This window comes from Heteronotia binoei, chromosome 12 (assembly GCF_032191835.1).
Source record: "Heteronotia binoei isolate CCM8104 ecotype False Entrance Well chromosome 12, APGP_CSIRO_Hbin_v1, whole genome shotgun sequence".
Classification (NCBI taxonomy): Eukaryota; Metazoa; Chordata; class Lepidosauria; order Squamata; family Gekkonidae; genus Heteronotia; species Heteronotia binoei.
The window spans coordinates 48,399,776-48,543,954 of NC_083234.1; the positions used below are offsets into that span (position 1 = coordinate 48,399,776).

At 44.1% G+C, this 144,179-nt stretch overlaps 1 protein-coding gene across 1 annotated transcript; it reads left to right on the forward strand.

The window, feature by feature from the left end:
• Window positions 1-32,984: 32,984 nt before the first annotated feature.
• On the forward strand, window positions 32,985-87,085 carry TGFA (transforming growth factor alpha). Its single transcript, XM_060250926.1, has 6 exons — window positions 32,985-33,349; window positions 58,115-58,168; window positions 79,290-79,407; window positions 80,994-81,143; window positions 83,815-83,924; window positions 84,479-87,085. Exons 1-6 carry the CDS (start codon window positions 33,307-33,309, stop codon window positions 84,484-84,486), a joined length of 483 nt encoding a protein of 160 aa, XP_060106909.1. The 5' UTR covers window positions 32,985-33,306; the 3' UTR covers window positions 84,487-87,085.
• The last annotated feature ends 57,094 nt before the right edge of the window (window positions 87,086-144,179 follow it).

The following is a 144,179-nucleotide window of genomic DNA, read 5'->3' on the forward strand; positions in this document are numbered from 1 at the left end:
TTGGCCATCTTCTGGAATGGAGCAGGGGTCAATGTGGGCGTTAGAGGAAGGTACCGGTACTTGTGAATTGCCTGCATTGTGTAGCATATTGGACTAGATGACCCTGGAGGTCCCTTCAACTCTATGATTCTATGACCCTAATTAAACCAAAAATAATGCTGAGAAGAACCATGAATATTTTTAACTGATTAAGATGTCACAAGTATGTATAATAAAATCTTTATATTAAAGCTATACATTTAGTAATCCTTAAATACAATTTAGCAAAATATTATCATCAAGTAACCAATAGCACATAGAAGCCCTTGGTAACAGCTGTATCACACAAATTGTGCTTGTGGGCACTCAAATGGATATTTAAAGCAACCACACTATTTAAAGGCACTCCACACCAGATTTTAAAGAAACACTGTTCTTACCAATTGAAACTTCCAAAAGTGGTACATATGATCTTGTAATTACAATGTCTAGTCAAAGAACAGAGTAGAATAAAGTCTTGGAAGAATGACAAGCTGTTCCGCTAGTGCTGTAGAGTTCCAAAATATTCCAAATAACACAGAAGCAAAGATGTAGTATCAGAAGTATCCTCAAAGGAAGCATCCTGCCACAATGGTGGGGAGCCCCTAACATTAATAATGTTTCCAATGTCGAATTGGAGCAAATACAGATGAATAGAGATGGATACCATAGTAAAATACAGACAAATGAGATGTGTTTTCTTGGTAAGCTTCACATTTAGAAAACTTCACATTGAATTAAATGACTCAATTTTCAGCTGGAACTGAGCAATACAAAGTGTAATGTTTGAGACATTTTGGAACTCTACAGCACTAGCAGAACAGCTTGTCATTCTTCCACTCTGTTCTTTGACTAGACATTGTAATTACAAGATCATATATACTACTCTTGGAAGTTTCAACTGGAAAGAATAGTGTTTTTTAAAAATCTGGAGTGCCTATAAGCACGCTGGTCACTTTAAATATCCGTTTGAGTGCCTGTGAGCACAATTTGTGTGATATAGCTGTTACTGCTGGCTTCTATATGTTATTGGCATTGTTATTTGACTATAATATATTGCTATATTGTATGCAAGGATTACTAAATACAGCTTTAATATAAATATTTTATTATACATACTTGTGAGACTTTAATCAGTTAAATAATACTGGCGATTCTTCTTCACAGCGTTTTTTTTTTGTTTAGCTTGATCACCCAGGAAGGCAAGAGTCAGTTAAAACCCCTAATGAGTCAAAGGGTACCTCCACAGTACACTAAATAATGTGTTTTGCAAGTGTATTTTTGCTACACTTATGCCCAAAATGAAAGAGGGTTAATGGGATACAGTTAGAAGGTGAGATATGACAAGGCATGAACTGTTAAAGGTGAAAGAATCAACTCAAACCAAAAGGGAATTAGGTCCTTCACATGGTCATACGCAAGAACTAGTGGCAGTGATTGCATTGCAGTTTCTAGACTGTGTTGTATTAAGAATATATATCAAATAGTTTCTGTTAAAGGTTGCTATGTCTTATACTCAGGTCTTTTCTTGTAGAAAAAGCCCAGCAGGAACTCATTTGCATATTAGGCCACACACCCTGGTGCCAAACCATCTGGAACTGTGTTCCTGTGCGTTCCTGCAAAAAAAAAAAAAAAGTCCTGCTTATACTTGCAAATGACTGGGGCTCACGTCCCTGGTGCATGGATTTGTAGACTTTCATTTTTATGGTCATGAGTTTGTGTTCTCCTAAGCCATGATATTCAACTCAAATCTCCTTTTGGGGGAAAGTTAGTGAATGAATTTTATTTCACGCTATGGTCAGACAGAGAGCTGAGAAGGAACAGTATAGATTGGTTAGTGCCTCTAGTACTTTGTGACTGGCATCTTGCTTGCTTTTTGCTCTATGGCTGTGATATTCTTAGCTAGAGGCACCCAGAAAATTTTCACCAGAAACCCCCAGGAGATAAGTTTCAAATCTGAACCAGAGAAGAAACCTTGGGATATAACGTTCATACAAATCACTTTATGCATGTGTGGGCTTGTTTGCCCCAGAGCCAAGTGAGTTCTCAGGTACACCAGAATTCCTATGTAGATATGATTTCCTCCATATAGATCATCACATGTAGGCATACAACAAAATATACGTGCATGACACTCAAGCATGGTTATATGTATGCACGGGGATTTTTTTGAGCAGGAACGCACAGGAACGCAGTTCCAGCTGGCTTGGCATCTGGGGGTGTGGCCTGATATGCAAATAAATTCCTGCTGGGCTTTTTCTGCAAAAAGCCTTGAGCGAAACAATGGTGATGTCAGGGCATGTGACCTAATATGCAAATGAGGTCCTGCTGGAGTTTTTTTTTTTTTTTACAAAAAAGCCATGTGTATTCAGATTGCATGCAAATTCCTACATGCAAGTGGGCTTTTTTCCCTTATTATATTTAAAATATATAGCCATTCTGTGGTTCTAGCCTGGCACTCATTACAACAAATGTTAGAAAAATAATTTGCCTGTTTAAAGAGATGGATGCAAAAAGAAAATGACAACCCCTTTTGTGTAGGTTTGCATTAATTTGAAATATTTTGGTGCTTTTAAGTGGTCTTTCTTTTCTCTGCTTAGGTGACTTCCAGGCTCTTGCAGTAACCTGTAAGGCATTTCTACTTGAAAGTTCTGTGTGTTCCTTGTTCCATAGTATAGACGGGTTGAAACTGGAACACTCGGACATTTGGAATGTAAGATGGAAACAACCTAACTCCTATTTTCTAATTTAAGATGATGTACCAGGCAAAACATATTTACCCATGTTGGAAAAGCATAATATCTTGGGAGGGAAACAAAACTTAATCCTAAATTCAAAAGGCTTACTTTGTGGGATGATTGTTGTCTTGAAGACAAGTTAATTGCTAATAATGCCATCCTAAAACAGAATTCTAAGCCCATGAAGTTGGAATGATGTAATTCTTTTTAGGATAATACCCTCAATCTTGTTCAGACTATGATCAATAAGAAGAAAAATGGTACTGGATAACCATTTTTCACTCTAAAAACAAATGTCTAGGATAACCCTTATTCTCCAATAGCTATTTTTCTATTTCCTGAGAATGGGTTTCAAAATCCCACTGTGAACATTTCTTCTTTAAGTTTATTTCCACCAATTTTAACGGAGAATCCAACTTTACTGTCCCCTGCTGTGATTTCTCACTAATTAAAAACATTAAATCAACTCAACTGTTGTTTAAAACGAAGATCTATTTCTAAAGGCCAATAAGCACTGATGGTTGTTCCCTAACAACCAGGTTTGCTAACTTAATTCCCCGGCAGAACATACTGTTCAGCTCCCATGACAACATCTTTCCTAAGGTAATCCTATACTCATTTTCCAAAGGAAAAAGGAGAAGATGCACTTGTTACAGAAGCATCACTTGTTACAGAAACTAGACTAGAATCTGGAAACCATCGTTTCAACCCTCCCTCTACCATAAAGCTAACTGTTACCTTAAGCCAGTCACCCTCAATCTAACCTCTCTTGCAGAGTTGTTGTGAGGATAAAACCCAGAAAAGGAGAACTGTGTTGTAAGCTGCTGTGGGCCTCTACTGGGGAAAAAAGCAGGACATAAATATTCAAAATAAATAACATCCCACAGAGTTGGGAAACACAGATAAAACGTACGTGGGAAATGTGTGATTTTCCTGATCCAGTGAAAGCAACCTGCCACCCAGGGAAGATTTTGTTTCCAGATTTTGTTGTATAACAGGGGTTGCATAAGAACCACACCGAATAAATGTCAGATGTTTGCGAGCCACAAGACATGAACATCAGATGCTTGAGGAAGGAAGGAAGGAAAATATAAGGGGAGGGAGGGATTTTAACTTTAAATGCATTCTCCAAGCTGCCAGCTGGCTTGGCTTGGCAAAGTGATTTAAAGAGAGAAATGCCTTCTCCAAGCCAGATGACAAGGCAGTGGGGGCTTTGAGAGCCACATACTATGTGTGAAAGAGCTCCCAGGCCACATGTTGCTCCCAGGCCACAGTTTGGCCACCCCTGTCATATAAGGTTTGTTAGGTTTTTCTATTTTGCTCATTAGATGTGCCAATAGGGAGGGAGGGAGGTTGGTTTCCCATCTGCCTCCTCTTCTTGAATGATTCTCCTGATCTGAGGAGGGGAAGCAGTAGGCAGCAGGCAGAAAAGAGGATCAGAAAATGTCTACTAGAGGGAGGAGGAGCTCAGACAGTGATTTCTGGAGTTACTAAAGGGAACCTCCATAGCTGCAGGTAATGAACCTACATATACCAATGCTGGGAAGAAACATCAGGCCTCTATACCCTGTTTATTGGTCCTCAAGACCACCTGGTTGGCTGCTATGTGAAACAGATCCCTCAGTTAGATGAGCTACTGGTCAGGTCTAGCAGGGCTCTCCTTATGTTCTTAGGAGAAATTTGTCAAGTACAACAAAACCCTTATCCACTGAAGGTGTTTACTCTGCAGCATCTGATGAAGTGAGCTCCAGGATGACAAAAACTTAAGTTACACTAAGTGGTTAGTCATTAAAAGATCACAAGACTTTTGTTTATTAAGCACACAGAAACATTCCTATTTTCACCTCTGACCTCTGGGAACACACATGGTCTGTGGCTTGCCTCATAGCATGATTTCTAAGTAATGAGCACATGAAGGACTGATTATTTAGGATGCTCCACTAAAGCTTCTACATCTGCCCTCATCTCTGACTGGCATAACAAGGAATAGGCCGTGATACTTGTTAGGACATGAGCAAAAGTGAAACAGATAGTTGGAAACCCTTCGAACTGCCAAGTATTCCTCTATGTTTGGATGTTCACTTCAAATTTCAAAAATGCAATTCTGAGTCAAAATAATAGTAAAAAAAAAATATTTTGGAAACAATCAGTGCCTTCACTTTTCTCCTCTGTCAGCAATCTGCTAGTCCCCTGGCTATCTGTCTTGTGACTTGATCATTACTCTGTGTAATACTTTTGCAAGGACCTTCAGAAGCAAGACTCTACCATCTGGATCCATGCCAGTTGACTAGTGGGGATGTCCATCCAACCTGATGAAACTTCACTGCAGGAATGCAAAATAGGCTGGTGCTATGCTCACTGTCAGGACAGGAGATAGCTGTATTTATTTAGGAACTTAATATCCCCCCTCTTTTTAAAAATACTCAGGGAGCCTTGGTAAAACAAGCCATTGGGCATCTACCATGATTAAAATGTTAATGGAGACAATACACCAGTCAACCAGCATGTTGACAAAATTATTCATAAAAGCAGTTGAAAATAGCAGTGTAATTGTCAAACTCTACCAATTAAGACTTGGGTGCTGGGACACAGGTCAAGGGTAAAGAATGTTATTCTGGAAGCTCCTCTGGTGGCTCATTGTACTGATCACAAACATGATGTGGACAAAATGTGTTTTGTCTTCACTAGATATGAGGACATCCCATGTAATGGAAAAGATATACAGAATATCCTCCTACCGGAGAAGTGTCATTGGATATTTAAGTTGGATACTTTGTTACCAAACAGTCTGAATAATAGTAATGATTTTTCATGTTTCCTGTGATTGTGACATGTTCTGATAGTGAGGTATATGCCTTTAAGATATTGAGCAATGCACTCCAGCTGGGGTGCATTTGTGGTTTGCATTAAGAAGATAAGGAAATGTAGTGTTTTACCTCCACAGAAACATTGGAAGCAGTGTATGTCTAAGCTGGAGTTGCAAATGGTGGGTGGTTTGACAAATTGTATTTTTTGCAACAGGGGATTAGATGAGAATATTTATTATAACCTTTTGCATTTTAGAAGGGTGCTTATTATTAAGGATTGAATGGATAGTTGAAGCCTTTGATAAAGCCATGGGCAAAATGAACTTCTGAGGCTGGTTTGTATCATTAGAGTACTAATTGGAACATTTAATCTCTGGAGCAAAGTTGAAATAAACTTCAAGGATTGATCCGTTTCACCACATCCACAAGCCATCTCTATCATTGTCATGGAACTTTAATTGGACATGTAAGGTACACAGGAGGTGGCTGGGTTTAATTTTGATCCAAAGCTCCAAGAAAGAAACATCTTTGCTCTAATAGAATGAATCTGTGTGACCTCTTGAACAGTTATTGCAGTTTGTGATTTGGAATCTTTGTTTGAAAACTTTGTATGAATTGTGTAAGTTTGGATAATGTAAAACACTTTTAGAATATTTATAAGAATCTTGTATGGTACAAGTGGTTGAATATGATTTCATTGAATATTGTTTGAAGCCTTATTAATTTTCTTTGTTAATTTGGTCATGGTTTAAGGTGAATGATTTCTATCCTTATTGTTTCCATGATTTTCTCTGCTGTTTGGTTTGGAGAAACCAACTGTTTGGTTTGGAGAAACCAGTATTATCTTTTCCAGGCTGAATATCCCCTTGCATTCCATTGGCTTTCCTTGATGTGGCTTTAAAAGTGTTTCAAGCATTGAAGGTGGGGCCAGTGGATGTACGGCCCTGATTTGCTTTACCTAAGAACATCTTGAAAAGCAGGCCTTTTAATTTATAAGATGAGAAATTCTACAGAAAGAAGGAAAACTTGTTTTGAGAATAGTGCCCCCCCCCAGTTGGTGATGTTCCAAGAGACAAACCCCTAACCCATCCAGCACCACCTGTTCCAGGTTTCCCTTGACTCAAGATGGATTTTTCAAAATCATCATCTCACTTATCTTTCAAGGTTTCTGAAGGGGATGGGTCTCCTACTGTTAACAGTGCAGATAAGGTTGTCAGGTTGCTGCATGAAAACTCTAGGAACTTTGGGGTGAAGCAACATGCAAGAATGATGTCACACAAAGTGTTTATGTCACATCTGAGTTGAACATATGAACATATGAAGCTGCCTTTCACTGAATCAGACCCTTGGTCCATCAAAGTCAGTATTGTCTACTCAGACTGGCAGTGGCTCTCCAAGGTCTCAAGCTGAGGTTTTTCACACCTATTTGCCTGGACCCTTTTTTAGTGGAGATGTCGGGGATTAAGAAATTACTGTTGTTTTCAGTTTATTGTACTAATAGTTTGTAGACAAAATGCATGGACACTTGATTTGGTGAGGAAACAAAAGAGGTTTCTGCTGCTAATGATGAAATCACAGGTTTTTCTATCCATTTCTTTTGAAGCTCCACTTGGGACAATGGCTACTTATCTAGTGAGATAAACTGGAAGGCAAGTGCCTGGCTGGGTCTATGCATAACCAAGAGCTATACCATATCTTCTACCTTGTATGAGCCTCCACTTTGTTGTATCTGTCTTCCACATCAGCAGTGCTCATCCATGATTCTACAGTTGCCTAGTCTGGACTTTTTTCAGATGCTCGTGGCCTCATAACACTGACTGATGTAGGGATTGCTGATGGGTCTATTGCCCTTTGGTGGCCCAGAAAATGACACATCCATGTCAGGAATAGGACAAGCAGGAGAGGCTAGCAGGACACAGTCCCAGAGTTTTCAATGCTGCAGAGAAAGCACATGCTGTTGGCAGGACTGGGTCCAGGGCAAATTTGCTCTTGTGTCAGGTCCAGGCACAAGCAAAATTGGATGCTATCCAGGGATCAAGCAGGCTATTGGCAAGGCTCCAGCCGGACAAGACAGGACAGAACTCTTGTTCAAGGACACAATCTGAACCACAATACCCAAGGCAGTGCATAGGAAGTGAGGCTGATTAGCCTTTTCAAAATCAATCTTCTATTGATTCTGAGCATTACATTAATTGCTTGGGTGAAAGCAAAAACTCATTTGTTTCCTGCGGTTGCAAGCAGCACATAACATGCTTGCTTCAGATGAATCCTAATGGGAAGCAGACCCCAGAAAGAAAGGCTCATCTGTTTTCATGGCTTTCATGATGAGCCTTTCTTGTTTTAGACATGGGCCCAGAAATACATCTGACCTTTATAAACAGCACTGTGCCAACAAACCAGGGAACGCCGATCTTTGTGGTTTAATTCACCTACCAGATATCTCCCTAGCTGGGCTTCTTGGCTCAGACTGTTTGTCTTGGATTACCATATAGAGTACAAGGCACTAAGGCAGTATTTGATAAGGATGTTCTAGCCCAGAGACAGTCAATTGGAAACTGGAAATCCAGACTGCAGTGCAGAGAACATTGTCTGATTCTTTCTGGTCTTACCAGATTGCAAGCAAGGTGTGATAAAAATTGCCCATGTTTTCTCTCACAAAGAAAATAAAAATGTTTTAAGGCTGCAAGACAATCCACACTTTAGTAGAACAGCTCTGTTATATAAAATTTTCACATAGTACAAAACGAATTATGTATCTACAGGTCACAACGATAGTATACCTGAGCACAGATACATTATAACTGAAAAGCCGTTGTTGCCTGTATGTGCCCTTTGTACTTTGGATCCTGCCATTCATGAAGAGATCAGTTTTGTGGAGCAAAAAACACTTTTGGCCCCCAGAGCACTGCCAAGACCACTGTGCAGAAGAGCCTGCTGATAACATAGAAGTATACCCTCTCTGTTCCAGCCATCTATTTCCGTCCTGTCCATTTGAATGGTGCCTTTTGTTCCCTGGTGGGGTCAGTTTCACATAACTGAAATGGGTTTAATAGTAAACAAGCAAAGATAGATAGATTTGTGCCCCACTGTTTCCTCCACTGAGGTAAACAGAAATCTAATTTAAACAAGCAAAGAAAAAAAGAAATGTGGAATACAACTCGCATTCCCAGGCTGGTCTTAAATTAATTGGTCTGGCTCACTCAGAGCCGCAGGCCAAGAGGCCTTTGGCTTGTCCAAAAGTCTCATGCCTCTGGACACGCCCAGGCTTCAATACCTGTGACTGGGAGGGAAACAGAAACTCAGCCCAGATCTCTCCCAGCTGGCAGAGATTCCCCTCCCTGGCTAGCAGGTTGTTCTGGAAAACTCTGCAGGAGCATTAGCCGCTCAAATCAGGAATAGATCAAATCACAAACTAAGAAGAGATAGTGTGCCTTGTGTGGTTTCATGGGTATAGTGCTGGACTAAGGGTTGCCAGCTCTGGCCTGGGGAATTCCTAGAGACCTGGGGAGGATGCCAGTTGAGAAGAGTGGATGTGACAGTCATCTAGGACTCTGACCAAAGGAGAGAATCCAGAGAGGGATTTCACCTATGATATACTATCGAGTTTGCCTTCTGAAGCAGCTTTTTTCTTCAGGAAAACTGATCTCTGTAGTCCAGAGATTAGTTGTAATTTTGAGAGAACTCCAAGTCCCACTTGGAAGTTGTCTGGGATTCTGGACCAGGAAGACTTCCATTTCAATTTCTGCTTTGCCATCAAATTGGGCCAGTTGTTCACTTCCCCAAATGTCTTCTCCATAGCCATTGACCTGATGTAGTGGCAACGGGGTGTCGTGACATTTGAACCTGGTGGGAGCTCTTTTTTGTCCCCAATTTCCTGCCATATTTTTTGTTTCCAATTTCTTTGCTTTACATTGTGAATTGACTTTTTCATATTTTTATGCTCCTTTAAAACCTTCTCTACTTATAAGAAATTTTATTCTCTTTTCCTATAGGGTAATGTTGCAAATGGTTGATGGGGAAAATAAACTTCAAATTGCACTATGAAGTTACACATATAAATGAGGTCTTTAGTATTTGTACCATTGGCTGCCTTTTAAAACAAGTTGTCTTGACCTCTTAAAGGCTGGCAAAATTTTATTCCAGCACAAGCTGTTGTAGACTACTTCTGCAGATGCAAAGAAAATGTGGCTGAGGAAGTGTGTTCTGATTTGCAGAGGCTTATGGTGGAAATAAAATGTTGTTAGTTTTAAGGAGCCACAAAACACTTGTTTATTTCTTCTGACACCCACGGATGCAGCTACCCCTCTGGAATTAAATTCTTAAAAGGTTGTTGCTGTTGCTATTTTATGCATGGAACATTTTGTATGGATGGCTTCTCTACAGTTATTTGTTCATGTTGTTGTTAACCATCTTGAGCCCTTGAGGCTGCAAATCTGCAAAAAGTAAATAACAACAAATAAACTGTTAAAAATTAATACCTACGGGAACCAGAAGGTGGCACTCAACTCCTATAATTTCTCTGTGCTCCAAAGCTACCTTGCCCCTCTGCTCTGCTGTCTGGTTTTAAACACTGGCTAATTATAGCCACGTTTCAATCTCTTATTTTGGGCAAATGGTGGCTGAGTGGGTAGACAGAGAGCAATTCCAGGCATCCCCAAATGTCACCTGCCCTTAATCCACTTCAGTCTGGCTCTGGGTTTGTTTGAGCCTGGAGACAGGTTCAATCTCCCTACTGTTGAATGATCCCGATTGACACATTTCTTTGCTGTTGACAAAGCTGATACCTGTCAATAGCTTTTGATACAGTAGAGCATTCCATCCTGTTATGTTAATAGTGGGGGGGAGGAATAAGTGAGTGCTGCAGGAACTGCTTTCTACGTTTGGTCTTTTCTGTTTTAGAAAGTTTCCACTAAACATCTGATAGAGCAGTCATAAGTAGGCCTACTACCTATTTTATTTGATAGAGTTTACTTCTCAGAAAGAGAAGGCAGTGGCAAAACCACCTCTGCTCATCTCTTGCCTTGAAAATCCCATAAGCACAAGCACTTTGTTGTATGAAAAAATTGTGAGCTCAGAGCCATTTGTTATTTATCTTGCTGTATTTTGTATTCTGCTTATGTGACCTGTTGGTTATACTTGTGTATGTATACAAGAGTACACAATATAGTGCAGTAGTTACATTGTTCAAGCATTGTATTAGTTATTTTTCATTGATTTTTTCCTCCTTTTTCCTAGTTTTTTCCAGCGATTCTCTTTGTTTTTTGTAGGAGCCAAATGCAGCTGTAAGCCTACTGTCAGGACTGAGTCAATATGAACATATTGCACATTTTAAAGCTGCCTGTTGGCTTGAATTCAACACAAGGTACTGCTTCTGACCTTAAGCCCTTCACACTGCGGGGCCCATATCTCTGAAAGAGCCTTACATCCTCTCAAATCTCCACAGAAAGCTCTCTTTACTGTTTCCTCCACACAGCTACAATCCGTACCTTCTTAGATAGAAACTGGCCTTTTTTCTGGCGTTGCCCTACAGCTGTGGGGCAGCTTGCCAGAGGTGTGAGCTCATGTGCTTCACTGATGGCCTCTGGGTGGGCTTGCAAAGCCAAGGCTCCTCCCCTCATGCCTTCTGCAGTCCTCCTGTCATCCATCCCGCTCCCCTCTGCTACAGTACCACAGAGTTTCTGAGGTAAACAGGAGGACCATGGAAGAAATCTGCAGGAAGAACTGAGGAAACCTTTCAACTGGGCCTTTAAAAGATATCTAAAGTAAACTGGGCCTTTAAAGGATATCTGAAAACCTTTCAACTGGGCCTTTAAAGGGTATCTTAAGTAAACTGGGAATTTAGCTTTGCATGTGCAAAATATAACAAATGGGAAACACATATTTACTTAAATTTTCTCTCCCCGCCCCAAGCATTAAGAGTGCAGGTTTGGGGCACATAATTTTCTTCTTCAGACTGCTTCTCCTCAGCATCCACATTCTGCTGGGGGAAACGATACAGTGAGTGAAACAGATTGTGGACCCAGTGTAATGTCTTGTTCTGCCTTTTAGGTGGGCCTGAAGACCTCCTGGGATTGCAACTGATCTCCAGGCTGCTGAGAAAAGTTCCCCTGAAGAAAAATGGCTGCTTTGAAAGGTGGACTCTATAGCGCTCTATACCCTGCCAGAGCCAATCCCCTCCCCAAACTCCACCCTCTGCAGGTTCTGCCACCAAATCTCCAGGAATTTCCAGACCCAGAGTTGGCAGCCTTGGTGCCTGAGTGCAAAGATGCTTGAGGACTTAGTGGCAACATTGCCTTGTCATGAAAAGAAGCCAGCATGATCTTGCCAAATGCACTTGCTCCAGCTGCCCTGGGAATGGGTCTCATCTCATCAGGACAAAGTGTGGGGCAATGACTTTTCCAACCTGTTTGTCACAGCCTGACAAGTCCAGTTGGTGTCTCATGAGCTGCATCCTCCTACTGCTTTGTGTGCCTTCCCTCTCACATCAGAGCTGTCACGGCAATTACTAATTTGTGGATTAATTAGGTAACACATGATCTGAGAAATCTGCTGTTATCTGCAGAGAACATCTGTCTGAGTAAGAGCAGTCGGTGATTAATGCCTGCTGGAGATACAGCCTTGTGTTAACTGTGCAAATGTGAGGGAGTTTCCTTCATTCTGGAAGATCAGGGATTTCTCATTAGGGAGCATCTGCAAAAAAAACAAATGGAGGAAGCAATCAAAACACAAGTTGGGAGTTCACACTACCAAAAAAACCCTACCCTTCCCTCATATCTTTTCTAGGTCTTAAGTACTTAATCTCCACATGTGGATAGAGTGGTTACAGGCTGTGAGGATTTGAAAGAGCGCTCCTTAGGGACGAGCAGAAATGAGCCACAGTTTTTAAAGTATATTTGCAGAACTTCTGGGAAATGCCTCCTTTCCCCACCAGTTTTTTTCCTGGTGTGTGTGGGGGAAGCACCTATTTATTTATATTGCCCTCCTTTGCTCTCTAAGGGTGCCAATAACCTAGAGGAAAAACAAGTCTTACCTCCTTTAACAGGGGCTTAATGTGTGGGAATGGGTAGTTGAAGCTTTGCATGGCATGGAGGTAGATAAAATTACTTGGTAAATATCATCCCATTAATGTTCTGTTAAATGCGCAGGATATTTTTTTCTCCAGGTTGTTGGCAACCCTATTTGCTGTCCCAATCTACTCCCTTCATCTGCCTTCATGACGTCATTATATATCCATATCGATTGGCTCTATAACACTGCAATGTTGTCCCTTTTACTGAATGTTCCCCCATCAGCAGGACTTGAAAAAAAGCGGGGGGTTGGGAGATCTACCAAAGCAGCAGCAGCTAGGAAAACAATAGCTTGCACATTAAAAAAAAGGTAAAGCTAGTCCCCTGTGCAAGCACCAGTCATTTCTGACTCTGGGGTGATGTCACACTGTTAAGTTTTCCAGGGCATTTTTTGTAGAAAAGGCCCAACAGGAACTCATTTGCATACTGGACCACACACCCCTGCTGCCAAGCCAGCTGGGACTGCGTTCCTGCACGTTCCTGCTCAAAAAAAAGCCTTGATGTTTTCACAGCAGACTTTTTTCAGAGTGGTTTGCCATTGCTTTCCCCAGTCATTTACACTTTACCCCCAGCAAGCTGGGTACTCATTTTACCAGCCTCAGAAGGCTGAGTCAACCTTGAGCCAGCTGCCGCCAGGATTGAACTCAGATAGTGAGCAGAGGTTGGACTGCAATACTGCAGCTTACCACTCTGTGCCACGGGGCTGCTAGCATGCATCTAACTGGGCCACAATGTGAGTTAAACAGTTTCAAGGCTGCAGTTCTCGACTTATTTTCATGGGGGTAAGTCAACTCAGTGGGTCTTATTTCTAAGAATGCACACATAGGCTTGGGCTGTGTTTTTTGTGGGAGAAAAATATGCTAAAACATTTGGAGAGGGGAAAGAACTCAAATTTGATGCTCACTCAGATAATATTTTGAATCAATTTATTCAGTCTGAAGTATTGTGGTAATGAAGCCACAACCAGACAGACGCTTATTATAAGCATCATTGAAAACAAACGGCGTTGGTAAATAGGCCTTTATGCTGGCTGCAAAAACAGTCTTTGCCGATGTGTGAGAGATTGTTATGCTAAAGAGAAACTGAAATGCAAAACTGGTTTCAAGGCACCAAGAGCCCCTCTCACAGCTGGCTCTTTAAGAACATTAAGAGGCCCATTGATGAGGAAAGGCTGAAAAAGCTAAACATGTGTGGTTTGGCTGGATGCACAAGGAGGGGAGTGGATGCGACAGTCATCTAGGACGCTGACCAAAGGTGTAAACACCAGCATCAATTAGACTTGAAGAGCCGGAAGAGAGCCTCTGAGAGTTAGAGAAGCAGAAGGTAGCCTGGGTGATGCTTCCAGAGCAATGACCTTCAGCCCATGGGTCTGGAGCCTTAGCTGAGTCATTATTCTGCCTTAGCTGCCATTTATTCTGCTGTTTTTAGAAGGACCCACTATGTAGAGAGCAAAAGTTCCATGCCTCCCTCCTTCCTTTGCATCCATGCTAAGAGAACAGGCCAGCAAGATCACTCAGCGGTAGAGAGCTTTCCTGGCCCTCAGTTTGTTCCTCACTCTAGTGCACTGCTGGATGCTTGGTTTGTGTTTCCTGTCCCCATATGCTACTCATAGCCCTTGAAACCAGTCATAACTGAGTTCCCCTCTTCCTGATGTGATTCTGATGTTGTCATATGATTTCTGGTCATGTGCTTGCTGCTTGGTGGGTTCAGGAACTGGAAAGGTTAAAGACCTGATTTCTAGAGAGGGGACCATGACAGAGAACAAGGAGGGACAATCAATGGGTTGTGGCTCAGCGCTGACCCCTGGAACTGTCTTATCTTGCCCCACCCCCTTCGAACCAAGATGCGGTCAGTTAGTGTGATCATGCTACTGTCTTCCCTGTGCAATCTGGGAAAACAAAAAGGGACACTGCCAATCTTTCACTTAAGGGACACACATTCCTCCCTCTATCTGACTTTCTCATGCTGCCTGGACACATGTGCTTGGTCCCAGTTGAGGAGCCTTTGCTGTGTGATGATAGCTGGCAGGTTTAGCATCAAAACAGTACTGCAGAATACTCACAGCAGCTGACATAACATTATTCTTAAAACAATCCTCTGATTAGAAGCACCATCTCCGTATTGCAGAGAGAGGATCCAGAGTGAGAGCTAGCAGCCTGCCTAAGGACACTTGGTTTCTTTGTGATAACAACATCTTGATTACAGAAGAATCCATTCATCTATCAGTGAGGCAGGATGGTCTGCAGAGATCAGATTGGGCTCTGAGAATACAGAACTCAGGGATCCTTCCCAGAAAGAGAACAAAGATATGCTCCATGAAAACTGCAGGAGTTACCAGAAGAGGCAACACATACTGGGGAAGGGCCATGGCTCAGTGGTAGAGCATCTACTTGGCAAGCAGACAATCCCAGTTTCAGTCCCCTGCATCTCCAGTTTAAAATAGATCTGGGAAGATGTAAAGAAATTCCACCTGAAGAGCTGCTGCCAGTCAAAGTAGACAATACTTGCCTTGATGGACTAATAGTCTGATGTGGTACAAGGTAACTTCATGTACGTTCATGTATATTTCTTAATGAACAACTAGCAATCCTGATTTAGCTACATTTTCCCAGCTTGTCCTGGTTGAAAATCAGCAAAGGCTTGCCTGTATAAGGTTATCTACTTCTTGGTGGAGTCTGAAACAGGAACAAAATGTAGGTGTTGTAAGGTGGCTGCTGAAATGGTTGCAGTAATGGCTTCTAGGCCCGAGTTGTATAAAATGTAAATAAACACACTGAATTTCTTCATAAAAGTCTGGGATCAATACCTTAGGGCACCTGGAATATCTTTCTAAGCCTCCGTTATGACAAATGACTGAAAGTGAGAACCTTCCCTATCATAATGGGAAACCTCTCCTGAATGTTAACATTTCAAGGGATCCCCCTCCTTTGCTAAAACCCACATTATTAGTTGCATTTACAGCCATTTTAGCAGTCCCATATTTTGTCCAGACAAAGTAAATGAGCAGGATGTGACTGCAGAGAGATCTGTTGCTTTAAGTAAAGCTAGCAGAGGTTAGAGAAAGGAATAATTTCACATAGGTTGCGTTCATACTGCACTAAATAATGTGTTTTGCAACTGGATTTTTACTGTGTGGACGTTTTCGCACTCACCTTCAGCCGGCGCGACCCCCCTCTTCACCGCGCAGGATCTGCGCGGATTTCGCACTAAACGCTGTGGAGCAGCCGGAAGAGCCGGAAACTCCCGGCGCAAAAGCCGCGCAAACGGAATTTGCGCGGCTTTTGCGCCGGGAGTTTCCGGCTCTTCCGGCTGCTCCACAGCGTTTAGTGCGAAATCCGCGCAGATCCTGCGCGGTGAAGAGGGGGGTCGCGCCGGCTGAAGGTGAGTGCAAAAACGCCCTGTAAGAATAGCAAAAATCCGGTTGCAAAACACATTATTTAGTGTAGTGTGAATGCACCCATAGTATACACCATGTCTGGGTGAACAGGTTTGGCAGGTTTCTGAAACAATATACTGCAAAAACCCAGCAGACCTTTTTACCAGCAGTGAGACTGCATAAGTGCATTATACCACAAAAAAGAATCCCTGTTTCAAACTGCCTTCAACTTCTGGGTGAGGGAATGCAGGCTGCAGGCATTAACTTGGGAGTAAGTCTAAGAAAACTCTTTGAAGCTTACTTCCAAGTAAACATTCATCAGAGCAGGTTGCTTGTTAGGGGATCCTCTTAGTCTGGCTCCTTTCTTGTCGTTAATGTAGATTTGCACAGTCTTGATTTCTCTTAGCCTCCTTGAGCATTCCAAGGAAAGGCAAGCTGTGCATTAAATAAAGGCATAGCATATTTTTGTAGAACAGACAGAGGGCCCAGCAGGATAAGCCAACAGAGGCTGAAACACTGAAAGGCAGGTTTGCAAAGTACAGAATGAGGTGGTGGGCACAGAATCCACCTTCTTGAGAATCTTGGCTTTACTCTTGCAAGCTCTCGTGACTAAGAAGAGACATGGGCAATTCCCACTAGCAGGAAGGCCAAAGGGACAGCTGAATATTTCCAGTGACTGAGAAGGAGGGAGAGTTCCATTCTCCTAGCTCCTCCCACAACCCATAGGACCAGAATAATGTCTGGTAATGAGGTGGGTGGGAAACCTTTGCAGAATAAATATTGCACAAAAAAATATATTATGTACATTTGCTTAATTTGCATAATGCATATGAACTGTAGGATTTATCTTTAAAACCTTGTTTTTTGAACACTAAAGTTAATTAGCCCCGGCTGAAGGGTAAAGCCAGGTTAGCCCCATGTGCCATTCCATGAGGTCACCCCCTTGAGATCTCCAACAGCTTTTCGGATGTGTTTGAGCTTGGCGATTGACCGTGCCGAAGGTTTTTCCGCTAGGTTGCCGCCGCCCTGGTCTCCTCTCCTGGCTGGCAGCCCACTGGCTGGGCTATTTACATAGCCATTCAAAGGCTTTTCTTGTTCTGTCCTTTGGCTCCTGGAAACCCCCAAAAGAAGGGCGCCTTTCAGAAGCCTGCTTTTCCTAGACAGAAAATTGTCATTTTTCAAACACAAGGCTCACTTCTCTGGAGCCAGAGTCTTTCAGCTCCCAGCACATTGACGTCAGAACTCTTTTGTAATGGCCTCTTTGCAAAGCTCAGGGAGAGTTTTGTCCTCTTGTCAGAGGCTTATGCTGGCAGCCCCCAAAAGACAAGTATTTGGTGGTAGGGAGGAGACCTATGGCAGTTATCTGCCCATAACCCATGACAAGTAATTTTGGAGGCTTGGAGCACTTTGAACAAAGGCTCAGAATTTCCCTGTGTCGTGTCACTGGCAGCAGACAGAGCTGATGGTGCAAGACATTTTAGTGCCCAAAGGAGGAAATCCATATTGTAGCCCTCTGCTTCTCACTAATTAACATAAATCCACCAGGAAATTCTCCTCTGCAAGGCCCAATCAAATAGGCAAGAAAAGAACAAGAGCTTTACCAGTGAAGATCTGACCCAAATCACATTGCGGTTGGAAAAAAGAGGAAACATTCCTAATCTGAGCAAATTTATCTCTGATGTGACAGAAGCTGTTGGAAACCTTCCAGTCTGATCTCATTTGACAATTATTTGGACACCTCATTTTCAGATCTTTTTTCTTGAGCAGTGGGAGAGGCTGGGGAAGCAACATCAGCAGATATGGACATGAAATGTGTGGCGTCAAATCTAAAGAGTTCCTGCTGAGCAGAATTGTCCTGATTGGTTGAAAACGCAGAGCACAAAAAAGGGCCAGCATTGCACTACATCACTGTGGCTCCAGAAACACTATTTTGTTCTACATAACCATGAGTCTTGGTTGGCAGACCAATTTTATTATATAGGGCTACACATGGGCTAGACAGGCAAGGGGGAAAGTTTTGTTTATACCTGCTGGAAGACAGGCAGGCAGATGAGGGGGGAATAGAATGGATGTTATAGTTGCCCCCACCCCACCCCATGATAAATAGCCAGTATCCACCCCACTTCTTTGCAACAAATGCAGAGAAACATTTTGCTGATACTTGCACGTTGACAAGGATGCAGAACTGTGAAGATGGGGGCAAAGCCTGGGAATCCAGGTTTCATTCCCACCCACATATACAACAGGAGATAGACAGAAACAGAGATTGCAGACACCCCCAGTAGTAAACACCCACATAAAACCAGATTTGATTACAGAAGATTAATGTTGAGAAAGATCAGGTCCTCTTTCTGTCTGTGTGAGAAAATGGCTGATCCAAGAATGGAGATGTCTCAGCGGTGCCGCTTCCCCCTCAATACAAATCCCCCCACCTTCTGGGGTCTGTAGTCCTGGTAGAGGAAAAATAGGCTGCTTACCTGTAACTGATGTTCTTTGAGTGGTTCATCTCTGCAGTCACACTACTGATACTCAGGACATGCTTGGAATCATCTAGAACTAAACTAAAAACAAGTGGGAGACCCGTCCTATTGAACTTGAGCACTAAATGGGCATGCCTGAAAGGGCAGAGCCATGGCATCTCAATTAATTCTTCTTTTGACTGATGCATCAGGCCCAAGAGGACACACACTGTGGGAAAGGAGGGACTTTAATGGCAACCACTTGAACAACATCAGTGTCAGCTGTCACCTGTTTCTCTTTGTGGTCTCTGCAGACTACTGGGAGAATAGCAAGTTGGCCTAACAAGAGGTGAGAACACTTGAGATCAGGAAAGCAGAGAGTCAATCTCTTCTCAGCTGTGTGCAGCACTAGTTCTAGCCTGGATGTCTAGGGCATTGTGCTTGATGGACAAAGATGATTTTTGCTTTGCATAAGTCAGATATGGAGTAGATACCTCTGTTAAAGGCTTTAGATGGGATTGGTTTCATAGGGTTGCCAGCCTGGAGATGTCCTGCTTTTACAGCTGATCTCCAGCTGACAGAGATCAGCTCCTCTGGAGAAAATGGCTGCTTTGAAGGGTGGACTCTATGACATTGTACCATGCTGAGGCCCCTCCCTCCCCAAACACCACTCTCTCCTGGATCCATCCCCAAAGTCTCCAGGTATTTTCCAACCTAGACCTGGCAACCCTAGTTTCATAGAGTGAGCTCAAATTAAATGGGGAGTAGACAATATGCCAACTCTGTTGTGCAATATTATATAGTGGCTCAAGCATTGTGGGATTGCCTGCTGGCCCTTGTGTGTTCCTCCATAACAAAAAAGCAGGTTAAGATCCTTTCTAAAGGAGCTGGCTTTGCTTGAATTGAAGAAGGCCAACACATGGTGAACATCTGGAGAACATAAGGAGCATTTGTCATCTATAAATGGATTTTGGAAAAAAAAGATAGGTGAAACTAGTTCCTCATTTATAGGATTTTGATTTTATCTCCAATGTTTAAATTTTTATATTCTGTGTATTTTTATCTGAATCTATTATGCCATTAAAGGTTTGGTATGGTATAGGAAACCAGGAAACTATCTTAAGCAGGAAAGATGTGCAGAACAGCTTTGTCCTTGTGCTAGCAATGGAGGGTCTAAGCATAGTGCATGCACACGCACACAGAGTTTGCAGATGTTGTTACAACCGGGAATATAGGTTTTTAGAGCCAGTTTTTGCATGTCACTAACAGTTCAAAGAAATTATTCTTAAGATGTCTGAGGGACAACTGAAGATCCAAGGTGAAAGTAAGAGGCATGGCCAGAAGAAATGAAGGTGGATATGTTTAATGAGAGGCTATGAAAAAAGAATGTGGTCCTGTGGGAAAAGGTGGTCCACCAAAATAGTTGTCAGATGGCTCTCATCAGACTAGGGCAGGGGTGCCAAACATGTGGCCCAGGGGATGAATCAGGCCCCTGGAGGGCTCCTATCAGGCCCCGCAGCAACTGTCTATCATCTGCTTCCTTCTCCGTCTCTCTTGCTTCCATCTGCTTGCTTTGCCAGGTTTGTTCAATCGCAAAGGAACTACAGAGCAAAACCTCTATTTTTTCCAGTGGCTGAGTGGGGAGGGAGGGAGGCAGAGCTTGCTTTGCCAGGCGCTCTCAATTGCACAGCAGAGCTACTGAGCCAAGCCTCTCTTCCTTCTATTGGCTGAGGCTTCTCCCCTCTTGGACCCCTAGGGAAGGAAGGAAAGAGCCAGAGCTTCCTTTACCAAATTCCCTGGATCCCATGGAAGAGATACAAAGAAAGCACCTTTAAGACCAACAAGTGCTAATGTTTTAAGTTTTTTAAAAAATATTCTGTGTGTTTGTGTCCTTTATAAAGTTTATATCTCTTCTACCTAATCTTAAATAGGTACACACATCGCCCGGCCAGTTATTTGCCAGGCTGTTATTGTCATGAGCCCTGACGAGGAGGAGCTGGAAGGGTTAACAGACCTGGCAGAGTTGCCAGCCAGTTCCTCAGCTGAACAAACAGCAGCTGGCCCATCAATCACTCTCCAGGCACCAGTGTCAGCTGTCGATGATCAATCTCTTCCAAACTCTCCTCCTCCCATCTCAAGAGTTCAAAGCAGGCTCCGGAAAGAACTTTCAGAGCGAAGACATGAGGCACGCAGATGCTTCAGCTCTCTCTGCCCTGAGTTCTAGCAGAGTCACTGCAACCCAGGGAGCAGACTGATTGAGACTCCCATATAGCTCCCACCCAGGACCTGGTAACCTTGTGGAAGCAACAAGTCTATTCTCTGGCTTGCATCCATGCTCCTTCCTGATGCCTGATCCTGACCTGCTTGATTTCCTTGGCACCCTGACCTTTTGGCTTTTGGACATTGATTTCTGATTCCAGTTTGTGATTCTGCATTGGTGGCTTGGCTCCTGCTTGACTTCTTAGACTTTGACCTTGGACTGGCTTTGGACTCCTGCCTGCCTGCACCCTGAGAACGTGACAGTTATCTTCAGTGAATGCCCTGATCTTGTGAAATAAGATCTCCATCCAGAGGGAAATATGCACAAGCTACTTTGGCCAGATGGCAAGAGCTTAGAGAACCATGGCTGGCACCATGGCCATGAGGTTATTAACATTCACTCTGACTTGACTTAGACTATCTTGTTGTGTACTCAAGTAGTGAGAGAAGGAAAGTGATAAAAGTATTCCCCTAACAAGGTTGCTGAGCAGGCATCCTGTAGAGACTGGCAATTGCAGCCTGCTTTGCTACTGAATCATGAGCATTTGGCATTGTTGGTTGAGCCTGAGATGAAGACAGGCAAGCCCTATTGTGTCAAAATCAGGTTCAGAAAGTTAGGTGCAATGGGGCATGCATGAACTATCTCTCCTTACTTGCTGAGAAAGTCTGCTGGGGTGTTATCCCATCTGACCTCCACCCCTGTATTTGTACAGTGTAGGAAGACTATATTCTAAGCCCCCAAGAAGAAGACTTCCACAAATGAAGAGCTCTGAAGCTAGGCACTCCCACAACGATGATCTTCTCACCTCAGCAGTCAGTGGCACTGATGGTAGCCACTCTTCACATGAACTGGGCAACCTGTACTATCAAATTCATACTTAGGTGTAAAACACATTGTAAATCTTTTCAAGGTGTTTCATATGTCTTCTCTAAACACTGTCAACAGTTCTGTCATGTCATGAATGCATAAAGTTGCTTTTTACCTTATATCAGGGATGGCCAAACTGTGGCTCGGAAGCCACATGGCTCTTCCAAACACATCATGTGGCTCTCAAAGCCTCCACTGCTCCGTTAGCCAGCTTGGAGAAGGAATTTGTCTCTAAATCACTTCAATCTAAGTGAGCTGGCAGCTTGAAAAATGCATTTAGAATTAGTTGCTTTCTTTCCCCCTCCCCAGCTATTTTTTTTCCTTCCTTCCTCAAACATCTGATTTCAGGTCTTACATCTCTCAGACATCTGACATGTTTCTATGTGGCTCTTATGTTATGCAAGTATGTCCACCCCTGCCTTTTATCAGGGTCAATGTTGTCAGCCTCTGACTGGCAAGAGCTTCTCAAGGGCTCAGAGACAGAGGTCTTTCACATCACTTCCTACCTGATCTGGGAATTGGTGCATGAAAAGTAGCTGAGTCACAGCCCCTCCCATGTTATTCTCATATTTCAGATGTGAGGGGAGCTGAGGATATGGGAACAGTGACTTGCCCAAGTGAATTCATGGAGAAAATTTAAAACAGGACTTCCTGGCTTCTTCTTTTTAACCACTAGCATCTATATATTCTTGCTGCAACAGAGAAGCATTTGGGTGGCTACCACAGTCTAAGAAATGTTTATGCCACCTGAAAACTCACTGAATGACATATCTGGTAACATCCTTCATATGCATAGGGTGGTGTTTCTCAGACTTCTGACAGCTGGATTTAAAGCTGAGAGACTTCACCAGCACAACCCAAAAAGGTTACCCATGAAAGAGCAAGACCTTGTGAAGAATCTATTTCTTGTAATTCTTCAAGATTCTGTGGGACTCCCAGTTAAGGAAGGCCAGCTCAGAAATAGAGATTCATGCTGCAATTCAAGAGGCAGTTCTTTTAAAGGCTCCTATTTGTTTACTTCATTGATTGTGACACGGTCAGAACATGCTTCTCCAGTTAGTGTCATAGGTGCAGTGCTGGACCACGCCATTTGGGAAGTGTGACCATCATAGCAGCCTGATGCTAAGCATATGTACTTGGAAGTAAATCCCATAGATTTCAACAAGACTTATCTTCTCATCGTAAAGAATCCAGTAGTACCTTGAGGACTAACAAATTTTTCTGTAGCATAAGCTTTTGAGAAACACAGCTCTCTTCGTCAGATGCAGAGCGCTGTGTTTCTTGAAAGCTTATGCTACAGTAAAGTTTGCTAGCCTTAAAGCCGTTACCAGACTCTTTACTATTTTGCAGCAGCAGACTAACATGACTAACTCCTCTGGATCTATTACCTTCTCATAGATACAGATAGGATTTTAGTCTTTATGTGCTAACAGTTATGTTATTTTGCCAGGGTGTATGTGGCAGTTCAGTCGAAGACCTCCCCCATTGGTTTGCCCCTTATATCTGGAGCCTAGGAACAACTTTCTGGCTAAGATTTTAATCACTTTACATTCCTTGTCTGACCTTGATGAATTAGTTTTTATATTGTCAAATGCTGATTCCTCTGTTTCCCATAGGATGGCACTTTTGGCTCAGGCTGCCAGAAAAATCAGAGCAAATGTGGTTTCTAAAAAAGTAAACAACTAACTGAACTGTTGTTATTTGAGCTGGACTGAGAAATTTTAAAGATGTCTGTTATTTTAGAAAATTTAAACTTGTATGATCACTTGCTTGTAAGTGTGCTTTGGATTGTGAAAGCCAGTGGCCACAGACAATAAATTTATCACTTACAATTTGCCAGGGCTGTGATGATCAGGAGTCGGACCCAGCCTGACCACTTTGCTGGCCAGTGACTCAGGATTCACCTTAAAGCTGTGCCTTAAATTAAATATAATCCTGGACCTGGGGTCTACTTCTAAGTAACTGATTTTAAGATCATAATGCACCTCTGCTAAAGCAACAGATTTGGGGGCAAACTTTTCAATGCACAAGCATAGAAGCAAACATAATTTTCACTGCCCTTGAGCAAAATAATCACTGTGAGTTGCAGTTTTGTGAGCACGCAAGAAACAGCTTTTTTTCCTCCCTTACCCAGTCTCAGTGAAACGTTTGTTCTTCCCTAGGTTTTTTCTTACTGAGACTCTCTGAGCATTCAGTGTAGTACTAGCATATACTGGCCAAAGCATACCACATTTGGAAATTTCACAACAAATCTGTAGATCTCCATTCTTTGTGGCAAGCCCTTCCATGAGGTCACCAAAGGGCATGCACTGTTAATTTGCAAACAGCCACATTCCTTACCCTTTGCTTTACGTTGACCTAATAAATGGCTTGCAGTGAAATTCTATGCAGACTTACACCCTTGTAAGCCCATTGACCTCTGCGAATGTAGAAGAGTAGAACTCTGCTTAGGAGCACACAGTCTAACTGTTGGACACTACATTATCCAGTGGGAGCAGTGAGGGGGCATACACACAGTTTGGTGAGTCATGACATGGATGGAGCACTCTGCACCACACAGTTTGTAACTTTCAAAGCACTTTTTGTACTGCATCCTCAGCTGGCTGAGGCAGTAGCAGATTTCCAGTCACCAAGCAAGGCTAGCTTTTGGGCTGCAGGGGCTCGTTGGGGAGTGTCGGTTTTAAAACAGTTTATTGATAACATATGGTAATCATTGGGGAGTGTCAAGCACTCTTTTTTCAATTCTTAAAGGAGGTGGGCTGGCTAGGGCCACAAGAGCAAAACATCTCCAGGAATTCCCCTTCCCTAGATTTGTGGCGAAGAAGAAGATGATGATGATATTGGATTTATATCCTGCCCTGTACTCTGAATCTCAGAGCGGTCACAATCTCCTTTACCTTACCCCCCTCCCACAACAGACACCCTGTGAGCCGCCCTTTCAAGTGGAAGAGTGGGGAATCAAACCCAGTTCTCTCAGATAACAGTCCTCACACTTAACCACTACACCAAACTGGCTCTCTTTTGCATATAGAGGTCCTAGATTCAGTCCCCAGCATCTCCAGTTAAAAGGACCAGGCAGTAAGTGATGTGAAAAACCTGTACCCAAGACCCTGGAAAGCCACTGCCAGTCTGAGTAGGCAATCCTGACTCTTATAGATCAAGGGTCTGATTCAGTAGAAGGAAGCTTCTTACGTGTTCTGCAGCAAATGTTTGGAGGTAGGCTGTGATAACAATATACCCCTTTCCTTCTTCCCTAGCTCTCTTCCTGGGTTCCTCCAGATGCTTTCCATTTGTTGCTTGTAAACTTAGCTGGAAAGCAGTTTTGAAAATACAGGAGGTCAAAGTTCACACCTGTGCCATAAATATACTTTTAACTTAAGAAAAATCAGTTGAGATTATTGCACTATGAACACCTGCTAACCTCGAGAGAATGCTTTAGAATGTTTGCAGAATCTTGCCATTCCAGGCTCTAGGGGGTGGTGCCTGCTGCTGGTGAACAAGTTCTCAGAACACAGCCCAGATACCTGGCACATGCCACAGGCCTAGATCAGGAGCTCCCACCCACACAGGAAGTAGCACACAGGTACAGTTGGCAGAACAAATACCTGTCATTCCTGAGAGGCTGAGTCACTTTTGCTCTAAGCCATTGAGGGTTTTCTCCTAGGACTTTGCAGACACCTTTTTCATTTTGAGGTTGGCAGGAATGATTCATTTCTGCAGGAAATTGCCAGGTTATTCAATTTAAACATCGAAAGGGGGGGGGGTGGAATGGAAAGGTGTTTTTCTTCTCTTCTCACATTACCTAGTGGCAAATCCAGGAAGATCACCCACAAGATCAATCCCCAGCATCTCCCTTTTAAAAAGGATCAGGTGACGTGAAACTCCACTTGAGAACCCACAGAGCTGCTGCCCTTCTGAGTAGACAATACTAGTCTTGATGGACCAAGGGGTCAGTAGAAGGCAGCTTTGTGTCTTCACACAGAGACATACGGTGGCCAGACTGTGGTGACCCAGGGAGCTACACAATTTGAAAGCCAGACAGAGTAATGTGCAGGGTGTTGGACTAGGATCAGGGAGACCAAGGATCAGATCAGATCTCCACTCTACTGTGCCATAGAATCTTGCTGGGTGACCTTGGGCCAGTCACACACTCACGCCCTAACCTTCCTCATAGGGTTGTTCTGAGGCTAAAATGGAGCAGAGGAGAATGATGTAAGCCACTGTGATGTCCCCTTGGGAAGGAAAGTGGAGTATAAATAAAATTTGACCATAGCCCTCTTGTTCATATCACGGTGTATTTACAGATGCCCCTAGAAAGCTTACAAGAGAGTTCTGAATGTACTTTCTTCCACTTTCTTTCCTCAGCACTTGGTATTGCGAGGTATACTGTCTTTGAACATGGAAGTTCAATTTAGCCATCATTTCTAACAGCCTTTGTGATGTTGTGAGCAACCAAACCCTAATAATAGTAATGAGGCTAACAGCCTTTGTGATGTTGTGAGCAACCAAACCGTAATAATAGTAATGATGCTACTACAGCATTTTGAACAGACAAACTGAATTGGAATATTCTGTCTTCCAGGAATTTGTCTGACCCTGTTTCATTGTTTTTATTCCAGGTGAACAGCTATCTCAGTGTGCTAGCCAAATGCACAGCTATCCTTTGTTTCAGAGGAACTGATGACAGAGAAATTCAAAGTTGCTCATGCCTTGTGGGTCAGAATTGTCTCCTACTTTGCCACCCTCAAGGGCTCCTAAAATCTGCACAAGTATGATTTCTACCTTTCCATGGAAAATCCAACCCACCCCGCCCCCCCAGCCTGCTCCCAGGCCTTTACCAGCAGCTTGACAGATAGGTAAGAAAAAACTTCTCAAAGAAGGAAAATAAATATGCTCATTTGCGAATGGTTATTTGCTACATTTTGAACCTGCTGTTCCCCAGGGAAATATACTCCCTTGTAATTCTTAACAACTCAATGAGGTCAGGTGGAATGAAAAAGAGTGACTGGTCCCATTCCAAACTAAGCCTCATGACCAAGCAGCAACTGAGATCTGAAATTCTACCTAGAACTCTCCTGACTACATCAGTTAATACCTGCACCTCAGACTGCTGCTAAAGGCATAGCTCCAGAAGCCAGTTGAAAAGTTGGCAGCGCTTCTCACAACGTGGGCACCTCACTTTGCTTCCTAATAGGGCTGCCTCTGGTACCTGGATTTATCAAGGCTACAAAATCTAGCAAGTCATCATTTCTTTCTGCAAGAGAAACTGGGTGGGTAGGTATTATATTTTCCCTTTCCATGCCTTTCCACATTCCGAATCCAAAGTAAATGCATGGCTGAACCCTTTTATGTAGAATACTAACACAGAGACCCCCTTGTTTGAGCAGTATTTTGGTTCAGGATGTAAGATGGGCTTTTTAACTGCTGCATTCGAATTTTGTAACTGTTGCAGACTCACTGAAGGGAACTCTGTCTTGTGGCAGAGACTTCTGGACTTTCTTCCGAAAGGGTGAAACTCAGGTCAACATACAGCCAATAGGGAACTTAGGTCTTTCCTGAAGCCAAAGAGTGCATTCAGCCATGATGACACTAAAAAAATGCTATTGATGCAGAATCTGGACTCTAGAGAAGCTCAGTGTTCTTAAATTTCTAGTCCACATGAATGATGGAATAATTCTGTAAAAGAGTAGCATCAGAGATGGTTTTGATCCATGGGGAACAATCCCCAAGGGAATTCTTCTGGCCATTCAATAGGGCCTGCACAGGAGACTTTTGCAGTGGGATGGCCCCTTGCATTAATCAGAGTGCCACTTAGTTCTTGGTTTGGGGCTTTATCCTCCAGTATTTTGGGAACAGAAAAGTGTGCCTGTTAGGTGTTTCTCTTTCTTTTCCTGCCCATATAAAGGCAGGGTGTTTGGGAAGACTGTCTGGAGCAATCCGCTAAACTGAAGAACATTTTAAAAGGTAAAGGTACACCAGTCATTTCCAACTCTGGGGTGACATTGCATCATGATGTTTTTCACAGCAGACTTTTTATGATGTGGTTTGCCATTGCCTTCCCCAGTCATCTACACTTTCCCCCCAACAAGCTGGGTACACATTTTACCGACCTTGGAAGGATGGGAGGCTGAGTCAACCTTGAGCCAGCTACCTGAACCCAGCTTCCAGAGCTTGGACTGCAGTTTATCACTCTGTGCCACAGGGCACAGAACATTTACCTGCATGTTTATTCAAATGTGAGTGTTCCCAGGATAAGTAATCATGTGATCTGAAGAGAAACCAGAGTATTAGGATAAGTAATCATGACTACAGTTGTATGGGCAAATAATTTGCAGAAGGGCCCATTGAATGCTATGGATTTACTTCTTCCCCAAATGCAAAGCTGCATCTCTGTTTTTTGTCAGACTAGAAAATAACAAAGGAGGACAACAAGTGGGTTCCTGCAGATATCCAGCTATTAATGGGGAGACCCCCCCCCCTTCCTACATCTAGTTACCCTCCTACAGACTGACTTGCAAAACACATGAGCAGACTCTAACAGGGCTGCTCTAAGCAGAGTTTTATACTATTTACAGCCTGCTCAGAATGGTATAACTTTGCTTAGAATGGAATAGTTGATCTATCAAATACTGCTTAAAGCTGGTAAGTCTTGATTAGTGCAGCTTTAATTCCCTCCTTCTAATCAGCAGAAATTACCCTCCTTTCCCCCCACTAGTGCCAAACCACTCTGATAATTCACCTTGAATCACTCCAGATTGCCATGTGCTCTCCTCCGGGGATGAATCACTTCATCATACGAACTGACTCATACGAACAGTGGGCAGTTAATTAGGGCAGGAGGACCTTCAAGTTACTACAGTGCTGATCAGTAGGCAGAGGAGGGGAAATAACCAGGGAAGTGGGGTTGCCAGCTGACTAAGAAAAATGCTTGGCCTGCTCTTCTGCCTTTAACATAGATTTGTTGACAGAAATCAGCAGCTTCTCATAGCATAGAAAGACTCATTTATTAGTTTTATTATATATTTATACCTCGCTTTTCTCCCCAGTGGCGAGACCTCCACTTTATCCTTACAACAACCTTGTGTAAGTTAGGCTGAAACCATGACTTGCCCAAGATCATCCAGCAAGCTTCCATGGCAAAGTGGGCATTGGATTGTGGGTCTCCCAGATCTTAGTCTGGCAATCTAACCACCACAGCACACTGACTCACAAGAATCTGTACAGTACACCAATGTGCCTGTTAAAGATACAGAGCTACAGTGATAGATTGAAAAATTTGTCTTCTGATTTGGAAAGAAATCAGGGGATTAAATTCTTTTCTCAGAGAAGGACTTCGTTTCACAGTTGGAAAGATGGCCCCTGTCCCTTTCAAATGTTTTACATGTGTTTGCAAAGTTTGAAACACCTAACTTTTATGCTGCCCTGAGCTGAAAAGCCAAGGCTAGCTCAGTCTTGTCGATCTCAGATGCTAAGCAGGTGTGATGGACTTAAAGCAGTTTGCCTGGTGAGTGTGTAAACTCACTATGATTGGCTGAGCTGCTTCTATGGATATGAATGTATCGATTGGAAGGAGGCTAATGGGGGGGGGGTATTTCCTCACATGGTTTTGTTATGTTGTGAGATTGACGGAGAAAGGAGTGAAAGGCAGTCTGTCATCTCAGTTCCTTGACACAGAACTGGTGAATTAGAGTTTCTGTCTGAAAGAGAGTTTAATTGAGAGAAAGGGCAAAACCAAGCTCTTTCTGAGGGAAAACTCTCTGAGTAGTGGCACACTGTGTCACTAGAGCATAGGAAAACTTGAAGGCTCTGGTGAGGAGTTCTGTCAGTACTACAGGGCAGACTCCTGGTTCAAATACAGAACACACAAACACGCTGGGAGAGAGGCTAAGGTTCTTGTGGCTGTGAAAAACTCCCAGAAGTCAGACAGGGACACTAGCTGTGTTGGACTGAATACAGGATTGAGGTGCTTGTGTGATAGCACTCAAGGGTGTTAGTTCCTAGGTATTATTCAATGTCTGGAGTGTACCTGTGTACTAGTGGAGAGCATCTATGTGGGGATATTTCTGTCACAAAATCTGTAAGTCCTCTGAGTAAAAGACAGTGTGTGTAGATTTTATATTGAAAAAGCCTGAGCGTAATTTTATAAATCTTTCTCTGAATAAAAGTGTTTTCTAGTATTAAGGAAACACTGCCTGCCTGTTTTTTGTTATTATATTACTTCAGCCTGCCAACATCTCTAGTGTTCAGAGATCATCTATTTGAATTTCTGCCTGCCAACTGATTAATAACCAACCAATAGTTATTTGCTCCCTTCCTTGTTTTCTGTAAATTAATAAATTTCATATTTGGTTTTTGAAATTAAGAACATCTTAGTGTTAATTTATGACAATGTTTTATTCTGTGGGTCTGAGGTACTGGGTGAAGGTGACAAAATTTCATACTGGCCACTTTTACCACACTGACCGTGACCATTCCTCACAGCAGGGTTGGCCCTGGCTAGTATTTGGATGGGATTCCTCTAAGGAATACCAGGGTCTTGATGCAGAGGAAGTAAATGGCAAACCACTTCTGAACATCTTTCCTTATGGGGATCAGCTGTAACTTGACAGCAAAAAAACAACAAAACTATTATGCTATCATGATGAGGGCCTTGTATTCTTTACCCCCACAATCTGAAAGGGGAGAGCAGGGAGCTCTGGAAACCTTTGAAGACCAGGGCGGAGCTCCCAACCACTTTTTTTTTTGCTAATGTGGCTTTAACAGAAATTTAGCAGACCAGATTTTCCCCACCACTGATTCCTATAATAGTGTAAACTTGTTTGTTTTCAAACAATGGCTTACTTAAAAAATTATCCTAAGCTGGTTTACTCATCAGTGTCCCATTTTATTCAATGGGCTTACTTCTAGGAAAGTGTTTTCTGGAGACTGCAGCCTTAATATCCTTTTTCATTGTCTTAATGTAACAGTACTGTAAAGAACAACAAAAAACTGCAGCCTTGAGTTTACTGCTTTTATTTTTAAAATAAACTTTTAAAAAATGCTTTTTCACATGTCAGCCAAAATGTCAGCAAGTTCATTATGCAGCCTTATTTTTAGTCTCTCTTCATGCATATTGGATCCTGTGCTGCTGCAATTTCACGCTTGGAGAGGAATGCACAAAGGTCCCGAGACATTTTTGTCTGCTGATCACACACATTTTCTAGTTTCTGTTTTATTGCAGCTCCTTGTGGCAGCCTGGCAGTAAAGCAGGTGCAAATTACCTCCATGACTAAGGTGGGGGGGAGGGTGTTGTCCTTCTGATCACTTTGGCTGAAAAAAATGTTCAGTCTTGTGTCTAATGATGCAATTTGGGAATTACAAGGCAGATGGCTAGCAGGGAAGGTCCTTTGTGGAAGGAAGCAAACCTGCTAATCGGTAGCCAGAGTACAAATTCTTACACAACCTTGGGAGTCTGCCCTGCCATAGACGATCTACTGGAAGGATCCATTTGGCAGCTTTCGTGCAACTTCCAAAGAGAGTACATCCCTGTACAGCTATTTGGGTGTGCAGCACAAAGGCATTTGTTTTCTTTAGCCAATTTACGTACTTCATTTATATTCCACCTTTCTCCCCAATGGGAACCCAAAGGGGCTTGCATTGTTTGTTCTCCTGCCTTCCTTTTTTATCCTCTCAACAACCCTTTGAGGTAGGGAGATAGGTCACCGGTTCAAGGTTACCCAACACGCTTCCATGGTAGAGTGGGGATTCAAAAGTGGGTCTGCCAGATCCTAGGTCAACACTCACTTCTCATGAAATGCTAGGTAAGGGCGGGGACTAGATGACACTGTAGAATCTCACCAGGTTTCTCTATGGCCACAGTCCTAGGTATACTAAATGGGAAGGGAAATGGTACCAATAGAATACTGTAAGACTAAACAAACACGCTTGAAGTCTGCATCTCAGTTTACTTAGATTTAAGACCCCCATGTTGTCATGCTGTTTACTTCTAAATGACTATGCTTAAAATTAGAACCTTAATACTCACGTGTATCTAAATACTTGTAGGTATTCAGCTATTTATACCCCGCTTTTCTCTCCGACGGGGACTCCAAGAGCCTTACATCATTCTGCCCTCCTCCATTTTATTCTCACAACAATCCTGTGAGGTAGTTTAGGCTGAGACCAATTTCTCACTAGTGTTGCTCCACTTGCAGGCTTCTGTTTTCCCCTGGTGCAAGTGATCAATTTCCCATTAGCTGCTCTGCGGGCGCATTTTGATTCGCTGCTCTCGCCAGTTCCGTTTGTGGTTTCTTAATCCTTAAAAGACAACATCACAAAGCTGTGAGTGGAACTGGAGGGAGCCGCATTTCAAAAACCGCCTATGGAGCAACTAGTGGGAAATTGCTTGCTTGCGCTGGGGGCAAAGCAGCACTAGTGAGAAATTGGTCTGGGAGACAGTGAAGGAGAAGGAGGAGCAGGAGATTGGATTTATACCCCGCCCTTCACTTGGAGTCTCAAGAGTGGCTTGCAGTCTCCTTCCCTTCATTTCTCCACAACAGACACCCTGTGAGGTGGTGGGGCTGAGAGCTCTTTGAGAGAACTGCTCTTGAAAGAACAGCTCTGAGAGACCTGTGACTGAACCAAGGTCACCCAGCAGTTGCATGTGGAGGATGAGTGGGGAATCAAGCCCAGTTCTCCAGATTAGAGTCCACCACTCCTAACCACTACACCAAACAGGCTCAAGGTCACCCAGTGGATTTCTATAGCAGAATGGAGATTCCTAGGTCACAGTCTGACCCTCTACTACAGCATGGTAGCTAGCCAGTATGTCCTGCCCAGCCCAAGCGCGCCAGTTGCCTCCCATAGTTGTTTTGGCGGTTTTCAGAAAACTCACTGTGAGAAATAAAACGCTGGACAAGATGGACCTTGGTCTGAACTAGTAAGGCAACTCTTTGTGTTCAGTCCATACTTCTTTAGGTCAACCCAGTTCTTTTAATAGGACGTTCTCCTAACGGGTTGGATGAGTTCATTGCTAAGCGTGGCACCTCCATATTCAGAGGGAGTCTATTTCCAAGCATCCGGGACAGACTAAAGGGAGGGCACTCTGCCTTCCCGCACCACGCTGCTCCTAAAGGCGCAGGGCAGCCTTTCCAAAGTGTCCGCCGTCTGCAGGACCGAGGAAAGAAAGTTGTTTGCGGCCTCCTGAGATCCGCCGATCCTTGCAACCGGCGAACCGCGGCCGAGCTGCTCTTCTCGGCAAGCAGGTGAGTCTTCACGCGGCCCTGGGCGCCGCCTAGCGGTGGCCTCCCGCATCGCCGAGCCGGCTCGGCTCCTCTCATGCCCCAGCCTGGCGGCGCCTGAGCCAACCCGCCAGGGGGGGCGTGGCAGGGAGGGAGGAGGCGCGGCTCGGCCACTCCGCGCTCCGGAGCGCACCTTGAAACAGGCCGGCGCAGAGCGAGGAGCGGCGCTACTGCCCGGCTGTGCCCTCCGACCCGCGGCGTCTGGCTCGGCGCGCTACTCTGCCGTCCCGTGCGCCAGCAGGACGCAGGTGGTGGGAGCCGCACTCCCTCCTTCCCTCCCGCCAGCATCTCTCTCGGCCGCCCCCTCTCTGCAGGAGCAGCGGCGATTTCTCGGCCGGCGGGGCCGAGACGGGCATGGTGGGCTGCGCCGGGGGCCAAGTGGCGGGCAGGTGAGTCGCTCCCTCCGCCCTGCTGAGCCCTCCGGCGGCCGGCAAGATGGTCAGCGCCGTCGCCTCCGAGCTCGCCCTGCTCAGCCTCGGTAAGTGGCCCCCCGCGGCGTCCCTGGGCTGGCTCCCTGCACCTCCTCCCTGCTTGCCTGCCTGCGCTTCCTCGCGAATGAACCCCGCGCCTCTCCGTGCAGCGTTGGAGGTCCTGAAAGGGGGGATTGGGGGCTCACTGGGGCAACTAGTCCCGTGGAACTCGTCAGCCTGCCAGCGGGCGGTGGAGGCGGCGACTTTTTCGAGCGCTGCTGTTCTTCGCTCCCAAGTTTCCTCCACCTGGCCGCCTTCCCTGTTGCTGCCGCCGCCGCCGAGCCTCTCGCCCCCCCCCCCCGTCCTCCTCCGTCATTCCGTCCCTCTCTCTGGCCCGGTTTGCTTGGGTGATTGGACAATGGATGCTGGAATGCCTTTTGTCCCTTGTGAACTGGGGAGACTTGGCTTGTAAACAGATTCTTTACGAAAACAGGCAGGAGGAGGCCGATCCCTTGTAGGGTGACTTTGCCTTCCTGCTTGCCAGGATCCTTCCCTTAATTACACGGCAGGGCTCCTCGGGTGTAGGAGATGGACTGGGGCTCTTCTTGGGCAACGTAATTAGCTGGCCTTTTTTTTTTTTTAAGAGGAAATATTAAATAGTTGGGTAATTGATAGGTTTCTTTGGGTTTTTTCCTCCTTTTAATACGACCATTGAAAAAATCCACATCCATATGCGGGTTTGTGTGGCTAATAGGAGATATTCTGACAAATAGGGTGTTAGTTTTAACAATCGGGTACAGACTCCTACATGGAGTTTAGATGCTGTAGTATCTTCTAAAACAGCGGCTACTCTTTCTTTTGTTGGCATTAACTAGCAGTAGTTCAGAGTTTTCTCCCTGTCTAGAAGAGATTTGGAGCTAAATGGCACTGCATTCACTACAATTTCAAAGGGATGAAGGAAGATTCCTTGGTTGTGTTTATGTTTTATATTAGTGGTTGCATTAATAGGATCTCTGGTTTTTGCTCACATTTGTGGGTAAATCAGTGTTGTGTATGGCAGCATATGGAGCAGAGGTCCATCAGTGGCTATTAGCCACAGCATATTGTTGGAACTCTCTGTCTGGGGCAGTGATGCTCTGTATTCTGGTGCTTGGGGGGGCGGGCACAGTGGAAGGGCTTATAGCCCCACTGGTGGACCTCTTGATGGCACTTGAGGGTTTTTTTTGAAGGGGGGGGTTGGCCACTGTGTGACATAGAGTGTTGGACTGGATGGGCCATTGACCTGATCCAACATGGCTTCTCTTATGTTCTTATGCAGCCATATGCAAACATGTACTGGTCCATCATTGATGTGTATGCCATGCTGGATTTATTGTCTGTTGGATAATTTTAAGTGCATACATTTCACAAGAAAATAGTAGAAAAAGAAATATGCACAAGAGAAAAATAAAAGTCAAAGGGGAATTTGGGGTCAAAACAACAGAGATGCATAATTATTCCTTAACATTTGCAGGTTATAGCCAAAGCACCTGGGAGAAGATTTGGCTTCAGCCATTATCCTTAAAGCTGGGCTGCTGGGTTAGGGGATGGGCTGCAGCTCAGTAGTAGATCAGCTGTTTGGCATGCAGAAACTCCCAGGTTCAGGCCTTGGCATCTCCTCTCCAGTTGAAAGGATCAAGTAGTAGGTGATTTGCAAGAGCTGTGCCTGAAATCCTGGAGACCTGCTGCCAGTCTGAGCAGACAGTACTGACTTTGATGGGCTGAAGGACTGGGTTTTAGTATAAGGCAGGCTCATGTGTGCTCTTTTTCAAGTTAGCCCCAACAGCCTAGCAGGGCAATCCTAAACAGAGTTAGTCCACTGAAGTTGATATGCTTAGAGTGTAGCTCTGCCTAGGATTGCTCAAGTAATATTTCTAAGAATATAGAAGATAGATAGGATTCTCTGGCATGCATAAGGTGTACACATAGAAGGGATTTGAAAGTACAGCATATACGTATATGATGCTTCAAAATTAAAATTAATAGGGCAAAAAATCAGTCGGAAGATGTTAGAAGCAGGTGTGTTTTGTGTCTATAGGTGAGCATCTGGAGTCCCCCGTGGCTTTTACAGGGCTTGAAATCCAAGAACTCAGTGTTTGCTGATGAAAGCACATCTAGCAGCCTTATAACTTAATGCCCCCTTGCTTCATCCCCCACACACATTATAAAAGTGGCAGTCACAAGCCATAGTCCACTTACTGTAAAGCAATTGTTACAGAAAATGTTTTAAATAAGGCCACCCAAGCTCAGAACTCTTCAGCAAGTGAGGTGTTTTGTACAAAATGGTAAGGGGGAAGGGTCTGCAGTTTGAAAAGTCTTTACGATGGAATACTAAATGCCTTTCAGACCTGCATAGGTGGTGTCTGGCTACAACAAATCAAGATCTTAAGATGCAGCAAAGACTATTGGGATGAGGAAGCAAAAAAAAGGGGGCCCCTTTCTTTTTGGGAAAGTTGGTACTTAATCAGACATCTCTCCACCAGCAACGGTGGTCGTCAAACTTCTAGGCATCTTTCAGTATCAAGTTGTCTGTCATGGAATCCTGTCCAAGGTTCTGGAGAATGCATGCCTGGATCATTCCTGGAGTGGAGCTGAACTGTTACTTTTAAAAGGATTGCAACAAAAATAGATCTGGATTAGAATGCCATCCATGTAAATTTCACACTTCAGAGTAAAATAAACCGAAGCCTGTTTGTCTTTTCTTCAGGAAATCTTCTATTGGATTCTTCTTCTAAAATTGGGCTTTTAAGGATGCTTGCTCAGGGAGTCACTGAGACTGAGTTTGATGGGATTAACTTCTGAGAGTCAAGCTGCAAATTTCAGCTCCCATTTAATGGACTTAATTGCTTTTGGTGTTCCTCAGTGTACAGATAGCAAATTCTGGGTCAGGGTTTCAGCTGGATGCAATTAATTTTGGTATCTGTTTCTCTTATGGGTGGATCATGCATGTTCGCTGTTTGATGACTGTAGCGTCATGGCACAGATGTACACATGCCAGGGGCCTCTGCAGATCATATGCCACAGATGGAACTTTCCTATTGCATCATGTCGAACACAATACTTGTCAAAGAAGCTGATTCACACAGTCAGCAGCAACTAATCAAATGATGCACATATATGTGAGAACTGGCCTTTAAAAGGGCTCTTCTCTGCCTACTAGGCTACTGGGAGGCTGTGACTGAAGTTGACCAGAAACTCTTATTGCAGAAGCCGTGCTGGTCATTGGGGCCTATACAGTACTGCACTTGAACTCATTTTGATGTTGCAGAAAATGGTACACTTCATCTCAGGTTAATATTTACCCACACATATGGCACCACATGTGGGGGGAAACAGAGCAAGCTGAATTTGACACAAAGCCTGGAGAGACTGGAATTGGGCCAGTTGTTGAATGACATGCATTTTTAAATGTTTGGGTGTATTAAGAGTTGGTTTCAATTGTGCTTGTAGAAACCAGCTGGTGTCTCATTTGATGACTAACTGCAGAAAAATGTTGTCTCTGAGGTGACAGGAGAATCCTCTGCATGATGTTGTATCTCTGGTGCCCCCAAACATACATGACACTCATCGCTCATTGCCTGGTGAACCCGTTTTGAGAGATGCAGTGGTGGTACAGGTGTTTTGTTTTCCTCTTGCTCTCAGAGAAAATTGTGAGGCATATAAGAGCCCTGAGCATCATAACGGGCAAGCTAAAACTATACATAATATTCTTGTAAGCAACTTTTTTAGCTGTATAACTCAAATAATAGGCCAGGCAGTTGGCTGTTGATGTTGCAGGTGGGTGTTGTGGTGCTTTCCATGGTAGCTGGATTTACCTCATGAGTAATGTAATATGGATCTTAATTCTTCTCTGTGTGAAGAGGCAGAGGTTGCTTATTATGTTTTATGACTGATTCTAGAATTGTAGTTTCCAACTTGAGTTCTGGAAATGGCTGAAGATGCACAATGGATGTCCAAACAGGCAACATCATCGCAGCCATTTTTGATGGAAGGGCAGCCACAGACCACAGAACACTGCCAAATAGGAGCTTGCACTTTACGCTTCTTGATGCCCTTTAATGTATTTTGGAAATGCACATGAGTTGATCAGGCTGCTGGAGTTGGCAGTGGCTCCTGACTTGGCAGCAGATCTGGCTTTGTTGCTGAACTATATGCAAAATGATGAGTGTACTCTTTTTTTCAAAACGTCTTTTTTGCAAGCACCCGTGTGAAAAATGTGCTGCTTGTAAGGAGCTTGGAGGGAGGCAGGCTGTATCTAACAATATAGTGTGTCAAGCTACATTACAAGACTTAGTTTAGTTTATTTTCGATTTATATCCCGCCCTTCCCACCGAAGTGGCTCAGGGCGGCTATATTTGGATGGTCCTGTTTCTTCAAAATGTTTAAAATCTCAAATGTGCAATATAGAATTAACAGTGCCCTGTAAACTCTCTGTGCATTAGGCTGTCCTGGTTTCTCTGGTGCCGGCTGGTCCAGTCTCAGAAGCAAAATACGATAGGTCCTGGTTAGTATTTGGAAGAGACACCACCAAAGAAGTCCAAGATCACTGTGCAGAGGCAGGCAATGGCAAACCACCTTTGGCTGTCTTTTGCCTTGAAAACCTTACGGAGTCATCATGAGTTGGCTGTGATTTTGAGGACATTCTCTAACACCAATTTCCATTCTGTCTCTGCTGTCCTTTTGTCTTCAAAGTGATGAATATCTTCCAGGCACCACCTGTAAAAGTTTTGGCAAAGAAACTTATGTAGGGCAAAGGCCAGCAGTTCAGAAAGAAATGGCATGAACAAAACAGTTTCTCACCCACTCCTACCCCCTTTACAGCTGGAAATTTTCCAGGAAAACAGCAGTTGCATCCAGGGCACCAGAACACACTATTCCCAATTTTTCCTGGCAAAATAGAGGAATCTAAAATTAACATCATACTTACAGAAGTATTGAACTAATGGTTTGGTAAGAGTTTCACAATAATGTGGTCTGTCCAATTAAAAATTAAATTAAGGAGGCACACATTTCCAACCACGTTCATTTAAAGTATTCCGTGAAAATGTCAGCTGAAGGAAAATATGAATTGGCTTTGTAATTAGCAGAGCCCCCAAAGTCTTGGCCCCGTTTTCTTGCACTTGAACCATTTACTTTTTATAAACCAAGCTAGAGGGACGAAAGTTCATTCAGACTGGCTCTTTTGGTGGCTGCTTAGCAGTTAGGGATATGCTCAATACATCCCAGTCAGGTTTTGTTGCTGAATAGCTCTCTGCAGTATCTTACTGCGTTATACATTTGCCTTCCAATTTTCCTGTAAATGTGTTGAAAATGAAGCTGCTTTCTACTGAGACAGGCCACTGATGTACACCACTAATGTTTGTTCTCCTAACTGTGCCACCTCATATCCTTTCATTGTGGGTTGGACGTGCCATTTGGGGCATGCAAAGCCCATGTGCTCAGCCACTGCGGTTCGCCCCTTTCCCTGTGCCACTTCTCTTAGCCAATGGATTCTGTGGGTGATCTGCATGTATTGATGTCAGCCTTTAGACCACCTTGATGTCAGACCACCTCCTCTTGGTTTGCTTGCCTGCTTCAGTTTCTCAGAGTGGGAATGTGGCCATTCCTCTTTGCCAGGTGTGAAAGAAAGGAACCAAAATGCTTGAATGGCTACAGTGAGTTAGGAAATGTTGCAGTAATAGAGACAATGCAGGGACTTCAACCAGGCTGTCCTGTGTAGCATATTCTTCCCCCTGAGTAGTCGACCTGTGATGTTGGTCTCCCTATAAGTGTTGGAGTTGTTAGGATGAGGTGCTAAAATGCCTTGGCATGTGCCAGAGGTTGCCACTGTGAGCAGCTGCCTAGACCAACACACCACACCGCCACCCCCCCTCTGGAAACTAGATGGAAACAGCTGAGATGGTCAGTTGACATTCTGAATGCCCCTTGGCATATTGAACCACAAAGTCTCCAGTTACAGTAGGGTCATTCTCTAATTAGTGAATTACCATTGGTTGGTAGCGTTCTCTCTGAGAATCCCAGGGTCATTGTTTTGGCTGCAAACACTCATGGTGCTGTCTTTTGTTGCACGTACTGTTTATAAACGGTGAACTCCCAGTTGTTATGTGTGTCGATTGCTACTGGATTTTGTCAAGGTCTAGTCACCCGAATTTGCAAGTTTGCTGTTAAGTGAAGGAAATGTGGTGCATTTGAAAATTTTAGTTGCCAGGTTGGAAGTTAGAAGTGGTTCTTTCTGGTAAGGTCCAGATAGTTGACAGTGGCGATCCTGCCTTTGGAGCCCTTTTCCTCACTAAAGAGATCAGTTTCAAAGTTTCCACCTTTGTCTGTTAATCCCTTCCTTCGTCCAAGGAGCTTAGAGAGGTTCACATGTTCTCCTCTCCTCCGCTGAATCCTCACAGAGGACCTGTGAGGCATGTTAGGCTGAGAGAGTGACTGGTCCAGGGTATACCCAAGGTGTTCCATGGCTGAGCGGGGATTGAATCCTGCAGCCTGCCCGCCCCCCCACACACAACCTTGACTGCATCCACACTTCATTGGGTAGCACACTCTTCTTGCACCACAGCATTCATTCACGACTGGATTTTCCTGTGTGGATGAGATGAAATGTTATTGTGATATCCAATATAGTGTGTATGCCCTCTGTGTCTTAACACATGACCTACTATACCTCGCTAGTTTCCTCCTCCTCACTCCCATCGGAAGTCTGGGTATTACAGCTCAGTGGCTTAACGTAGCTGTTAAGAGTGAGCTGGCAAGACCCTTTCAGCCATGAGCTTACTCTGCTGTCCCTCAGTATCCACTGAGTGGTAGGGTATTCTTGTATGGATATTGTATGGGCATGGCTAGTGCTTTTAAGTTGAAACACTCAAAAGTATAGGCATGGCTGGCACTTTTAAGTTTGTAGAGGTTGTTTCCTAGTGGACCTAACACTACAGTTATTTAGCAATTGTATAGCCTACAAAATAATGGTTCTCAACAAAGGAACCATAAGAGGGACTAGTGTATTTTAAGTTATTTTGCTGATTTTATTCTGCCCTCCCCGCTGGTGGGCTCATCTTAGTTTCATCTTATCAGAAAAGGAACTCTTAAAAATATTGTCAATAAAAGAATTTAAGTCAAAGAAAATGCTAAATACAAAATGTAAGTAAGCCTTTGATTTTTTTTTGTCACATTTTGTTCTTTGGCCTTATAAAGGGAGCTGGTTTGCAACCTGGTGACCATGACAGAAGCCTTTTATTAAGCAGCCAGGAAAAGATTCTCTGGATTGTCTTTGTAGCTGTTGTGTCTACACTGCAGTATTATCTGTGGGCAGACCCCACTGCTTGCAGCATTCCAACCCTAACTGCTTTGGATCCCTTTCATACAATCCCACAACCCCAAATAACTCCCTGTTCAGGGATGAGGGACAATGGTCCTACTTTGTTCTATCCATGCAGTTTTCCAACCAAGGATAAGTAACTGACTGAGCCTCTGTTGCCTTGAATAATGTGGATTCTCTAGTTGAGCTTTCCTCCAATCATACAACAGCTGGTGTGAGTGTAGACTTTATTTCAAGCAGGGAAGTGACTGTCATGCCAGGAAGCCCCATTTACCCAACATCGCTCTTCTTTTGTCTTCTTCCATGCAATAGTACTTCTGTTGTGGTTGGACTTCCCATCCCTAGCCAAGACTGCTTTGAATTATGTTCTCTTATGTTTTGTGCATGGGACAAGAAGCTTCCTTGAACCCAATTGTTGGATAAATTTGTTCTCTTGCCCATGTTCTTTTTGAAATGTCTTATATGTTAGCACAGGCCAGAGTCACACAAATAGCTTGCATCCTATTCCAGTGCATGTTGACTTGCAAGTAAGTCTTTGAGCTACTGATTTGTATTTGTGTGTAGCACTTCAGCCTAGAAACTGTGGAGTAATTGCATTTTTTCCTGCCACTGGGTAGTATTGGTTGTGCTGTCTTGGGAGCGCATTTGTATGCTAGAATGAGGATGGAGCAGTCTCCTGGAACTAGTGGCTTTTGATTGCTGATTGCATCTATTTGCATAACTTTGGAGGGTACCTGCAATCCGCAGAATGGGCCTGGCAGCAGCCAATCAAATAGCTTTGAGGGAAGACTCTGTCCAGAAGAGGTGGGTCTGATATGTCACACAAGGTCTCCATATTAGTTCTATTCTTAAAATAAGCTGGCTTTTGTTAAACTTTTTGTCCTTCCAGTATACAAGAGTCTAAGCAGCGAACTTAGACATGCCTGTGCTAGGTTATGATATTGGATTGGATTTATATCCCGCCCTCCACTCCGAAGAGTCTCAGAACGGCTCACAATCTCCGTTACCTTCCTCCCCCACAACAGACACCCTGTGAGGTGGGTGGGGCTGGAGAGGGCTCTCACAGCAGCTGCCCTTTCAAGGACAACCTATGCCAGAGCTATGGCTGACCCAAGGCCATGCTAGCAGGTGCAAGTGGAGGAGTGGGGAATCAAACCCGGTTCTCCCAGATAAGAGTCCGCACACTTAACCACTACACCAAACTGGCTCTCCTGCATGATCTCTTCTGCCCTTCATTAAATAGGGTCAGACTCTGGTGTTCCCTTTGTCATTCTTCAGTTAGGTGTGATGTTGTGTAGGAAAACATACTATCATCTCAACATGGTCCCAGGGTCTGACTGGAGGGTACATGAAATCCCCATGTGTGAGTCCCATGCAGAAATAAAGGTGGCATATAGACATGGCAGGCTAATAGCAGGACCTCTTGGGATCAAAGACTTTCTGAATCTGGTAGAAAATAAGAGAGAGGAGTGCCTCATTAAAGAATAGGAAAAAGTTGACCATCTTGGTTCTTCTCCATAGATAGCAAATCAATCCACTTTATGTGGGCTCTATTAGGTGTTCTGTCCTCCCGCACCCCTAACAAATATTTATGTTCAGTCATGGTAATAATATTCCAGATCATTAATACTGATTCTGTTGGGTACCAGAGTTCATCTGAAGTGCTTGTAACAATATAGTGGTAATAAATATAGTGAAGTAATTAGAGTTCATTTTGATTAAATTATGTAGTTAAGCCCAGTTGCAAGACATATTTTGAGGAACTGGTTTTAAAATTTGCCCATTATTGAAAGAAGTTACTATTACTTTTTGAAAGGCTTTTCTTTGTGATCTGATTCAGCATTCCTCAGGACATTCTGTCCTTTGCAAGATATTCGCACAAGCTGCAGTAGCACTTGAATTGTGCAAAGGAATGACAGGTTCTCTTGATGCAATATGCTGATCAGTCAGAACTCATCAAAGAGATCAAGCTCCAAAGATGAGTTATTCCCCCACCCGGATAGCCCAGGCAAGCCTCATCTCATCAGATCTTGGAAGCTAAGCAAGGTTGACTCTGGCAAGTGCTTTGATGGGAATCAGTCTTGGAATACCAGAGCCAGGGGCAGGGGCAGGAGTAAACTTCATGGAGGGGTGTCCAATTACCCTGTGTGGTAAAATGAGACTTCCCCCACAAGTATCTGTGTGGGGAGAAAAATCACCATTTTGCAACATTTAATTTGTACCAAAAACCACCTTCACCTCCTTCACCAGAAGGTAGCAGCTTGCAGTTCAAGCTTTGCCAGCTAGCCTCCGTCTGCCTGGGTGTGGAGGAGGGCCTTTCATAGATTATGAAGAGCAGTATCCAACAGGACAAGAAAGTTCCACTGTTGGCCTTGGGATTTGTAAGAATGGGCTCATAGACACTGAGTATTGGCTAGTAATTTTCCATGTTTAATTTTGTATACTGTTCTACAGAGTAGGGACAGAATTAGCTGGTGGCCCCACTACTTGTTCATCAGTAAGGCTCATGGCCCAATATTTGTACATCAATAAGGCAGAATTAACTGAACAGTGCAAATAAAACTATTTCTACATCCTATATGTAAGTGCAAAGGGATTACAGGTTCTCTTGATGCAATATGCTGATCAGTTTGAATTAATCAAAGAGATCAGGCTTAGAAGATGAAAGTTATCCTTGACCTGGATAACCCAGGCAAGCCCGATCTCTTCAGATCTTGGAAGCTAAGCAGGGTCGACTCTGGCAAGTACTTGGATGGGAGACTTTCTTGGAATACCAGAGCCAGAAGCAGGGGCAGGCTTTATTCAGCCACCTCCATGAATATCCTCCAGGCCTCCCGGTAGGGGTCAGTCACCAGGGGTCACCATGACTTCCAGGTGCGCACTCACACAAAAATATACAAAAATGCCCCCCAAAAAGAAGAGAGAGATGAGAGTTACAATAGAGGCAAGAGAAACTTGAGGTGTGGGAGGCACAGGGGAAAGAGATTTGAGGCCGTGAAGAAGATGGGTGAGCAGAAACTAGTGGCACAGGCGAAATGAAGGAAACATGAACTGGGATCCTTGAGCTTGCATAGATATCTAGATGAGCTTGGTCTTTTTTTCCTGAAAAGACATCCCTGACCTGCATTCCTACCTTCTGCACCATAATGCAGATAATTAGCCAACTTAATTTGACTTTTGTGCTTCTCCCATGTTTATGAGAAGGGGAAGGTGAAAATATCTGACCTGAGCAGTGTTCCCTCTAAACTGTGTGCTGTGAGCAAAAGTTCTACTTTGTTAGCCTACATAGCTGCTAGCATTAAAGTTGTGAGTGAGCCTGATTTGACTATTGCATAAATTAGTTTTTGGGAAGATTATTACCATAACCTTTTAATAACTATTACCATAACATTTTTATAGTGCACAGTAGTACTTTAAGTAGCACCTTAAAGACCAACACAGTGTGTTCTAGCTGTGGTTGCCAACCTCCAGGTGGAGCTTGGCGTTCTCCAAGAATTACAGCTGATCAGCAAATGGAGGATGTAGCAGCGGGGGGGGGGGAATCAATTGGTGTGATAGGGGGACAGCAGTCTCACAAGCCCTGTTTCACATTGCTTTTGCCTCTCCTGTCTTGATTATTGACGAGAACCATTTGCAGTGCCTGATGCTTTTCTGCAGTGGGAACAAATGAGGCTGGGGGAGGGAGCAGGAGGGAAGAGGCAGCTGCTGGAGGAAGAGCCAGTGGGAGGGATGAACCAGCCCATGAGCTCATTGCCCTGTGCTGAGCTAAAAATCTGCGCACTAAAGGCTAAAAAAATGGTGCACTAGCACATGCTAGTGCAGTTTTGCAAGAACACTAGAACTTGCTACAATTTAGCTGTATTAGAAAATTGTCTTGCTGAGTACTGTGTGGAGGTAGGAAAGAACTGCCCTGCTGAAAAGGGGAAAACAATAGAGAATGAGATCCTCTCAGATCGCACTGAACCCTTTGAAGAGGCTTGCCCCCACCAAAGGCACTTGACAAATGGGGGAAGCAGAATTTCTGACCTGTGTATCCCTGTGTCTCCACTTGAGTGGGAAGCAGAGGATTTTTTTATGGAGTAATTTGGTGAGATGTTTGAGTCAAAGAAAGCGATCACTGAAAAAAAAAAAAAAAGATCTGAGGAAGTTTGGCATTAGCCCAAATTTGGAAATGTGAAATTTCTGTCCCTAAGCAAGATTAAGAGGACTGTGTAGCTTTTCATCCTTCACTTTTCCTTAACACTGAAGAAAAATGGGCTATATGTGATTGCTTTGAGGCATGGCAGTGGATGGACACTTTGCAGAAGCAGCTGCTTTCTATGAAGAAAACTTATTCCCAATACTGTTGTGTATGGTCTTTGTGCTTTTGTGGGTAAATAATTGTATAACCCGCTGATGTGGAAAAATGAAGGTGGAACTGATGATGAAAGATTGTTTGCCTAACCTACACTGTAAATTAAGGACTTCAGGGCCTTTCCGTACTTCTATGAAGGACATGCCACATGATCCATGGAGAATTGGATGTGGTATATCAGAACATGCCTGAGGGAGAAAATCTGTTACTTATTCAGTATTCAAAGAGGCAAAATGTAAGTAGCGGCACTGGGGCCTGATTATTTCCCCAGACCCAACAGGGCTGTCCAAACCCTTCAGGGAAATCTTTTCTTGAATTGGGGGCTAATCTGGGAAGATGTTCAGTAAGTGATCAGATGGAGCTGAAAGTGATGCAGCAGGAAAGATCAGAAAATGAACTGCACTGGATCAATTTTATTTCTGCCTTCTGAGTATCTGGTAAAACTGCAGAACCAATATTCCAGCTGAACCTTAATTGGGAAGACTCTGAAGGTAAGAACTCCCCATCTGGGAGAGAAGGGAAGGGACCCCAAAAAGATGGATGCCATACTTAAAGGGAAGGGAGGGCTCACTGCTAGCCAGCTCATCTAGTCAGAAAGAGAGAACCTGCTATAACTGTGGGGAAGTTTGGCACATAAGGTCAAGTTGCCATCATTTGCTTCTAAGCCTGTCTAAAAAGCCTCAGTTGTTCTCAGGTTTAAAGATGCCAGGCTTCACAGAAAATCACAAGTGCAAAAGTCCGTAGTGATCAGTGACCAGTTCTGAGGCTTACAAGTCCAAGAGCATGTTTGTCTGGTAGACTATTATGTGATATTGTCCTCTGAGATTGTGCTACAGTAGACCTTCAGAATATAAAGTCTCCAGGACACAGTTGTTTTCCCTGTGGTCATCTTGTCAGTGGAATAATGGAGGAGCCACATGCAGGTCAGGGCTAGCCCTGCCAGCTTCCCACCACAAGCACCAGAGAGAGCTGGGACAGACTGCCTCTAGACCATATAGGGCTGGATGAGCTCAAGATGCCTGGGAGAGAGGCAGCCAGCATAAAACTGAGGTAGTGGAGTGGAGCAGAGAGGGCTATCTCTCGGCTTGGCTTCGCGAACGAAGATTTAAGAAGGGTGCAATAGTCCACGTTTGCTGCAGGCTCGCTGGTGGCTGACAAGACCAATGTGGGACAGGCAGGTCCGGCCACAGCGGCTGCAGGGAAAAGTCTGATTTAGGGTTGGTCCTGTAGCAGTGCGATTCTTCCTCAATCTCCTTTTGTCCTCAAGACCAGCTATGCGTGTGTTCTCAAAGGAAGAGACAGCCTGGTGGATGGTGTGCCTCCATGCTTTGCGATCTGAGGCTAGGTCAGACCACTGGTGATGGTTGATGTGACAGGTGCTAAGGGATTTCTTCAAGGAGTCCTTGTACCTCTTCTTTGGTGCCCCTCTATTTCGATGGCCGGTGGAGAGTTCGCCATACAGGGCAATCTTGGGAAGGCGGTGGTTTTCCATCCTAGAAATATGCCCTGCCCAGCGCAGCTGCGTCTTCAACAGCAGTGCCTCGATGCTGGTAACCTCTGCCCGCTTGAGGACTTCAGTGTTGGTCACAAAGTCACTCCAGTGGATGTTGAGGATGGTGCGAAGGCAGCGCTGATGAAAGCGCTCAAGGAGTCGCAGGTGATGACGGTATAAAACCCACGATTCGGAGCCATAGATGAGGGTTGTCATCACAACCGCTTTGTAAACATTGATCTTTGTGCCTTTTTTCAGATGCTTGTTGCTCCACACTCTTTTGTGCAGTCGGCCAAATGCACGGTTTGCCTTTGCCAGCCTGTTGTCAATCTCCTTGTCGATCTTGGCATCTGAGGAGATGATGCACCCCAGGTAGCTGAACTGCTGGACTGTCTTCAGAACTGATTCACCCACAGTGATGCAGGGAGGGTGATAATCTTCCTGGGGTGCAGGCTGGTGGAGAACTTCTGTCTTCTTCAGACTAACTTCTAGGCCGAATAGCTTGGCAGCCTCTGCAAAGCAGGACGTCATATGCTGCAGAGCTGATACCGAGTGGGAGACGAGTGCAGCATCATCAGCAAACAGTAGCTCTCGGATGAGTTTTTCCATTGTCTTGGAGTGTGCCTTTAGTCGCCTCAGGTTGAACAGGCTGCCATCGGTGCGATAGCGGATGTAGACACCATCGTCCTCATCTAGATCTACTGCGGCTCTTTGAAGCATCATGCTAAAGAAGATCGTAAAGAGAGTTGGCGCGAGAACGCAGCCTTGCTTTACACCTGTGCCTATTGGGAAGGGCTCCGAGAGGTCGTTGCAGTGTCTGACTTGGCCTCGCTGGTCTTCGTGTAGCTGGATGATCATGCTGAGGAACCTTGGGGGACATCCTAAACGTTCCAAGATTTGCCACAGGCCTTTCCTGCTAACGGTATCGAAAGCTTTGGTAAGGTCGACAAAAGTCACATACAGAGCCTTGTTCTGTTCCCTGCATTTCTCTTGGAGCTGCCTGAGAACAAATACCATGTCGGTGGTGCTCCTGTTAGCTCTGAAGCCGCACTGGCTCTCTGGGAGGAGTTCTTCTGCAATGGTGGGCACCAGTCTGTTCAGGAGTATTCTGGCAAGGATTTTGCCTGCGATGGAGAGCAGGGTTATCCCCCGGTAGTTGGAGCAGTCTGACTTTTCCCCTTTGTTCTTGTATAGGGTGATGATGATTGCATCGCGAAAGTCCTGTGGTAATTTGCCTTGTTCCCAGCAGGTGACAAGTACTTTGTGAAGTGAGCTATGTAGTACTGTGCCCCCATGCTTCCAGATCTCTGGTGGAATTCCATCAACTCCTGCTGCCTTGCCACTTTTCAGTTGCTTGATGGCTTTAACAGTCTCTTCTAGGGTGGGGATCTCATCCAACTCTGTTTTCACCGGTTGAAGTGGGGTGAGGTGGATTGCTGAATCTTGAACTACGCGGTTGGCACTGAAGAGAACCTGAAAATACTCTGACCACCGGTTCAGTATGGATGCCTTGTCTGTGAGGAGCACTTGGCCGTCTGCACTATGCAAGGGACTCTGAGCCTGATATGATGGACCATATACTGCCTTCAGGGCTTCGAAGAACCCTCTTAAATCACCAGTGTCTGCACACAGCTGGGTTCTCTCTGCCAGCTTGGTCCACCACTCATTCTGAATGTCTCGAAGCTTGCGCTGGAGGTTGCTACATGCAGCGCGAAAGGTTGCTTTTTTCCCAGGACAGGAGGGCTGAGCAAGATGTGCTTGGTAGGCAGATCTCTTTTTTGCCAGTAATTCTTGGATCTCTTGATTGTTCTCATCAAACCAGTCCTTGTTCTTCCTTGTGGAGAACCCGAGGACTTCTTCAGAGATCTGCAGGACGGTAGTTTTTAGGTGTTCCCAGAGTGCTTCTGGAGAAGGGTCTGTGGGGCAACTGAGGTCCTCAATTCTTGACTGGAGTTTTGCCTGGAAGGCAGCTTTAACTTCGGCTGACTGGAGGCTGCCAACCTGAAACTTCCTCCGAGGGATACCTCCTCTCCTGGGTGTGGGTTTAAAGTGAAGACGGAGATTGCAGCGTACAAGACGATGATCCGTATGACATTCTGCGCTGGGCATTACTCGGGTGTGTAAGACATCTCGAAGGTCTCTCTGGCGCACCAGAATGTAGTCGATAAGGTGCCAATGCTTGGACCGTGGGTGCATCCAGGTTGTCTTCAGACTGTTCTTCTGCTGGAAGATAGTGTTGGTGATGGTGAGCTGGTGCTCCATGCAGAATTCTAGCAGGAGGCGCCCGTTGTCATTGCAGTTGCCAATGCCGTGTTTGCCAAGTACTCCTTTCCAGGCTTCCGAGTCTTTACCTACTCTGGCATTGAAGTCGCCAAGGATGATCACCTTGTCCTCTGTAGGGGTTTTCCGTACGAGGTTGCGTAGATCAGCATAGAACTTGTTCTTTTCTTTTTCTTTTTCTTTTCTTTCATATAGGGCTGGATGAGCTCAAGATGCCTGGGAGAGAGGCAGCCAGCATAAAACTGAGGTAGTGGAGTGGAGCAGAGAGGGCTATAAAAACAGAGAATAGACCACCCATATCACAGGTGAAAGTGGTGTTTTTCCAGAAGGGGAAGATTTGTCTGATATTGGCAGCTCATTTGTGGAGGAGAAAGTGCTTCCAGAGGTAGAAACATGGTGGGGATCACTGATCTGCAGTTAGCAGTGGCTACTGAAAGTTCAGATATTGACTCTGAAAACCTGGATGCAAAAAAATCGAAGGGAAATGGAGGAGTTCCTATGGAAGTATTCTTGGACCTGTTCATGACAATCAGGTTGGGAGAAGGAAGTGGTTGTCACTGAAGATCTCGGGGGTGTAGGATTGGGGCAACTGTATAGGGACAGGCTACTTAAGTAGTTATTGGTGCCTAAGAAGTATAGGATGAGACTTAATGGTTAGATTAAGATTTGCCATGTGCTGTACTCTTGGGGGCAAGCTGGCTCCACCAGAGGCTGTTAGTGAATTTATACTGGCCCCAGTTGGCCCCAGTAGGTCTTTCAAGACATGCTGGAGAGTGGGTAAAGTTTGGAGCAAGGCACCTTTTCAAATTATCTCCCCATCACTGGTACAGCTTTTCAAAGGACAGCAATATAGATACAGTGTCACTCGTTCAAAGCCTATTCAGAGGGAAGTGATTCAACTAGTCATTGTGGATTTTTTCCACTCAGAATCTACAGGCAGCCATTCTGGCTTCAGCTGAGGATCCTGTGGTAACTGAGGCATTAATTAAAATATTGTGTCATCTGAAATTTTGTCAGATGGGGAAGATCTTCCGGTCAGAAGCCACAGAGCATCTTTAGAAGAGTTGTGGTATTAAGCACCTCATGACCACAGCCTATCTCTATTAGTGGAATGTTCTTGTGGAGTGGAGAGGTTTAGTGGCACTTAAAAGAGATGTTGAGATCATATTTAGACTCTCACCACTGGGACTGGGAATGAAGGTTATTTTAGTTGATGATTGCCTAAAGAAGGTCCACAGGAGGGATTGTTGTCTGGATTAAAAACCCAAATGACAGACTTATGAAATTGGAAGTGGAAGTCCTGACAGAAGGGATACATGATGCTTTATGGGTTAAAAAAAGAACACACATTTCAAAAGTTCAGCATGTTATCAGAGACAGTTTATTTAAGATTTGTGACTCTTTAGAAATAAAGATCAATCCATTGACTTCATCACTCATGTCTCCAATAAATGCATTTTATGACAAGTACAAGAGAAGACTTAATGACTTCATAATTTACCAAAAGAGATGCTGAATTCTCATGGGGAAATTAAATGGTGGCAAAAAATAGGAGGGGAAAAAATTAAATGGCTGGTATATCTTCAACTAACTTCCAGACTTGAGGAACCTATGCATGACTATAGGGGTTGAATGAGAGATTTAACTGACTGATAACATAACTCAGCAGAAGGATCACTTGCTGGGACATATTTACAAACTTTTACTCCAATGTGATACAGAACAGAACAAATTAGATAATGTATGGTGCATTGGTCCCAGAATTTAGGACTAGAAATAACATTTCAACATTGGGAAAATTTGTAGACGAGAGCTATTAAATGCACTGCTTGCCAAACATTAAGAGAAAATTGGTACAAAGTATTTTTTATATATATATAACTCCTAAAGACATTAAGAAGATGAACCAGAATCATTTAGGTGCCTGTTGGAAATGTAAAGAGGTGGAAGGCTCTTTTGATCACATGTGGTGGATTTGCAAAGAAGTAAGAAAGTTCTGGAAAGAAATTCATGAAGAGATGCAGAAAATTTTAAAAATCAATTTGGAAATGAAGCCAGAGATTATTCTACTGGGAATTCTACCAGATAAGATGGAATGAACACTTCAAGAATGTCTGAACAAACAAAGCTGGTGGAATATGTGACTATGGCTAAATTAACTATATAAATAAAAGAAATAATTTGAAAAAAATGGGAAAATTATTATGCTTACTGTAAGTAAAGGGGGAATGTAAAATGAACACAACAATTTTTTGAAAGCATTTACAGAAACTTATTTTATGATTACTCTCTGAAATAACATTATTCACATATGTAATTTTGGCATGTATACTTGTTTGTATAAATGAATGTATTTTAGTTTATTGGTGGTCCTTTTTTAAAGAAAATTTGCTCAAATTAAATAGTATGTTGAATATGGGGATAAATAGTAATGGTAGAAGAAAGTTTTGATAATAATGGAGTAACTGTTTAAAAGAAATTAATATGTTAGAAATCTGGGGCTGATATGTATTGTGATAATTGAATGTATTCCTAGTGTTATGTATGAGCTGATTTGAAATTGTAGATGGGGTGAATGTGTTTGTGTGTGTGTGTATGTGTTTCTTCATTTACTTTCTCCTTTTTTATTTCTGTATCCTATAAAAAATAAAAATATTTGAAAAGGAAAAAAAAGGTCCACAGGATTCCACTGGTGAGTCGCCTTGTGAATTCATTTTTGGAAGGGTGAGATGGTTCTAGATTTTGGCAAAGAATTGGGAGGATTCAGTCCTAGAAGCAGAGTACCCTGTAGTACAGTGGTGCTTACTCTGTGGCTCACAGAGAGTGCCAAACTTGCAATTATCATCAACCAAAAGAGCCATGTGACTCCTGTATGCCTTGTATACTATTCCATCAAGCAGACATACATTATGATATAATATAAACTATACATTATTAGGGTAATTCTGAGCATATAGGCTTAGCCAGCCATTGGGTATCTGGAGTGAGGGAAAGGGCTCGCAAGTCAGACTTAACAACACAAAGCAGTGTGCAAAGTTTTCCAGAACTCGTTATTAGGCTGGATATTAAAAGATAAATGCTTCCATACATTAAGAGTACCCTGCAAGTTAAACTCTAGTGCTGGAAGGGATAGAGTGATTAGAACCACTCTGTGTGCTGACTGGAAACCAACTGTCAGCCGCAAACTTCACTGGGCATTAACCTTCCACATTTTCATGAAAAACAGGGCAGGTGCCACGTTGGGAAATAGTGCTCACAAGATAGGCTTGTGGTTCCTTAGCCCCTTAAGTATAGCTGCTGTAGTAGATTATGTCCCAAGCCTTGTTGATGTGTTAAACCAATACACTGTGGGATGGCTGGAAGGAGTTTGCACAATACAGTTAAGTCTTGGATCAGTTCAAGTCAGTTTTCAGGGCCAGGTCTGGGAAGCGGTCAGACTAAGTGCTGTATAAACACTGGCATGCAGGGCTTTCTTTGTAGAAAAAGCCCAGCAGGAACTTAATTGCATATTAGGCCACACACCCCACATCACTATTGCTTCACATAGGGCTTTTTGTAGAAAGAGCTCAGCAGGACCTCATTTGCATATTAGGCCACACCAAGGCACCAAGCCAGCCAGAAGTGCGTTCCTGCTCAAAAAATGCCCTGTTGGCATGCATTTATTACTCTAATTCCCATTAATGGAATTAATGGAAAGGTTTTAAGTGCTAATGAAGAAAGGCATTAAAGACACACCTGCTTTTTAATATTGATTTAATCTACCATGAGCTCTTGGGCATCACCTGTTGTTCAGGTGGCTAAACTAGGAAGGTTTTGTGTGGATTATAGAAAGCTTACCATGTCTAGAATGGATACTTGACTGATATGCTGTGGTCAGTTAAGTTGATTGCCATTATAGCAGGTGGTTTTGGCGGAAGAGTCCAGGGCAAAACTGCATTTCAATCACACCTGATTGCCTTTATGAGTTCAAGGTCCTTCCATTTGGACTCTGGAGGAGTTCCACAATATTTTTCCAGAGGCTGATAAACAGTCTGTCGAATAGAATGGGAGAGTTTGCTGTGCTTAACACAGATGACATTGCAGTTTTTAGTAAACAGATGAATTTGCATGTAGTCCATTCAAGGAAAGTGTGTGCCAATGCCATTCAGAAATTGAGCATGTACCAGTTTGCCAGGTCAGACATTGTGTATTTGGGGCACTGTGAAAGAATGTTCTACTCACATGGATCAAGGTGGGTGAAACTGATTCCTTCCCCACCATGAAGCTGATCAAATCATTTCTGGGAATTGTGTTAATGCAGGTTTGGACCCATTGCCCTGTCCTCTCCACGCGCCCTAAAGAAAACAATGCTTGGACCCTAGAGTATCAAGTTGCTTTTGACCAGTTAAAGGAAGGTTTAATTTCTTTACCAGTAGTGGAGACTCCAGTCATAAATACCTCTGTGTAGCAACTGATATCTCAGACACCAGCATGCTGTATTGCCACAGGAGTGCAAAAAAGTGAAGCACTCAGTTGCTTATAAGAAAAGAAATCAATTTCATTTTCTGTTGAGGAGGAGTGACTGCTGGTTATATTGGTACTGAATAAGATGGGACTATCTATTGGGACAAGAGTTCTTTATGCCAATAAAGGCTGACTTGACTTGACAAGAGTTTTCCCTCCTAGCTAATTGCTCATCTTTGCAATGGTTACAGGCTACCAGCAAAACCCTCACTAACACTTGAAACTCCAACACTGGCTTTAGAAAATACAGGAGTTTAGTATGAAAACTGAACACATAGCTGGGGGTAAACATGTTATTGCTGAGACACTGACAAGGAAAGAGTCTAGGACTGACCAATGTCCCTTTTGCACAGTTGGACTTTTAGCAAGGAAACAATCCACATGCACTATCAAGTAGAGGAATATTTACATGTTGAATCATGGAATCATTCATGTGTTGTGTATTGTATGTAGGAAGCTATTTTTTTCCCTTGTACATGCTGCAGTCAGCCTCTTCCTAGAGATTGTGTATTTCACTTAAATGAAGGGATGAAGTGTGTGTGGTAAAATAACACTTTACCCCACAGGTAGCCGTGTAAAAAGCACAGAGATCAATCTTAGGCTAACTTCACCTTAGGCAAAAGGTTGCTGGTCAGGTTTTGCCAGCTAGCCTGTAGTATTTGTGCCCTTTCATAATGCAAGACTGGTTGCCAGCAGGACAAAGGAGTTGCTTCCAGCAGCCTCAGGAGTTGAGACCTGTGAGCAGTGGGCTAATAGAAATCTGCTAGAGTAATTTTCCTTATTAGGTAGAATGGAAGGGGTCTGAGAGTACTTAAAGGGAGTGCCTGTGAAAAGAAAAGGACTCGTAGAGAAGAGATACTGAATTTGAAATGGGAAAGCTTTGAGAACTAGAGAAACAAACCGAGGAACAGGTGGGAATGAGAGGCCCAAGTATGGCCTGCAAGAGAAATCTGGTAATTCTTATTATTTATTTCCCATAATTCTTAGTGGTAGAATAATAATTTTCATGTAACAGACTAACCTGCTTCCCCAAGGTGATACCTGCAGTTCTTTGTATATTTTAAGATAATTGTATTTGCTTCTTGGCTGATCTTTGTAGGGGGAGGAGACTGCATTTATTTCTTATTTTAGACCTTTCTTGCTGAGCTTTGTGTTTTTCTTTTTAGTAATCAATGACTACAAGTACCAGTGAAGTAACAATTTCATTAAAAAGAAAAAATGTAACAGTCTGCCTGTGTCTTCATCCTATGCTTTGCAAGGCACAAAGGGAAACTGGGTAGACTGTTGCCTGCTCCAAGGTAACTTGGAGCAGGTGGCCAGGAAAAGTCTCATGTTCTTAATTGGAAGAGCAATCTCTTAGGAGACAAGAACAGAGTTTTGAGAGGACTTGATATTTCTAAAGTATTCTGGTGGCTAGGGTTGGAAAGTTGGAGGGTTTTTTGAGAAAAAGCACCAGATGCTGTGCTGAAAATGTGGTGCCTCTACCTCAAAAAGCAGCCCCTCCAGAGCCCCAGATACCCACAGATTGATTCTCTATTATACCCTATGGAGACCAGTCTCCATAAGGAATAATAGAGTGCCTAGCAGACATTTCCCTACGTCTACCCCTGCTTTCTGATAAGCCTGAAGTGGGGGGAGGGCTTCCAAACTGGGGAATACCCTGCTCCCAACTGGGGATTGGCAGCAGTACAAAGAAGCTTACTTCTGCCAATCAATAGTGTAGCAAAGCAGGAGAGGTGTCTTGGGACCCAGGCCAACTGGTTAAATTCCGCATCCCATGTGATCGAATGTGGGGCCTACCTGATTCCCTTTCCCTTCACCACATAAGAAATTTTGAAAACACCATTCCTTACCTGAATATGCAACCCTGATTGGCACAGAAAGTAGTTAGGTTAGGGACTGCAACTATTGCAGCCATGGTATTTTTTTTTCCAATATTAGGTTTTTAAAAAAAATTGTATTTGTTGACAAACTGGGATAGTGAGACAAGAAATATTTGTAACAGAATACTTAGCTAGCTTAGTCAGTACAGTGCAGGGCCCAAATGCCATAGTTTCTGGGTTTATGTCCATAGGGCAGTCTGAGTAGACACTACTGACTTTGATGGGTCGAGGGTCTGATTCAGTATAAGGCAGCTTCGTATGTTCATATGTCCTGTGTTAGAGCAGAACTGGAGCACATGTTTTGCATGCGGCACAGTCAAGACTCAGTCTTGAGCACTTAGAACAAAGAGCATGTTGGGTGGCAAGCACGACCAAGGGAAGCCTGAGCCAGAGATCTTGAGGGCTGTTGCTTCATCCCAGTGGAGAGTGCTGTGCTGGGCTAGGCAAGCTTGTTTGGTCTGATTCTGCAAAAGTCAGTTTGGTGTGTGTTGATTTGCCCAATGTTGTAGTTCAGAAATGGGAAGGGGGGAAAGTCTGTCAAACTACCTGTGTGAAAGGACCATCTGTAGCCCAGTGTTTCAAGCCTCTGCTGGATGTGTTTTCCAGAAGTTTCCATGCCTTCATGTTCCCCGAAGACCATTGCTTTGAACATGGCGGGTTGATAAATTTTTTAATAGCTCCGAATGCCCAATTGAGCTAATCGGTCTGATGTTTGTTTTTTGTGGGTGCTAAACCCTGGCTGTGTTGGAGAGAGGCCACTTTTGAGGGAGCGTAGCAGTCCATGCCCCAGCTTGATTCATGGTGGGCAGCAATCCCAAGGATGAGGTTGGTGGAAGTATTTCTAGCGTGTTCCCATCACGCCTGGATAAGCTGCTGGCATATTTATGGATTGCAACTTGGCTGGTCCAAGAGCTCACTTGTAACAGTTGGGATCTGAGCCAGATCCATCCCTGGGACAGTTCTGAGTAACTCTGACTGTCAGTTTTGCACCAGCTCCCCTCTCCCATTAAATGGTAAATCCTCAGTTATGGAAATTAATGATAAGTCAACTCTGTAGCATTTACAAAAAAAAAAAACCCTATCATAATGGTTTTGTGCGTGTGTGTGTGCACAAATACAACATATTGCAAAGATCTCTGAAGTTAGGAAAAATTTGTTTTGCACTGCAGGATTTTTATCAATAAGGACTTAGCTGTCTTGTGCTTAGCATGGCAGGTTTTGTTCTTGCCCCAAACTTCCCCACAAAAGCAGTGTTTGGTTTTCCTCTCTTAAAGTGTGCGGCTGTTTTTCCCATGTAAATAGATGGCAGCCTGAGTGGTCAACTTGTGATTGCTCTTGGGGCAAAGCCTTATCCTTCCTGGAACTGAGTCTGTTGTCTGTATAGCTCCATCCTGGCTCTTATTTTCAGTTGGGTTGGAATGTGACGGAACCCTTCTGACTTTATGGGGCAAGGGGATGCATGGAAATAGTTCTCTTCTGGGTTGCCAAAAGGGTAACCCCATCCCCTCATCTGGAATGTTTTTCAGAAACTTCTATGGCTTTCTAAGGATGGAAAAACCAATTGACAATAACATTCTTTCCCCCTCAATCCCTTTCCCCCTCAATCCTGCATGTGTGGTGGATATGGTGGGTGCATACAAATAGCTCACAAAAGTTCCTTGCTCACTATTTGCTGCACCAAGAAATGACTCTGTGGTGTCCTAAGTAAAGGTACCCACCTTGCCTTAGCGGTAGTCTGATCCTTTTCTGTGTAGGACAAGGTGATAAGAAGGCTTGTAGGACCCAGGTATGGTGAGAAGGCATGTGCTAAAATGCCTGGACGAGAGCCGCACATGTACATTGCTTTGTGCTTCATGATGGAGGAAAGGCAGTATGTAAATGAATACATACAGTATTGAGTCAGAACTGAACTGTAGTGGCTGCTGTTTATCTGGGAATTCAGTCTTCTGCTTCACCAAAGCAGATAGACACAGGGTGTGTGCGTGAGGGTGGTAGGTAGAAGAGGAGTGCTTTACCCTTCTCTTCCCTATGATGTTTCACTTGCAAATCTCCCTACCAGGTAGTTCTGTCCAGCAGAAGTTAGAGATGCATGTTCCCACTGCCAGCAAAGATCAAGAATCTGCCTGCCATGGATGACAGGAAATGACTCAAAGTTGGGGTGTAGGGATCCATATCTCCTTTCCTCCCACAGTTCCTTTGCCTTAGGAAAGTAGTGGCCAGGATTCCACTACCTAATTCTGGTCTCTCTTAAATGCTCGTGTATTCTTGCCAAGAGCTATATCGGTTTTGTTTAATAAGACTGCTTCAGTAGGAAGTAATTCACGATAAGAAACACCTGGGACAGGTGTTTGACTTGGGTGTGCCCTTGATTATGTATGGAGTTTCCTTCCTCTTTGTGCTTTTGAAGAACCTTGTTTCAGCCGTGCAGGCCATTCCTACCCAGATGGTCAATAGGCTGGCTTCCATGTGAGGACTGCAGACTTCAGTGCACAGTGTCATTTGTCTTCTGATTAGGGTTGCCAACTAGAGCTTGGGAGATTTCTGGAGATTTAGGAGTAAAGCCTGAGGAGGACAGGGCTTACAGAGGGGAGAAACCTCAGTGGGGTTTAATGCTGTAGAGTCCACCCTCTAAAGAAGCCGTTTCCCCCAAAGAGAACTGATCTCTGTAGTCTGGAGATCAGTTGTAATCCTGAGAGATCTCTAGGCTCCACCTGGAGGTTGGCAACCCTATTATAGAGCTCAAATTGTAATTGCACTTGCTGAGTTGCTGCATAGCATTTGTGTGTGTGAACTGTGAATTACAGGAATGCATGGAATATCTGCAACCCAGAACTAACCACAGGGCTTGGGAAATGTTTCTTTTAACACGTATGGTGAGACTATGGAGAGCCCATTTTGAAGTGTGGTATTTTAGAGACAAGTTGCACATTTTGAAACCTGGATTTTTTCCTCTCTTCCTTCTAGGTATTCTATTAGTCCTGTGCCATGCCTTGGAGAATACAACATTGGCCTTGAGTGGTGAGTATCACATCAGCTGTGTAAAATCCTGGTGGACTGCGATTTATTTATTTATGCAATTTCTATCCCTCCCTTCTCGCCAAAGAGGACTTGGGGCAGGTTACAGCATAAAATCATACAAGAAAGATACACAGTGTAACAAATTGTCTCTGAAAGTCTAAAATTACAGCAATTAAAAATCGATTAAATATCATTAAGATGGCAGACATGGTTTCCTCGGGTCTGGTCAGATGTTTAACAACCAGGTCTGTTCAGTAGTGATTCAAGCCAACTGTTTAAACAGACTGTAACTTGCCCATTGCAGCTCAAGGACTTTTATGTGGCTCATTTGCAACTGAAAAACAGGCATTGTTGGTCTCTCCTTAATATAATCAGTTGACAGTACTGGCCTTGCCATTTAAGTTACAAAGCAGTCCAGGGCCTGAAAATCCAGAGGTGCTTCTGTACTGACATGTGCCTGAAAATTTCCAAGGAAGGCTGGGCTTTTTGTATTTGCAGGGTGGTAACTTGGTAGAAATAGCGCTATAGAATGGTTTTTAAGTTGATATGTAAATTATGATTTTATATGTTTTATCGGATTAATTGTTTTATAATGTTGTAAGCCGCCCTGAGTCCACTTGCGGAGAGGGCGGGATATAAATGAAAAGTAATAAATAAATAAAAGAAATGCCTGCTCTATGAAGCTTCTCTGAGGCTATTTCTAGCCATTTTGGTCCTGCCTCTCCTCCAAGGAACTCAAGGCAGCATGTATGTCCCCTCCCACTATCTCCACAAAGCCCTGTGAAGAGAGGTCAGGGGAGAAACAGTGGCTTGCCTGGGTCACCCAGGGAGCTCCATGGCAGAGAAGGAAACTGAACTTACATCTTCCAGATCCTTTGCCCAGTACTCTACTCACAGCACCTCTCTGGCTTGCATTCAAATAGATGGTTACAGCTTTGCTTTTTAGAGGAACATTTCAGTTTATCTGCTAGCTGGTATTTCAATGGATTGTTGGTCTATTGAAATAATGTGCTTAATATACTGTTGCATTCTTTGTTGTTTTGAATCTGTGAGCTACTTTGAAACTCTAGGCACTAAAGCAGGGTCAACTCAAGGTTATTTTAAAAAGTACTTATGCATGAAATGGTAGGGTTGATTCCCTTCATCCCCTTTTCTGTGTACCTGCATTCAGTGCTTAGGCTAATTGGCGACTGTAGCTGTCCAGCCTTTGCAAACATATGGCATTCTAGGTCCCACTCTCCTGTCAAGCATTTGGGGATCATCTCTTCTTTGCAATCTGGATCTGTTAGATTCTCTTCTCTTAAGGGGGCAATGTTTGTATTTTTTGTGTGTGTGTGTCTGCACCTGGAAGTCATGGCAATTTCTGGTGACTGACCCCTACTAGGGGTCTGGAGGATATTCAGAGAGGTGGCTGGATAAAGCTTGCCCCTGTTCTACCAACTACTGGTATTCCAAGGAGGTCTCCCATCCAAGTACCGGTACTTGCCAGAGTTAACTTTCTGTGATCTGATGAAATTGGGCTTGCCTGGGCAACCCAGGTCATGGCTGGATCTGCTAGATTCTAGAAGGCTTAAACTTTTATTTAAAAAAAAAATCAAGTTTTTATATTATCAAAATCAAAATCAAGTTTTATATTTTCTACATGATATGTAGAAACTCTAGTTCTCAAATGTCTGAGGTTTCTATATATATAAAATTGGATAAAAATATGGAGGGGATTGGATAAAAATATGGAGCAGAGGTCCATCAGTGGCTATTAGCCACAGTGTGTGTGTGTGTATATGTGTGTGTGTATACACACACACATATTGGCCACTGTGTGACAGAAAGGGTTGGACTGGATGGGCCATTGGTCTGATCCAACATGGCTTCTCTTATGTTCTTAAATGAGATGTTGGGGCCAAGCCTGTACCAAGAGCTGCACCTAAAGTTGCCAGGTCTAGGTTGGGAGATGCCTTGAGATTTGGGGATGGAACCTGAGGGATGGTGGGGTTTGGGGAGGGAAGGGACTTCAATGGGGCATAATGTCTTTGCAGCTGTAAAATTCCTATGGCATTCAGAGGTATTGCCTTTTAATGTGAAACTTTGTATACACAGTGCAAAATACAAAGTACAGAATACAAAGTTTCATATTACAGAAACTTTGTATTCTGTACAAAGTTTCTGTAATATGAAATTTTGTATTCTGCACTTTGTATTTTGCACTGTGTATGTTTATATATTTATATATTTGTTTGCTTATGACCTGTGGTGTATATGTTGGTATACAAGCATGACCGACCGACTGACCAGGGCATAATGACATAGATCCATCTTCCAAGTGACCATTTTCTCCAGGCAAACTGATGTTTGTTGCCTGGAGATCAGTTGTAATAATGGGAGACCTTCAGCTACTCCCTGGAGGTTGGCAACCCTAGCTACACTCCAGCTTCAAAGCACCTGTCATGAAATACAAATGAATGGAGCTGGTTGGATTTATTTCACCCAGGAGGCCGAGGGTCCTTTGCACATGAACCTACCCATTCATTCATGGGTTCAAAGAATGAAGTCTGCCTCATGTATTGGTGCCCTGAAATCCTGCAGGGCTGCTGAGTAAAATCTGTTGTTGGGCCAGTTGATCCAGTCCATTAAGTTTTTCCTGTGTGACATCCTTTCAGGTTTAGCTGTGGGGGAAGAGTGTTGGAATACCCCCTGCAATGCAAAACCAGTGTGTTGAGGAAAAAGAGCTCAGCCTTGCCTTCTTCCTGGCACATTGTTTTACCTCTACCAGGTCTAAAAGCTGCTGGCAGGTGCAGGCTCTGTTCCAAAAATTAAATGAAGGGCACAAAACGATATCCCCTTCTTATGAAAGCAATATGGAGGGAATTTTCAATCAGGAACGGTGTATGTAGGGGGAAATCCCTTCTTCCTCAGGGCCATAGCCCTAATTTGCATTCAGTGAGTTTTTTTGAAGCCAAATTGCAGGTTTGGAGATCAAGTCATGGATACCACAGTGTCCTGTGAAGTTTGGCCCCATGCAAGCCAAAGTAGTATCAAGCCAGGGTTTTATTGCTTGCCTGGAAGCAGATCTTCTGTCTCCCATGGCTGCTTTCCACCCTGACCTAAGCAGAATAAGTAAAATCTGACTTACAAAAGCTCGAGCCCCATTGAATGTTGTTCAGGCACCACTGAGCTTCTTTTAATATGTAGCCTACCTGTGACCTTCCCTCCTTTTCCCTACTTCTTTTCTGAAGCGGTTTGGACAAAATTATCCCCTCCTGCTTGGGCAAAACTTTGTTGTAACAGTAGTGACATGCATAATTGCAAGGTTCTCCCCCATTTTTACAGATGCAGGCATGGTCCTAACTTTTCCCGCAGCTGGGTTTTCTGACTGACGCCAGTTTCAGATGATGTCTCTGTTTACTTATTCCTGATACTGCTGGTGCAACCAAGAGGAGATTCCATGTCTGCCCTTATCATTAATATTATCTCGGCTACATTTAGCTAACAAAAATGGAAGGAAGTATCTGGTGCCAGCTCAGTTAACTAAACAAAACTCTTTCCTCATTCCAGCAAGACCTGATAAGAAGCGATTGTGCAGCAACCCCAGGCACAGCTGTAGCCTGCTGTTCAGACCCTGTTTTGCCTGTACTTGGGTAATCATGCAAAATGCTTCCAACACGTAGGCGTGAGCAAAGGGATATTAGGAAGCTGCAGTGTTGATGGGGGTGCTCCCATCCCATGCAATTGGCAAAAAGAAGCCTTAAGAGTTACTGTGATGTATGTATCTGTGTATACCTTTAAGTGAACCCTCAAGAACTAGTTTGTTTCTCGTTTCAAGACCTGTACAGGAGGGACCTTGCTTGGTTGGTTGCAGTCTTTGGTATGTGTCCAGGTATTCTCCATCTGTAAGTGTTGACTGTTAGCCTCCCTGAGTCCGCTCACAGAGAGGGCAGGTTAGAAATTGAAAGTAATAAATAAATACATAAATAAATAAAGTGTTCTGTCCTAAAAAAAAAGGTAAAGGTGCAAGTACCCTGTGCAAGCACCAGTTGTTTCCGACTCTGGGGTGATGTTGCTTTCACAACGTTTTCACTGCAGACTTTTTACGGGGTGGTTTGCCATAGCCTTCCCCAGTCATCTACACTTTCCCCCCAGCAAGCTGGATACTAATTTTACTGATCTCGGAAGGATGGAAGGCTGAGTCAACCTGGAGCTGGCTACCTGAACCAGCTTCCGCTGGGATTGAACTCAGGTTGTGAGCAGAGAGTTCAGACTGCAGTACTGCAACTTTACCACTCTGCGCCACAGGGCCTAGCTGTAGCTGGAAGCAATAAAGAGACCTGTTACTGAAATTATCAGTCTCCTGTGTGCTGGCTACACAGTAGGACTGAAGGATGAGTTGATGGATAACCTTAAACCTATCTTCCATGCCTCAGAGGATACTGTAAAAGAGGATACTCAGAGGATATTGTAAAAGAGGATACTGTTTGGCCAAAAAAAAAAATATCTCCAAACAATGAGCCATGCCATGCTTTTTATTGGACCCAATTAAAATAACATAGAACATAGAAAGGGAGAGAATTAAAATAACATAGAACATAGAAAGAGAGAACAGACCAAATGGCCAAGCCACACTGTTTTATGTGACTATGTGATCAGTTAGTTTGCCCTCTTTATCAACAAACTGCTTGTATTTCAGCTCACAATACCTGATCCCCTTGTCTGATGAAGTGTGTTTAAGAGAGCACATGAAAGCTTACGTTCTGAATAAAAATTGGTTGGTCTTAAAGATGCAACTTGACTCCTGCTTTGTTATAGAACAGTATGCAGACTTTTGAGTTGTGCAGGACTCTTAATCAGGCTGGGTGTTTAAAGAAGAAAAAGGTGTTGTAGACTCTGATTATAAGGCCTCTGTAGTGTAATCCTGTGTTGAGTTACTCCAGGTTGGGACAGGTATAGCCATACAACAGATGGCATTGATAGTCTGCATCCTGTGTTGAATGACAAGCAGGCTTGAGTAACTGGAGGAAGCTAGTAGCAACCTCTAACAGTCTGGGAAGAAGGCAAAATGAAAATGTATTTAAAAAGTTGTTGACTCTCTCTCACCTAGGATTGTCAATCAACCCCTGGCAATGGGGGGCTTACAGGGTGGTGGAGGTCCTTGGCAGTGACAAGCTGACATCACTTCTGGGTGCATGAGGAGTGGCATTAGCATGTCAGGACACTGTGGGCCCCCCCCCCCATTTTTGGTGCCATTCTCTGCCCTGCTGGTCAGTTGAGCAGAGGAGGGGATCACCCCAGGGGATTCCTCACTTTCTAGCAACCCTACACTAACCCCTTGAACGGCCAAAAGCAGAGGAAAAACATGGTCCTCGATATATTTTCCCTTCCCTCCTTTTCCGCCCTCTCTGGCTTGGGAAATTCCTGGAGATTGGGGGGCAGTCAGTGCCTGGGAAGTTTGGAGTTGGAAATGCAACGTGATCACTCTAGGACCACAGTTTCTTGTAGACTCTGTTATACGAGAGTTTGCCCTCCTACTCAGCCATTTCCTCTGGATATCAGTTGTAATCCATGTAGTCTGGGCATCAGCTGTAATACAGGACCCGTGTTGAGGTTGATAACCCTGCTCTCCTTGCAGTTCCACATCTCTGGCCTGTTCTTGCAGACTTCTTGACCTGGGGACTGGTAGCTCAGTGGATGGCACATCTTTTTGCTTCTCATCTAAGCCTTCCTTCTTTTGGGTTAAACTGATTAAAATGGTAAGCTTCATCCAAATGAGCCACTTCCCGGAACTGATGGTTGCCACAAGCTAAATTGCATTCAGCATTGTTTGAGCAGTTTGTAGTCCTATCTGGGTTTAGTTAAGGCAGCTTTTTTGGAGGGATGTATGGTGCAGATCAAAGGGAGAGCTTGCTTCCCAGGAGGCCGGGTTTGTGCTAAATGGATCTGTCTGCTACTAATCAAATGTCAGTGTTCTCTAATGATGCTGTTCAATGGGGGGAGGAAGGGGAGAAGGATGCTAAAGCTGTTTCACAGCTGTAAGATCATTCCTACAGAGTTGTAGTTCAGTGTTATATAGGACAAGCAGCTTACATCCTGAATAGATAGACTTCCAGTCCCGAGACGCATGTAAATGTCTGCCAGTGTCACACACTGTCTCTTTCTGAGCCATAGGGCTCCTCCTTCCATTTGGGGACATCTGCATGTAGATTTCGATGTGGGTGATCCTGCACATGGGCTTTTGGTCTGCAAGTTTGCATTCCTCAAAGCTGCAGTTTGTTGCAGGAAATTTCAGCCCAACTGAAGTGGTCCTGTGGTGTTGGTGGTGGGAATTACCTGCCCCCACAGGGATTAGCAGTTGGGGTAGGATGGGAGGTTCTGCACACCTTGATTGGTATCTAACTTGGCAGAATGCTAGTGGGAATGGTGAGAGCAAATCTATGCCTGTTGTTGGAACTGTTGGCTCTGAAAGGGCTGTGCAGTGTAATGTAATTTACACATCAAGGAATGCTTTGCACTGCATAAATGAAGCAGCTTTCCATCCAGTTCTAGTTTGTGTAATAATGGATTGGCCAACCAGGAGAGATGTAGGAGACTGAAGCACAACCCCTGACCATCAGGAATCCTGTCTAGTTTCATAAGGACTAGAAACTTGCTCTTTTAAATTGAAAGATGGTATCTTTAGGAAACTGAATTCTTGGTATCCATTAGCAAAAAATGTAGTATTTCCTTTCTGCCCCTGGTTTGCAGTGCACACACTGCTCTGCTTATTAAGGACTGCTAGCCTTGCAACTGTTTAGTAAGCAGCTCTGGCTGTGTGGTCTCTTGAGAGGTGCTGAGTTCCCAGTGCCAGGTGTTGCTAAGCAGATAATTAAGAGGTATGCTGAATGAATTCTGTCATGCCATTTTCGTTGATGTGAAGCTATTAAACTGAAGGAGACTTTACAGTCCATTCTGCAGCTGTCTCTGTGTGGACAGTACAAACAGATGAGTCAGGTTTTCGCTGGGTGAAAAAGCCTCTTGTCGAGCTGTCTGTCCTTGCTACTTGTGATGCAGTTTGCAGCACTGAACTGTAAGTGTTTCTAAGCATCATCTACTTTTTGCAGTATTCATAGCCTCGAAGACTTAAAAGCATTTTGTAGAATTTCTGATGGCATTAAAAGTTATCAAGCTTTTGGTTGGGTTTGGTGCCTTCAGATCAGTTGTTTTGGGGAAGGGGTCCCAGTTATTCTCATAGGGATGTAAAGATCCGCACAGATGCATTTTACAACCCACTCATTCCTCCAGTGCATTCTGGTTCTCAACATGCTATTGCCGTATGTTAGGGAACTGGTGGAAGAATAATTCTTGCAGAGCTCTCTGTCTTGCAGTCGTTGCAATGCAGTGTGTGTGGAAGGGCTGAGATGTGAGGCCGGAACTATATTCAGCAACAGCTCTGGTTCCCATACCCACATCTGTTGCCAAACAGCTGCAAAGCAGTAGGGGAAAGTGGTGACTTTAGCTGTTTTGCCTCCCAGTACTTTTCTTCTTGCAATGCTCTCACCTTATACCCCCCACCAAGTTCTCAATATACATTTACTATATTATGGAGAACAGTGGCAATGTGTGTCTGGAGGCTACAGATGAATGCAGGCAGGCAAAAGGGTGAAAAGCACTGTGTGGTTCAGTGATGGAGTGTCAGCTTTGCATGCAGAAGGTCCCAAGTTCACTTCCCGCTATCTCCAGTTAAAAGGATCAGGTATTAGGTGATATGAAAGTTGTTAGGATCAGGCTGTCAGTGATGTGAAAGACCTCTGCCTGAGACCCCAGATAGCTGCTACCAGACACTGTTGACTATAGTGTGGTTGCTGGCCAGGGGGTTACACTTGGGATGGTGGCAGGGAAACTCTTCCTTCCTTTATGACCTGCTCTGGCTCAGTGTGAGCAACCATGAGATGCGACAACTTGTCTCTGTGAAAACGAGTGCCCAGTATGACAGAGGTGTCTTCTTCCTGGAGGTTTCTTAACCATGTTGTGCTGTTAGGTTCTGTTAAAGGAACAGTGTGGCTCTTAAATTGCTTCTGTGCGCTGAGATTCTGAGAATGTTCACAAAACAATGATGGAGTTGGAGGAAAGCTGGTGTCGAGCTAAATGGGCCTGTAGTGACCCAGTTAAGAGAGGATAAAAATATAAGTAAGATTAAGACCGAGTCAGAGAACAAAAGGGGAAGAAATTATCTGCTCTCTTCCTATTTCAGTGGCACAAGCAGACTGTGAATGTCCCAGGAAGAAAGATCCATTGCACCAGATTCCCTTGTGCTGGAAAAAGTACAGCTCTTCTTCATGAATGCTGTTGGGGCTACTTTGTGCATGAGTGTCAAGCTATTTTCTTGAGAAGGAAATGTGATCAAGGCTCTGTGTGTATGTGTCTGTGTCCCTTCCTCTGCTGCTCTGACGCAGCGACTATGAATGAAATTTTCTTTCTTCACAACTGGTCTCCCCAGTTGCTGATAGCTGCAGAGAAAATTCTGGCCAGGATGCCTATGCTGAAGCTGTGTTCCTAGCAGACCCTTAGCATTAATTTCAAAGAAGCTTTGATGAACTCATGACCTCTTGCCAACATCATTATAGTCCTCTCAAAAATATCTTGTTCTGACCTGGATAGCTCAGGCAAGCCCAGTCTCATCTGATCTTGGAAGCTAAGCAGAGTCGACTCTGGCAAGTACTTGGGTGGGAGACCTCCTTGGAATGCCAGAGCTGGAGGCAGGAGCAGGCTTTATTCAGCCACCTGCCTAATATCTTCCAGGGCCCCAGTAGGGGTCAGTCACTAGAGGTTGCCATGACTTATACACACATGCACACACAATATACAAAAATACCTCCCCCCCCCCCAAAAGGAGATCTTGACTCTGTAGTTATTTGGCCCAATCTGAAGAGCAGGCCAAATATAATATAGGAGTCTGGTCCAGAATGTCAACAATGGCCTGAAGTACTCAGTATTTGGACAAAGTACTTCTGTATGTGGGTGTTTGATAAAGGTCAGGATGTCCTGACAACTGACCAGTTGGATATTGTTACATAACATTTTAATAAGTTGAAAAGGCAAAAAATGAGGATCCCTTTGTTTTCCAGCCGTGCAGTTATAGAAGAATAGGTGTGTGTATATGCAAAGGCATCCATGCCTATGCCTAGTTGCTCTCCCCCCCCACACACATAAGACCTGGTTCTTTCTGCCATGTGCTGTAATCATATCCAAAACATGCTTTTGCCTTTTTTAATAGGGGTGTGTACACAACTTTAAATAACTGTATGGGTTATTCCTGAAGTTCTGACTCTTTGCCAGGAGGATTCGATCTTGCTCTTGCTAACAGTGTTAGCCATAAATAAGAGTCCAGTAGTTTAGAATTTCATGGTATTAGAGCAGTAAAGTAATGCAGGGGGAGAAAATGCAGGGGAGCATTACGGTACCCCTTTGATACACTTGTGTTAATGCTATAAATACAATAGGTGAGAAAGTGGCAAAATTTAACTGTGAAGGGCTCTTGTGCCCCAACCTCTCATAAGTGGACAGAGATTATACACACAGTGAGTTCCGATTAGAGATATGAAGGCCGAGAAAAAAACCAGAAAAATTCTGAAAGAAACCATTTCCCCCCCATTTTTTTCCTGAAGCCTTTTTTGTTTTTTTCAAAAAAAAAAAATTGAAAAATTGAAAAAAAGGAAAGGGAAAAATTGATTATGAAACATTTTATTTTGACATGATGAATAAAATATTTTAAGACAAGGTGTTCAAATATTTTCCAAATCATTTCTAAAAAATATGTATGGTATCAGATTATTCTAATTTCTGTGCACTGAGGACAAGCAAGTCCTAGGTCATGCCCATTCATTAAAACTTAGTCGTACACTCCCTCCTATACACCTCCCCCCTCTTCAATTATTTTTATGAGAATGAGGGGTTTTTTATTTTATACTGTGGAGAGGAAAGATGAATAATTGTTACTTCTGGATTTAAAAAAAATGTTTTGTGGAGGTTTTTTGTCTATTCCACTTAAACTAGTAAACAGTTCAGGAGATTGTTGTTCCATTTGTTACAATTACAAATAAATCTTTAAAAAGTAAATTTTGTTTGTAATAATTGTTTGGATACTGTATTTTTAATATGCTAGTTGTGATAATATCATGCCAAGTAAAATTGTCCATAGTCATATTTTATGTTACTAAAGTAACAGAATGACTTTCAATCTGGAAAAGAAAAAAGAAGTGTAGCATTTTTTTCAATTTTTCTGAAATTTTCTGTTTTTTTCCAGAAAAAAATGAGCTTCAAAATTTTCGGAAAGTTTACCTCTCTAGTTCCGATATGTGTTCTCCTGAAAACATGCACTGACTCTGACTGTCTGTGCTATAGAACTATAGTAAGACTAACAGTGGCAAGGAAATCCTGCTATGTGGCTATTTTTGTGGATCTAGGTTATGCCCAGCTCAGCTGTTTAAATTAAATCTGACAACTAGCTGTGATACCTTTGTAAAGTTCCTTGTAGAAAAAATTTCTCACGCGCTATGATTTGGGTGCTGATCAGAATACAGCTGAGACACTAGAAACCTACAATAGCGCATTTGATTCCATTAGAGATCACTTTGAACCTGTTACTGTGCTGGATGGTGCCAGGATTCATAGATCTGTGAAAACCACTACTGGTGTGTTGAGCCAGGCCTTGACTAATGAGTCAACCCCTCAATTTTGGAGCCATGCTCATTTTCAATCCTTCAGGATTTTGTGTTATTGATCAGATTTTCTAATTATTCCTACCCTGAAACATAATCCTAAAGGCTTTCTTGTAGAGCCACAGAACTCGGATTAAATGGATCCGTTTGGGAGGTGAAAGGGATTTAGTGCGTTCCCCTCCTGCCCTTCCTCTTCTTCAATCCCAGCCCCACTGCATTGATGGTTTTCTAGAAATTGTCAAATGACACTTGCTGATTGACAAAATAGCTTTGTTTTACTAGGGAATCCTTGCTATTAAACTGAAGTTTTGTTATAATTCAAACATTATCAGATCTTGTGATCAGTTTATTGATTGAATAGTTCTATCATATTTGTAATCCTTCTTGAGCCCCAATAAGAAAGGTGACTGTCAATGAAAATAAACCAAAATAAATGGTTGGTGGGGCTGTCAGTGGGAACTGAAAGTTCTCCTGTATTGAGCAAAGAAGGGGAATTGTTGGAAACATCTTGACAAGTGCACTCCATCTCAGCTATGTGTTTGTTACCTACCTACAGGTATAAGAGGTGGGTGTGACCAGAGGCACAAGCCCTTGGGAATGATCCACAGGGCTCTTGGCCCTTCTCCTCTCAGCCTGTGGCTTGCAGGTTATTCCTGTGGGTGAGCCAGCTCCAGAATCCAAAGCAGCCCAAGATATATGGTTTTGTTTGGTTTGATTTAGTTTAATTATAGTGTATATAGGTTACTGTGAGGTGCTTTGGCTCCCTGTGGCAAGAAAAGTAGGGCAAAATTGCTTAAATTTTGTTTCTGGGGAAAACTGTTGATCCTTTCTCTAGCTGCTGGTTGAATACAGCATTGCCAAACAAAGGACACCAGAATGTGGATGAGCTCACTTTTTTGGTTCCGCTTTGCATCTTGTTCTCCCACCCAGGAGCTTAGTATGAATGAAAGGGCTCAAGACCTGCTAGTGGACTGAGCTGACCAGAGGTCTGAACCCTGGTCTCTCCCTCTCCATTACACTGGCTCACTGCTTTGGAGCCTGTTTTTAATATGTGGCTTTGTTATCTGGCCAAGTGGAATATGTTAGATCAACTGCTCCTTTCATAACCTGTACAATAGCCCATGAAATCAAAAGTGCTAAATGATTTTATTTCCCTTCTTTCAGAGGATGTTGAGTGGATTTTATGAATGGATAGAGCTGAAAGAGATGGCGTGGGGGAGGGGGTAGGCTGCAAACATGTCAACACTTCCTTTTTTTCTGGCAAGTGCTAAAACTGAAGAAATACGGCTTGTGCAGAGCACATGTGTAAGGAGTTTGTCTCCTGTGATCCGTCACTTGGACCGATGGAGCTGTAACAAGCCGGATGTCTTGATCTTTTTTTTTTTCACGCTTTGCCTAGGTTCAAAGAGTCTACTCTGGAGGGTTTGTAAGGGGCCAATTCATACAGCCCTGATTATTTGCCTGGTGCAGCGTTGAAAGGCATTTTGTGTCTCTTGGAAGGTATATTTGTAAATATCACTCCTGGCAGTGGGATAAAACCTCCTTTCTAGGCTGATGTTCAGCCTGATTTTAAATGGCGGGCATAAAATTATAGGAAACTCTGTAATTTCCAAGCCAGGGCAGGAGATTTTCCTCTTTTGGAAGACTCTCTCATTCAGTTCCCCCTGTTGGGACCGACATTAGCAAAGCTAGTGGGGTGTTATAAATTTAGAGGCAAGCATGAGTGACACTCTTCCCCCCTCTCCCAAACACACTGGAAAGTTTAGGAAATTGCATGAGAGAAACTCTTGTTTCCCTGATCAGAGGTGGCAATTTTGAATTATTTTAGGCCACCAGCTTTCTAATCCATATTGTTGGCTGGGCCAGACTACTCTGCCATTAGAACTGCTGGTGCCTGGAAGCCTGTGGGGCAACACCTGCCGACTAAGGCTTTCATACACTGGGAAAGGAGCTCCATTGCCCTGTGCCCCTTCTTGGTATTAACCAAACCAGAATAAATACAAAGAAACTTGCTCCATTTTGCATACTAGTCACAAAATAGAGCTCTCCTTGGTGCAGGGGTTTGGGATGCTTGACATCACTCTTTTGAAAGCGCACTGGACATGCAGCCTGGAAGTCAATACCAATGCATCTTTGCACCCTGACTGCCTGGAGCCCTTTCTGGTCTCAACCCTTCCTCCAGGGACTTGGCCTGGTGAAGGAGGGGGGCTCTTTTCTGCATTTAAATATGTTCTCCTGCCTTTGACAACTCTTCTTTCTCTTCTGGTTTTGTGCAAGCCTTTAGGGAGTCTGTATGTGATGTGACTGTTCTCTCTTCCTCTTTAATGAGATAGATATCATTTCATTTCTTTTTTTTCTTCTGGATTTCTTCTTCAATTATTTAGGCTAGTTTTCCATTTAACCAATTCCTCCTTATACTGCCTCAGTCTTCGTGCTTCGCTAATCCTCTGCAGCATTTAATTTTTAAAAAAATTTCCACTCTAGTGCTGCACATTCTTCACTTCCATTTATCACTTCCCAAATTTACCATAGAGTTTTGCCCAAAAACTAGAGCATCACAGTATGATATTGGCAGCATGATGGGACATTTGTGGGTGGGTTTTCCCCCACTGGCTGGCTGGCTGCAGGGAGGAGCCCATAAAAGCTGGGTAACCCGCACCTGGATTGAGGGTCTGCCAACTCAAGAAGCCACATACTGAGCTGTAGTCGATGTGAAATTGCTGCTGGAGATGCTCTGCGTCCCTCTTTTTTGAAAATTGTGTAAAGAATCTATATAATTGAATCAATATTGTTCCCAGGTCTGGTGAAGACTGGAAAGAAACAAGTACTTAATCGTTTGGCTTGTCATCACACTCCTTTGGGACTTGAATATATATGTGTTTTGGATATTTGGACTGATTTCTGTATACTTCTTAGTAAATTGGTCACTAGCTTGCATTTTTGTTGTGTTAACTCTAGCTGGTTGTCATGTTTTGAATGCATCCATTCTTGCCTTCCATTCTTATTTTGTCCATGCTTTTATAGCTGTACCAAGCTGTACTCCCTGTGTCTGCTTTTATAAATTATTTCATAAGTCAGTCCTCCCCTCAGCAGGTGTTTCTTATCAAATGTCCCTTTTGCTAAACACACAAATAAGATGTAACTATGAATGTTAAATATATAACTTTTTAATTGCTAGCTTCTGAGCATGTGGGATTGTCTCTTTTCACTGCTTGTTGAACCTTAGCCAAGTGTTGTGAATGGAACAAAGAAATGGCTTCCCCTTCTGGCATCTCACATTCTCCTCTGGACAAGACTTCCAGAGCAAGCTTGTAATGGAGAAAGAGGAGTAAAACCACCACTGGCCCAGTGTGGCCAACTTCTTTTCCTGGGTGGCTGCTCTGGCAGCTGTACTCTCTCTGTGGCCAGTTTGCTCTCTGTGGCAGCAGCCCAGGTGCTAGAATGAAAGTACAGGGGCTATAGAGAAGGGTGAAGTGGTTTGGAACAGAACAGGCCTTTCCCTTCCATCCCTGGCAAGAGGCCCACAGCTCAGGGAGGCTCATAGCTTACCTGTCCTTCAGTCCCTGCAGTGGTAGCTGTTTCAAAGGGGAACTACCTGCCAACCAGTGTGTCCTTCGTCATTTTAGTAGAACATGGGGAGGTCCCTCAGTGCTGAGAAGAGCCACAGGCAGCATGTTGAAGAGCCACTGAGTGAGTATTGCTGCTGTAATGGGTGGTGAGCCACAGGATTTGTTGACCTGGCTCCCTCTCTGAAAGTGGTTTTCCTTGTACCTTTTCCCTCCTCTCTCTTTCTCTCTCTTTGAATGGGCTTCCTCCTCTCTCTCACAACTGGATTCATTGTGTTAAAGATCTGTGATTACTGATGTAACATTCTCAAAGTGTAGTCAATTTATTTATTTTCTCATTTACTTTAGTGTTTCTTTGTTTTTAATTTTATCCTCGCTAAATAGATTAAAATATGCAAGGGACATGAGACAGCCTTTAAAATACCCCTACACAACTGCTGCCCAGTATAATTTCTTCTTAATTATGGCTTTCTGGCTTTTTGTGTGTTCCCGTAGTCTTATTAGTGTTTTTTTTTTTAAGCTGCAAAATTATTGGATGTGAAACTGCTGTTAACTGTGTACCTGCAGATGTGTGGAATACTTGCAGCTTGGTTGCTGGTTGGCACTGAAAAAGATTGACATGAACATAAAATATTGGTAGGATGGGTGAGTGGGATTGATGTGAACATTGGTAGGTTTGATGTGAACATAAAATATTGGTAGCTGACCAGAGCCCACCATGGGATAGGGTGGGATATAAGTATAATAAATAAATAATAAACCAGTGTTGTCTTTATGCAATACCATGTGTTTGTATCAAATGGATCAGAATGCCAGATATGTCTGCAGTATGGAAGAAGCCAGAGAAATGCACTGTAATAAGTAACACTTCAGATTTCCTTTCCTTTCCTTTCCTTTCCTTTCCTTTCCTTTCCTTTCCTTTCCTTTCCTTTCCTTTCCTTTCCTTTCCTTTCCTTTCCTTTCCTTTTTTTTTTGAAGTATGTGAGAATTTTGTTACATGGTGAAGCCAGCTTGAGAACATAGTAACTCACTCATCGTTGAACAAGCAGCCTTTGGGACCAGTTAATAATGCAGATTCTTCCTGGCCTGTTTAAAATATACACACACTCTCTGTTTTTCTGTATTTGGAAAAAGGTCTCTGAAATCCAGCCCTCAGGGATCATAGACCAAAGTTCATCCAGTCTGCGCATTAGCCTGTCATACAAACACCTTTCCAGAGGGCAATAAATCAGCCATGTCTCTGCCAGCATCTGTGGTGTGTGTAATCTCATTGCCGGAGGTTAGTGCGTATGAAAAGTGCTTGGCTGGAGAGTCACTGCCATTGGATCTTCATCTCTCATTACTTCATTTCTGGCTAAAATCTTCAACGGTCTAAAACCAGGGCAGGCAAAAGCTGGATCTTGATTCTGCTGGTAGATCTTGAATGGGCTCATGCTGATCTCTGAAAACGCCTGACTTGGGAGCCACGGGGACTGCTGGGTTTGTTTCATTATTAATGCACTACTTTCCTCCCCATGGGACCCAAAGTGGCTTACAGCCAGGGCTTTTTTTGAGAAGGAACACACAGGAATGCAGTTCCGGCAGGCTTGCCATCAGGGGGTGTGGCCTAATATGCAAATAAGTTTTGACTGGGTTTCTCTACAACAAAGCCCTGTGTGAAATAATGGTGACACCAGTGGGTGTGGCCTAATAATAATAATAAGATGATATTGGATTTATATCCCGCCCTCCACTCCGAAGAGTCTCAGAGCGGCTCACAATCTCCTTTACCTTCCTCCCCAACAACAGACACCCTGTGAGGTGGGTGGGGCTGGAGAGGGCTCTCACAGCAGCTGCCCTTTCAAGGACAACCTCTGCCAGAGCTATGGCTGACCCAAGGCCATGCCAGCAGGTGCAAGTGGAGGAGTGGGGAATCAAACCCGGTTCTCCCAGATAAGAGTCCGCACACTTAACCACTACACCAAACTGGATCTCCTTATGCAAATGAGTTCCTGTTGGGCTTTTTCTACAACCCCCCTCCCCCCACTTACAGCATGTTGTCCTCACAGCAATCCTGTGAGACAGGTTAGGCTGAGAGTATGTGGAGTGTTTCTGTGGGAGAGTGGCAATTTGATTTTAAGTCTCCCACATCTTAATTTCATGCTCTAATCATTATATTGTGCTGTAGTTCTTGGGATGTTCTCTGTTCCTGGGACATATTCTTCTTGCAAAGATCCCCAGTTCTAAGGCTTTTTGTTAAGGAGATCTTGTATGGGCTCATACAATTCTCTTTGATGTGGTGTACATGATAGCCAGTAAGTCACAAATAAGAAATTTGTAAAAAATGACTTAAAAAATTGTCAGATGCATGGTAACTCAGATGCAAGGGTTTTTTTAAATATTGATGGACACCCCCCCCCAGAGTGGCTCATATATGCAGCAGGCAGCTGTGACTGGCTCTGCCCCTTGGGGGAGCCATTTTGTCACTGTTTCCTATGGGTGAGCTCCGGCAATCTTTTTTAAAAAAGTGTACTCTTCGAGCATTGTTGTAGACCAGAGTTTTTTAGATCTTTGGTCTAAGAGAGCCACAGGTGGTGCTTGTTACAAGACAGCTGGAAAGAAAACTGCATGAGACTTGTGGGTGGTCAAGGGAGTTGTCTAACGACAGTTGGGATGGAAGAACAAAAGGGAGGGCCTAGTTCTTTGATGTGGAGCCTAAGGACAATCAAAGGTGCTGTTTCCTCAGTTCCTTGACATGAACTTGTAAATTGCAGCTGTCTAGAGACCGATTGTGACATAGCATGACTCTTGGCCTAGTTCCCAGTCTGGTATATGGTCATAAATATTGCCCGCCCAGGTTAGATCAATAGGCAACTTGCTTAGCTGTGCCTTTCACTTGGAGAGTGTGTAGTAGTGAGTGTTTTGCTTGCCTAGAAATCTGACTGTTTACATATGAAAACCCACAGTCCATTTGGGGCTCCCTTGCCAGTCTTTGGGCAGTACAGTCCAAAATAAAATGGTAGTTCTAGTAAGTTTATTCCAGTATTAAGATTTGTGAGTCTCAATTCACTTTTCAGATGCATAGAATATCTTTGAAAATAAATTAATCTGTTAGGCAAATACTTTTCTAATAAAAGCTGCCTGAAAGCTATTGCAAGAGGTCAGTTTAAACAAGATCCAATCAAAAGAGTAACCTACTCCCATATATAACAACATGATTCATTTTTAAGCCGTTTTGTTAGCTTTTTTATACTTCTTTAAAACCACTGTAAGCATTTTAGTTTTTCTCTTACTTCATTCAATGTAAACAATCTGTTAAGTATTTGTAAAATTTTGAAAAAATATATTAATTTTTAAAAAGAGTAACCTACTACAACTTGGTGCTTGCACAGGGGACTGACTACCTGTTTGGTGAGCCAGTTTGGTGTAGTGGTTAAGTACATGGACTCTTATCTGGAAGAACCGGGTTTGATTCCCCACTCCTGCACTTGCAGCTGCTGGAATGGCCTTGGGTCAGCCATAGCTCTTGCAGAGTTGTCTGGGAGAGCTCTCTCAGCCCCACCTACCTTACAGGCTGTTTCTTGTGGGGGGAGGGGGAGGTAAAGGAGATTGTGACTGCTCTGAGACACTGAGATTCAGACTCTGAGATTCAGGATGGGATATAAATCCAATATCTTCTTCTTCACCTTTTTATTCCAACCCCAGCAGTTGAAGAGAAATGGAGGCTTAATATAAAATCACATCTAATCCAGGAAAATGTCAGGTGCAACACCTATCCCACTGGGAAAATGTAGGAATATAGCTGACATCTGTATGGGGTGTTCTGTGCCCAGATGTGAGCGCCTGTGGTGAATGAGAAATGGCAAGTCCCTGTGAAGACTTGGGCAAAAGAGGAGGCAGTATTGAATGTGAGTAATGTCATGCTGATTTCTCCCTTTGAAGTTCGCTGTACAACAATAGTGACTTCTGTGTCAGCAGCAGCGTAAAGTAGCTTCGTGGTCACTTTAATCTGTTCCAGGCAAGCACTGCTACTGAAATAAAAGCAATTAAAATACAGAAGGTACTCATCTCCTTTCCTCACCTTAAGTAAAACCACAAACTTGTTCTCTATATTCATGCTATTTTTAAAAAATTAAAGCCCAATAAATAGTTAATTTAAAAATATGAGGGAGACTGCTAGATGGCTATATTTATGTCTCACTTTCTTCAAGGAGCTCTCTCTGTGTGGTTGTTGTGTTCTTGCTGCAGTCCCAGGAGGTCGGATGGTGGTGTGACTGTGTGACTCACTGAAGGTCACTCAGTGAGGACTGTGACTGAGCAAGAGGTTGGATCTCTCTCTCTCTCCTCAGTTTAAATCCAGCATTCTAGGGTGTGCAGTTTCTGAAGCATTGACATTAAGGGAATGAGCATTTCCCCATGTATCTCTGCCTTGCAAAATGTAGGAGGTGGGGATGCCCACAGTCTCCTCATTTTTACTGGGTGGCAGGGCTTTTTTTGAGCAGGAATGCAGTTCTAGCGGGCTTGGCATTAGGACGGTGTGGCCTAATATGCAAATGAGTCCCTGCTGGGGTTTTTTACAAAAAAAAGCCCTGCTGGGCGATATCATGACATCCTTTATTTCCTTTGTTGAGTATTTAAAAACTTGCTTCCAAAGCTTTTCCTGGCATTTTATATGTAGAATTGTTCATACTGTATCTTGTAATCTTACAACTTGATTTCTTGGACTGATCTGAAAAATACTTCCTGTTACATTTGACTGCTATTCACAGCTGCTGTATTCAGTGCTCCTTCTTTTGTTTGAGGAATGCAGGCACTGAACAAAACCACCATTTCTCACGAAAACATTGACTAAACTCTTTTAAAACCTTTGCATTAATGCCTTCCAGGATTCCACCCCCCCCCTAAAAAAATAGAGATGGTTTTAATTAGTTTCACTACTTGGTCTGCCATTAACTTACTAGGACAGGAACTTGACAAAACTTTGAAATGGAAGTCGGAGGTATTTTTATACAAGGTCTGACCTACAAAGCAGGATATTTTTTCTCTGTGTCAACCACTGGTCTGCAACAAAAGCTGCTCAGGACATGTTGATCAGTGATGGGGACACTGTGGGTTCCTACAGAAGTTTGCTTGTGCTACATCGTTCATACAGTGTGCTTTTATAAGAATCCCCATTCAACAGCATTTTCCAGTGGCTGCTCAGTTTTGCAAATGAATGATGATATAAATTATGAATGCACAAAACAATATAAATATCCTTGTAATTCATAACTTTTGTTGCTTGTGGATGCCCTTGTATGGATCCTGGTCTGTGATTATTCCCAACTGCTTGTACTCTAGAGCATTTCGACTTGCTCAAACAGAACAGGGAAATGCAGTACAGAAAGGGGAAAAGAGAGCAGCCCCATTATACACCCTGAACCATGCTGCAGAATTCCTTACAGGCCTGTTGCTGGGAAGGCCATGGGCTTCTCCCTCCCAATTCCTCTCTCAGCTGCTGCTGGTACCAGCCAGCTGTGAGGAGGAGAATCTTCTGCCACCCTACTCCCAGAGACTTGGGTGCTGCTAGGGACTTTCTCCAGATCAGAGCACACCACAAATGCCTGATGTTTCCCAGAGTGTACCTGGAAGCTCAGACCTTGATAGACTGTCCAAGGTACTAGGGGAGGAAAAGCAGAAGTGCCCCATTGTTTCTGCTTGCTGGTGGGGGGGTCAGAGATTTCTTCCAGCCCCTAAGCAAGCAGAAGCAACAGGGAGCTTAACTTTCAGTCCTGGGCTCCGAAAGTGCCCCGTTGTTTCTGCTTGCTGAGGGGTCAGAGATTTCTTCCAGCCCCTAAACAAACAGAAGCAACAGGGAGCTTAACTTTCAGTCCTGGGCTCCGAAAGTGCCCTGTTGTTTCTGCTTGCTGAGGGGTCTGTGAAACTTTTGGGTTTTTTTTTTAATGTAATATTTCAAAATCTGGCTTTCAAAGGATCCCTGAAAATAGGCTGTTCATTTCTGGGTTTTCATAGAACTTGTGGGACTTGATTCTTACCTTGTACTTGTTTCATAATTCTCAGAAAGCCTTTGGCACTGCTCATTGTTAGACTTGGCCGCATTCTTAATGGCTTCAGAACTGCTGGAATAGAGTTTCCTTAAGGGGGCTTTCCCAAAGAATTTTGTGTGCTTATATAGGGTTTTGGCATGTGTTTTGAAAACCTGTTAATAAGTTGGATGTAATATGAAAATTAATTAGCTTTTAAATGATAGTCATGCATCACCCTCTTCCTGTAAATGGAAGGAAGCGTGGGAGGCTGTGGCTCTGTGCTGGAGCATATGCTTTGCATGTGGAAGATCCCAGGTTCACTCCACTCTCTCGTCATCCTGTGCCCACAAATCAACTTAGGTGCTTTTTCTTTTCTGACTGCAACTTTGAGGGGGACTGTCTCTGAGAATTTTGTCCAAATTGACTGGGGGACAAAAGCTATAGTGGGAAATAGGTGTGGGCACATACATCTGTGTACATCCCTAATAAGGGATGTTCTGACTTGACTAGAAAGTTGGGCTCTCATCTAGGGAATTCAGATCTCATATCTGTCACAGGGGCAAATGGTGACCCCAGGTAAGATACTCATGTGATCTCAGTTTCTGGATTTGTAAAATTGGAGTAGGATTCACAGATCTACACAATGCATTAACTTTTTTTTTTACTTTTTTAGCCTTTAGTAAAACTGCCAAAATAAATTGACATGTGTATAATAGTTTCAAAGTTGCATCGGTATCCCATGAGTGTTAGTCCACACAGAATAACAGAAGTAGCCTCAGTGCAATACAATCCGAAGGTGGCAGCAGTTGTCCAAGGTGGACTCAAGACTAACCAATCTCTTTTCTTTCTTGTCCATTCTTTTTAGGTCCCCCAGTGGCAGCGGCTGTCAGATCTCATTTTAACAGCTGTCCAGATGCTCATAGTCAGTTCTGCTTCCATGGTACTTGCAGGTTCTTGGTGCAGGAGGATAAACCCACTTGCCTGTAAGTCTCCAACTCCCTATCCTTGTGCATTTGGCTGTGATGCAGAGTTGTAAAAATACCGTACTCTTCTTGGAGTGTTCATGTGCTCACTCCCTGCAGTGCTAGAATAACTCCTGATTTCTCTTCCTCCTCATGGAAGACCTGAAAAAATCTCTCTCCTTTCTGTAGCATGAATGTTTGCTTTTCTAGATCACTGAAAGTTGCTGTAGCATGGCTGTTTAAAGAATGAGCTGTCAACAGGCAAATCTCTGGTTCAGAGTGATACAAGAGCAAATGCACTGATCCAGAACCCAGATGAGGGGGGAAGGGAGATTAAATCTTTCATAGAAAAATGTCTACTACATTAATCCAGCTGGGCTACAGCTGTCACCCTCTTGGGAGCATGCCTGTTTTGCCCATGTTCTTCTGTTGAGTTAACACTTTTGTAAGGGAAACACCTCGGGTTGAACCCAACAGGAAAGCTTGAGAAAACTGTTCACAGAGTAGATCTGTCTTCTCTTCACCCTTCCCCAAGCAGCCTGCTGCCTATCCCCCAAATGTCAGGAGAGCCTCTGTTGTACCATGATGTGGGCTTCTGCAGTGATGACAGAGAATTGGGTAAAATTATCTTCTCCCTCTTGTTGATGGCTTTCATCAGTGGGGAAAAGAAGCAATGTTACCTGATGTACTCTCCCCACCATTGTTGCTAAAGCACCCTTTCTGTGGTGCATTTTATTTGCAAGGCTCTTGCAAACCTAGAAGGTTTTTGCAACCAATGCAGCTAGCTGTTGCGGGAAGGCAAGGGAAAAAGCAGAAGAGAAGAGAAGAGGAGATTGATGCCCTACTCATTACTCATTACTCAAAGGGGTCTCAGAGCGGCTTACAATCTCCTTCCCCTTCCCGCAATAGACACCTATTGTGGTAGGTGGGGCTGAGAGAGCTCTGCCAGAAACTGCTCTTGAGCAGAACAGCTCTGAGAGAGATATGACTGACCCAAAGTCACTCCAGCCATTGCATGTTGAGGAGTTGGGATTCAAACCCGGTTCTCCCAGATGAGAGACCCACTTCTTCCTCCAGCTTCTGCACTTACCTTATCTTTTAGGCAGCAATCCCCTTGAAAACAATGCTGTTTTTGCTGTGTTTGTGTCTGGGTGGAAGACCCTAGGGTAGAGTCTAAAGAGGAAGTGCAGTTAGTGACCTGTATAATTGTATTCGCAGTTTGTATTATTCCTCGCCTGCACTCCACAGATACCCTGGAGCAGGGGTGGCCAAACTGTGGCTCAGGAGCCACTTGTGGCTTTTTCATGTCTATTGTGTGGCTCTTGAAGCCTCCACTGCCCTGTTGGCTGGCAGCTTGGAGAAGCCATTTAAAGTTGCTTTCTTTCCACCTCTCCCTCCCTCCATTTATTTTCCTTCCTTCCTTCGTCTTGCGGCTCTCGGACATCTGACATTTATTTTATGTGGCTCTTATGTTAAGCAAGCTTGACCACCCCTGCCTTGGAGTGCTGTGATCATGTGAAATTCAGTTTTAAATTCTGTTTTAAAACTTGTTGATTGGCTAACATGTTTTATTCTTCTCTCCCCCCCACCCCCACCCAACATCATAGTTGTCATTCTGGGTTCATGGGAACACGCTGTGAACATGCAGATCTCCTTGCAGTGGTAGCTGCTAACCAGAAGAAACAAACCATAACTGCCTTGGTGGTGGTCTCAGTAGTAGCATCAGCTGTACTTATCATGATCTGCGTACTGATACAGTGAGTACAATTGTATGCTCTTGACTGTAGGAAAATCCTGATTTAAATGACTTCTGCATGGTTGGAGAAGAATGAGTGTCTGTGCTGAGCAATTTGTTTTATGTTAGGATTTCATTGGGAGAAGGGAAGAAGAGGACTCTAACCTGTAAAGTGGGTGTCTAAAAGTGGCACTGGTGTTCATGGCATGCATGGGGAGGTGCGGATGATCTGTTTTTACAGCACTGCCTGCTTCCCAGTCCAATATACTGAAGGCAGAACCATAAACTCTGAGCCTGTGTGCCTTGGTGCACTTTGAAGTGGCCCAGTTCTTGTAATTTGGATTTGACTGGGTTTTGCTGGATCTTTTAAAGACTCTTCCCTTGAGCAGTTTTCAAGGTGGAGATATTTCCTACTTTGTTTTCAGAAAATGCATATAAATGTACACAGACCATATTTTTTTCCACTAAACTGCTTATAATATTGCTTAGTTATCTGGACATCCAAAGGACTGACAAAGAGGGTTTTGGATATGACATCCTCTGAAACAGAGAGCTCCAAATGTTCCTGGATGAAGATGAAATCAACCATCAAGACAGGAACCTGGGAGGCTGGCAGGGATTAGAGATTAGTAACAGGGAATCTTCTCAGCATCAGGCTTCCTTGTGTTATAATTTAATTATTGTTGGCATCTCTGTGTCTTTGTAGTGATGGAAGATGTGAATGGTTTCTCTCCCAGCCACTATTTTTATATGTTCTGTATTTTAGAAATCATAAAAGACAAAAGTATATTTAAAAATCCCCAAATAGCTCTCTGTTCCAGCTATGTCCTGTTGCAGGAAGACATACCGTATTGCATGCAAGTGCATGTCTTTGTTCCCGGCCAAAATGTCCTGAAATTGCTCCTCCTTGTGACGTCGTATATTTTGGCATCTTTGTCCTGAGAACAGGTGGATGGTGGTGTGCGTGTTGCAACTGGAATTGCTTCTGTTCAGCTAAAATGAATACCTTTACTGTGTCATTTGGAGGAATGGCTGCAGCAGTGTTCTGGATGATTTCCCAACCAGCCTTACGAGATGTCTTGCTTAATCCCTTTTTCTGTGAAGCTTCAGCCCACCTTTCAGTTTACCTCATGAAATGCGTTTCCCTGGCAGTGGGGGGAAAACAAAAAAAGGTCCACATCTCAATAGGCAGAGGACTTCATTGCTTAAGTCATGCTGACAAAAGATTGGGTAACAGCAATCACACAGGAACAGCCATGTACAAAAGCAAAAACACAGATACTGAAACACACCATTTGAGAAATAGAATGTAAACTACAGTTACATATATGATACTTTGTCTGAATAATCTAAAATGGATTATAGCATTGGAGAAAGTCCAGAGAAGGGCAACTAGAATGATTAAAGGGCTGGAGCACTTTCCCTATGAAGAAAGGTTGAAACGCTTGGGACTCTTTAGCTTGGAGAAACGTCGACTGCGGGGTGACATGATAGAGGTTTATAAGATAATGCATGGGATGGAGAAAGTAGAGAAAGAAGTACTTTTCTCCCTTTCTCACAATACAAGAACTCGTGGGCATTCGATGAAATTGCTGAGCAGAAAGGTTAAAACGGATAAAAGGAAGTACTTCTTCACCCAAAGGGTGATTAACATGTGGAATTCACTGCCACAGGAGGTGGTGGCGGCCACAAGTATAGCCACCTTCAAGAAGGGTTTAGATAAATATATGGAGCACAGGTCCATCAGTGGCTATTAGCCACAGTGTATGTGTGTATATAAAATTTTTTTGCCACTGTGTGACACAGAGTGTTGGACTTGATGGGCCGTTGGCCTGATCCAACATGGCTTCTCTTATGTTCAAACAACAATTTTTATGCGTAGACATTGTAACAAGAGTTTGGCAAGCTTCCTGTTCCAACTTCCAGTGATTTTTCATAATGGTAACAGGATAATTTTTTACATGTACCTGATTTCCAAGTGACTCTGAAGGAAAACTGCCAATTATATGGGGTCTCCGACACCCTCAGTTTTCTCTGAAGTTGTTGTGAACTGCTGTCCTTAGAGGCTGAGGGGAAACTGCTTTCCAAAATAACCAGTATCCTCAACAGACTGAGCAACTGCGTAAAGTAAGGACATCTTCTTTAGTCTTCAAAAGCTAATGAAGGTTGTTCCATCTCAACTTCTAAGTTTTAGCATTTTAGAACAGTTAGAAATTGAGACTTGACCTCTGAAAAGCTTAAATACAAAATTTGAGCCTGTGAATTTCAGTGAGTCAGCTGGAATCTAGCAGTAAGCCTTCTAGTTCTTGATCATACAGAAGAAGTGATATTTAAGTTTAGGTGCCCACATTCTGAGCAATCTATACAATTCCCAGATTCCCTATAGAAATCAGTGTTTTAAATTTGGGAGATTAAGCCCATTTTAGGTAATAAGGTGACCCTTCCTTATCTATGAACCATTATGGATTGGCAGACTTTTGTGGAGGTTCTTTTTGTGTAAAATAGCGCTTCCATCTGGGTTCTCCCACATGGGAGGGGATAAGCGAGCATGGAAGCACCAAGCTAATAAGGGGATTGTTTGTCTTGGGGGGGGGGGGCGTTTTGCAGACTGTTCTGTCTTTTAGCATTTAGTGGCATTCTTAGTCTTGTTCCCCAGCACAGACCCCATAACGTTTTAAAATTGTGTGTTACAGCTGCTGCAGAATAAAGAAACGCTGTGAGTGGTGCAGGACTGTAGTCTGCAGGCATGAAAAGCCCAATGGGCTCCTGAAAGGAGGAACTTCCTGCTGCCACTCTGAGACAGGTATATAAATTGCTACAACAGAAATTTCTTTTCTGACTGCCTGAGGGATGGTAGTAGCTTTCTTGCTTCATATAGCCAAGGGATTCATCCAGTTACAGCTTGTAGACAGAGCACCTGCTTGACAAACAGAATCAGGCCCAGCACTAGGGGTTCTGGTGCCCCAGGCTGAGTCCTACGCCCCTGCCCCCTCCTGGGGTCTGCTCGCTTGTACAAAGCAAATGCGGCTCTCTCTTGCTTCAAAGGGAGCTGGCAAAGAGGCCTCATCCTTCTTGTGAAGAAAGAAGGACCCAGCCTCTTCCGGCTCCCTTTGAAGCAAGAGAGGGCTGGGCTGAAGGGGGAGTTCATGGAAATTGTTCCTTCCATTCTGTCACCAAAAAATTTAGCCTGGATCCAACCATGCTCCTGTTTTTTATTTATTTTTAAACATATATAAGCAAATGACTGTCCTTACATCTTGCAATTGTGTTGCACAATTCATTATATTTTGAAGTCAAATCTCTGATGGTTACATTAAAGTGTTTTAACGTGTGTGATTTTGTTTTGTTTTTTCACAGTTGTCTGATGGAGACCAGGGTCGTCTTGAGATTCTTATTGCTATGTATAGATGGGACCACTGCATATCCTACAGGACAACTAAGATATTCCAGAGAAGAATGTTTAATATGGACAAAACTCTTCTGGGCTTGGAAGGGTATTGGCAAGCAGATGCCATACCTCTTTGGCTACTCTGTTTTATATATTGTGCTTCTGGAACATTGTCAAAGGGAAGTCATTGTCCATGTGACTTCACAGAATGTCACACATCAGACTAAATGGTATCCAAGTTACGATGACCAAGGAATCTCAAATGACACTTTGAATGAAGAATACAAGCCGGTCATAAGAGAACTGCACGTTGGACAGCTTCATGTTTACGTAGCCATAAGAAATATGCTTGGAGGGGGGGACTTATACAAGGAAGGAAATGTTGTACAGGTTGGGCTAGCTTTTTGTTTTCCAAGAGGCTTTATGGAACATCCTTGAAGGATACGGAGCTTGGGTTCATGCATTTGTTACATGTTTCCCTCAAAAGGAGGGACTAGCTAAAATATAGGTTATTTTGAAAGAGCAAGATGCTCAGTTTGAGAAGATCAGTCTCTTTGCCTGGAAATTTATGTTTGCATCCATAAACTGCAAGATGAAGTTTTCCCAGGGAACACAGAGCTTTAAGAACTTAATAGTTCCATGTTTTCCTATTCTTTTTCAAAGGAGAAAACTTGGTGGGGTAAAACAGGATTTTGAACAGTGTGACATCAAATCTTATGCCTTTGCTTTCCTTTAGGAGTGTAAACTGTGTATACAGATGTAAACTTTCTCAGTTAGGTGCATTAATTGATTCTAGGTCCTATAGACAGGAGTGACTTGTGAAAGGACTCACATGTTCAATATCTGCTGTTAAGAACTTAGGTAAGGTCTTTTAGATCAGCTGAGTTCTGGATGTAGGGTCTTTTGGTTTGTCCCAGCATTGTCCATCTGATAGTATGTTGGAACAGACACCAGACTGCTCTTCTCATTACACTTTTGGTAAAGTACACCTACAGATGTCTCTGTTCTATAAAGTGCATTGTCCACTGCTAAATCGATACAAAGCAAGCATCTAGACACTATGAGGACAAATACTTCCAGCTTCCAATTCAGAATGTAAAAGTAACTACAGTACAATCACTGCTTTGTTCTAAACTTTCCCAAACCAGAAATGGTGTTTCTGAATTAGCAGAACAGTCCTAATTTTAAAATACATTAGTGGGATCTTCCACTCTGAAATCACGAGTTTTCTCCTATTTTCTCCAGGTTAAAGGAAGAATGTCAGCTTTGGAAAGGTTGCCAGTAAAAATTAATAGGTTTCTGTCTAGCTCATTCAAAAGTCATTCTGTTTCTAGATTATTTTAACTAACACTCCTATTGATATGAACGTATATTCCTGTTGAGAACCATACAATGCTATTAGAACAAATCTTATACATAATTTTTTTTTAATTAAGGGCTGAAAAATTGGCTTGTAAATCCTTTTTGCTGTTGATGGTCCAGTCCCTTTTGTTTTTCTTTGACCCACATCTCAGTCTTTTACTTTGCCCAGAAGGAGAAGTGTCTCTTTAAAAGGAAGGGGAAGATTTTTAATATTATCCAAAAACTTCTTACCTGTTTTTTTGTAATGACTTATTAAACAAGACACAAAAGAAAAATGCCTGTGATTTTTTTGCACTGTTCTCATCCCATAGTGCTGTAAGATCACTAATAAAGAACAGTTCCCATGCATTGGAAGTCAAGAGGGGTGTGTCTCTCCAAAGGACTCCTTGGGAGCCCAAGATGCTTAGAAATTCTGGTTTTCTTCAGCAAATATTTAACCATGGGTTGAAATTCCATTAAGTGCTCAAACAGAAATAATGCCAGAATTTTTGTGTGTGATCTCTTAAGATGAACATGGCATGTTATTCAGATGGATGTTTAAAACAATGTTAAATCTGTTAAATTCCATTTGGTGCTGAACATCACCTGGTTGTCTGCGGGAAGGAATAGGCAAGTGATCTGCGTTAGGAATAAACACAATGCGATTTATATGGAAGGCTGGTATTGCTTCTGCCTCTAGAACTGGGTTCTCATTGCCGCTCAGGACTCAGGAAAACATTTGGATGTGAGACTGCCTGTGGTTTCCTAGTAAACTGGTACTTCATCTGAAGCTTGGTCATTGTTTGGGGTTGGGTGTGTGTGATCTTTATGGAATAGAAAAAGTCTGTCTTAAATGTTCTGACAAGACCAAACTCAAACTCTCATGAATGGTGCCAATTTTTTACATTGGACACAATTTTTATTATCCTCAAAGATGAATTTTAGCACTAGGACCCCTTTCCAGATAGAGTACTGATCTCTGTTAACACCCGTTCCATTTTTCATAATCAAGTTTACTGTTTATAACCATCCTGAAGTTTTATTTTTAGTCAAGGTTACACTTGTCTCTTCTGTATATGTTGCACTGAAAAAGTTAATATTTAATGTTTTAATTTATTGTGTGGTTAAATTAATTTGATTTATGTTTAAAAAACCTGTTTGTGATTGGCTGTTTTCTTCCTTAATACGCTGAATTATAGTTATTTAAATGAGTGAAATACATTTTTTTCATAATACTTTGCTGTTTGTTGTTTGTAAGGGGTAAAGGGTACGAATTACATAAGAACTTTTCCCAGGTCAGAAATCCCATCAGTTCAGTCCCCTTCCTTGAACCTTAAGCTAAGCTTCTTAAAAGTGTTCTTCTAGCCCTCTCACACGTAGAAATAAAAGCAAAGCCTCTAGGACAGTGTTCTGTTGGTTGTTCACTAAAGTCACTTGCAAACATTGCTGCTGCAACAGAGGAAAATTGTAAGGTAGCAGGGGGAAAGTGCCCTAAGAAACTTTCCTGTTCCAGCTTTTTCATGCTCCAGCCAAGGGAGACAGAGACGCTGGTGTGACAGACAGGCAGCATCGGGCACTTATTTAAGGGAGGTTTAAATATAAAATTTTATTGTGTATTCTGAAATAACTCAGGGCGACCCATGTATACATTCAGGCTGCCTTGCATTTATTCCCCTTTGACTAGATGTATCTTCACGCCCTCTTGCCGTGACATTTCTGGCTATGGGTGTGGCCTTCAGCACAAAGGGCATTGGTGTCTAATGTCTGTGCAATGGCCCTTCTTCAGCACTTCATTTGCAAGGAAATCCCATTAGGACAGCCATTGTAGGTCAGCAAATTGTTGTGTGAAATATGGTTCTGCACAAATGAGTTGTTATCAAGGAGTGAGCATGAAAGATCTCTACTATATCCTGATAGTTTGGCCGGGAGCCTGGTCTCTAGTAATTTCATCTTTGGTGCATTTTGATGCACATACATATGCATGCTCAAATGTGCAATTTACAAACAATAAACAAGTATTTTATTAGATCATTTACATTCTGCGGTCCCTCCACCCACCTCAACAAGCTACACATTCCAAATAGCACAGTTAAGAGTACACATAGTGGAAACAAAGTTCTGCTGCTACTTATAAAACACCTTCTTCCCCCCTGAAAAAGGTGTTTACCCTGCCGTTTTCCAGAAGGTGGGCAATATTAGGAAGAAATGCCATGGTGAAGAAGGCTGGGCTCCCAGGCAGAATAGTTAAGTGTCCTTGAAAGGGAAGCAAATGCCTGAAATACTGAAGGTTTCTTTATAGACCTCCTTGGCTTCAGTAGAAGATCCATCCACCTAATCTTGGTTTGCACTACCAGTCTCCTTTCCAGCCCCTACATTCAAAGTTCAACTTTACAATTGTGTTACAAAGAATGAAGTACAGAAAAGAACTGGCACAAACTTGAAAGTTCTTGCAGGGGAGGCACTTAAAGATGGAGAATGTATCAGTTATTTTCAATTGCTGGTGATAGGTGCATGGCAGCTGTCAAGCAGACATCTGCATTCTGCACTAGCCCAAACTTACAATTTTCAAGGTCAGTTTGGTGCAAAGCTGGTAATGTGGGGGCATGTATTAAAAGATTTGAGACTGGAAAAACAATTTTGAAATTAGCCCTTTTGAAATCAGAGTGGTATCCATTATGGATGTGGGTGTGGAAAGATGTGGTGGAAGTGAGCAAGGGTAAGGAAGCAGTCTAAATGAGATTCAACATAGGTTTCAGGTTAAGGAGAACCTTTCCTATCTGAAAAGGAATTTTTCAGCACCCAGCAAAACATCAGCTGCTCTTGGGTATTGAGAAAAGTCTGATGGCTAATAGAATGATCCCACGAATACTAGCATGTTAATAAAGGATCCAGGTATAAGCAGTCCTGACCTCTGCAGTTGTTTGCTTGGTTTAATTGGCTAAATTAATTGATCAAAAACCTTTTGATAAGTTTGCAAAGGAGCCCCCTATTAAAGGGGAAGCTTTTTTTAAACACTAGCACTTAGGCCATGTTGTAACAAGCATTCTCTTTGTCCCTTTCAAGGGGACTGTTATGATGCATGCAAGTATGCTTTTTAAAATTCACATTCAGTTCTATGTACATTAGGGTTGCCAGGTCCAATTCAAGAAAAATCTGGGGACTTTGGGGGTGGAGCAGGAGACATTGGTGTGGAGCCAGAAGCAAGGTTGTGATGAGCATAATTGAACTCCAAAGGGAGTTCTGGCCATCACATTTAAAGGGACCGCACACCTTTTAAATGCCTTCCCTCCATTGGAAATAATGAAGGATAGAGACACCTTCTTTTGGGGCTCATAGTATTGGAACCCATGGTCCAATCTTTTTGAAACTTGGTGGGTGTTTTGAGGAGAGGCACTGAATGCTATGCTGCAAATTTGGTGCCTCTACCTCAAAAACCAGCCCCCCCCCCAGAGCCCCAGATACCTGCAGATCAATTCTCCATTATGCCCTCTATGGGAATTGGTCTCCATAAGGAATAATGGAGTGACCAGCAGACATTTCTCCCACCCCCTGCTTTCTGATGACCCTGAAGTGGGAGGAGGGCCTCCAAAGCAGGGGATTGGCAACCCTAATTTAGATGTAGTCAAAATTCATACAATTAATTGGGAGTTCCAACCCCCCAGCTCCTAATGGGTGTGTGTACACACTATAAGGGCTTTTGAATTGCAACATAGTTAAAAGGTTTCCACTTGGCAGTTCTGTGTGTCTCCTTGTGAAAAATACTTCAGACATCTCTAAAAAGGAGCTTTGTTTGCTCTTGGTGTTTTTGCTAACTGCAGTGATGATGGAGCACTTTGCCCAGAGAGGAGGAGCCTCCTGCATTTCTTTCATCGTCTCCATTTGGTGTAGTGGTTAAGAGCATGGACTCCAATCTGGGAGAACCAGGTTTGATTCCCCACTCCTCCATATGCAGCCAACTGGGTGACCTTGGGTTGGTCATAACTGTCAGAGCTGTTCTCTCAAGAGCATTTCTCTCAGAGCCCCACCTACCTCACAGGTGTTTGTTGTGGGGAGAGGAAGGGAAGGAGATTGGAAGTGGATCTGAGACTCCTTTAAGTAGTGATGGGCGTCTCTCTGTGTATGTCTCACTGACCCCACAATGTGGGGCCCTGCTTTGTAATGGCTTACCAACCTTCCAGTACTCAGCAGTCCATACTACAGGCTAACTTCTGTCATGGACCAGGGAAGGCAATGGGACAGAGACACATTTGTGGAATGTGTCTTGCTACTGCTGGCTGAACAGAGGAGTTGCTCTTCCATATAGGATAAGGCCAAGGACCTGGAACTGTACAAACTGTCAAGTCCAGCTCTCTATTTTGGATGGATGAGTACTGCCTTCATATCACATTTTAGTGCATCTTCATTGATTGTATTGAATATTAATAAAAATGTGCACCAATGTAATAAAAAGAAAGCGATACCCTATATACAGTGGGAATGGTCATTGCACATGTGTTCCATTAGATGCTGGAGCAGGTTCTATTTCCTTTGTTTAAAGGAGAAGTAAAACCACAAATTGCATAGTAAAGGGTTCACTCGGTACAAAGAAGTCAAGCAAAGTGATTCACTGACCACATACAGCTGTGTCCTTCTTAGGAATCACCCTCCATGGATGTTGTCAGAGAATCTTCCTTTTCTTGTATTGTGTTCTTCAAATGTGGGATGAGTGAGGAACTCCTGGGGGCAGAGATGTTATCTAAATGAAAAATGTAAGCTTATGACAGCCTGACAGCCTGACAGCCCTGTGTATCTCAGACCAGTACTGAATGTCCTATGGGATATTTTTTGCTTTTTCTACATCTGGGTCAGATCTGTAAAAAAACTTATACGTGGCTGTTTGCTGACAAGCATCTGGTTGTCACTGTGGGAAACAGGATGCTGGACTAGATGGCCCTTTGGTCTGATCCAGCAGGGCTGTGCTTATATTCTTGTGGGAAACAGACAATCAAGTCAGAATTGCTGGTTCTAATTTTTTTCCCCTTTGCAATTGGCTTGCTTATTGGACATGGGAGGTGGACATAGGTGGGGTACACAGACCAGATGTCATGCCAGTAGAGAAGGACTGAGCTACCACAGTTTAGAATAGGAATGGATGATGGTAGACTTTTTCTTTTCTTTCTACTCAGTTGCACTGAAGGTGTTCCCAATCTTTTTTTTACATATATATATATATATACACACACACACACACTATATATATATATATATATATATATATATATATATATATATATATATATATATATATATATATATATATATATATTTATTTATTCTATGACTTATATCCCGCCCTTCCCATAAGATGGCTCAGGGCGGCTCACAACAAACAATAAAACAATAAACAGAGTGCAAAGTTATTACATTTAAAAAAGTCGAAGCGTTTAAAACCTAAAAACCTTAAAATCTTAACGTTAAAACTATACAGTATATTTCACTGAAGTCTGATAAGCTACATTTATCTAGTCAGGCGTAGGCTAACCGGAAGAGGCTTGTCTTACAGGCCCTGCGGAACTGAGTAAGATCCCGCAGGGCCCTCACCTCTTCCGGCAGCTGGTTCCACCATGTGGGGGCCATTGTAGAAAAGGCCCTGTCTCTGGTTGTCTTGAGACGGACTTCTTTGGGCCCGGGGATGGTGAGAAGGTTTTGAGTCACAGACCTCAGTACTCTCTGGGGAACGTGTCGGGAGAGACGGTCCTTCAGGTAGGCAGGTCCCAGGCCATATAGGGCTTTAAAGGTAATGACCAGCACCTTGTACCGGACTCGGTATATTATTGGAAGCCAGTGCAGAGCCCGAAGACCCGGCCGAATGTGCCCCCACCTTGGGAGGCCCAATAACAGCCGGGCCGCGGCATTCTGCACCAGCTGCAATTTCCGGGTCCGGCACAGGGGCAGCCCCATGTAGAGGGCATTGCAGTAATCCAACCTCGAGGTGACCGTAGCATGGATCACTGTTGCTAGGTCGTCGCGGTCCAGGAAGGGGGCCAACTGCCTTGCCCGTCTAAGATGAAAAAACGCGGACTTGGCAGTGGTTGCTATCTGAGCCTCCATCTTTTGGGACGGCTCCAGTAGCACCCCCAGGCTTTTGACCCTGTCTGCCGCCGTCAGCGGCGCACCGTCAAAAACCGGCAGGGGAATTTCCCCCCCCCCCCCCAGTCCACGACGGCCCAAACAAAGGACCTCTGTCTTCGCAGGATTCAGTCTCAGTCCACTCAGTCTGAGCCACTCAGCCACGGCCTGTAATGCCCGATCTAGGTTTTCTGGAGCGCAGACCGGTTGACTGTCCATAAGTAGATAGAGCTGGGTATCATCAGCATACTGGTGACACCCCAGCCCATACCTTCGGGCAATCTGGGCAAGAGGTCGCATATAGATGTTAAATAACATCGGGGAGAGAACCGCTCCCTGGGGCACTCCACAATTAAGTGTGTGCCTCCGGGATAGCTCCCCCCCAATTGTGACCCTTTGTCCCCGACCTTCGAGGAAGGAGGAAAGCCACTGTAGGGCCAGCCCCTGAATCCCCGCGTCGGCGAGGCGGCAAGTCAGTAACCGATGGTCGACCGTATCGAACGCCGCCGATAGGTCCAACAGCATCAGCACTGCCGAGCCACCCCGATCCAGATGCCGTTGAAGGTCATCTACCAGGGCAACCAACACCGTCTCCGTCCCGTGACCTGGGCGAAAGCCGGACTGGAGTGGGTCAAGGACGGAAGCGTCCTACTTTTTTTTACATATATATATATATATATATATATATATATATATATATATATATATATATATATATATATATATATATATATATACATACACACACACAATGAATACTACTAAGTTCCCTTTGTACTCAGCCCTTATTCTAGAGGAGTTGCTTGCACAAGCAACTACTAGTACTCCAGCACAACAAATGGTTCATTCATAGGTGGTGTCTGTGCCATCAAGTGCAAATTGATTTCAGGATGCCAGGTACAATGACTGTTTGACAATGTATTAATTTGAGTGGGGAGATTTTTGTAAAAAAAAATGGGAAATGTCACAAAATAGAAAAAATTCACAGCTTTGCTTCACACAAGGGACAAGCAAAGGGGCTTTTGCATTTGAAGCTGCAGAAATGTGAAAATCAACAGCATCTGCTAGCCCCACCCTGACCTGGATAGGCCAGGCAAGCGTGATTTTGTAGAGCTTGGAAGCTAAGCAGGGTTGACTGTGGTTAGTAGTGTTTGGATGGGAGACCCCCTTGAACTTCTAAGTCAGGAGGACAGGGACAGGCTTTATTCAGCCACCTCTCTGATTATCCTCCAGGCCCCCAATAGGGGCCAGTCACCAGAGGTTGACATGACTTCCAGGTGCAGAGAGAGAGAGAAATATCACCCCAAAAAAAGCATCTGCTAGCCAGAGGTGGCTGGCTGCCTCAACCTAACCTGCCTCACTATGTTATTCTGAGGACAACTCTCTATGGTTCAGTGGCAGAGCATTTGCTTTGCATGCAGAAAGTCCCCAGTTCAGTCCCGGCATCTTCTCTTAAAGGGAACAGGTAGCAGGTGATGTGAAAATCCTCTGCCCAGAATAACTGTTGCCAGTTAGAGCTGTCAATGCTGACTGCGATAGACCAAGAACTAGCCCAGTATAAGGAAGTTCCATGTGTATTCATGTAGCTGAATATTCAAGCTGCAATGTTTGAAAGCCTGCTTGTTAGTCTGTCTTCAGGGGCAGTTATATTGTTTTAACTGATGGCCTAAAGTCTTTATGATGAAGTACAGAATAAGTTTGAATAACATTTCATTCACATATCTCATGCATTATTCAGTATCAACCAAGGCTGCATCCATTGAATACAGTGATACTTCTGAGTAAACATTCATAGCTTTCAGCTGATAGTCTCTGTCCAGGCTTCGTTGGTTTACAACAAGATATAAACAATAATTATTTCTTAAATTCTCAAAGATAATCTGCCCTTCCAAGTCAGAACTCAGGTGTGTACCAATGAGTGGCTTGCTCTAAGCATTGTTGTTTCACACAATGACGCATTTCTGAATTGAGAAGATTACAATGTCCAATCCATTTTACTAATTCTTATCTAGCCTTAATCTCCTTTAGCCCAGTGCCTTCTATATTTAAGATATGAGAAGAAATTACAGAAACTGAGACTATGTCTAAGATGAATTTACAGCTGCATCAGTATATTGTTGAGGACTGTGCAATAGTTGTGCCAATCCACTTGCAAGCAGTTACTATAGCACAATGATAGGGCAATATCCAGCCATGTGTGGATGCGGGCTGTGATACGGACGTATTGTTTTCTGTTGCTTTACTAGTCATGATTTCTCTCAATCCCAGGAGTTGTACTTGAAGAAGGATGAACCCAAGTCTTCATCCCTGACCTCCCCACTGGAAATGAATTAAGTATACCTGCAGCCACTTTTGTTACCATTACTTCCTTGTGGGGCTGCCTGTTTTTTCCTCTCTCCACTGATGACCTTTGCCTCCCCCTTTTTTCCCTTTTCTCATTCAGACATTTCTCCTTTCACAGTCCCTTATCCCACAGCAATCCTTTGGTGTCTCATCCTTATTCTCAGCTTTCTGCAGTTTGTTATCCCAGCCCCACAATGAAAACCCAGTTTTCATTTTAAATCCATTTCAACCTGAGTCTGGATGTTATTACTGAAAACACTATGTAAATAATAATTATTGGGGCTGTCTACTCATTAGTTTTAATTCAGTAATTACCAACCCTTTAATCACCAAGCCTTTTATTGAGTAGTCAACCAACTAACTGATGGTATTTAAATAAATGGGCATATTGCCAAAATCCTAAACCCCTTTTTTTAGGCCTTGAAGTGAATGCAAATAATTGAGGGGCCATCCAGGGGTCAGCAAGGGAGGAGTGGCTACCATAGGAATCTCAAGAGTAGGATGAATCTTCCCAGTTCAGTTTAATAGATAAACCTTATTGTTAGAAGAAAGGCCATCTTTAATACTATTACAGAACCAAACCAGTCTTTTAAAAAGTACAAAAGAGCCCTTATTTCCCATGTGTGATTAAATCCAACTAAAGAGTTAGTATGTTAATGAATAAATCCACCTGAAGCTGTTATTTATTATACTTTATTATGGCCTTGCTTTTCTGCTCTTGGTGCCTCTTCTGTATAATGTCAGATGAACATGGAATAGTGGCCATCCCCTGTGGAGATAAACCCAGTCATGACTGTGAGGTGTTCTGCAGGTTAAAAGTGATCTAAAAGTTCAGTTCAGTTCAAAAAAGACAATAACAGTACAATGTTTATGTCCTCAAATGACAGAACTTCCTTCAAATCATGAGGATCTGAGTGATACTCAGGAGCCTTCATTCCTTCATCTGATTATTTTTTCCTTGCTTGAAATGTGTCCCTCATTTTCTAGTGGAGCCAGTTTTTAAGATGATCTGACTCACAAACCAGACTAGCTACATTAAGCTGCCAGGCAGGCATCACCATAGAGTTTTGCAGTAACAAGTTTCTGTGTGGGAAAGATGAACATTTCACATTTGCCAGGGTTGGGTAGTAGTCTCACTGTGTCAAAAAATGAAAGCTCTCCACCCACAGAAATCCAAGAGTTACATTCACACATGCTACAGGGAGCAACTTCACACACTCCCTCCCTCAGTGTCAGCACCCCTATTCTCACCCCACAAACAATGTTCCCTCTAAGCTACAGAGTCTTGTGAGCAAAAATTCTACTTTGTGAGCTACTGGCATTGAAGTTGTGAGCTACTGCATATCGGGGGTGGCCAACGGTAGCTCTCCAGATGTTTTTTGCCTACAACTCCCATCAGCCCCAGCCAGCATGACCAATGGCCGGGGCTGATGGGAGTTGTAGGCAAAAAACATCTGGAGAGCTACTGTTGGCCACCCCTGGCATAAATTATTGTGCTTTGGGGTTGTCCTTCCTTAGCAAAGACAAAAATGTGTGAGCTGGAGGCTAAAAACCTGTGAGCTAGCTCACGCTAACTCAGCTTAGAGGGAACACTGCCCACAAACTCTGTCTTGTTTCTCAGCAAACAATAAACTCATTTCTGAATGGTGGGAACAGGGCTTCTAGGGGAAGGCTTGCCTGCCTCACACAATATACAAATGACAGAGCAAGTGCTTTCTTTCTAGGAGGGAGATTTACACTGGCTTCAAATTCTTATAAAGCACTTGGGGACTGCCGGTTAATATGAACCAGCCCAGTTTTCAAACTTAATGCTACAACTATGATGGCTTCCCTTTATAAAAGACTGTGAGGATGGAAAGAGTTGTGATGGGGTACTAACCACCACAGTGATTGCATGCCTTTCTTTAAAACAAAGCTATTGTTTCTTAGTCAGTTTTTGGTGTAGTGCTTAAGTGCTCGGACTCTTATCTGGGAGAACCGGGTTTGATTCCCCACTCCTCCACTTTCAGCTGCTGGAATGGCCTTGGGTCAGCCATAGCTCTTATAGGAGTTGTCCTTGAAAGGGCAGCTGCTGTAAGAGCTCTCTCAGCCTCACCTACCTCACAGGGTGTCTGTTGTGGGGTGTGGGGGAGGGGAAGGTAAAGGAGATTGTGACTGCTCTGAGACTCTGAGATTCAGAGTATAGGGCGGGATATAAATCCAATATTTTCTTCTTCTTCTTCTTCAAACCCCCTTTCCAAAGGTGAAGAACAGTTATGGATCGACTTAGTACACATACAACCCAGATGACTTTGCCAACATTTTACAGGCCCCTGTTCCTTTGCTTTTAACATTACAATCAGCAAGCATTAACATGTTTATCTCAATCGAGCGGTTATGAATAGGGAAGACCAGGCTATTTGGCGATTCCAAATTCATCATCTGCTTGTTAGGGAACATCAACAGGGATTACAGCTGCCTGTTTGCTCCAAATGATCTTCCATAACAGGCTGTATTTGGGAGATAATGCCCTAGGATGCAATCTTGCCCTGCTTGACTGTGTTGCTTCTGTAAGGTGCAAGCAGAGCAGTTACACCACAGTAGAATGCTCTTTACAAAGGTCAGTGGAATTTTCGACGATTGCCATTAATTACAAAGCTGCATAACATAAAAAGAATTAAAAATTGGCCACAGTACACCAAACCCCAATATTAAAAGCAGATTAAGCATTTCAAAAATAGAAACCAAAATATGTGCTGAAAGGAACAATGCACAAGATTCCAAACAAGAGCAGCTGTTGGACCTGTTCTCCTCCTAATTTTATCTGGTGCCTTGGCAAAATTTGCCACAGCCCAGTTACCCAGATACTTTTGTTGCCTAATAAGCATTCCTTTGTGGAGTGGAAGAAAATGATTTCCTGCCCAGAAAAGGGTGAGCCTTCTGAGGGTAATGAGGTCAGTCTTACAAAGCTCTTGATCTGCGGGGGCACATCTAACTTCCTTGTATATCCTGCAATGCTGTCAAAGGTTCATGATGAGTTAAAAACTCTCTCTGAAGCGTTTGGGACATAATCTTCAGGGATCACGACGGGGTGTACATTGCCCATTCACTTCAGTGGTGCAAAAGAACTTTCAAAGGGATCACTCCCTTGATGTTTAAACATGGCTTTGCAACTCCATCATGCCGAATGAAGCCCACATGCCACACAGTGGTGGTCCACCAGGTACTCAACTGTTGGTCTACAGGAGATTCATCTAGCTCCTGGGGACCCACCATACAGAACTGGTGAGCTGGGTTTGCCTTCATAAGTTATAAGTTGCACATTCCTGATGTTTCCAGATAAGGTTCAAATGGTACACACAGGCTTAAATAATGTGCACCATGGAGTTATATATAATTGCACATCTGCAGGATTATTTTGCCTGTAGATGTAGTCTGCTATTCCATTAATCATGACACCTTTTTAGAGAGGCTCATCTCTCAGAATACCTGTTAGGCTGGCTGACCTGCCTGCCTTGGCTATGCATGCTACCTTTTTGCAGAGTTCTTGCAGTGTGGACCACAGGGAAGGTTTGGGCTGATTAAAGTCTAGCTAGCCAAAGTTTAAAGCGAAATGTCAGTTCCCAGTTCCTTTTGAGCCACCTGTGGTGCTTGTATTATAACAGAGGCCCAGCAAACAGCTTGTGTGCCCTTAACAGCAGCATGAGAAGGTTTTTAGGGCTCAGAGATTACCATTATCCAAACCCATCTGTACGTGTCTGCAAATTGAGACATAGCAGCCAAAGGTATTAAAAAGATGGCAACCAACTAGGAGAAATGTGAATGAGTCTGGAGCTTAATGGTTGAGGGAGTGTCAGCTTTTGCTTCCCATTCCAGGTAAGGTTGTTCTTCCTTTTCTTTCCTTTGTCTCTTGCTTCCAGATCATGTTTCTTAGGGACAAGACTTCTCCCTTGGGTGTGCTAACTGGATCTCATGGACCTTTGTGGATGTGGGTTTGCGGGGGGGGGGGGAGATGCTGCAGATTTCTATGGAATACTGCAAGTTGTGCTGGGATAACAGTAATTTTTCTATGTCAATTTGAAACAACATGTCCCTGTTATGTCCACTAATAGTCCTTTTCCACAATGATAGGAACATAAGAGAAGCCATTGTTGGATCAGGCCAATGGCCCATCCAGTCCAACACTCTGTGTCACACAGTGGCCAAAAATTTTATACACACACACACATATATATATACACACACTGTGGCTAATAGCCACTGATGGACCTCTGCTCCATATTTTTATCTAACCCCCTCTTGAAGCTGGCTATGCTTGTAGCTGCTACCACCTCCTGTGGCAGTGAATTCCACACGTTAAACACCCTTTGGGTGAAGAAAGTACTTCCTTTTATCCGTTCTAACCCAACTGCTCAGCAATTTCATTGAATGCCCACGAGTTCTTGTATTGTGAGAAAGGGAGAAAAGTACTTCTTTCTCTTTCTCCATCCCATGCATAATCTTGTAAACCTCTATCATGTCACCCCGCAGTTGACATTTCTCCAAGCTAAAGAGCTCCAAGCATTTTAACCTTTCTTCATAGGGAAAGTGTTCCAAACCTTTAATCATTCTAGTTGCCCTTTTCTGTACTTTTTCCAATGCTATAATATCCTTTTTGAAGTGCAGTGACCAGAATTGCACACAGTATTCCAAATGAGACCACACGATCGATTTATACAGGGGCATTATGATACTGGCTGATTTGTTTTCAATTCCCTTCCTAATTATTCCCAGCATGGCATTGGCCTTTTTTATTGCAATCGCACACTGTCTTGACAATTTCAGTGAGTTATCTACCACGACCCCAAGATCTCTCTCTTGGTCAGTCTCTGCCAGTTCACAACCCATCAACTTGTATTTGTAGCTGGGATTTTTGGCCCCAATGTGCATTACTTTGCACTTGGCCACATTGAACCTCATCTGCCACGTTGACGCCCACTCACCCAGCCTCAACAGATCCTTTTGGAATTCCTCACAATCCTCTCTGGTTCTCACCACCCTGAACAATTTAGTGTCATCCGCAAACTTGGCCGCTTCACTGCTTACTCTCAACTCCAAATCATTTATGAACAAGTTAAAGAGCATAGGACCCAGTACTGAGCCCTGTGGCACCCCACTGCTTACCATCCTCCACTGCGAAGACTGCCCATTTATACTCACTCTCTGCTTCCTATTAATTAGCCAGTTTTTGATCCACAAGAGGACCTGTCCTTTTACTCCATGACTCTCGAGCTTACTAAGGAGCCTTTGATGAGGAACTTTATCAAAATCTTTCTGGAAGTCAAGGTAAACAATATCTATTGGGTCTTCTTTGTCCACATGTTTGTTCACCTCCTCAAAGAAATGTAACAGGTTAGTGAGGCAAGATCTTCCCTTACAGAACCCATGCTGAGTCTTCCTCAATAACTCGTGTTCATCAATGTGCCTACTCATTCTGTCCTTGATAATGGTTTCTACCAACTTTCCCGGTATTGAAGTCAGACTGACTGGCCTGTAGTTTTCCGGATCTCCTCTGGAACCCTTTTTAAAAATGGGGGTGACATTTGCTACCTTCCAGTCCTCAGGAACGGAGGCAGATTTCAATGAAAGATTACATATTTTTGTCAGAAGATCCACAAGTTCAACTTTGAGTTCTTTCAGAACTCTTGGATGTATGCCATCCGGACCTGGTGACTGATTAGTTTTTAATTCATCTATCAGTTGTAGGACCTCCTCTCTTGTCACCTCAATCTGACTCAGGTCTTTCAACACCCCTTCCAAAATAAGTGGTTCTGGAGCAGGCAAACACTTCTCATCTTCCACAGTGAAGACGGAGGCAAAAAATGCAATCAGCTTCTCAGCCATTTCCCTATCCTCCTTCAGTAATCCTTTGACCCCTTGGTCATCCAAGGGCCCCACTGCCTCCCTGGCTGGTTTCCTGCTTCTAATATATTTGAAGAAATTTTTATTGTTGGTCTTTATGTTTTTTGCAATATGCTCCTCATAGTCCCTTTTTGCCTGCCTGATCACAGTCTTGCATTTGATTTGCCACATCCTGTGTTTCCTTTTATTAATCTCATGTCCACCGCTTAAAGGAGTCCTTCTTACCTTTTACAGCTTTCATTACTCAGGCCTTTTCTTATAGGAAAGGTAAAGGAACTCTCACCCACCTGTCTATGCTAGCAAGGTAGGATCCGAAAGAAATAAATATTCATGCCTGGAGTGGGCATCAGCCAGACACAGACACACTGAGCTGGGAAGAATCAGAGCACAACTCTACTGGTCACTGGTTCCTCAGGTTTTCACACAGCATAGGCTAGGGACAATGGGTGTGTGGTCAGGACTTTTTTTGTAGCAGGAACTCCTTTGCATATTAGGCCACACACCCCTGATGTACCCAATCCTCCAAGAGCTTACATGGCTCTTCTTACAGGGCCTACTGTGAGCTCCAGGAGGATTGGCTACATTAGGGGTGTGTGGCCTAAAATGCAAAGGAGTTCCTGCTACAAAAAAGGCTGTGGGTGTGGTTGATAGCCCAACTGCTGCCAGCCCCCCAACTTTTAAAATCCTGGCTACACCCCTGAATCTGCAGCACCTTTCCAACCAGCCTATTGGGGTAACCGAGGGCAAAGGGCTGATATTAGGACTAAAAGTGGCAGGAATCAGAATCACTATTGCTAGCTATCAACATCTTCTGGGGGTGTGGCGAATGCATCAGCCTTGAGGTTACCTGTCCTGTACTCTGTCCCCCAGAACCTCTTTTGGGGATCCTCCTTTTGATTATGCAGGGAACCCACCCTGCACAATCTGTACTATATTCCCAGGACGATGCCTAAATGCCTCAGGAGGCAGTTGAGCTTGCCTGGGAGAGAATTCCAGAATGCCCCACCACCTTCATCTTGTTCCTTTTCAATCTGGGCCAGAGAGAAGCCTGCAGCCTCTAGGCCTGCCCCCTCCTCCAGCAATGGGGTGGCCCCTGGGGGTGGGCTGCAGGAACCTGCTGGATAACTGCTACCTGGCTGACAGCAAAAGCTGGGCCTATTTGCCCAGAGTCATCCTTACTTCTGCCCTCCCCACCCAGGCACAAATGGAGCTCGAGTTTTCAGCTGAGGGCCAGTCTTCCACTTTCATTGCTGGCAACCTCTCAACTGTCCCCTGTTGCGATGCTTTTTAACGTCAAGGGATCTTTTTAGATTCCTGTCATGAAACGCTTCACTACTAATTTCTCTGCAGAAGAGCTCTATTAAAGGCACAGGAGCTGGCCAGACTATGTGGCAGGAGGGGCCAGTTGGCCACTCAGTGCACAAGACAGAGAAACATGAGAACACAATTAATTTTTTAAACCTTTGCCTGTACTCTCAGCTGAATATTGGATTCCGTCTGCAATTCCCTGCCTGTGCAATTGCAGAAGACTTAAGAGTCCTGTCAGTTATGACCCTTCTGTGCAAATGTTCCCCTTCATTTCATTTTCCTACATATTGGTCCCCTGCTGAGTTTCCCTTTTGTAATCCTATCCAGAAGGTCATTATAGGCAGACAAAGCCCCCACCCCAGTCCCGAGCTCAGCTCAACCTGTTCTCTGCTACCCTTGTCAGACACTGCCCTACTTTCACCCCTCCCCCCAGCAAGCCATCAGCCAATACTGTGCCTCCTGAGTCCAACAGAAGCAGGATCAGCCAGTGAACAAATCCAGTAGGTAGGGCATAAGCTTAATGCGTGCCAGGGTTCACCCTGACATCTGTGTTCAAAGCCAGGGCTCTTCCCTGAAATGTACAAAAAATAGCCAAAAGTGCCTCTGAGCAGATGCAAAGTACATATTACTTTCCCAATGAATAACTGAAGACTCTTACCACATATCAGACAATCAGTGGACAGGCTTTTGGACCAGAGGAATGGGGTTTCCAGACAGACCAGAGACCTAGCATCTGCTTCTACAAAACTAAGCATGTTGACAGATCCCTATGGATGGCTTGTGGGGAGCTTAGAGGCAAAGCTCTTAAAACAGACACATTGCTGTGCAGATGTTATTTCCCCACCCAATTCTTTGCAGAGCTCTGTCGTCACTAGAAATACATAATGTAATTTCACAATGCAATTTCAAAGCCCAGATATATGATGAATAATCTTCCCTTTTTTGTATAGGGTGAAAGCAGAAATAAGGGGACTGTTTTTCAGCTGTGAAGATGCCAAATGCATTCTCCCTGAAGAATAATACAGCCACATTTATGATGGGACAGAGGACAACCCAGTGCCAATAAATTCTAAATCCAAGTGTGCATCTGTAAAATGCACATGGGCGAAGGTTGCTAATTTTCCAGCTAGTTGCTGTAGTTCTGACACCCTGCTTGATGTTCAATCAACAAATAAAAAATTTTACATTACAATGAAAAGGAATGAAACTAACAGCAACTCAAAAGGAACAGTAGGAGCACAGTGGAACTGAAAAAGTTTCCAAAAGCAGTGACAGTGTACAAAAGACTCCCCTAGCTACAGCACCATTAATACTCTTTTTTAAAAAAACCTCAAAAAGCCAAAAATAACAACCTGCCACAAAAATGTGACTTATACAAATTAAACTTCTGTTAAAGGCACCAAGAGATTTTTTATTTTGAGTAGTTGGCAACCCTGTTCTCCAGATTAGGTTTGGAGAAGATGGCTGGAGAAGGAATGGCTTGCCCATGTATCTATCATGAGAGAAAGAGACAGAGAGAGAGTTTATATCAGATGTAGTCTATGTTCACTTTTTCCTCTGTACTCTGTGGACAAATCCCAGGGCACCCAAAATCCTTGGGCCAGCCTTGTTACTGTCTTCATTGCTATAACCCATCAAGAGATTTTGGTTTCCAGGTTCCCTGGATGGGCTATGGCAATGAAGGAGATGTCAAGAACAGGGCTGATCCAAGGATTTTTGGTGCTCTAAATGAATGACTGCCCCCAGCCCCCATACCAAAGGCAACCTGCTGCTGCCCACAAGCATGCTGCCCTCCCTGGGGCCAGGGCTTGCTGCTGTGCCCTGCCTCCTAACAAGGGCAGATTGGGAGGCAAAAGCAGTCTTGGAAAGGTACCTGCCCAATCACAGAGGAGGCAGGGAAGGAGGAAGGCATCTCCCACTTCCTCCAACAGAACAAAGGAAGGTGCAGGCTCACCATGGTTCTATCCATGGGGCTGGGCGTACCACTGGCGTCTTGTTTGCTGTGTCATATTCTGATGCTGTGGGTAGCAAAATGGCTGGTTTGGGTGCCCCTCCACCTCTGGCATCCTAAGCAATCATCTAGGTGCTAGGATTGCTAACCTCCAATTGGGATCTAGAGATCTCCCAGAATTATAACTGATCTCCAAACTACAGAAATCAGTTGCCATGGAGAAAATGGCTGCTTTGGATGATGGACTCCATAGCACTGTACCCCACCCCACCCTCCCCTCCCCTAACCCACCCTCTGCAGGCTCCGCCCTCAAAGCTCCAGGAATTTCCCAACCTCAAGTTGTAAACCCAGGAGGTGTGTCTGATGGGCAATTCAGCCCTACTCAGGAACTGTATCCTTGTTTTGAACTCTGACTAAAATCAAGTCCTTCTCCTCTAACTTCCTCTGTGGGGTACCTCCAAGCTGGTTCCACTTTGGATGGAAGAACGCTGGCAAAGCAAGCAACAATGTGGCTGTACTTTTAAAAGCAAAACAGACACCAGTTGACAATTGGGAAAACCAGAGACTGCCTCCCCCCACCAAGTCCTGCCATTGTTTATAACCTGCGGGTTGGGCTGTATGCCATATGCTCATACCGATGTCATGTAAGGTCACCCAGAGAGTGAAGCATGTGAGGCCAGAGGTCTGGACTGGCTTTCTCTGGCCAAATGTCATTTTGCTGCTGCTGCTGGTGTTCTGGTTGATTTTTGAGGTTTTAAATTGCTGGAGGGGGGGGGGGGGGAGGCTGGTTAGCCTGTTTTCCTCTGCATGACACTGTTGTAAGCTGCCTGGGTCTTTAGAGAGGCAACATAGGAAAGTTTTAAATAAACTGCTCAAAACACAGTGGCAAATATAGAAAAGGTTAACAGCTGTGAGGATAGGGAGAGAAAATATATCAGTTCTTGCATTCTGAGGAGCAAGTGTGTGTTCCAGTCCTTCGAGTAAGACCAGCTACAGCCCTGGGAGGCTCCTGTATCAGGTTTTATGAGAAGAATGCCAGGTGATTGGCCTTCGTACCACAGGGTGGGGTGGTGGCAAGCCACACGCCTCCCGACACAGCTCTCCCTTTAATCATTAACTCTTTTCTACCCCCTCGTATCAGGCATGACATAGATTTTTATCTTGGCACTGAAAATGGGTAGCGTTCCTCTCCCAATTGAGATGGTTTCTGTTTAAGGCAGGAGAGAGCCAGGGAGCTTAACTAATTAGGGACACTGTCCAACTCCGCCCTTTTCAACTAAGCTGCAAATCCAATGCTCAGCGGGTTGGGGCAGGAATTCTTAAAGGCTGAAAATAAGAGAAGATGGGGGGGGTGTAGTAGATTTATGAAAGGTTCAGCAATGAGCTATCTAAGAGTATGCAAGGAGGAAATAAGAGAATTTGTGGCAATTTTTAAAGACAGTTTTTATTATTTATGGTGATTGAGGAACGAACAGGCACCTTGACTTGCCAAGCCCTGAAAAAACTTGCCAATAGTTTCTGCCACAGGCTTAAAAAGCAGCATGGACATCAGATGTCATTTGGAAAGACTGGGACAATATTTAAAGATGACTGACAACTGAGCCACCTCCCCCCACCCCAATACACCATGGATTAAAAATGGAGGCACACATTATTCTTATACCCAATAAGATTTGCTATCAAGAGCTACAAACTACCTGTCCACAGGACATCCCACCAGTTACATAAAACACTGTTCTGACTTTGCTTCCAGTCAGCAAGAAGACATGCAATACATCATTCAGAGAAGCAACAGGCAGACTCCTCTGAGAGCAGCTAATTCTGCTTTTTTATTATGAATGACTGAATAATTAATAGGAAATTGTCTACCTCTATTGACAGAAAGGAGATAAGGCCAGACTAGTTACTCATGAGGATGCACAGTGGGCATCCTCATTTGGACAAGTACTTTGAGCCTTTAATTATTCTCTCATAGTGTACTAATGTGTGTCGTGTCCTTAATGCTAGGCATCAGAAGAAGGGAGCAGCATGGTTTTAAATAGCAGCACAGTTTAATAAGTCAGGTTCTTTTGCTATACAGAGCTGCCATAACAACAACTTCCTTTTTGTCTGTTCTTGCCCACACTAAGTCCTGGAGAGAATGAGGGCAGTTGAAAACAAAGGCTTGGATTAAAGGAACAGACTTGTCACAAACACTAGCGGGTGTACTACCACACAGTCTGGGAATTAATGGGCTAAAGTTTCCTATGTCTTTTTTCTCCCACATAGAATTTAAAGTGGCTCACACAGACAAACAGTATAATATCCCCAAACCACCAGCATCACACAAACTGGAGGGCATTTCACTCCAGCAGCATGCAAGTGCCAAATTGTCACAGAGACAACAACAGGAGTGAGAACAAACATTACATCCCAAATGCTCAAGAGAAGAGGACAAATAACTGAGAAGGTATCCAGTGACTCTTCTCTGTGAAGCATCCATAATCCAGGAACAACTGCCAAAAAGACCCTCTCTCCAGTAGCCACCTGCCTAGCTGCTACCTGGAAAATGGCTTTCTCAGCTGTGGAGAGGTTTGCTGGGGGCTGGGACATTCTTATCTTTGCGCTTGCTGATATAAGACATATCACTTGTTTCAATTGAATGGCTGGACACCTAACTGCCCCATGAAATGTCATTCTGTCCAGGGTGTGCTTAGAACAGCTGCTGATTCACCAGTAGATGAGCAGTTCCGATCCCAAAGGTCTCTGGCTGCCAATTGGCTGATGTGCAGATGGGCAGGACAGGCAGAAACTCCTGGATGAAACAGGAGACCTGGGAAAGCAAAATGGGAAGAGAGAGCGCTCCAGAGGAACGTGGTGAAGAAGAAGGCTGGCAGGAAGGAAACAGAGAAGCAGAGAGTGAAGTTAGGAGCTGCCGAGGAAGGCTGAAGTTCACACTATAACCAGCAGAGACAGCTCTGGCTGCAGGCCTCTAGCAGATTTATTATGATTGCTCTGGCCACTTCTGTCAATGAATGGAGTGTTTGCAGTATTCAGGTATTATCTATGTTTGTCAAGTGGGAAGGAAAGGAATATGTTAGTAAATACCCAATGCTTGAGCAGAAGTTGTTCCAGGTCCCTTTCATCTTGTCTAATTGCTTGGCATTCCAAACACACATACCTTTTCGTATTGACTTCCCAATGGAGTCCAGCAATGTGTCTGGCCAATGCTATAGCAAACACACATAAAACTCATGCAGAGAAGTCAGAATTGCACTGAACTAATGGGTCTTTTGACACTTTGCAAATACAACAGCATGTACAGCAATTTCCTGTGATGATTCTCAGAATGTGAGCCCTCGGGGAACTCCAACTTCATCTAATTTGCTTTGGCAGCTGATCTGGTGGGATACACGGGCAGAATTATTGTGGTGCACGGACAAATTGCCAAGTCTAATAATGATAATAACAGTGTGTATTATGAATTTAACGCTTCAACAACTACGTGCTGTAAATAAAATAAAACAAATGGCTTAAGCCTTCAGGTTTACAATTTAATAATAAGAATAATTAAGGAGATATTCAAGAAAACAAGGAGGCCTTATTTATTTTATTAGTTTAGTGCAATTAATACTGCCTTTTCCCCCTTGTGGGTCCTCAAGGCAGCTAATAGAGCAGAATGTAAAATATACAACAAATAATTATTTAAAAGAATAAAATGCCATAAAACCATCAGGCAAATTAATAACAAGACAGAAGCGCTGTCCCATTCATTTTTACTAGTTCCGAGGCTGTTCACAATCAGAGTCTTCTGTTTGTTCTAGACTGAGCTGCAGGAAGCAGAGGACAAGGCTGGCTTTGTCATTGCTGGCTTATCCTCAGGGCTTAATTGAAGCACATAAAAAGTTGCAAATAAAATGTGGAGTGGATTTTCCATTCCCAGAGTAGTCTGTATGTGTGCAGAAACCTTAATGGAAAATCCATTCCTCATTTTCTTTGCACCTTTTTGTATGTAATGAAGCAGTCTGCTCTCCCCTTAATATCTGTATGATATCTGTATGCATGTATTTTGATAAATGTAGCTTGCATATACACTATATTGTGTAAAAGTGTTATTGTTATTCTGGTGTTTTTTGAGTTTATTATTTGCTTACATCAGAACCTGTTGATATTTAGCATTGTCTCCTTGTAAATGGCTGAAGTTTTGAGCCAACTTGTCTCTCCTGAATGGACCTGAGTGAGTACTCTAACCTGGGAACCCACAGCCTGGAGAACCACGGCACTCTGCATAGACTGGGGGGGGGGGGGGAGGAGAGAAACTTGCAGTGCCCAGCCATTTCATGTCTTTCTAGGCTCAGAGCATTTTATATTTTTAGTTTATATTTTTAGTTTCTGCAGTGATCTTTGTGCTTTTTCTTGATGTTTTATTTTTAAAAATCACATTTCCAAATCCCACTATCCACCCACCTCTCCATTTTAGGCAGGCATCTTTTAAAGGTGTCAGGGGGGAGGTTTGGGACCAACTACAGTTAAAATATAGAGTTCTACAAAGTCAAGGAACTCCAGTTTTGCAGATAAATATTAGTTTAACACATACATCCACCTAATATGGGCCTCAAATGCAGAACAAGTACTGAACAGGAGAACCAAAATCAGCATCTCCAACCAACCTGTAAAAAAACCATGAAACCCTGGAGAGCTACAGCCACTCTGAGTAGACTGGGGGTTGGGTGGGGGGAAGTTTGCAGTGCCCAGCAACTTCATGTCTTCCTAGACTCAGAATATTTTATATTTTTAGTTTATATTTTTAGTTTCTGCTGTGATGCTTGTCCTTTTTCTTGGTGTTTTGTTTTTAAAATTGCATTGATAAATTATGCTATTCCTCAACCTTTGAGTTTTAGACAGGCATCTTTTAAGTGGGGGGAAGGTTTAGGAGGTGTCAGTTATCAAAGACTATTAAATAAACAAAATATAACAAGAGTGTTATTGTTTTAAGCATGTTTGTATTTTAAGTTAAAATATGTATTTTATTGTGTCTGGGTCCTTTATAAACTTTATGTCTACGCTACCTGATATTACATTTTATTAAACATGTGGGCTGGCCCAACAAAGTCCCATTTATGTCAGATCTGGCCCTCATAACAAATGAGTTTGACATCCCTGTTCTAGAAGGCCTTTTGGTACACGAAGGGGGAATTCCCTGCTGCTCTGACCTCAGAAAAAGTGAGGTCCCACTGGAAGATACTATCTTTTGACCTTAGAACTCTCCTGGCTTTATATCAGTGGAGGTGGTTCTTCATGTACTCTGGACCCAATCTGTTAGGGGTTTCCAGGTAAAAAAAATCATCTATTTATAGACTGCTTTCCAAATAAAAGTTCCCAATGAACTTTACAGCACAATAGAGTACAATAAAAGGACAGTAAATAACAATAAAATCAGCACCTTGAATGGAGTTTGGAAACAAACTGGAAGCCAGTGCAAGTGAAGTAGTACTGGGCTTCTATATTCAATATTTGTCACCTGAACTCTACCATCAGCAGATTTAGGATTGTATTGGGGCTATACTGTGGCCCAGTCCCAAAACAGTTTTATCACCTAGATTCAGGTGGGTAGCCATGTTGTTCTGAAGCAACAGAACAAAGTTGCACTGGCACTTTTAAGACCAGCAAAGTTTTATTCAGGACCTTTTTTTGAACAGGAACACAGTTCCGGCTGGCTTGGTGTCGAGGGAGTGTGGCCTAATATGCAAATGAGTTTGTGCTGGGCTTTTTCTACAAAAAAAAAATCCAAGTTTTATTCAAGGTATAAGCTTTCATGTGCATGCATACTTTTTCAGATAAATTGAAATGGAAGTTACCAGTCCATACATATGGGTCTTAGGACTGAATGAGATTAGCGTATGCAGTGAGAAAAGAAACCAATATCCCTGTTAAGTCCAAGGAGGGGTTGTTCCAAGTGTTGTAATAACTTGTAATTCAGTAATTTCCCTTTCCAGCCTAAAGTTCCTTTGCAATAAAACAGCTACTTTGAGGTCACCAGCTGAATATCCTGGAAGGCTGAGGTGGGATGCTAGACTATAGTCCCCCTCTGAAGTCTGACTATATATACATATTCCTTATCCAAGCATCAGTGTGTGAGAAACAGTAGGAAGCTCCATTTAGCTTCTTGCTTCTGCTGTGGCATTTGCAAGAGGTCAGCTCTCCGTGCCAAGATTCTGTGCAACTCTTCAAGGCTCATGAGTCCTCCTGCTCTGTATTGAACCTGGCAAGGCCTCATTTGCAAAAAATAAATAAATAAAAAATAACCCTGTAATGCCTTCAAATGAAAAGTAATGCGCCACCATATTTGTGACACAACCCTCCCAAATAAAACTGATGATTGAAATCCCTTTCAAAGCTCGAGATCACAGGAATCCCCCTCCCAAATCCATTCCAATCCAAACTTTGCCAGATTAACGGCAACAAGCACTCTCTCTGTGCATGACGTTAATCTTCTGAAATTAATCCCAGCCTGATTACGCACTTTGGTGGCCAGAATAACACCCTTGTCTTTACAACTGGCAGACCCTGAACCCACCTTGGCTGGTGCCAGATTTGTTAACAATAACAAACATCTGTGGCTGTGGAAGGGAGGAAAGAAGGGGTAGAGAGGACCTTTAGCTAAGAAAAAATATATTTTCCAAGGCTGAAAGCAGGCATATTTGCTTCTTGCATCCAAAGGGCAAAGCTATACAGTAAGTTAAATGATAGTCCTTCCGTCTTACCATGAAACTTTTGGAATGGCTGGGTGGGGCAGGATCTCTTTTAAGCAACCTTTTCCAAACTCTGGTTCTTGGTATAGGTAAGAGTGGGGTGTGTGTGTGAATGTGACCCTAACACAGGTGGACATTTCTGCAGTGAAGAGTGCCTAACACTTGCATGGCAAGGGGAGGCCTCCGGCCTTTAGACCAAATTATCTCTCTTTCTGTGTGTGTGTATGTGTGCACATGCTTGCACCTAGAAGTCATGGGGACCTCTGGGGACTGACCCCTACTGGGGGGCATGGAGGATATTCAGAGAGGTGGATGAATAAAACCTTCCCTCACTTCCTGGCTCTGGTATTCCAAGGAGGCCCCCCATCCAAGTATTTGCCAAAGTTGACCATGTTTAGCATCCAAAATTTGACAAGACAGGCTTCCCTATCCAGACCAGGGCATGGAGCTAATTACCTTGACCAACCTAAGGCTGCTAGTTCCTTCTTCCATAGCTAAGAAGGGATGGGGTCTTCTTTCTTCTATTGGGCCAATATCTGTTTGCCCAACACTGATTCTGTTGAGTTTCTAGCATCAGTTAAAAATTCACCCTTTGTTCAGACCTTCCTTTGAATGTTCTTTCTCTTGCACTTCCCACTGCCCCTTTACATACATTTATCCTGACTGTCAGTTTCCTTGTTATAGTACTAAATAATTCTTTTTAATTAATTTTAAAAAACACTGCTAATTCACTTTTAAGGAGATTTGAATTGCACATGTTTTAGCTTTTTAATCTGCTGTTTATGTGTCATTGTTCTTATTGTTCTTAAGGATTTTTGCTGTTTTCCTGTTCTGTGAATGCTACTCGCCCTTTTTCTTGTTTCCTACTTGCCAGATACAATTCAAAACCCTGTTTTTTGATCTTAAAAACTCTAAATGCCCTGCAGATGGGATTCGGGAGGGAACACCACCTTGCACAAGTCTTTGCATATGGGCTTTCTGCAGTTCTACTCTACATGCTCCCAGCCCCACCCCTTCTCTGTAAAGGGGCTCCCTCTATGCAGCTCCTTATCAAAAGGAAGCTTGCCAGGGCCAGCATGCTTGCAATAGGTGCCAGCAGGGCTTTTTTTTGGTAGAAAAAGCCCAGCAGGAACTCATTTGCATATTAGGTCACACACCCTGACATCACCATTGTTCCACACAGGGCTTTTTTGTAGAAACAGTCTAGCAGGAACTCATTTGCATATTGATGCCAAGCCAGCCAGAACTGTGTTCCTCTGTGTTCCTGCTCAAAAAAAGCCCTGGGTGCCAGATTAACATAGCAGCCCCGTGGCGCAGAGTGGTAAAGCAGCAGTACTGCAGTACTGTGGTCTGAACTCTCTGCTCATGACCTGAGTTCAATTCCAGCGGAAGCTGGATTCAGGTAGCCAGCCCAAGGTTGACTCAGCCTTCCATCCTTCCGAGGTCGGTAAAATGAAAACCCAGTTTGCTGGGGGGAAAGTGTAAAAAACTGGGGAAGGCAATGGCAAACCACCCCGTAAAAAGTCTGCCGTGAAAACGTTGTGAAAGCAACGTCACCTCAGAGTTGTAAAACGACTGGTGCTTGCACAGGGTACCTTACCTTTCCTTTCTGCCAGATTAACAGCCCAAATGCTACACTCACATTGTACCACCAGCAACTGTTGATTTATTTTATCTGCTTGTAAGGAATTTCAACCCCAGGATGGCCAAACTCGCTTTGGGGCAGATGGTTTCCTGCTAAAAAAGGGGGCACAGAAGCATTTAAAATGCCAGGCAGTTGAGGATCACTCAATGTAATCCCCTGGTTTTGTGACAGTGGGTGCTCTTCCAGTTTGTAGATGATCCAATCAGCCTTGAAATGTCAAGATCTGCTGTGCCTCATGTAACGTACTCGAGGCGGAGACGAGAGTAGGGCAACATGGTTTATTAGGAGCACGTTGCAAGAGAGAGAACACGCGGGCCGGGTCCCGCTTATGTACAATCCCGGGTACAGCCTACTGGGTTGGTTGGGCCAATCCAGCCCCGTTGAACTTCCCGCCACAGCTGGAGATAGGCGGGGACAGGCTCCCGGCGCTGGGGCTCCTGGGACTGCCCAGTTGCCCCCCCCGTCGGGTCGCATGACATTTCTTGATACACTACACCCCTCCCCCCCTGGTTAATGTACAAAGTCCTGTAAGTATGCGGGGGGCCGGCGCTCCCGAGTGGACCGTCTGGGGGGTCCCGGTGGCGGCGGCGCGGCCGCCGAGGATGGTGCCTCGGTAGGTCCTGGAGTGGACGGGGGCGGCCCGTCCGGTTCCGCGGATCCCTCGGTTTCGGTCGGTTCCGGTACCTCCGGCGCCCGCATCACGGATGTTGGGATCGCGTCATCTAGGCGGTCTCCGTTAGGCTCCTCGCTGGATATAGCCTCGTCCGTGTCCGTGGGGGCCTCCGGAAGGGTGCGGCGCCTCAACTGATCAATGTGCCGCCGTAGTACCTGGCCCCCCTCCGTTGATATGTCGTAGTGGCGGGACCCGGTTACCCTCAGTACCCGCCCCGCCACCCAATCGGGGCCCCTTGCATAGTTACGGGCGAAAACTGGGTCGCCCGCGAAGAAGCCCCGGGCGGCGTCTCGGACTTCGGGGCTCCCGCGGGTGTCTGAAGCCCGGTCGGGATGCAGCCGGTCCAGCCGGGTTATGAGTTTGCGTCCCATGAGGAGCTCAGCCGGGCTGACTCCTGTGACCGGGTTAGGGGTGATCCGATTATCGAAGAGGAACGCGGCCAGCCTGTGGTCCCAGTCCCCCTGTACAATTCGGCCGAGGGCCTCCTTTGTTGTGCGGACCATCCGCTCCGCCTGGCCGTTGGTGGCCGGATGGAAGGGAGCCGACCTTATGTGCCTGATCAGGTATCTTTGCAGGAACGCCTGGAAGTCGGCTGAGGTGAAGGCGGCCCCGTTATCAGAGACTATGGTGTCCGGGATGCCATGTGTGCATAGGACCCTGCGCAGAGCTCTGATCGCGGCTGTGGACGAGGTGGACCCTACGGGGATAACCTCCAGCCATTTGGTGTAGGAGTCCACTATTATGATGAAGGTCTGCCCCTGGAATGGGCCCGCAAAGTCGATATGGAGTCTCGACCATGGTTTCCGGGTGGACTCCCACCTAGTGACGGGGGCGCTGGGCGGCTCGGGCCGGGATTCCTGGCAGGTCTGGCACCCGCGGACCCAGCCCTCGATCTCCCCGTCCATTCCCGGCCACCAGACGTAGCTCCTGGCCAGAGCCTTCATTCGCACTATGCCGGGATGAGTCTCGTGTAGGGATTCTAGAACACGCTTTTGGAGCGGAGGTGGAATCACTACCCTACTGCCCCAAAGTATGCAGCCCTTGTGTGCGGCTAATTCCTCCCTCCTCGCCTTGTAAGGCTTGAATTCTTCCCCCATGTTTCCCTCTGGCCACCCCCTCACCACCCAGTCGAGCACCCGTGCCAGTGTCTTGTGTTTCTGGGTGGCCTTGGCCACCTCCGTTGCGTGGAGGGGCGGCTCTGGGAGGCTCTCTATCATCATGACCCGGTGTGCGGGTGCGGGGTCCGGACCCGTCTCCGGAAGCGGCAAACGGCTAAGCGCATCCGCGTGTCCCATAGCCTTGCCGGCCCTATGAACCAGTGTGTACGTGTATGAGTTGAGGAATTGGTTCCACCTCAACACGCGCTGTGAGAGTATTTGGGGGGTTTGTCGGTCTGGGGCCAGTAGACCTAAGAGGGGCTTGTGGTCCGTGGCAATGGTGAACCTTCTCCCATATAGATACTCGTGGAACTTTCGGACCCCTGCCACGATTGCCAGGGCCTCTTTATCTATCTGCGCGTAGTTGCGCTCGGCTGAAGTGAGCGTGCGGGAGTAATATGCGACCGGTACCTCCCTCCCGTCCGGAAGCTGGTGCCCCAGGACTGCTCCCACCCCATACGGCGACGCATCGCAGGCCAGGATGACGGGGAGGGCCTCGTCAAAATGGTGGAGCACCGCATTGGACACCAGGACGTCCTTGACCGCCTGAAACGCCGTGGCCTGTCGTTTGCCCCAAACCCAAGGGGCTTTTTTGTCCAGCAGCCGGTGAAGGGGCTCCGCCAGGGCTGCCTTGTGGGGGAGGAAGGAGTGGTAAAAGTTGAGCACCCCCAAGAAGCTTTGGAGCTCCGCTTTACAAGTGGGAGCCGGGGCTTGCACGATGGCTCGGGTCTTTTCTTCCGTGGGGTGGATTCCTGCTGCGTCAACGGCGAACCCCAGAAACTCTACCCGTGGAACCCCCAGCAAGCATTTCTCTCTCTTGACCTTGAGCCCCGCTGCCTGGAACCGGCGGAGCACCTCTCGAAGGCGGTCGCCGAATTCATCGGGGTCCGGGGCGGCGACTAAAACGTCGTCGAAAAACGGCTGGACTCCTGGGATCCCTTTAAGGAGAGCGTCCATTAGGCTCTGGAAAATCCCCGGAGCGACGCTAACCCCAAACTGAAGCCTCTTTACCCGGAAAGCCCCCCTGTGGGTCACGATCGTTTGGGCCTCCGCCGTCTTATTGTCTACTGGGAGCTGCTGGTAGGCCTGGGCCAGGTCTAGCTTCCCAAATATCCTAGCCCCCGCTAGGGCGGCCAGGACATGGCTCACCACCGGCACTGGATAGGGGTTGTCCTGTAGTGCCTTGTTTATGGTGCATTTATAATCGGCACAGATCCGCACCTCCCCGTTTGGCTTGATGGGGGTAACGATGGGGGTTTCCCAGGTGGCGTAGTCCACCGGCTCCAGGACGCCTTGTGCCGTGAGGCGGTCTAACTCTGCCTCGATCTTAGGTTTCAAGGCGAACGGAACCCTCCTGGCCTTGAGCCGAATCGGTCTGACCGTGGGGTCTAGGGGCAGGGAGATGGGCGGCCCCCGGTAGCTCCCTAGGGACCCATCGAATACCTCGGGGAATTCCTTGCAAATCTCCCCGAACCCCCGGGGCGTTATGGTCTGGCCCACCCCCTCCACGCGGATTCCCAAGGGTTTGAACCAGGCCAGACCTAGCAGGGTGGCCAGCTGGCGCTTAACCACCAGGATGTCCAGCGGGCCGTGGAAGGACCCCCGCTCGACTTGTACCCGCGCCCACCCCGCAATTTGCACCGGGTTCTTCTGGAAGTCCCGGAGTATGAAGTCTGCCGGCCGAAGTTGCAGCCGCTGGCGGGGACACAGTTCTCTTAGGGTTTCTTCCGCAATAAGGGAAATGGAGGACCCTGAGTCCACCTCCATTTGGCAGGGGTTCCCCTCTATAAGGACCGCCACTTTGATTTTATCGGGGGAATCGTGGGGCAAGTTCAGTACCTGTAGGGACGTGGAGTCTACCGCGTGGGACTCCGCGGACTCGTGGTACGTGGTCGGCTTCCTGCGGTTGGGCTTGGCTCGGCAAGCCCTGGCAATGTGGCCGGTCTTTCCGCAGCTCCTGCAGTCCCAGGTCCGGTATTGGCAGTCTCTCCGCTCGTGGGGGCCGCCGCAGCTGGCGCACTTGGTGGCCGGGGCTCTCTCCGACGCTGGTGGTCGGTCGGTCGCTCGGGGGCGTTGGGTCGCTCTGCTGGGTGGCCCGGCTGGGCGGCGTAGCTGATGGGCTTCCTCCTCCTCGGGGCCGTCTTGGTCCAGCTCTCCGTGGTGGGCAGCTTCCATCTTGGCCCGGGGAAACGTTCGTGCGGTTCGTTCCCATGCCACCGCTTCGCTGAAGGCGGCCTGGAGAGTAAGCTCTTCTTTGGCGAAGAGCTTCTGCTGGAGCCTCTCGTCGCGGAGGCCCCACGTGAATCTGTCCGCCAGGGCTTCCTCCAGTTGGGGAGGTTGCAGTTCCCGGCGAGTTTACGGAGGGCCGCCAGGTAGTCTGCGGCGGACTCGCCCGCGATCTGGTCCCGTTTGTGGAACAGGAACCTGCGAGCCACCCGCGAAGGCTGTGGTGAGAAGTGTCCCGTGAGGAGTCGGATGATCTCGTCGTAGGATTTCTCTGCCAGACGGGCGGGTGCCGAGAGACCCTTGGCGATCTCGAACGTGGCAGGCCCGCAGACGCTCATGAGAACGTCCCTCTTCGCTCCGGCGTCAGTGATCTTGTTGGCCCGGAGGTAGAACTCGACCCGCTCCGCGTAGGACTCCCATCCCTCTGGATTGGTTGGGTCGAAGGGCTCGAGGTAGCCGGTGATTCCGCTTTGGTTGGCCATGATGGCGGCGACAGTCGCTTGTTGCCCAGATCTCCGTCGTAGCCGCTGCGGCTAGTATCCCATCCTCGTCGCCAGTGTAACGTACTCGAGGCGGAGACGAGAGTAGGGCAACATGGTTTATTAGGAGCACGTTGCAAGAGAGAGAACACGCGGGCCGGGTCCCGCTTATGTACAATCCCGGGTACAGCCTACTGGGTTGGTTGGGCCAATCCAGCCCCGTTGAACTTCCCGCCACAGCTGGAGATAGGCGGGGACAGGCTCCCGGCGCTGGGGCTCCTGGGACTGCCCAGTTGCCCCCCCCGTCGGGTCGCATGACATTTCTTGATACACTACACCTCACACCAAATGTGCCCAGGTGTTTTAATAACAGAGGAAGTGCTAGGGGGAAAAGACAGACCCTCTTCCCTCCCCAACTATTCTGAACCTGCTGCATATCCAGAACATTGGTTTGAGGGTTTTGAATGCTGAAATGATTCAAGGCACATTTATATGAACCTTGACGTGGGCTCACCTATGCACACTAGGGCAGATGTTGTTGGCTGGCTGTGAATTGGTGAAGGGTTTCAGGGGGTGTCCCCTGTTGCTCTGCAGCAAGTAAGTCAGGTGACATCCTGTCCATATACCAGGCATGAGGAAGTCCTAAACATAGATGCTCTGACTTAAATCAGGAAGACAGTCAAGGAAAAGAAATGCAAATACGGGAAAGGGAGAGCCCTGAAGTCTCTTCACACTCAGCTCTCCTGGCTTCAGTGAGCCTTGAGCCTCTCCCGAGGCAAGTGCTGAGGGGGTTGTTCTGGGACAAATCTGCCTCCTTCCCAGATTCCTTCCATGACTCTTTAATAGTCTATGGCTTCAATCACTGGTTATTCTCCCTGTCCAATAAGTACAGTGCAGGGCTGAACAATTTCCCTCCCTTTGAATGTGGAGGCTCTGCCCTTCCTCTTTCTCAGTCCTGCCCTTTGTATCCCTCCAAGATTTTCTCTCTGTTGGTCTAAGCATGGGGCAGTGCTTTTTGAGCCAAGGCCATGAATATTCTGGGGAAGGGGCAAGGATGTATGTCACAAGCAGTGTTCCATCTAAACTGAGTTAGCATGAGCTAGCTCACAGATTTTTAGCCTCCAGCTCACACATTTTTGTCTTAGCTCAGGAAGGATGACCCCAGAGCACACTAATTTCTGCAGTAGTTTACAACTTTAATGCTAGTAGCTCACAGCTTTAATGCCAGTAGCTCACAAAGTACAATTTTTGCTCACAAGACTCTGCAGCTTAGAGGGAACATTGGTCACAAGCACGATTGCTGCTGCATCTGTGCCATTCCTCCCTGCTAAGTGCCACACTGGGAATGTGTCAACAGCATGAGAGGCAGCCAAACTTAGTGTGTGGGACTATGGGCATCTTGCCACAGTAGCCATCAAATGGGAGCAATTTAGGAAGATGAAGACACCCCTTTTCTATTTTAAACAAGTGAGCCATTTGTGCTTCACAGCGATCTCATAGGGTCTTCAAGGCAAGAAACATGCAGAGGTGGTTTGCTGTTGCCTGCCCTGGTGTTCTTTGGTGATCTCTCATCCAAATACTAACCTGTTTTGCTTCTGAGATCTGATGAAATCAGCCTAGCCTGATCCAAGTCAGGGCCTTCCCTTGTTGGCCTTTCCAAAATGGAGCTGGTAAACTTTGCAGCCGGCCTCCTCTTCATGAATATATTTGACTGCCTGTAATGAATCCCAGTGGAAAGCACAAGCTTTTCAGACAACTGAGTCCTTTCTTTTCCATTTGATGCGTGTTTCATAATGCAACAGGATCTTGCACCTTGAAATTGGGGACTTGCCAACACAAACCTTTTATCAAGACTGGGCCTGCTTTTTACTTACTGTGCCTCTGGGACAGGAAAGAGGTCAGGGGAAGCCTTGATGCTTCAAACCAAATTACAGTTCCAGTCCAATGGAACAAAAGGCCTTAGTTAGTGCCTAGGATATGTTAATTTTCTCTGCAAAGAAGAGAGCTGCTTTCACAGAGTGCCTCCTGTTGGCTGGTGGTTGCAAGCAGACTGATGTTCAATGACATTTGTTCTTCTGCACTGGGCTGGCTAGTTCTTGGAGGAGAGGAAAAACGGGAAAGGCTATGGGAGAATATTCCTGTGATTTGTGCCTCTTTGCCTGTGCTGAAGCCTTTTCACATGACCTCTCAGCATGTACACTGGCCTTGGGAGAAGCTCATAACAATGATATGAGGAATTGCCTTCCTAGATCAGATCCATCTAAGTCAGTATCCTGTTTCTAACAGTAGCCAATCAGATGCTTCTGGGAAGCTCACAAGCAGGGCTATTGGTTGTCACTATCATCTGGAACTTTGGAGGTATATAGCCTCTGTACATGGAAGTTCCATTGAGTCATGATGGCTAATAGCCATTGATAGTCCTATCCTCCATGAATCTGACTACTCTTTTTAAGCTTAATGGTTGAGTCCATTACTATATCATCTGGTAAAGAATTCCTCAACGAATTACGTTTGTGTAACAAAATGTTTCCTTTTTGTGAGTTCTGATCCTGCTGCTGTTCAGCATCATTGCCTGTGTTTGATGGGGCATAATTAAATCCCAGTTAGCAATTTAGTTGCTGTGTTTTGCACTAATAGAAGCTTCTGGCAGCCCTGTGTAGAGCACATTGCAGTAAGCTAGTCTGGATGTGATCAGAACACCCTGGCCAAATCTTGCTTTTCAAGGAAGGGTTTCTGTTGGCCTATCAGATGAAGTTGGTAAAAGTGAAGTTAACACAGAGGAAATCTGTGCTTCCAGTGGCAGGCCTGGATCTAATAACACCCCCTGAATTGTAAATCTGCTTCTGTAGGAGGGAGAGTGATCCCATTCAGAATAAGTTCCTTGATTGTTTAAATTATAGCCCATCAATTACTCTTCTGGATGCAACTTCACTTCACTGGCCATCCGCCAGCCCACCTCCAGACACTTGTTCCAGTGACTCATGATGACAAAGAAAAGCAGAGCTGTGTGTCATCCTTATATTGATTACATTTCACTCCAAACCTCAGATGACCTCAACCAGTACCTTTTGTGTGTTGAAGATCATGGAGGCCTGAATATTAAATACCATGAAGTCAGGACAAACCACTTTCTGATCCTGGTCAGCCAGGCAGGATTATAGCCACTGAAGTGCAGCATCCTGAAGATCCAGAAGAGGACCATGGTCAGTGATATCAAAAGCTCCTGATGGATCCAGAAGAATCAATACAGTCTTCCTCTTTCCTGGCAATCCAAACAAGTTTGTTTGTTTAAATATTTATATCCTGTCTTTCTCTCCAAACAAGGAAGTTTAAGTGGCTTATAACGAGCATCAAGCTAGGTATAACACAAAGCTCAGTTGCGACTGATAGAATGGTGACAAAATAAACCTGTGTGCTGGAACTCCTAAAAGAACATACAAAAGAAACAGCAAAGGACCTCCTAAACAGAACAGAATGGCAGTATTTCTTAGAGATTACTAAGGAGATATGCCCCCTACCCTTTCTGGGATGATATTCCAGAGGAAGATAGTCACCGCCAAAAAGCCATATGATCTGGCGGCAGTAGAAGAACTTGGGTGGAAGAATCAAAGTTGGCATACAGGTTCCTACCAGGAGAGATGACCCCTTAAGTATGTGGGTTGCAGGTCATGACAGGTTTATAAGGTAAGAAGCAGTACCCTGATCTGAGCCTGGAAACATACAGGTAACCAGTAGAGCTGTTCCAGGCATGATAGGGTTGTTCCTAGGCACTCCAGTCAATTGGCAAACCATTGTATTATATACTGGTTGATATTTCTGGGCTATCTTCAAGTTTTAGTTCCAGTATGAATGTTTGTAACAATTGAGAGTGATCATTAGCAGCACCTCCAAGTGCAGGGAAAGGGCCAAGGTCAGGTCTCTCACGATTCAAGAATCTGGTTTAACAAAGTCTTGTTATATAACTACCAAATGTACTGTGGCAGGTGCTTTTGTGCTCCAGAGCTCATTTCAGATGTCTGAGCTTATCAGATAGATATGTGTGGCCCCGTTTGTGCCAAAGTATCAGACAATGGAAGAGTTAGCAATAGGTGTGTCATAATATTATGCAAATCCATTCAGTCAACCAGCAGCCAAATAGCAATCCTGCTTACAGAAGGTACCTCTGTCTGAATCAGATGCAACAGGCCTTATAATGAAGATGCAAACCGTCAACACCCCCATTGTTAACTCTGCCCTATAGACACTTTGGCAATGCTATCATATATTACCCAAAATGTCTCAGTCTCGATGTTGGGGAAATTACCTATGAGACAGGGGAGGGCAAAAGAGTACAGAGATTGCACACCTTTGTATACCAAGATTGAGCTCTTTATGAAGACTTCAGATTTAAAAGGATTTTAAAGAATTTTACTAGAAAATAGTAGTAATTACACTTAATCTAGTAATCACACTTAAACAGTCAAAGTATACATACAATCAAGGACTAGGAAAATAAGGAGTGAAAACTAGACTTATAGGAGCAGTTCTGGGGTTTATACTACCTTTCCAGATGAGGTCCAGAAGTCCATGAAGCAGAGGATGTGAACATGGGAAGTGGCCCAAACAGAGATAGATAGATAAATTTATTGTCATTGTTCTCCACAAAAAGAGAGCAACGAAATGAGGTGCTCTTCCACAAACATACCAACACATCAAACACACATATTCATATTCATACCATTTAAATACATCTAAAACCATTTAAACCATTAAAACCATTAAAACCATTTAAATAATCTAAAACAGATAAACATTCATAAAACCATTAAAACCATTTAAATACATCTAAAACAGATAATCCTTCATAACCCTGCATTTAACCTAACCACAGCACTTGGATAGAAACTGTTCTTAAATCTGTTTGTCCTAGCCTTCAACACTCTATATCGTCTACCTGACGGTAAGATCTCAAATAGCAAATGGCCCAGATGTGAAGGGTCCCTTAGGATCATTTGTATCTTCCTTTTACATCTCATATTATACAGATCCACCAATGAGGGGAGAGAACATCCGCAAATCTTTTGTGCTCTTCTCGTCACTCTTTGGAGCACCCTTCTCTCTGCTTCCGTGCAGCTCCCAAACCATGCGCAGAGGCAATAAGATAAAATGCTCTCAATGGAACTACGATAAAAGGCAACCAGCAGACTCCCTGATAGTTGTAGTGATCTTAAGAGTCTTAAGTAGTATAGTCGTTGCTGGGCCTTTTTCTCTAGAGCTAAAGTATTTGCCCCCCATGTTAGATCTTGTTTCATGGTAATTCCCAGAAACTTCCATTCTGTCACCTGTTCTACCATAACACCATCAATAAACAACGGCTGGATGTCCAAACTACTCTTCCTGTAATCCACTATAATTTCCTTCGTCTTATTTATATTAAAAATAAGATTATTTACTTTACACCAAAGGGACAGCTGTTGAACTTCCCTCCTATACGCAGACTCATCATCCTCAGAGATGAGCCCTACCAACGTTGTATCATCTGCGTACTTAATGATTTTGTTACTCAGACTGCTAGAAACACAATCAGACGTGTAAATAGTGAAAAGAAGTGGACTCAAGACACATCCCTGAGGGGTGCCAGTATTTAAGATCTTCACGGAGGAAATATATCCATCCATTTTAACCCTTTGTGAACGACCTGACAAAAAATTCAAAATCCACTCACATATAGAGTCCGACAGCTTCAAATCTTTAAGCTTAAACAACAGTCTATGGGGTGATATCGTATTAAAAGCAGAACTAAAATCTACAAACAGCATTCTAACATACGTCCCCTTTTTATCCAAATGCGATAAAGCAGTATAAAGAACAGTATTAACAGCATCCTCAGTAGATCTATTTTTCCTGTAAGCAAACTGATATTCATCAAAAATAACAGGAAGGCAGGAAATAATATATTTTCGAACTAATTGTTCAAAACACTTCATTATCACAGAAGTCAAGGCCACTGGCCTATAGTCATTTAAAACCTTTGCTGGATTGGGACAATAAGGGAAGCCTTCAAACAAGTGGGAACAATGGATTGTGACAAAGAACGATTGAAAATCTCAGTCCACACCCCGGCTAACTGCCCCGCACATTCCTTTACTACACAACCAGGGATATTATCGGGACCTGCAGCCTTTCTAGAATTTACTGCCTTCATTATACACCTAACATCATGCTCCCTCACAACGAAAGGAGCACCTCGCTCGGTCCCCAACGATGATGTTACTGGTAATTCCGCTTTCTTTTGATCCACTTCAAACCGGGCATAAAAAGTATTTAACTCCTCTGCCAGCTCCTGCTTTCCATTCGTACTAGCCTTTAGCGCCTTGAAATTAGTTAACTGCTGAATCCCCTGCCAGGCTTGTCTCAAATTATTCTGAGAAAGCCATTCTTCTATCCTGCCCTTATATGCAGCTTTGGCCAAAGTATTTGGCCAACAGAGTTTGGGGGTGCAAGTCTCTAGCAAGATGAGACAGACTAAGCATGTCCAGAGTGTCTCCGTAAATAGTCGAAATCATATCTTGGAGTGTGTCAAGTGGTTTATACAATAATTTGATGGGATTCCCATTGTGTAGTGAAGGTGAGTTGAATGCTTCCCAAAGCTAGACACAAAAGTGTAATGAGATGGAAGATGCTGAACTAGGATTCATTTGCAGATGTTAGTCTGTAGAACTTGGTTTCAAGTATGTGGGCCACTCAAGTAGTTGTCCCTGTTTAGGCATTTGGATCTTGCAGTGACTTTTCGTCACTAGTGACCACATCCATACTACTGATCTACTGAGATGACTGCTTGTCTAGGTTGGCTGGCGATGGAGGCAAGTGGCCTGTTCAGAGGCAGAAACTACTGTAAACAGAGGTTCCAGAGGCAGACAGGATAGTCTAAATAAGGCCATGTTGTCCAAGCAATAGCTTGTTGGGAAATGGTAAGTAGCATACCCAAGGCAAGCTGATGGCCAGATTCTCAAGGCAGCAGTTCCAATGAGGTATGGTGGCAAACAGGCTCAGTTTGGCTGCCTTGTCCCACTAGGAGGGAATTGGGCCTTGAACCTGAGGCATCATAGAGCTAGGTGGAGCTTACCTTGTTGCCTGGGGTCACTCCAATAGGTGCTGAGTTATAGTGCAGGATTCAGAATACTGCCTAGGTTGTGCCTCTGGCTAACTCTGATCCACCTGCAGTGCCTTCCAAAGACTTGGTGGTGCAGGATGTAAGATGCTAGGTCCTGCATGCTTGGTGGTGCCATGACTTGAAACCCCTGGTGCCTTCAGCCTCCTATGGAAAAGTGGGCAGAAAGTTTTCTGCCACAAATTTAGTAGCATTTATGGTGCTGTTGGACTCCATTCTTTTGCTGTAATAGATTAACACAACTTCTCTTCTGGCTTCAGTTTGGCTACGTCTTCAGTCACAATGATGACTGCTGGCTTCAAGTGGAGCTAGGCTGGTCGTTCTGTAATGCAATTTGGGGCTGGATTACAAACATGCAGAGTTTGCTGATTTACTGCAAAGCTTGGACTAAGCTAAGTGAAACTAAGATGAATTAAGGTTGCCACACCATGTTGGCAAACAGCAGGAGCTTGCGGGTGGAGACATGGGGGCCTGGCATCATGTATGCCATGATGCCATTGGGGAAATCAGAAATGATGTCACATCATTTTAAACCAGGGGTGTCCAAACTTGCTTAACATAAGAGCCACATAGAATACATATCAATGGTTGAGAGCCACAAGACAAGGCAGGGAGGGAGATAAATAGATGAAGGGAGGGAGAGGTGGAAAGAAAGCAACTTTAACTTTAAAAGCATTCTCCACGCTGCCAGGTGACTTGGCTTGGAGAATTAATTTAAAGAGACAAATGCCTTCTCCAAGCCGCCTGACAGGCTTTGAGAGCCACACAATATGTGTGAAAGAGCCACAGTTTGGCCACTCCTGCTCTAAACCATAAAATCATAAACCATAAAACCACAGAATTTTCAGCAATTCCTAAAACCACATGATGTTACAGTGACATCACTCCGTGTGTGCTGCCAGTGACAACGGGCAAAAAGGCATGCTGGCTGGTTGTCTCTTGCCATAGCAGGAAGCCTGGCAACCCTGGGGTGAACTGTTGCTTATGTTAGTCTACTGCTTGGTCTGAGGCAGAGATGCTTGAACACCTGCCAGTTTGGCTCACATTGTTTGCTGGTTGTATAGAGGGAGCTAATCTTTTGATAGACTGTAGTGTGGCTGTCAACCCAATAGCGATTTTCCAGCAGGTTGGTTTTAACTATACTTCCTAATAGTACAATATGGGGCATTTGGCTTTTTGTGCATGTGCCTTCTCACAGTAGAGTTCTACTCCCCATCTCACCCCCCTGCATGACAAGCAGTTGTTCAAGCACACAATTGAATCAGTTGCAAATCGTATAAGTCAGTCATAAATAACCACTGGTTATATGTATAAAATCTCCTATTATTCAGTGTTCTATCTTAGCAATGTTAATGGCTTCCAATCTGTTTGTGTGACCCAGATGTGACCCATTCCCCCCCTCCCCCTTGGGCAGTGTGTGGGATCAGATGTGAATATACCAGAGTGGTGCTCACACAGACTCTTAAAGACAGTTCCAGAGTTTCTGCTGTGTGAGAAGGAAATGCAAAGTAATGCCTTGGGTATATTTCCATGGCTTGTGTGCATAAAGAAGATGCTCCTACTGCCTGTTGGAACAGGCAATAGAGCTCGAGTGATACAAGGAAATGGAATGTATAGAATTTATTGGTGTCAGAAAAAAAGAAGGGAACTGTTTGAAATGAAGAACAAAGCTGACCATGCTCTGCTGCAGCTCCCATTCATTTTTATGGGGTTGGTACAGCAGGAGAATTTCCTCTGATAGAGCTGAATTAGAATAGGATTGAATATTTTCTGACCAACTCTTTTGGGGATCCAAGTAGTCTTAAAATGGAGGTTTTTAATGTAGAAAATGTGTTGGTTTTGACTTTTTTTTTGTTTGCTTTGAAAATCTTTACTTGGTCATGGCATTTTACAGATCTCTCCCCCCCATTTTCCATATCCCCATTTCCCTTGCTTTTTAAAATGCTGGAAATATATTAGAGGATAGGAAGGAAAGTTCACCATTCCAAGCATTTCATGTGGGTCTTCCCCCATCCCCATCAAAGCCATCACATTTGGTGAGAATGTTTTCTGCAAGGGGATCACTGGCACTTTTGTTCAGTCGTTGGAGGGCTAGCATGCAACCTCAGTGCAGACAGAAAAATTGCAGATTGTTTTCCACATAGTGGTTTAAGCACACTGGATTTTCTTTTTGATGTTGGATTCCCCCGCCTGTGTCTTTTCCTTCATGTTGCAGACTAATTTTTAGCAGCTTCTTGTCTGAATTTTCTATCAGATTATTACCAACAAGGAGTAAACTTGCTGGTAGTCAGTTATTAACATGATGAAGACTAACGAATTGCCAATGCTGCTTCCAAAAGTTGCCATTGCAATTGCAGACTCTGTCAAGGGCAATGAAATTTATTGGGATTAGGGGAGGGGGAGACATTGAACAGGTGTACTTGTTTTGGGAGGAGGGCTGCACTGTGTGACACTTGCTCAGCTGTCCAGGCCTGTTCATTGCCTGTCCCATGTGGCTACAGAACCCCAGGACCAGCCCTAGACTGTCTGGTTCCCTAGGCAAGGCTAACTTCTGGTGTCCACCCCCCCCCCAAAAAAAATCTCTCTGACTCACATGGGAATGCCCAGTTTGGCACTTGCAGAAGGCTGGTGCCCTAGGCAATCACCTAGTTTGCCTAGTGGCAGGGACAGCCCTGCAAAAGCCTAAGTCTGGCTCTCTTGAACCAGGAGCCAGGCAAAGCAAGCTCTGCAGCCCTGCCCTCTGCTATTAAAACCACAGTGCACTGCAGCAAGGCACCACAGACCAGAATCCTTTTGCTCTCAAGCAGGCTGGTGCTCTCAGAGTGTCTTTTCTGTACCACTGCCAGGTGCACAGCTCCAAGGCTACTACTGCCTCAGGTGGGGCTCTTTGAAGAGTGGCCATGGCTCAGTGGCATACAGAAGGTCCCTAGTTTAATCCCTGGCTTCTCCGGGTCAAGGGACTAGGTAGCAGGTGCTGTGAAAGACCTCTTCCTGAGACCTTAGAGAACCACCACCAGTCTGAATGGACAATGCTGATTATGATAGACCAAGGGTCTGATTCATTATGAGGCAGCTTCATGTAAAAGAAAAAAGCACAAGGCTGCTGATCTGTGCTTCCAGATGGGTCCCTAGCTTTCCTGTTTCTTGCACCTTGTTATGGTCTGTCCCCTAACCTGTCCATTGGCCACACAATGTTACACAGAGCTCTGCACTTGCAGGATTTGTAACTTTGGCTTCTTAGCTGGGCTGGAAGCCTACTTGCAGTTCACCACCTTTGCTTCTAACCACTCTCAGCCTCTCCAGCCCTTGGTGATCCTTGTATCTTTTCCTGCCAAAGGGCCCCCTCTGCAGGGCTGGTTGTTCACCCAAGTGCTCACTTAGGCCACCACAATAAGAAGAGGGTACTGCCAGCTCCCCACTTGGCTTCTGCCTGGCTGGTGGCAGTACATTAGGAAGTCATGCTCCTCATTGCTCCTAGACCTGTGCCATAGCTAGTCATGTCCACATTGAGCCCCTGAGGTGCTGCCAGCACCACTTGCGCTTGGCATGAACAGCCAGCAGCAGTATGGGAGAAACAGCAGATACGGCTTTTACTTGTTACAGCCTTGCAGATCTCTGCCACCCCCTCCTGCCAAGTCCCCAACAAGCCTCAGAATGCCCCATGGGAGATGTGACGGGGCCTGCTTGGCATGAAACTACTGTCACCCAGCCCTGACCTTGTGACTTGAGAAAAAAGAGGCAAGAAACCCTCCAGCTTTCAGACAGATAATTCTGAATTACAGGATGAGAACAAGATGAAGAAGAGATTACAGGGAAGAAGCTGTTGGACCCAGAAATATGAAGAACAGATGGGCCTTGGCTAAATCCCAACTATTGCATAGACTGATTCATGAGAAGGAAGCCAGACAATTAGATATCAGATTGACTTCTTCTGTTGTCTCCGTCATCTATGCAAGAAATCAATAGGTGTCAGACTTATTATGCTAATTGATCCACAACTTGCAGTTAGCTGATCACAATCAAACCATGCTTTCACCAGACATTTGCTTTGCCATTTTTTTTCCTCTCAAGTGGCCTGGGAAAATATCCAAATATCCAAATGAATATTAAAACTCCAGCTTGTATACCGGATTACACCTAGCAGTTAAAATACCTTGCAATACATTTGAAATATGCTCAGGTTCTGCCTTTAGTGGATCTCCATGGAGTGAGATCCCTGTGTGTGATGCATAACACCTGCCTTCGATTTATGAAAAGTACAGGTGGTACATTCAGGAGTGTGCTCTTGACCCAAATTCTAGTTCATGTAAAAGACATTTTCCCTTTTTTCCCTCTCTTTTCCAGTGTTCTGCATTCCTAACTTTCATGTTCTCCAAAGACTCCTCAGAATTGTCATTTGGTGAGGGTGCCAAAAATTCTCCTTTGGAGGCAAGAAATGGGGCCCCAGTGTTGTAATCTGGGCATAAATTGAACACCGCCATGTATAACATAACCAGTGAGAGGCAAGTGGTTCAGAGTACTGTAGAAATACCAGGTAGGGCAGTGGTCCTCATTCCATGTCTGCTGTGATGCTGGTGGATTTTCTCTGAAGCCAGCTTACTCTTTTCTCAGCAGCCTCCCAATGCTAGGATGAGACTGCAGAGAAGGGGGGTTGTTGGAGACTATTGACCGTTTACTTCCATCCCTTGCATGAGGCCTGCAGCTCAGGGAGGCTTGCAGATGAGCCCAAGAAACTGCTCAAGGGGCAGCAGTTTCAAGATGCAAACCAGCTGCCAATTTGGGGATGGGGTAGATATCTGTTCCATGGCTGAAGTATTGGAAATCAGCTCTGGTTCATGGAATGGCAGTTTTCAAAGTTCTCTGGGAAGCGTAATGGCTGTACTGTTGAAGCAGTTTAAATTTCCCTGTTCCCCAGGCAATGAAGGTACAGCTCCTGTGTAAGTGAAGGCAAATAAAGAGGGGCAACTTTGGAGTGATGTGTAGGGTACTTGTGTCATAGAGCACACGGACTATAAGCTGTTGGTCAAAGTTGGTTTGACTTCTGTTGTACAGCACCCAGCGCTACATCAGGCAGTTAAATAATTATAATTGTAATGTCAAGCATTCCGTAGTCCTTCAGTCCAGGTTTATTTATAGCACTGTATTTATTGAAAGAATCTTTCAGTAGAATTTACATAAACATTTATCACATACTTTTCTTTTGGCTAATTCCAGGACACAGGGTTTCTGTTTACCTTCCCCCCCCCCCGCCAAAAAAAGGCATGGATGCTGTGTGTGCACTGAGGCAAACCATCCCATCATACAGCTGTTGTTTTGTTTACTTTCCAACACAAGGGTGGTTTTGGGAGGATCCTCATAAGGCTGCTGTAATTATTCTGGTTATAAAAGTATAGGACATTTCCTCCATTGCATTCCCAGGTAACTGTTCAGCAGTCAAGTTAGATCTGCCTCTGGGCAGACCCAACACATGCTCCATTCCTGACTCACAGGATGCTGTCAGCTTTCCAGAATGCAGACTTGGGCTTTTGCTGGTGATGAGTCCTCTTGTTGGAGCAGATAGTGGCTGCATTTCCTTGAATCTACCAACCCAGACTTTTCCACGAGGGATGCATGCATTTTGGTACCTGGGTAGGGCCCAGAAGTGAGTACAAAACTGGTCTGAGGTTACAGCCCAGGGGATTTTGGCAGGCCCAAAAGCAGAACTCTCCACAAAGATTGTCTCTACTAGTATATAGGTATATCTGTGAGGGCATATCCGTTTTTCTTGAAAACAGGCTTTAATTTTTTAATGGCCAACCAACAGCCTGTTTTGCCAGGAGTAGAGTGCAGAAGATCCGGGAGTGTGGTGTGTTGGAGGGGATATCACTCCATAGTACCTCAGGAGGATGTATTTATTATTGATGACATATAAAAGTGTCGTGTTCTAAATCACTTTATCTCATCCTGTCCTATCACTGACAACAACTCCCCCAGGCCTTTTCCAGCTCCTTTATCCATTTACTTGGAATTGCCAGAACTTTTTGTGCATCGAGCCTATGCTCTGCCACTGAACTCAGGCCCCTTTACATTCTGTATGATGTAATTTCTCTGCTTGTTAAACTTACAGGTTGCTATTCCACTTCTTTAGGCACCTAAAGCATAACAACAACAACAACAGAACAACCAAAAGGGATCCATGCTTTGTTTTCTGATGCATCCCCTAGTTACAAAAACATCCCCCCCCTATTGAATGAAACAAAAGGTCTGTAATTAAATCTACATTCTTATAACTCAGTCCTTTTTTTGGCAGCTTATTATTGTTGAAATTAGGGAATGCCACTAACATATTTGGGGTGGGGGAAAGTTGGATCCATCAGTGTTGACTTTTCATCTCTGCTGTTGACCAGATTTGAAACTTCCATTTCTTACTACTTGAAAATCAGATTTGGAAAATATGTTTAAAATCAGATGGAGAAGCACATTTCATACTTAATGCCCACAAAGGTTGGTTTTTCCTTCTTTCCTGTATCTCACGGAGATGCAGCAGAGAAGGTAGCATAGCTCCCCAGCCTTCCTAAGAGATGGAACACAGAAGAGGCCTCCTCTGTGTCAAAGCTTTTGAGGGGCTTTTACAGATCTAGCACCTCTTCATGGTGACTGTGCTCTTATGGACTTTCAGTTGGCTCCTCCTTTTTCTCTCTGTTAAACACACGAGGAGGGAGCTGGTAACTTCCCTATTGCAGCTTCAGTATATGTTGTGGAAAAAACTGGTGAAATTATTTGCATGCACAGTTGTTCAAAGCTGATCACACCAGGGTACAAAATTTAGGAATGAATAAACCATTAGACAAGTGTTCCACAATGCTCTGTTCCTTAATAACTCAATGTGCAGATGTACCACTGAGTATCTAGATGCCAGAGAAAAACACCTGAGTATGTTATCTGTGCTCTGTTTATAGCATCCCAGATGGCTGCCTCTGGGATGCTGGATGAGAAGGACCTTGACTTTTTAGAAAGGCACTCTGTATCTTCCTATTTGGCAATGACAGTGGTTTTGGCTTGATTCCAAACCAGTGAGATTATTCTGTATTGCACAGAATATTCTGTTCCAGCAGCCTTTTGAAAGCAATTCAGGGTTGTTCTTGTAACGCACAAATGCTAATTCAAACATTGGTAAGTTTTTTTCCACTTGTGGGAGATAGTACAATACACTGAATTTAATTTGTCTAACTATAAACATAATTAAACTGAGGCCCCTGCAAATGGAAGAATTCAGACCCCTCTCCCCAATGGAATGTTGTGGCACAAAATCTCTTGGCACTAGACTCATTCAGATAATGACTTTATGGGGCACAGGCAGCACCTACTGATTGTGCCAAGCCCAAAGGCGTATGCTCAGAAAAGCAAACAGGTGCGTTGCTTAGAGATCCCTTTGCAAACATTCCTGCCATTGCTCAATGAAGTCCATCCGGCCAAACCGGATTGGGCAGGCCAAATGTATCTTGCAGAGACATAACATTTATTTGCAAGGTCTTTTTAAATGCTTCCCCTCCATTGCCACCCAACGAGGAAGAGGCTCTGAGCCTTTAAAGAAAACTGCTATGTCATGATTGTAAGAAACTGCAAAAGGGTCTGAATCTCTGAGCTCCCCAGACTGAAGTGTCTATAGCTGACTCAGAGAGTTGAAGACAAATGCAGCCAGTGCCTTCATTCCAAGTGCTTAATGCTCATGATTAGCATTTGTATAGAACTTTTGAGTTCAAAGCACTTTGCAGACATGAGTTCAACAATCATCCTTACAACAGCCCAACAAGGTAGACCAATGTTATTGTATTTATTGAATTATTTACTTAGTTATACCTTGACTTTTGATTGTTTGCTCCCAACACGGCTTCCATAAAATATCAATAAGTTCACAAGCATTTAGAAGCACAAGATATATAAAACAGCAACAGATGAGAACAAACAATGAAATGAAATTGCCCCTTTCAGATGCTGCAAGACTGTCTTATTTTGGTGCTCCAAGGCTAACATCAATGTGCCACGCAGGGTATGCCTGCACAGAAAATGCCCTACATAAATAAATGATATGCTTGATACTGTGTTAGTCTGTGGGTCTGTTAAAAGTTAGTCTGGCAGAGGCTCTTGAGAAGAAGTCTTTCATATCACCTGCCGCCTCATACTTTTTACTGGAGATGAGAATTGATCTTCAGAGAACATCTGTATGCCAATCCACCACTGAGCCCTACCCCAAACCCTAACTTGCCCCCCTAGATCCCTATGGCAAGAATATATCTGGGGAAAGTGCCTTCAAAGAAGATCTTCAAGCACTGCCAGCTTCACCTTGGAGACGACAGTCTTTCAATACTCTTGTCCAGGGCTATTTTTGTAGGAAAAGCTCAGCAGGAACTCATTCGTATATTAGGCCACACCCCTAATGCCACCATTGTCTCACATAGAGTTTTTTGTAGGAAAAGACCTGCATTAACTCATTTGCATATTAGGCCACACACCCTGACACCAAGCCAGCCGGAGCTGTGTTCCTGTGCCTTCCTACTAAAAAAAAAGCCCTGCTCTTGTCCCAGGTAATTTAAAGCTGTATAGATCAAAAACATCACTTTGAATTGTGCACCCAAACAAACTGGAAGCTAGTGAAGATCTTTTAACACTGGTGTGATATATTTTATCAAGACTACAGCAATCTGAACCAACTCATGTCTCCAAACCATCTTCAAAGGGCAATTCTACATATAATTCAGGAGATTATCTTGACAAGGTTCTCCAGCAATAAAGCAAAGGAAAAGAAAACTGCCTTTAGAGTCCCTGCTTTCCAAGGGCATTCCACAGTCACAGGGCCACTACACACAAAAAGGCTCTGTCACATGTCCCAGCTCTCAAGATCCACATTTTATAGCCTTGTTGCAGCCAGGTAAATTCCTAAGTCATTTCCTGACCCATAAAGCAGGCTAGGGTAAAGGGTCAATATTTTTAATTAAGTCTGCATTGAGTGGGAGCTTGAGTGACATAAAATTGAAAATGTGCTTTAGGGGAAAATTGATTTCCCATTTGCTGAAGGGCAGCATCTATAGCGAGTTCCATGACTGGGGGCAGGGGATACCGAAGAAGCATGTGCTTGTGTATTTTGAGCAATAATGGTTATAGTCTATTGATACCCAGCAATATCCCTGACCTGGATAGCCCAGGCAAGTCTGATATCATCAGAACTTGGAAGCTAAGCAGGGTCAACCTTGGCAAGTACTTGGACGGGAGACCTTGAAATACCAGCAGGCAGGGCAGGCTTTATTCAGTCTCCTCCCTGAATATCCTCCAGGCCTGCAGTAGGGGTCAGTCACCAGAGGTCACCATGACTTCCAGGTGCGGACACACACACACAAAATACAAAAATATAAAACAAATATATAAATAAAATGTATCCAACAAATAGCTGGAGTCAGGCCTCATTAAAGGATCTGTGCTACTACCTTACCACTTTCTTATCTAGATTGTGAGGATTTTCAGACTTAATTTGAACTTCGCTGATCATTACTAATGCCAGAAAAGAAGGAGCAGAAGAAGGGAGCCATTTGTAATGCAGATGTGTACTGTATTGCAAACAGGGCTCTTTATGTTGGAAAAGACCAACAGGAACTCATTTGCATATTAGGCCACATCCCCTGACATCACCATTGTTTCACACAGGGCTTTTTGTAGAAAAAGCCTAGCAGGAACTCATTTGAATATTAGACCACTCCCCTGATGCCAAGCCAGTCAAAACTGTGTTCCTGCTCAAAAAGCCCTGACTGCAAACCAGTTGAAGTATGAACAATTCCCTAGAACAGATGTGCAAACCGACTGCTCCCCTTCACCCTCTGAGCTGCACTGGAGCTGGGTTTGAAGACATTTCCCCCTCTAGCTGGGCCATCTCTTTGAATGAAAAATTTTGGTACATGGATGAGGTCTGGGTTCTTTAACTTTATTTGTTACAATCACAGACCAACCACGATTGACACAGAGACAGTCTTCAGCACATCTACATACAATAAAATTTCAAAGGCCTATTTTGGTAGTACAGCCATAATTAATAAAAAGTTTTAACCAGTTGCTTCCTTCTTAAACACACCAGGGCATGAAATTTGGCCCCTTTAGAGATGATCTCATTAGAACAATCTGAGATGAAGGAAATATAAAATTCATCAGATCTGCCTGGAAAATTTGATAAGATCAGAATTATATAGAGAGACCAAATGTCTTTATACAGAAGGCCATGCAAGACCACATGCTTGGCTGTTTCAACTGTCTGTGTCTATTTGGCAGGGGCAAACATGTTGAGACTAAGAGACAGGTGTGTGTCTCCCTTTCTAAAGAGCTGATGGTAAAACATGAATGCAGGCCAAGATGAAGACTCTTCAGTAATAAGGAATTCTGGTGGAATAATGTTTATACCGTGGTTGCCTACCACCAGATAGGACTGTGCCTACATGCTGTCTGTTCGAAGGTCTGTATCCCAGATGCACTGTTTAATTATTTCTTTGACTCTAAATTACATAGGGCTGGGGGCATAAACCCACAGAAATGCCATTTTGCCTCAATAGCTCTCACCCAGCATGAGCAGAAATTACCTGAAAGAATTAGGGGAGTAATCCTAAAAAGGGCTGTTCAGACGTATGCCCCGTGTTATTCAGTGGGGCTTACTCCCAACCAAGGAAGTGTCTTTAAGATTGTAGCCTTAATTAAGTTAATTCAAAAGGATTAAACTTTAATTTGAGCCAAAAGCTTATTGCTTCAGGCCAACATTGTACTCCAAGCAATACCATCCCTGACGCTAATCTAAGGAGGGCATTGAGAACACATTGTGGATCTGAGAATTTAGAGTGTCTTGCTTCCAGGGAGTGGAAATCTTTATATAACCTAGGGGTGTCAAACATGCTGTTCAGGGCTGAATCAGGCCCCCGGGGAGTTCCCATCAGGCCCCCGAGCAACTGGCTGTCATCTGATTCCTTCTCCCTCTCTCTTGCTTCCTTCTGCATAACAGCGTGCTTTTCAAGGCTTGCTCTGTCTATTGCACAGGATCTATAAAGCTAAGCCTCTATTTTCTCCATTGGCTGAGGTTCCTCCCTTGGGGAAAAAGGAGAGGGAGGGATAGCTTGCATTGCCAGACTCTCTCAATTGCATAGCACAGCTACTGAGCTAAGCCTTTCTTCCTTCTATTGGCTGAGGCTCTCCTCATGGTCCCCTGTGGAAGGAAGGAAAGAACCGGAGCTTACTTTGTCCTGTTCCCTGGATCCCATGGGAGAAATACAAAGGAAGCACCTTTAAGAACAATGAGTGCAAATGTTTTAAGCATGTTTTAAGGTTTTTTAAAGAAATCCTTACGTTGTGTTTGTCTGTGCCCTTTATAAAGTTTATATATCTGCTACCTAATCTTAAATAGGTACATACATGGCGCAGCCCAAAAAGGTCTCATTTGTGTCAGATCTGGCCCTCAAGTCATAACAATGAGTTCGACACCCATGAATATAGCCATGACCCATCAATGAGTTAGGGAATTTCCTTACCCTAGAGGACATGGTCACAAAAGGAATATGTGAGTTTGCTTTAATGAAAAACATTCTCTGGGTGGCTAGTACGGCTTTTTGGACAGTCTCGGTAGTGGGGGCCATTTGAACTTTCCACAAACCAGTAAACTGAAAAACTACACTTTGAAAAGTATTTGAAAAACTTCACCAGCTGTATGTCATGGCCATCAATCCGGTATCTAGTTTTAACAAAGTTTTGGGTAAGGACCTGTATTTTGATCTTTTGAACATGTTAACTGTTCCTCCTTACAGTATAGAGTGAAACAGCAGTGTGCTGATCAGAGTTTCAAACAAGCATTTGGGAGACCCAAGTTTGAATTCTTAGTCTGCCATGGAAGAATTTTAAAGTACTTGAAGGGTTGTCATATAGAGGATGGATGGTGTGGAGTTGTTTTCTGTTGTCTCAGAAGCAGGGCTGGCATGTGGGAGTCAGCGGAGTAGGCGACTGCCTGGGGCGCTACCCCATCTGGAGGTGTCACCAGGCTCCCCCTTACTCCCCCTTGCCCACGCAGAGCAGTCCTTCGAGCCTGCCTTGAAGGCATGATCAGAGGAGTGGTGCACAGTGCTCTACGCTCTTGGAAGCCTCCGAAGAGTGTGGTTCAGGGGGAAAGTGGTGGTGCAGCAGCACTCTTCTGCTCTGCCTGTCACCCTCTTATCCCTCACTTGCTGCCCTGCACGATGATGTAACTTATGGCGCACATAATGAGCTCCATAAAGGGAGTTTGCGGGGGAAGGGGTGGCACAGGGGGCTGCCTGGAGTAGCAGAACCCTTAGCCCTAGGCCTGCTCAGAAGGTCTGACCAGAACCAATGGGTTGAAATTAAATCAAAAGAGTTTTCAGCTAAACATTAGGAAGAACTTCCTGAGAGAGCAGTTCCTGAATAGGCTTTCTTGGGAGATGGTGGGCTTCTTGTTTGGAGGTTTTAAACAGAGGCTAGATAGCCATCTGACAGCAATGTTGATTCTGTGAACAAAGGCAGATCATGAGAGGGATGGCAGGAAGGGCTGCATCAGTGCTTTGTTCTCAAGGCTGTTTCTTACATGCCCAGGGAAATGTTGTTTGTCACTTTGGGGTCAGGAAGCAATTTTCTCAAGGTCAGTTTAGCCAAGGATCCTGGAGGTTTGGAAATTTCTTTTGCCATCTTCTGGGCATAGAACAAGGGTCACTGGGAGGGGAGGGGGAGATAGTTATTAATTTCCTGCATTGTGCAGGGGGTTGGACTAGATGACCCTGGAGATCCCTTCCAACTCTATGACTCTATTATTCTAGAGAATAAAACAGAGGAAAGGAGAATGATGTAAGCCCCTTTGGGTCTCCATCAGGGGAAAAGGCAGGATATAAGTGAAGCAAGTAGTATGTGCGAAAAGGATCTAGGGGTCTTAGTGATCATACACTGAACATGAAAGCAGTGCGATGAAGTGGCTAAAAAGTCAAATGCAATATTGGGCTGTATCAACAGAAGCATAGTGTCCAAATCACGTGATGTGATGGTATCGCTTTACTCTGCTCTGGTAAGACCTCACCTGGAGTATTATGTTCAGTTTTGGGCACCACATTTTAAGAAGGATATAGACAAGCTGGAATGGGTCCAGAGGAGGGCGACAAAGATGGTGAGGGGTCTGGAGACCAAGTCCTGTGAGGAAAGGTTGAAGGAGCTGGGGATGTTGATAAGGCTTTTGATAAGGGGATGTTGATAAGGCTTTTGATAAGGTTCCACATACTGTCCTTGTTGACAAGTTGGTAAAATGTGGTTTGGATCTTGTTACTGTTAGGTGGATCTGTAACTAGTTGACAGATTGTAGAAAGTGCTTGTGAATGGTTCCTCATCATCTTGGACATGTGGAGTGCCTCAAGGATCTGTCCTGAGACCTGTCTCGTTCAACATCTTTATCAATGATTTGGATGAAGAAATAGAGGGAATGTTTATTAAATTTGCAGATGATACTAAATTGGGAGGGGCTGCAAACAGAAGAAGACAGAAAAAGGATACAGGATGATCTTGACAGGCTGGAAAACTGGGCTAAAATCAATAAAATGAATTTTAACAGGGATAAAGGTAAAGTTTTGCATTCAGGTAGGAAAAATCCAATGCATGGTTATAGGATGGGAGAGACTTGTCTTAGCAGTAGTATGCGCGAAAAGGATCTAGGGGTCTTAGTGGATCATACGCTGAACATGAGTCAACAGTATGATGCGGTGGCTAAAAAGGCAAATGCAATTTTGGGCTGTATCAACAGAAGTATAATGTCCAGATCACATTATGTGATGGTATCGCTTTACTCAGCTCTGGTAAGACCTCACCTGGAGTATTGTGTTCAGTTTTGGGCACCATATTTTAAGAAGGATATAGACCAGCTGGAACGGGTCCAGAGGAGGGTGATGAAGATTGTGAGGGGTCTGGAGACCAAGTCCTATAAGGAAAGGTTGAAGGAGCTGGGGATGTTTAGCCTGGAGAGGAGGCAGCTGAGAGGTGATATGATCACCATCTTCAAGTACTTGAAGGGCTGTCATATAGAGGATGGTGTGGAATTGTTTTCTGTGGCCCCAGAAGGTAAGATCAGAACTAATGTGTTGAAATTAAATTAAAAGAGTTTCAGGCTCAACATTAGGATGAACTTCCTGACCATTAGAGCGGTTCCTCAGTGGAACAGGCTTCCTCGGGAGGTGGTGGGCTCTCCTTCCTTGGAGGTTTTTAAACAGAGGCTAGATGGCCATTTGACAGCAATGAAGATCCTGTGAATTTAGGGGGAGGTGTTTGTGAGTTTCCTGCATTGTGCAGGGGGTTGGACTAGATGACCCCAGAGGTCCCTTCCAACTCTATGATTCTATGCACATCCTTTAGTTTTGGCCCTGCTTACCTGCAGGGCTCCTGTAGGTAAGTGACTGCTGAGACTCTCAGCTTGAGAGGCCAACTGAAAGTAGGCCCAGCCAGAGAGAGAATGGGTCAGAGCTAAATAAATACCTCTTCCTGCTGAAGGAAAGCTGACATGTCCTGTTGATCATAATACTACATATGATGATGAGGATAAAGGCATCCTGGTAGTGTTACCAAGTCCCTTTTTGTTGTGGCGGGGGGATTTGGAGAGATGTTCCAGCGGTGGATGGGTTGTTATGAGTGACGTCCTGAAAGTGATGATGTCAGCTGGAAGTGACATTATCACATTGATGACATCTAGGGCCATGCCCTGGAGTTGGGGCAAAACTCTATGCTTCAAAACCATAGAGTTTGCCAAAAAAAAACCAGGGTGTTGCCATGCAACTTTCCTGGCATGATGATATCACCAGGAAGTGATGTTATTGTGTCAGGGTATGGTTTGATGATGTCACTGGGTGGTTTTTTTCCTGCTGGCCAGTGGCAGGCCAAAGCCCCCAAAAGCAGAGGAACACCCGCCAGGACCTGGGAACTGGCAACTCTACATCCTGGCAAATGAGCAACCATAGAAGGGTGTGCTTTTGTCTTGTGAGTATTCCTGAAGCTGGGAGAAAATTGTTGCCACTGTGGGGACTTATTCATAATTTGATCAGCAACAGCAAACTTGGGAGGGATACTGTGAAATTCTCACTTATTTTTTTCCACTACAAATAATGTCACAGATTAGGATAAAAAGCCAGCAATTCTGCTCAGCAGTGTGGGACCCTCTACTTGAAGTTTAATGAGAAATCTCTCACTACCTGGAAAACCCAGTGGTAAAACTGGAGAGTTAGTAACTCTGTTGCAGAACCACTTTAACTTTGCTCCTAATGAGACAGTTGAGCATTTTAGATTTAATTCATGGTCCAGAAAGCCTGGGGAGTCTATAGGGGAGTTTGTAGTGGAACAGAGGAAGTTCTCAAAACTGCAATTATGGTGCCACGTCAACACAGATGTTAAGGGATTGGTTAAACGGATAAATGATGAAAAAATATTGCCGTCGGTATCACTGTCTGCATCTACCTTAACCTTTGAGTCTGCATTAACGTTGGATCTGGCTGTGGAATCAGCAACTAAAAATTTATAAGATTTGCGGGCACCAGCCCTATAAGAGGAGAAGAAGGACCTTCTGCAGGGAATGCCTGGATATTTGAAGATTGTCAGAGAACTTGAAAATAAAAGAAACTTGGGGGACATCTGTTACCATTGTGCTGGTTTCCAATTGTTACAATTGTGGTCAGATTGGCCACATTAGAAGAGTATGTAGGACTAAAGCACAACAGAGTGCTGCCACACAAAGTATTGTGAAACATCACATCACAACTCAGAGGATGAATGCATTGGAAGAGAAAAGTCCTGTAAGTGTAGATGAGGTAGTAGCATATACAATTTACATCCTGACTGGAACAAAAATTTCTAAGGTGGACCATATCTGGATGTAAACAATAAGATGTCCTTTGAATTGGACACAGGTTGCAGTGTAACTCTTATGAGTCAAGCCTCACTTGAGGCTTCAAGGAACAATGGGGGGGTACCCTTGTTGAAGTGTAGTACAATTTAACTAAGAACATATACAGGAGAAACACTTCCAATTACTAGATGCAGTTTTTGTCACTGTGTCCAACAAAGATAAAAGTAAAACTTTTACCACTGGTAGTGGTTTCAGGGAGTGGCCCCAATTTACTTGGAAGAGGTTAGCTGATTTAGGTTTAAACTTTGAAGAACAATTTCAGGTTTTCAACCTGGAGGGGAAGGGTTTTTTGGGAAGAGATGTTTATGGCCAGTAAATTCTAAGAGGTTTTGAATTCAGGATAGGCACAGTACTGGCATGTTTGAAATCATACACTTAAGTGTTTTGAGCTTAAATTGCTGCAAAAAAGAAGGGCCTGCTCAACATTAAAATTAATTATAAAGAAAATAAGAGCAAATGGCCATCTAAAGAACAGTTGGCTTAATATATTCATAGAGGGCTATAGGCCAGCAAACTCCAGAAGGCTTGAGCATCTGGTTAAATGAATCAGTTTGAACTGGTTCTAGCTCCTATATGAAAAATGTACACACTTAAGTGTCTTGGAGTGATTGAGAGAAAAGATGTGGTAAGAAGAATCATGAACGTTGGTCAGTATTAGCGGCTGTTACACCTGGAAAAAACATAAAAAGGCATTACTTCCGAGGAAGTCTACTGATGAAATGGGCCTATATCCGGGTGCTCATAGCCTTTTTTTGCAATATGGAACCCCTATTACAACATGAAGTATGCACAATTTACAATATGAAATATATGAATGGATATTTAAATTGGATTTTTATTATAAGATGAAGTATGTAAAATTTAAAATGTGGAGAATTAAAATATATGAAGGTTTTTAAATGGTTACTATAAACTTTGTTTGTCATCACAGTAGTTGTTTAACTTCCATGCAGGGTATGATGGCAAGAATATATGTGAAACTGAACAGTACATCTTGTTATTTTAAGCCCAGATCTGTTTCTTTTGTGATGAGACAAAAAAGTTGAAATGGAATTGGAAAAATTATTAAAAGTAAGTATTATTGAACTTATACCGTTTTTAGAATGGGCAGCTCAAATTGTGCCCCACTGAAATCAGATGGCTCCCTGCACATATGTGGAGATTACAAATTGCTGGAACAATACTCTTTTCCTAAAACAGAAGATCTTTTTGCAGCATTAGGGGGAGGCTGACTGTTTACAAAATTAAACATGAGTCATGTCTATCAACAACTTGTGCTGGATGAAGAATCAAAAGACTATGTTACAAGAAATATGCACAAAGGTCTGTTCAGGCAGCACCTTTTGGTGCTCTTCTGCCTCAACTATCTTTCAGAGGACTATGGAAGGATTACTTCAAGGAATTCCTCATGTAACAGTTTACATGGATGAAATCTTTGTCACTAGAACCACAGCACATGAACATTTACAAAATTTGACTGAAGTTTTATTGCATCTTAAGAAAAACAACTGTTCTTAAAAAACAAAAACAGAGGTGATCTATTTAGGATATAAAGTGGATGCTCAAGGACTGCACCCTGGGATGGATAAAATCCAACCAATTCGGAAAGCTCCCAGATAGAAGAATGTTTCTGAGCTAAAGGTCTGGTGTAGTGGTTAAGTAGTGCAGACTCTTATCTGGGAGAATTGGGTTTGATTCCCTGCTTCTCCACATGCACCTGCTGATGTGACCTCGTCACAAGTTCTTGCAGAGCTGTTCCTTTCAAGAGCAGTTTCTGTCAGAGCTCTGTGAGCTCCAACTACCTCACAGTGTGTCTTTTGTGGAGAAAGGAAGGGAAAGAAGATTGTAAACCACTCTGAGATTCCTTCAGGTAATGAAGGGCAGGGTATAAATCCAATCTCCTCCTCCTCTTCTTCTACTACTACTACTTCTAGATTGCTTAATTATTATAGTAAGTTTTTGCCTAACTTTTCAACACTTTTCTGGCCTCTTTACACTTTTCTTAAGAAAAGAGTCAAGTGACATTGGAGAGTTCCTCAGGAACAGGACCATGGGGAAGTCCTACAGGCTTCAGATGTGCTGGTCCATTATCAACGGGATAAAGCATTGGTTTTGACTTGTGATGCTTCTCTTTATGGAACTGGAGTGGTTCTAGCTCATTGATTGGAAGATGATGGGCCTGAAAAACCAATAGGATTTGTGTCACGATTTGTGTCCCCTGCTGAACATAATTATTCACAGCTGGATTGAGAAGGATTAGCTGTTATGTTTGGAGTTCAAAAATTCTGTAAATATTTTTATGGGTGGAATTTTACAATTTGCACAGACTGCAAACCTTCTTCATTATTTAATGAAATAAAAGCAATACCACAGATGACCAGGGATCCAGAGATGGGCTGTCACTGTGTGAGCCTATGAGTATAATGTTGTGTGTAGAACTGGAAAAGAGTTGGCCCATGAAGATGCCTTGAGCCACCTACCATTACCTGAAGTGCCTACAACAGTAAGCAATGACAATTGTGTCTTACTAATACACTGCCTTGTCACACTACCAGTGACAGCCAGACAGATAAAGTCATGGATTGATACAGATCCTGTATTGATCAAAATCAGGGAATTTATATTGAGGGGATGGCCACATTGTTTGGAAGACAAGGAACTTATATTATTCTACCAATGACAATGGGAACTGAGCATCTATGACGGCAGTGTATTGTGGGGCTCCCATGTGGTGATTCCAAAACAAGGCAGGAGACCATATTATGAGACCTATAGCAGGCCTGCCTTAGAATTACTAAGGCGAAAGTTTTAGTTATAAGCTAACTGTGATGGCCAGGAATGGATCAGAAAATTGGGCACATGATTTACATTTGTGATGTGAGCCAAGAAAGCCATAAAATGCCTGCTGTGGCTCCCCTTAATCCTTGGGAGTGGGCAGATCAGCCTTGGAGGCAATTACACATAGACTATGCAGGTCCCTTTCTGGATAAGATGTTCCTCATATTGGTAGATGCTCATTCGAAATGGATGGAGTTTTATCCTATGTCTACTTCAACTAGTGAAGCTACCATTGAAAAGTTAAGAATGTGTTTCAGTATTCATGGGCTGCCTGAAATGCTTGTGATGGATAATGCAAGTTCCTTTGCTAGTCAACAGTTCAAACTCTTTATGAAACAAAATGGCATTCAGCATGTTACCTCTGCACCACATCACCCGGCATCAAATGACCTAGCAGAATGCACCGTGCAGTCTTTTAAACAAGGCATCTCCCAAATACTGGGTGAAAGTTTCAACATGAGGCTTGCTTGTTATTTGTTCAATTATAGAATTTTGCCACATTCTACCACAGGTTTGTCTCCAGCTGAGATGTTAATGGGCAGGAAACTGAGGTCCAGGTTCGATATGTTACACCCATACCTGACAGGATGTAGGTATCATAACAGCAACAGAAATGGCAACATGACAGATAAGCAAAACAACATTTTTAAATGATTGGAGATGCAGCCTTAGGTTAAGCAGGGCCGGCACGTGGAAGTAGGTGAGGTAGGCGGCTGCCTAGGGTGCCACCTCACGCAGGTACGGAGTTGGGAGTTCCCTCGCCGTCCCTGTTCGCAGTGACCCTGATATTCTGTGGTGTTCTTTCTTCACTCGAAGCAAAGAAAGAATGATGCAGCCCTGATCAGCTCCCTCTGAAACAGGAGAGTGCTGGACAAGGGGCGCGCAGAGCGTTCTTTCTTCGCTTTGAGCAATCGGAGTGAATAAGGAATGATGCAGCCCCTGCCCAGCCCTCTCCCGCTTCAGAGGAAGCTGAGCAGAGGTCGCATCCTTCTTTCTTTGCTCCAATTGCTTGGAGCTAAGAAAGGACACGGCGCCTGCTCAGCTCCCTCCGAAGCACGAGAGGGCCAGGCAGGAGGCATGCCACACATTGTTGTGATGACATCACTTCCGGGTGACAACCTCACTGTGCGCACAAAGTGTGCACAATTAGAGTCCATGGGTAGCGGCGCAGGGTTCTGCCTGGGGCAGAACCCCTAGCGCCGGGGCTGATGTTAAGAACTTTTATTTGGATCCTTTGTGGATACCTGTTATTGTGAGAGCAGTTAGAGGCCCCTTGTCTTATTCTGTAACTTTACAAGATAGAAGGATTGTGCGGAGACATGTGGATCAATTGAGAAGGCATGTTGTCTTGTCCCCAACTACACCTAGCATTGCATCCAAGGAGCAAGCCATCAGCTCAAATTGTCAAGGATCTCTTTCAGACTTAGGAAGTCCAACTATTCTTCCATCTGGGAGCACAGTCACTAAGACTGATTACCAACTAGCCTTGTCCTGGTCTCACACGCCTCTTCTCTGTGGCGCTTCCATCCGATTTCACACAAGCTGCCCTGGGGCTGCAGCTTGCTCTGCCTCTTTCCCATGGCAAGCAGAAACCGGTTTTCAGAGGATCTTGCTTGCCATGGAAAAGAGGCAGAGTGAGTTGCAGCTCGGGAACAGCTTGTGCGAAATCAGACAGAAGCCATGTGAAGAAGAGGAGCATGAGACTGGGACAATGCTAGTACGGAATCGGTCTAAGACTGAGAAGTTGGATAAAAGATTGTCTCTGTGTCTCTCACTACCACAGATGCAGAGTAAACACCATCACCTGAGGAGCTGCCAATATGTCATTTTACATGTCAGAGATTCACTCATTTGAAAGATTATGTAGTATAAAATTCTCCATGTTCTTTGTATTAATATTATT

What these genes read in the sequence shown, in the direction of transcription:
- TGFA (XM_060250926.1), top strand. Translation starts at nt 33,307, where the DNA reads ATGGTCAGCGCCGTCGCCTCCGAGCTCGCCCTGCTCAGCCTCG. An exon ending in GAGGATAAACCCACTTGCCT is followed by an intron (nt 79,408 to 80,993) that starts GTAAGTCTCCAA and finishes CCAACATCATAG; the next exon opens with TTGTCATTCTGGGTTCATGG. An exon ending in ATGATCTGCGTACTGATACA is followed by an intron (nt 81,144 to 83,814) that starts GTGAGTACAATT and finishes TGTGTGTTACAG; the next exon opens with CTGCTGCAGAATAAAGAAAC.